The sequence below is a fragment of the Hyperolius riggenbachi genome, chromosome 9 (assembly GCF_040937935.1).
Source record: "Hyperolius riggenbachi isolate aHypRig1 chromosome 9, aHypRig1.pri, whole genome shotgun sequence".
NCBI classification, from domain to species: domain Eukaryota; kingdom Metazoa; phylum Chordata; class Amphibia; order Anura; family Hyperoliidae; genus Hyperolius; species Hyperolius riggenbachi.
In genome coordinates, this window is record NC_090654.1 from 42,208,837 (window position 1) to 42,353,015 (window position 144,179).

Consider the following 144,179-nt stretch of genomic DNA (forward strand, 5'->3'; position numbering starts at 1 on the left):
CATATAGCCGGCGGTCATTGTTTCATTGTGATACGCAAGCCCCTTCACAGCGGCAAGGTAATGATCACGAAGGCAAATGGGCACATGTACATGCTTTTTGTTTTGTTGTTGCAGCCGCAGTGCAGCCAGAAAAATTAGGCAGGCATGTACATGCACCAGAAAAATTATTATAGCGGCCGCTGCTAGCAGCGGCCTAAAAAAATCAGGAATCCTCCTGGAGTCCTGCAGGGTGCAGGACTCCAGGAGGATTCCTGATTTTTTTAGGCCGCTGCTAGCAGCGGCCGCTATAATAATTTTTCTGGTGCATGTACATGCCTCCCTAACAGGGTGTTGATGGTGGCGGAGAAGGCAGTCAAGCAGCCTGCGGGCAGAGGTGCTGTGTGGGGAGCGACTTAGTCTTGGGGCAGGCAGCCAGTCACACGACGTGCAGGCAGAGAGGCTGTGTGTGGGGACTGACTTAGTCTTCGGGCGGGCAGTAGCCCTCCGGGATCCATGCCTCATTCATTTTGATAAACGTGAGGTACTGAACACTTTTGTAACTTACTCTACTTCTCTTCTCAGTGACAATGCCTCCAGCTGCGCTGAAGGTCCTTTCTGACAGGACACTTGAGGCAGGGCAAGACAGAAGTTGGATGGCATATTGGGACAGCTCTGGTCACAGGTCAAGAATGCGCACCCAGTAGTCCAAGGGTTCATTGCTGCTCACAGTGTCTACATCCACACTTAAGGCCAGGTAGTCGGCTGCCTGCCGGTCCAGGCATTGGTGGAGGGTGGATCCAGAAGCACTAAGTCGAGGCGTTGGACTAAAGAATGCCTGCATGTCCAACATCACCATGAGATCGCTGGAGCATCCTGTCCTTGCCTGCGTGGACAGGGGAGGAGGTTTACTGGCAGTGGTACCTTTATTGCGTTGTGCTGTGACATCACCCTTAAACGCATTATAAAGCATAGTTGCAGGGCCGGGCCGAGGCAGAGGCTGGAGAGGCTCCAGCCTCAGGGCGCAGTGTAGGAGGGGGCACACAATTCATTCCGTTGTCATTTACAATTGTGTTTGAATCAAAATAAATAGGAAAAGGGGATACATGGCAGTGACTGCAAGTCAGATAACTAGAGATTAAGGTATTGGGGAGGTTGGGGGCCCTGGGGCGCCTCTTAGTCTAGTAGCAATCAGTGTGTAACGGCTGGGGGGGAGGGGCGCACTTTGGTGTCTCAGCCTTGGGCGCTGAAGGACCTTGTCCCAGCTCTGCATAGTTGCCAGCTTGTTCTGCATGTGCTGCATCCTTTCTGCCTTCTGGTGAGTTGGTAACATGTCCGCCACTTTGTGCCTATACCGAGGGTCTAGTAGCGTGGCCACCCAGTACAGCTCATTCCCCTTGAGTTTTTTTATACGGGGGTAGCTCAACAGGCTGGACAGCATGACAGACGACATCTGCACAAAGTTGGATGCAGACGTACTATCCATCTCCTCTTGCTCTTCTTCAGTGACGTCAGGTAAGTCCTCCTCCTCCCCCCAGCCACTAACAATACCACAGGAACGTCGAGCAGCACAAGTCTCCTGCAACACCTGCTTCGGTTGTTCTGCCGCCGCCGCTGCCTCCTCCTCCTCCAAATAAACACCTTCCTCATCATCAGAGTCTGACTCCTCTTCTGCACTCAACTCTTCCTCCTCCTCCCCCCTCTGTACTGCCGCAGGTGTTGAAGAAACATCTGATTCTGGTGTAAATTGCTCCCACAACTGTTCCTGCGATAGCGGTTCCTCTTCACGCTCCTCCACAGCTTGATCCACCACTCTATGCAGGGCACACTCCAGGAAGTAAGTGTACGGGATCAAGTCGCTGATGGTGCCTTCACTGCGATTCAGCAGGTGAAACGGCCGCAAGAGCCTGCATGCATTTCTCATCAGTGTCCAGTTCGGGGGCCAGAACATCCCCATCTCCCCAGATTGTGTCCTTCTACTGAAATTGTAGAGGTACTGGGTAACGGCTTTCTCCTGTTCTAGCAGGTGAGAGAACATGACCAGGGTCGAATTCCAGCGATCGCATATCAAGCGTCTCACCGGCAAGTTGTTTCTCCGCTGAATGTCCGCAACGTTTGCCATGGCCGTGTAAGACCGCCTGAAATGCCCACACAACTTCCTGGCCTGCTTCAGGACGTCCTGGGTACTTTGACACAAATCTTTAAATGACTAGATTCAGCACATGTGCCATGTAGGGTACATGTGTCAGCTTTCCCAAATTCAAAGCGGAAAGGAGATTGCTGCCGTTGTCACACACCACATTGCCGATCTCCAGCTGGTGCGAGGTCAGCCACTGATCCACCTGTTTGTTAAGAGCTTCCAGGAGAGCTGGTCCAGTGTGACTCTCCGCTTTGAGGCAAGACATGCCTAAGATGGCGTGACACCGTCGTACCTGGCATGCAGCATAGGCCCTGGGGAGCTGGGGCTGTGTAGCTGGAGAGAAGATCGCAGCACCAGTAGAGTTGAACTACCACTCAGCCAAGGAGGAGGAAGATGACAGCGAGGAGGATGTATCAGGAGGAGAGGAGGTGGCAGGAGGCCTGCCTGCAAGCCGTGGAGGTGTCACAAGTTGGACCGCTGCACAGTCATGTACTCCCTGTTTGCCATCGGTCACCAGGTTGACCCAATGGGCTGTGTAAGTAATGAAGCGGCCCTGACCGTGCTTGGCAGACCATGCATGAATGGTCAGGTGGACCCTTGACCCAACGCTGTGTGCCAGAGATGACCCCACTTGCCTCTGAACTTCACGGTACAGTTTGGGTATTAGAGAAATAATTGCGGCCTGGTATCTTCCACTGTGGTGTCCCAATGGCCACACATTTTTGGAAGGCCACAGAGTCCACCAGCTGGTATGGTAACAGCTGGCAAGCTAACAGTTCCACCATGCCAGCTGTCAGACGCCGGGCAAGCGGGTGACTGGCAGAAATTGGCTTCTTCCGCTCAAAGATTTCCTTCACGGACACCTTGCTGTTGTGGGCAGAGGAGCAGGAACTGCTGAAGGGCAGAGGCGGAGTGGAGGAGGGTGGCTGTGAAGGTGCAAGGGAGAAAGCGGCTGAAGATGCTGCACCTGAAGGATGAACAGGAGAAGGAGGGTGGCTTTTCTTTTAGTGTGCTGCTTTTGCTCAGGTGCTCTTCCCATTGCAGTTTGTGCCTTTTCTCCTTGTGCCTTCGTAAGGCACTTGTCCCTACGTGAGTGTTGGCCTTTTCAACGGCTCAATTTTTAGAGGCAGGGACAACAGATGGCATTGCTCCAATCTGAGGCAGACACATGAAAAAATTCCAAACCGCTGAGCACCCCTGGGGTGATGGCACTAACCATGGTGGCATCAGCAGCTGACGTTGGAGGGCATGTTGGCTGGCTGTACTTAGGTGGCGATACATGGCGCCTGACACTGCCACCAGCTGTTTCTGACGACGAGCTCCCGCTGCTTCTTTCAGCAACTCATCTCCTCCTACTCCTCTCTGACTCCCCCTCTGAACTGTCCCCCTGTTTATCTCCTCTATTGGGAACATACGTGGGATCCGTATCATCGTCATCATCATAATCATCCTGCTCAGCTTCGCTTGCCTCAGACACCTCCAAAACTGCACCAACAGCAGGTACTTCATCATCTTCACATGTGACGTCCATATTGTCACCGCCTAACTCAGACATATGAGGTGGTGTAATTTGCTTAGCGCCTTCATCTGGTTGTAAAAATAATGACTGTGAATCAGTTAATTCCCCACCAATTAACTCCTGCGAAGTGTCAAATGCAATGGATGTGGTGTTTGTAGTAGCGCTGGTGGCTGCGGAAGATGAGGTGTTCTGTGTGAAATAGTCAACCACGTCCTGACAATCTTGGGAGTTGATGGGACGTGCCTTCTTCTGATCACTGTACTGTGGTCCAGGGCTGCACAAAATCACATCAGCACGACCTCGCACAGACCTGCCGGGTGGCCTTCCTCTGGGTCTGCCTCTACCTCTGCCTCTACCTGTTTTGTCCGTTTTGTCCATATCGGGGGGGGGGGGGGGGTGAAGGGAAAATTATGCACTGACTTGACTAATACAATGTGCAGTCACAAAGGTGCAGTTAACAGGTATGCACTGAGTGGTGTATCACACTGTGTGCACTCACATAGATAGGTGGGTGCACTGAACACACAGGTAGATATATGCAGTGATGGGTACTACAATGTGCACCTGTCACACACAGACAGGTACCGGACAGGCACAGTGACACTGCGTGCGCTCACGTCGGTAGGTGGGTGCACTGATGTGAGCAACAGGTAGTAAGTATATGCAGTGATGGGTATTACAATGTGCACCTGTCACACATAGACAGGTACCGGACAAGCACAGTGACACTGCGTGTGCTCACGTAGGTAGGTGGGTGCACTGTGAACAGGTAAGTATATGCAGTGATGGGTATTGTGCACCTGTCACGCACAGACAGGTACCGCACAGGCACAGTGACACTGCATGCGCTCACGTAGGTAGGTGGGTGCACTGAAGTGAACAACAGGTAGTAGGTAATTATATGCAGTGATGGGTATTACAATGTGCACCTGTCACACACAGACAGGTCCCGGACAGGCACAGTGACACTGCGTGCGCTCACGTAGGTAGGTGGGTGCACTGACTGAAGTGAACAACAGGTAGGCATATGCAGTGATGGGTATTACAATGTGCACCTTTCACACACACAGGTAGTCACTGAATGTGCTGGGCCTGGCAGTGGCACACACAGTAGGAATTACCAAGGCTGTCTATGCAACACAAGTGGCAGTGGGACACACACAAAAAAAAAAAGAGATCACAAGAACAATATTAGCTCTCAAAAGAGCTGTTGAGGGGTGCTTTTTTAGCAATAAGAATCAGCAAGGAGCAAGCTAAGAAGCTTACAAGAGCATAACTAAGATTTCCCTTTAGCTCTCTATGCAACAGCTCTCCCTTCTCTAATTAATGCTGGCACACGAGTGAGTCCAAAGCCTGACGCTGCCTGCCTTTTATAAGGGGGGAGTGGCTCCAGGAGGGAGTGTAGCCTGATTGGCTACAATGTGCCTGCTGACTGTGATGTAGAGGGTCAAAGTTGACCCTAATGATGCACTATGGGGGCGAACCGAACTTCCGGAAAATTTTGCGGTTCTCCGCGATCGCAAACCCCGGAAGTTCGCCGGGAACTGTTCGCCGGCGAACCGTTCAGGCCATCTCTATTTGTCATTAGCTACCCTCCCTCACAGGGGCGTCGTCTACGTGAAATCTCACAGAAGCTGAGATTACCTCCCCTGTGACATCATCAGTAGCAGCCTGTGTCTTGTTTTTTTATTTCCTCCACCAGTCTGCCGGATTCGTCCCGGCCATATGAAAGGAAGAGGTTCCTTCAATAAATGTAAAATATTTTATATTTGTCATCATGCAGCTGAAAAAAAGGCTGCTATTTATTATTATAATTTAGAAAATAGATTTTATTTCTGAAATATTGTATTTTTAATTTGGGGCCACTTTAAGTGATAGTCTTCGAAAACTGTTGACTGTTGATAATAGCATTTCATTCATTTTTTTATAGATTCTTTATTTTTCATTTTAATAATCCAGACATAGCCAAAATGAAAAATTGTAGGGAAAAAATATATAATAACATTTTTGATTCCTCGTATTAGCTTAAATGTTTAATTTCATATTCACACTATAGAATTACAATGACACTGAAGAGTATAGATAGAATCCATTAGACCAATAAAGTATCTTTTATTTCACTAATCTATTCCATCAATAGCATCTTTCAAAGTATTCTTGTAAATGGCAGTGAGATACTTAATCTATTTAAAAGTGGTAGTGTGAGGGTATAGAGGGGCCTGCTGGCCTTGGCCTCTGTAAAAGTGCTGACAGTCCGATTCCTCTACACCCTCACACCCACTATTGTTTGAACCTGTGGGTAATCTGTATGGACATCCAATGAAAGTCAGAGATTCCTCAGAGCAGTGCCCTGCTCTACCTCTTCCTTTGCTTACCCCGCAAAATGCATCATTGGGTGTTGTGTCCAATAAACTCCATTTCCTAACCTATGCTGTGGCCCACCACCATATCAGAATTTGGCATCTCCTAGCAGTATATTATTACATAGTCTGTGATATTCATTTCTGCCTCTTGTAAACCTTGCGAGCAAGACCCAAAAAAATCTGTTTGGGCAGCCCACTGGCATGCTGGGAGATGAGTGTCTTCAGCCTCTGGTAGCTCTCTTCCTCATATTGTCTGAAGATGGTTGGAAGATCCAGCACTCCGTACAATTGCTTCACCCGCAGCACCTTCTCCATGTCGTTCTGCCCATAGTTCTCCTGTGTGTCACAGAACAGCAAGGGTTAATTCTACACTCAGCTCCATCCAACAATGCACACCTCACACCTAAAGTTGATTGATGAAGTTGATTAATGATGTTGATGCAGCTTTACACAAATTTTAGAAGCAAATTTATGGAGATTCAAAATGGACCACTTGACTATCACCTTGGCAGAATTCCTCCTGTCCATTTTCTTTCAATTTTTATTTTTTATTTCACAATCAAGATACAACAAAAATTAGAAAATATATGTGGGTACCTTATGCATACAAAAGAAGAAAAGCAACATACAATTGTAGGTATAGAAAGTACATAGTTCTTGGTCTAGCCAACCCAAACTGGAGGTGAACTACATGTTGCCAGCCACTGCACATAGATATGGGTGGCTGGGGAGCTGCAGGTCCTCCACTGACTTTAAGTGAGTGGTGCAGGGGTCATAGACCAACCAATCAAATTGCTAAAATTGTGTCTACGTTATTGGGTTAGTATCTTTTCTTTGTAAAACAACTTGTGATAATGGGATATAAACATATGACCTAATCAGTAGTACCCTGAAAATTCACATGAATGTAGTATCAATATCTGAGTTAAGTTAAAGCTCAAGTGCAGATTAAAGAATGTAGTTTCGTGTAAAGTTTTAGATAATGATCAATCATTGAAGTCGTTAAATGCAGTGAACAGTGGTGGTCGTAATGGCCAAAAACTTTGTTTCGAAAATTTTGCGACTTTTTTCGCATTGAAAAACTTTGCATTAAAACTTTGCGTAGTATTTTAGGAAGTTACAGGTATTGCATAATTACGGCTACGGTACTTTGCGCGTAAATGGAACTGTGTAACATAATTACGCGTTAAACTTGCCAATGCGCATGCTATATATTAATGCGTATAACTAATCATGATGCGGAAATTTGTATGCGTACATCAGCATAATATGCATCAAAACCTACTGAGTGACTAATTCCGTAATTCTGCGTAATTATGAAGTTACACAAAGTTTTGATACATAATTACAGTTCACACGTAATTTATTACGCATTCTCCCATAAATTTTACATTACGATTACAATGAAAAGCGGAGCATTACAATGCGAAATTTCGCATTTGCGAAATTTTGCAGCACCACTGGCAGCGAATACACAACACAAACCATAGAATTAAAAACAAAAGCATAGACCCATAACAATACCACCTATATACAGGTACCTCATTGATATAGATATACCTCAGGTCCAGTTTTAAGTTGAATAAATTTGCCTAAAAAACGTGCATAGTCTTCCATCAACTCGAAATTATTTGCATCTCATCATTGATAACCTCTTATCACAACCCAGAGACCACTCCAAGCACTCCAAACACAAGCTCTCTTTCTTACCGCTCAAATTAATCCTAGAGATGGCCCGAACAGTTCACACGCAAACTTATTCTCGTCAACAACGCGGATTCACGTTCGCGGCAAAATGCGAACCTTTAGCACGTTCGACCCATCCCCTATACTACATCATTGGGCTAAACTTTGACCCTCTACATCACAGTCAGCAGACACATGGCAGACAATCAGGCTGCACTCCCTCCTGGAGCCCCCCTTTATAAAAGGCAGCAGCGTCTGCCATTTTCTTACTCTGCCTGCTGCTGTTATTAGTGAGAGAAGGGAGAGAGGTTGCTGCAGAGATAGGGAAAGCTTAGTTAGGCTCTTGTTAGGTTGCTCCTTGCTGATATTTGTTGCTGAAAAGTACCACCAAAACAGCTCTTTTGAGAGCTAATGTTCTTGTGATGTGTTTTTTTTTGTGTGTGGCCCACTGACACTGCATATACAGCCCTGTCTGTTGCAGCTGGCCCTTGCTAATAGCTATACTGTGCCAGGGCCCAGCACATTCAGCACACCTTTTCACTGCACCTGTGTGACTGCACATTGTATCATACCACCAGCAGTCACTGCATACTTTCACTGCACCTGTGTGACTGCACATTGTATCATACCACCAGCAGTCACTGCATACCTTTCACTGCACCTTTGTGACTGCACATTGTATCATACCACCAGCAGTCACTGCATACCTTTCACTGCACCTGTGTGACTGCACATTGTATTATACCAGCAGTCAGTGCATACCTTTCACTGCCCCTGTGTGACTGCACATTGTATTATACCAGCAGTCACTGCATACCTTTCACTGCACCTGTGTGACTGCACATTGTATTATAGCAGCAATCAGTGCATACCTTTTCACTGCACCTGTGTGACTGCACATTGTACTGTTTTATACCTGACAGTCAGTGCATACCTTTCACTTGAATGGATGGCAGACTTGCCCTCCATAACAGATTCGTTATAGGATTTCAAGTGTATTCGTCTCATCATTATACAGGGAGTGCAGAATTATTAGGCAAATGAGTATTTTGACCACATCATTCTCTTTATGCATGTTGTCTTACTCCAAGCTGTATAGGCTCGAAAGCCTACTACCAATTAAGCATATTAGGTGATGTGCATCTCTGTAATGAGAAGGGTTGTGGTCTAATGACATCAACACTCTATATCAGGTGTGCATAATTATTAGGCAACTTCCTTTCTGCAGTGTGCATAAAAATTGAATGAAAAATTGCTTGCAGCTTGGAATTGGGCAAAACAAACTTCTTGACAATTTGGACTTCAAAAATACCTCAAGCTGCATATAATTTACTTGAATCTGTAGGTAAGTAGAAAAAGTAGAAAAAAAAGTAGAACCTACTAATCATCTACTCCCACCTGTATATTCAGTGTTGCCAAAAGTCTCTTCTTCTGCTGAGTGACCTCTCCAGGGGTAAGCCTGGGGTGCCTGGCACCTGGGTGCAAGATTTTCTCTGGCGCCTATGGGAGTGGTTAAATTAACTGTGCCCAACCACATAACCACACCAGTGTCCTGCCTAATCACACCCACACCTTCCACCTCTTTCCGCATGCATGTGATACCCCATTCCTACCCCTCTTCCATGGGCTTGCTCCTGGCTGGCTTTGGCTTCCTGCGAGTCTGATAGTCTCTGGACTGACTCAGGCTGAGAGGCTCTGCGAGTGCGACGCAGTCACACACTGCCTACTTATGGCTGCCTGCGGCCACCCTACTCTCGCTTGCTGTCGTCGGCTCCTCCCCCCGCCAAGCCCAAGCATGATGGGGGTTGCCTGTATATTTCCCGTTGCACCGCGCAGCCTGCCAGTGTTGCCAACCTTTCACGTTATTTTTTACGGACAAATACCTAAAAATTTACTGACAAAAGATTATTTTTACTGACAAAATTTCCCCACTAAATGCACATAAGAGACAGCGTTTCACCAGTAAATGCACGTAATGAGAGACAGCTTTTCCCCAGTAAATGCACATAATGAGAGACAGCTTTTCCCCAGTAAATGCACATAATAAGAGACAGCTTTTCACCAGTAAATGCACATAACAAGAGACGGCTTTTCACCAGTAAATGCACATAACAAGAGACCACTTTTCACGGGTAAATGCACATAACAAGAGACCGCTTTTCACCAGTAAATGCACATAACAAGTGACCGCTTTTCACCAGCAAATGCACATAATCAGAGACCGCTTTTCACCAGCAAATGCACATAATAAGAGACAGCTTTTCACCAGCAAATGCACATAATAAGAGACAGCTTTTCACCAGCAAATGCACATAATAAGAGACAGCTTTTCACCAGCAAATGCACATAATGACAAACAGCCAGTATCCCCAGTATATGTAGCCAGGGATATATGTGCCCAGTATATGTAGCCAGAGGTATATGTCCCCAGTATATGTAGCCAGGGATATATGTGCCAAGTATATGTACCCAGTATATGTAGGCAGGTGTATATGTCCCAGTATATGTAGGCAGGTGTATATGTCCCAGTATATGTAGCCAGGGGGAATATATCCCAGTATATGTAGCCAGGGGGTATATGTCCCCAGTATATGTAGCAGGGGGTATATGTCCCCAGTATATGTAGCCAGGGGGTATATGTCCCCAGTATATGTAGCCAGAGGTATATGTCCCCAGTATATGTAGGCAGGGGTATATGTCCCAGTATATGTAGCCAGGGGGTATATGTCCCAGTATATGTAGCCCGGGGGTATATGTCCCAGTATATGTAGCCAGGGGGTATATGTTCCAGTATATGTAGGCATTGGTATATGTCCCAGTATATGTAGCCAGGGGGTATATGTCCCAGTATATGTAGCCAGGTATAGGGACCCCATTTAGGTAGTGAGTGGCAGCGACCCCCGTTAGTGAGTGACAAGAGCCCACCCGCCTGCTCGCTCCCTCTCTCCCTCCCTCCCTCTAGCTGCCGCCGCTCCCCCCTCACCTGCAGCATCAGTCAGACCTCAGGATCAGCGGGTGACCCGACCAGAGCGGGCACTGGACGCACCCGCTCTATATGCGGAAGTGATGTCACTTCCGCATATCAGACATCCGCATATCAGTGTGGCGTGCTAGGTCCTAGCGCCCGCACTATTGGTCGCTGCCTGATCGAGGTCTGACGTGGCGCCACTGTTCCGACGTAACCGGGGGCTAGAGGGAGGGAGGGAGTGCCGGCCAGAGGGGGTGAGCAGCGGCCGGGCGGGCGCCTGTCGCAGACAGGCGCCTGGGTGCAATGCACCCGCCCAGGCTAGGCCCTGGACCTCTCCCTCAACTGTATGTTCTGTTCACCTCCAGAAGCCATCTCCTGGCCAGAATGAACCTTATCTGATCTATGTGTAATATTTATTTCCAAGCCTAACTTTGGCTACAAAAGCACACCAACTAGGGCCACACTCACTAATCTTGTTGTCCTGGAGTTTTCCAAGTCAGCAGTTGTAGGCAATAGCACCATCCCTTCAACCAGATGGCACCCTGTAGTGCTAAAAGCAAAGGACTTACATAATCGAAGTAATCACCCCCCCCCCCACCACCACCACCACGAATCCTAGGAACAAGCTGCTCTCCCTGTGCAACAATAAGCAAATGTGCAGCTCCCCTGGTCATTGTTCCCCCCCACTAGGTAGCTAAATTTTTTTATCGTTTGGTAGACCCAGGTTTTCTGCACCTTTTGGGGTATATATAAAGATTTCAAAAATATTCTTAACTGCTTTTCTGACAGTGCGTACCAGTGGATGCAGAGATTTCTGGATGAGGAGGACATCTACCTTTGCAACTCATTATCATCTGGAGCTCTGGAGTTGAGAACAAAGCTTTTGGTCAACTCGGGCAGGAGCACTTGAGAGTAGTCAAAATGTGAACAGTCCTGTAACAATTTGGGCACTCAGTCAGGCAGGGTTTGGCAACAGATCAGGTAGTCAGACAGGCAGGAGTTGGCAACAGATCAGGTAGTCAGACAGGCAGGAGTTGGTAACAGATCAGGTAGTCAGACAGGCAGGAGTTGGTGACAGATCAGGTAGTAAGACAGGTAAGAGAGAATGGAATTGGTAGACAGGCAGGATTCAGCAACAGGGCAGGTAATCTTGAAGCTTTTGGCTCAGAACGCAGGCAGCAGCCAGGTGAGTTAACCCTTGCAGATCTCGCCCTCACCTCTTGCACACTACAGGACGCTCCTTTTGCAAAAGCATTCTCACTCATTCCTATTTGTTTGTTTTCTCAAGGTGAGATACTTATACTTTGCTAGTCCCCAACATCTAGTCCATCATGGGACCCAGGTAGACACCCAGTCAGATACCTCACTTCTTTCTTTAAAGTTACATGATCCTATCAGGATGGGGGTGGAGCCATTATGGCAAGAAGGTAATCCAGGAAAGGAGAATTATAGTAAGTTTTTATACAAATTTGCCATTTCTGTAATATTTCAAAAGCTTGCTCTGCCCAAGCATGGCTCCTCCCCCACTTGAATGATCTGTATTCTTCTAGAAGCCCCCTCTTCCCCAGAATAGCTCTTTTGTCCACTTATGTCACTTGTTTACCTCTGGTACCCTCTCTCCACAATCTGTGTGTTCTGTTTACCTGCAGAAGCCTCCTCTGCTCAGGTGTGACTCTCTTCAGTGCCTCTATCACCAGCCAGGTACACTTGTTCTCCTGAATGTTACTCCCAATCTTGCCCGTCACATCAGTGTCCCCAAAGCAATCCAGATAATCATTCTGTGGATTAAAAGAAACAGGGAAGCATTCAGCAGGTATATGTGTGGGATGGGGAAATCTTATTTCTCTGGAAGATGTAAGGAACCAACAGCAATATTCACATTCATCATATGCCTGCATATCACAGCTGAGGATTACATTCAGCTCAAGATAGTTAGATACGGAAAATTGTGCCTAGAGGAAGCACTGAAACTCCACCTCATGGTAGGAAAGAGCAGGCAATTGAGGTAGGCGGCCACAGATTGAAGTGGGTATGTCCCACATGAAGTGAATAGGCATGACAGACCTCAGTAACAGACAACACCTCATGAATCACTCCACTAGTAACAGCCTCCTAGTAACAGATCAGACCTCCTGCTCTCAACACTTCACCTCACTTATGGCTGGGCCTGGGATAGAATGACAACACCAGTGCTACTTGCAAATTTTCACCACAGTCATTTTCACATCGAAAATGCTAATTTCTGCTTCAAAAATACATTTGTGAAAATACATTGTATTTTCGCAATGTCAGTTTTCACCAAAATTACCAGAATTTTTGCCTAAATTGCCACCAGTGAGTTAGTTGAGTTAAGAGCAAATTACCTTTTTAAGCTAAAAATGGCACACAAAAAAACTCCCTTTAAAGCGAAAAATCAGACATTTTCACTGAAAAGTCGAATTGTACATTATTTTCCGAAAATTAATGCAAAAAAGAATTTTCACTCATCACTGGACGTCACTCACATGATTCCATGCTCTTTAGCCACAACAGAATTCATGGCCACCGTATATCCAGTTGTAAAGCTTCGCTGCATTGCAGCAGCTAATCCAATAAATTCAATAATATGAAGCCCATGGCAAAAGCTACATTATTGCCATAACCTAGGTATAGCTTTGGATACAGAGGCAGGGCTAGTTCTGTGGCAGAGCCCAACTCATGTAGCATCTTAACAAACTGGGAGGAAGGTGGCAAAGGAAAAAAAATGAAATGAAATAAAAAACAGTTTTAAAGGTAAGATTGAACTTATCTCAAGAATGAGAGTGTCAGTAAGTCAAGCACAGTTTGGAGTGCCATTGCCAAGTAACGACCTGGCACCCCAAGCTGTGTTTGGCTTACTCCAACACATTGTGCACTGCCCTGAAGAAGCAGGTTTTGCCGCAAAATGCATTGCCAATGTTTTTGCGTCTCAACAAACGATTTGTTATCAATGTTTTTTGTATGTCTGGCAACTTTTTGTAACTCATTCTTTTTTATTTTTGTTTTAATTTTATATATATTTAGCAGTGTTGCACTGGGAGACATCTCAAGCTCACTCCAACCTGAATTACCGCAAATTCTTTCTGTTTTAAGAAAGCAAAAGTTCTTTTTGTAACTCATTCTTGAGTTAAAGGGATACTATAGATTAACATGTGTTTTTTAACCTGAGTTAGAGAGAGTTCCTGAAGTGCTGGTAAATAATGATGTATACATTTCATCTGCTTATCTATTTTGTTTACTGTAACAAATTCCTTTCACTCTGAACTGACCACACTGTCTGCTCATTTCTGACGGGAGAGTTAATGAGGTGAGGGAGGATTTCCCTCACTGTTATCTCTGTGTGTAGCTGTGTGTCAGAGAACTCTCAGAAGAAGCTGCATTTTTCTGAGCTGTCTGCAAGAGAGCAGAGGAAATGTAACTTGTTTTAAACATGTAATTGTCTGTGACAGCACAGCTTTTCATATTTTTTTGGGCTTTCAGTGAAAAATACTCTGCAGTCTGATATGCAGGCAACAACACTGGCTGTGCATTGAAGCAGACACCCCTTTGCAAATGATTTGTTCCAGTAGAGCTATATCCTACACACAATGAATTAAAGCTTTTGCCTCTGATATTTAACATGAAAAATAGGAAAATGCTTATACAGCTTGTCACGGACGGTTGCGGGGCCGCAGGCGCGTCCTGTAACCGCCCGTGAAGAAAAGCGATCGCACTCGATTCTCTGCGTCGATTGCGCTTCAAATCGATAGAATCTGGATTTATTGTGTAGGAGGTCTGCAGTCCTTTCTTAGCAGAGGAATAGCATCACCTTAACTGCAGGATGGCTCTTTTGATATGCTAATGAGCCTGGGCCCAGAGAGTCCCTGGCTTCAAGCTGTGCTGATGGCCCATCCATCAGGTATAAGGTGACAAACACCATGACAGAACCAATTTAGAGTGAGGAAACTCAGACACTCCGACTCCTTTTCCCAGCAGGGAGCCGACATGTGGCTTGCTGCTGCCAACTTCAAAGAACCTTTGCCTGGGAATGACCTGGTATAAATCCCAGGGGTCTCTCATATTCCATAAATTGCTATATGTATCATATTTTCTGTGTTGCCAGGCTGGCAGACCCTCCAAACTAACAGAGCAGGTAGGGCCCTGCCTGGCGTTGGTTCTGAGAACATTTCAGAACCTTCTGAGGTAAAGACTGCCCGTTAGGCAGTCCAACAGTGCCCTAATGGTACCACAGGGGTCCCACCCCTCATGTTTGGTATCAGACTGCTGGGTACATCGAGGCAGATCTGAAAATATTAGTAAATCTGCCCTGACCTGTACGGTTCTGTGAGATAGAGCCCATATATGGGTAGATATGATTTCTAGCCCCAGTACAAGAGGAGGGCTCATCTCATCTTTGAAGGAGGTGTATAGCTCCCCGCCCTCACTCCCTCCTACTGAAGCAGGGGCATAAGAATGGCTGAGGACCCAAACTCAGGGTCCTCCACACTGAACCATCTTGCACTCATCAGATGCCAGCTTGAGGATATGCTGGTATCCACCTGGTCTGAACTCTGGACTTTGAAACCAAGGACTTTATGATTCTTCCCACAATAAGGACATCTTTCCAGGAACTAAGTATTTTTCTCCCTTCTTTTATTTTTCATACTGGCTATTACTGTTTTAATAATTGTTGATTTTCATAATTGTCTGTATATATTAATTATTTATATTGCGTGAATAAACGACTTTCCCCAAGTCATTCACTGTTTCGCTACCCTGCTTATCAGCACACACAGAAATGATCCCGGGTCTCTGAAGATACGCTACTGTTTGTTTGTTGTTGGCTAGACAGAATATCGTGTGTTTAACCGTTTTATTCGCAGGATTAGTCAGTCAGTTAGTGGGCCCCACGGTCCCATAGTAACCGCGGTGGTGGCAGTTTACTCTGAACCAGTAGGTGACGTTGTAATTACCCGTGTCTCACAGGCTCCCTTCTGAGTTGTCTGCGGCTAATTCTTAACGGTTCCTGCGCATTGACTGCGACCAGAGTTCGCACGATCTGTGCGCTGGCACCGTTTAGAAGGCTAAGTGCGGTCAGCCACTAGAGCTCCTGTGACAGTGTTAGGCAGCGGTTGGGACCTGTGTTGTGCTGAAAGTATCTAAGATAGCGCTAGCGCTATCGAGAAACAAACTAATTCGTTGGTGTAGCTGGAAGGCAATATATTTTTTATATATACAGAGAGACTGTGTAGCCAGTACCCCTCCCCAAAAGTTTTATTTTATTTGGCGTGGAAATGTCCGGGAACTACAAGAAAATGTGCCTGGCGGACCTGCAAAATCTTTGCCAAGAGAGAGGCATTGATGTCGGCCGCAAGAAACAAGGGGACCTGGTAACGGAATTGTTTCAATGGGATACCCAGCAACTGCAGGAGCTGGATGTGTCTGCTGAGGTAGACGCTGACCCATCTGACTCAAGGCAAGGGGAACCAGAGACTGAGACTCCTGACCGTACAGAGGTTGTGCATCCTGAGGGCCCTGCATCAACAGTTACGCCGGAGAATGTCAGTGTGGACCCCAATCCCAGAGTTTCTGACAGTACTCGCCCGGAACTGGCCAGTACTGGACTGTCCATGGGTGCTGACCCGGTAATGCAGCAGGCATTACAAAAGCTGATGGAGACTGACCTGGACAAGTACCTGCAGTACATGCGTGAGGAGCGCCAATCTGCGGAACGGGAGCGCCAACGACAGCATGAGCTAAACATGGCAAAAGTGCAACAGGCCAGCCGGAGTTCACCGCCCAGCCTCCCTGCTGAAGGAGCTGCAGCCCCCGTAAGTGCAAAATTTAAATTTGCTAATATCGAGAAAGACACAGACATTGACTTGTTTTTGCGATCTTTCGAAAAAGCATGCCGTCAGTATCGTCTGTCCCAAGACCAGTGGGCCAGACATCTGACACCTTTGCTGCGCTACAAAGCGCTTGATGCTTTCGCAGAATTGCCTGCGGAAAAGGATAATGATTATGCTGCTATAAAAGACGCTATCATTACTAAGTACCAGCTGACGCCAGAAGCCTATCGGAAAAAGTTCAGGGCCTGGCAGAAAAAGTCTTCTGATTCGTACCGAGATGTGGTCAGCAGCTTGCTCCCCACACTCCGCCAGTGGACGCTAGGCCTCACCAAAGGGTCTTATGGCGTCCTGGAGGACTTGATAGTCCTCGAACAATTTCTGAACATTTGCCCTGCTGATGTACGACAGTTTGTGTTAGAACGCAGGCCGGCTTCAGCCACTGTCGCTGCAGACCTTGCTGAGACTTTTGCAACTACCCGGGTGGCTGATCCCCGCAGAACTGTCCCATCCAGCTGGAGAGGAGGTCAGCCCAATACCTCGGCAGACCCTCCTGCCCCTGTGAGCCGTCCGCCACAGAGGCCACCCAGCGCAGCTGCTGCACCCAGGCCTGCAGCGCCTGGAGAGGTCACCTGTCACTACTGCCGCCAGCCCGGACACATGAAATTCGACTGTCCGGAGCGGAGACAGACACCACCAGCACCTGGATCATCTGCATCACCTGCACCTCACCCACAGCAGAGGCAGCCCGCCAGCGAACCACAGCCTGGATCATCCGATTTTGTCCTGTTTGCCCGCGGAAAGGAAATCCGCGACCGAACCGACCAGCAGCAACTTGTTAGAGTGAACGGCAAAGTTGTCACCGGATTTCGAGACACCGGAGCTGACATCACGTTAGTTCACTCACATCTTGTGCCAAAGGAGAGCATCAGCTCCAGCCGATCCCTTGCCCTTACTGGAGTAGAGGGCACCCTTTTCCACATAGCCCACGCCAGAGTGAAGCTGGATTGGGGAGTGGGAGGGGTCCACGAAAGGGTTGTTGGGGTTATGAAGGATCTCCCAGTCCCTGTGTTGCTAGGGACTGATTTGGGCAAGCTTGTGTCCTACTATGAACCTGCCACGACCGCCTTGTCGCTCACGGAAGGAGACGGACTCTCCACCCACCACCAGGTACTTTATACACTTGGAGGAGCACCAGGGGGAGGTGGGTTAAATGTGCCCAGTTCAAGGGTACCCGGTTCAATAGTGCCTGCTTCAAAGGCACCTGAGTTTGATGTACAGACTGTCTGTTGTGATGATGCTGTAACTGTACCTGAGTTTACTGTACAAACTGTCTGTGATGAAAATGTTCCTGTTACTGTTATAAATGCTTGTGACAATGATGTAGGTAATGCCAATATGTGCCATTCTGACAGTGTACCTGTGCTAGCCATACCGCGCAGCTGCACTGCTCGGAACCCGAGCTCAGAACAGGTGGAGGGGGTTCCGGCCTCCTCCCCCTCCTCTGACCGCAGGGATGAGACCTTTCAGCCGCTGGCCTCGTGTGACATGAGCCAGTTGGCTGAAACTGACAGCGCCGTATTCTCAGCCGCACTACAAAGTGACCCAAACCTGGAGGTGCTCCGGCAGCAAGCCGCTGAGCCCCTCGCAGACGGGGCCGCTTTCAAGGTGTACTGGGAAGGTGGGAGACTGTACAGTGAGTCTGTACAGCCCAGTACCGGTAGATCACACGCGAATACCAAATGGCTTGTGGTCCCGAGTGCGTTCAGGGGACATGTGCTGAAATCCACACATGGTAATCCTCTGACAGGGCACTCGGGTGTCCGCAAGACACTTGCCGGTATTCGGAAACAGTATTATTGGCCCCGGATGAACAGGGATGTAGCGAACTACTGCAGGGCATGTGCCGTCTGTCAGGAGCTGGGAAGGTCCAGGGATTCCCGCGGGGTTCCCTTGGGTCCACAGCCACTTGGCAGGGGAACCCTGCGTGGGCTGGCTGTTGACCTAACCAACCCACTGCCCGTTGTCAGCAGTCCCGGCAGACACCACGTCCGACTGCAGTGGCGCAAACGCCCTGTCCAGAACGGTCCATGTCGGGTCAACCCTGAGGGTAGCAGACTGCGACCGGTCCAGGGGAACCGAGCCACAGGCTCCAATAGGTTTTCCCGCCGCACCGGCAACCCGAGACCCGTCAGCCAGGTTGGCCGACCCGCAGCGGGCAGCCGACCCCAGAGCGCCAACGGGGAACTAGATCAGATCTCGCAGGTTAGCGGCAACGACACACATCTTGCTGATGAATGTCTATCTGCCTTCTCCCCAGGGAGGGCTGTCACGGACAGTTGCGGGGCCGCAGGCGCGTCCTGTAACCGCCCGTGAAGAAAAGCGATCGCACTCGATTCTCTGCGTCGATTGCGCTTCAAATCGATAGAATCTGGATTTATTGTGTAGGAGGTCTGCAGTCCTTTCTTAGCAGAGGAATAGCATCACCTTAACTGCAGGATGGCTCTTTTGATATGCTAATGAGCCTGGGCCCAGAGAGTCCCTGGCTTCAAGCTGTGCTGATGGCCCATCCATCAGGTATAAGGTGACAAACACCATGACAGAACCAATTTAGAGTGAGGAAACTCAGACACTCCGACTCCTTTTCCCAGCAGGGAGCCGACATGTGGCTTGCTGCTGCCAACTTCAAAGAACCTTTGCCTGGGAATGACCTGGTATAAATCCCAGGGGTCTCTCATATTCCATAAATTGCTATATGTATCATATTTTCTGTGTTGCCAGGCTGGCAGACCCTCCAAACTAACAGAGCAGGTAGGGCCCTGCCTGGCGTTGGTTCTGAGAACATTTCAGAACCTTCTGAGGTAAAGACTGCCCGTTAGGCAGTCCAACAGTGCCCTAATGGTACCACAGGGGTCCCACCCCTCATGTTTGGTATCAGACTGCTGGGTACATCGAGGCAGATCTGAAAATATTAGTAAATCTGCCCTGACCTGTACGGTTCTGTGAGATAGAGCCCATATATGGGTAGATATGATTTCTAGCCCCAGTACAAGAGGAGGGCTCATCTCATCTTTGAAGGAGGTGTATAGCTCCCCGCCCTCACTCCCTCCTACTGAAGCAGGGGCATAAGAATGGCTGAGGACCCAAACTCAGGGTCCTCCACACTGAACCATCTTGCACTCATCAGATGCCAGCTTGAGGATATGCTGGTATCCACCTGGTCTGAACTCTGGACTTTGAAACCAAGGACTTTATGATTCTTCCCACAATAAGGACATCTTTCCAGGAACTAAGTATTTTTCTCCCTTCTTTTATTTTTCATACTGGCTATTACTGTTTTAATAATTGTTGATTTTCATAATTGTCTGTATATATTAATTATTTATATTGCGTGAATAAACGACTTTCCCCAAGTCATTCACTGTTTCGCTACCCTGCTTATCAGCACACACAGAAATGATCCCGGGTCTCTGAAGATACGCTACTGTTTGTTTGTTGTTGGCTAGACAGAATATCGTGTGTTTAACCGTTTTATTCGCAGGATTAGTCAGTCAGTTAGTGGGCCCCACGGTCCCATAGTAACCGCGGTGGTGGCAGTTTACTCTGAACCAGTAGGTGACGTTGTAATTACCCGTGTCTCACAGGCTCCCTTCTGAGTTGTCTGCGGCTAATTCTTAACGGTTCCTGCGCGTTGACTGCGACCAGAGTTCGCACGATCTGTGCGCTGGCACCGTTTAGAAGGCTAAGTGCGGTCAGCCACGGAGGGCTTCTGTGACACAGCTACTAAAACATTATTTGTACATTGTCATTTGATAACACTTCGGTATTGATAGTATTCCTTTTTTTTAATCCTTTAATTTTTGGGGGGCACTTCCCTCCCAGTTTGCAAGTTCACATTCCCTCTTGAGGGGACAACAGTGTCGGGTTTCTATTTTTTTAATTACCTATAATTTTTGGGGGAGAGAGCGACCAGAATCATTCCCAAGGCAATCTTTCCAGGCCTGTAAAAGGACCCGGCAGCAATTGTGACACATGATCTACCATGTTTGCTGGTGGTGCAACCTGGTTTAGTGAGTATCCTCCTTCTATTTAATTTTTCCTTGACCAGATATACTACACTAAATGGGGCTCCTAGTTGGTTTCTCGGTTTTCCCCCCTGGATAGGTTATCCAGACTTATGTGTCATGCCCATAGACATCCCTGTCCCATGATTCGCTCAGCTTTCAAGAAAACACGTTACATAATTGTTTGTTTCAGCTTGGAACCCTCTATTTCTCCAGTTTCTATTACAAGTACATCAACTCTAAAAAAAAGAAAGGTTGACTGTATTGGACTCCTAAAGGATGAGGGTGGGAACTCAATGGTGGATGACCAAGGTAAGGCAGAGTTATTAAATGCTTTCTTTGCTTCTGTCTTCACAAGGGAAACATCACTGTTGCAAATTACGATGCAGAAGAGTCTCAATCTTCCAATTATAATACTAAATACTTAATGCAGGAAGAAGTGAAGGCAAGACTAAATAAATTAAAAATAGACAAGGCACCTGGCCCGGATGGCATACATCCTCGGGTCCTAAGAGAATTAAGTTTGGTTATCGATAAACCCCTTTATCTTATCTTTTGTGACTCTCTTGCAACTGGCATAGTTCTGGTAGATTGGCGTACAGCTCATGTTTTCCCATTATTTAAGAAGGGCAAAAAATATCAGATCCGGGAAATTATAGACCTGTAAGCTTAACATCAGTTGTATGCAAACTATTTGAGGGGTTACTAAGAGATAATATACAAGACTTCATAGTAGAAAATAGTCTTATTTCTCAGCATCAACATGGGTTTACTAAAGACAGGTCCTGTTTGACTAACATTCTCGGCTTTTATGAGGTAGTGAATGCTAATATGGATATTGGGAATGCTGTAGATGTGATATACTTGGACTTTGCAAAGGCCTTCGACACTGTTCCCCACAGAAGTCTGGTGCAAAAGTTGAGAATACAAAGACTGGGGAAGAGTCTGTGTTCATGGATAGGGAACTGGCTAATGGACAGAAAACAAAGAGTTGTGGTCAATGGATCTTATTACAGGGGTCAGTACTGGGTCCAGTGCTCTTCAAGTTATTTATTAACCATTTCAGCCTGCGGGGATTTTTCACCTTATGCATTAGGCTACTTGCACACTAAGACGTTGCGTTAGGTGCCACGTTAAGGTCGCATAACGTGCACCTAACACGACGCCTGGTGCTCTTCGTTGTGGACGTCAGAGTGAGCCGCGTTGTGCAGCTCACTCTGGCGTCCGTGATGCCGTGATGCGTACTCTTGGACGCATGCGGCATCACGTGGTCCCGCCGGCCAATCACCGCACAGAGCGGCCGCTCCAGGAAGTAAACACTGCACGTCAGAAACGTGCAGTGAATATTAATTAGCCATGTGCCTGGCCGCTCTCCGCTCCTCCCCAACATGACTGCGCATGTGCAGACAGTCTAACGCGGCTTAAGCCGCTCTAACGCCGTAGCATGCTGCACTTTCCGCAGAACGTGCAGCGTTACATGTAACGCAACGTGGGCTGTGTGAACAGCCCACTTGTGTTACATTGCTGTGCGTTGGGGGAGCGTTACAGGCGCACTAAAGTGCGCCTGTAACGTCTTAGTGTGTAAGCAGCCTCAGAGCAATTTTCACCTCCCATTCATTCGCTAATAACTTTATCACTACTTATCACAATTTATTGATCTATATCTTGTTTTTTTCCGCCACTAATTAGGCTTTCTTTGGGTGGTACATTTTGCTAAGAATTATTTTTTTATGAATGCATTTTAACAGGATTAATAAGAAAAACGTGGAAAAAATCATGATTTCTCAGTTTTTGGCTATTATAGCTTTAAAATAATCTATGCTACCATAATTAAAACATATGTATTTTATTTTCCCATTTGTCTCGGTTATGCCACCAATTAAATTTTGTCTCTATCACAATGTATGGCGCCAATATATTATTTGGAAATAAAGGTGCATTTTTTCTGTTTTGCGTCCATCACTATCTACAAGCTTAGAATTTAAAACATGTTCGTAGTATACCCCCTTCAAATGCATATTTAAAAAGTTCAGACCCTTAGGTAACTATTTATGTCTTTTTTTTTTTTTTTTTTAATTGTATTTTCTTTTTCCATTAAACATTTTATTTGGGTAATATTTTGGTGTGGGAAATAAACAGTTAATTTTTAATGTTATTATATGTGTAAATTGTAATGTAAAAAATATGTAGATGTACAGTGGCTTGCAAAAGTATTCGGCCCCCTTGAAGTTTTCCACATTTTGTCACATTACTGCCACAAACCTGAATCAATTTTATTGGAATTCCACATGAAAGACCAATACAAAGTGGTGTACACGTGAGAAGTGGAACGAAAATCATACATTATTCCAATCCTTTTTTACAAATAAATAACTGCAAAGTGGGGTGTGCGTAATTATTCAGCCCCCTGTGTCAATACTTTGTAGAACTACCTTTTGCTGCAATTACAGCTGCCAGTCTTTTAGGATATGTCTCTACCAGCTTTGCACATCTAGAGACTGAAATCCTTGCCCATTCTTCTTTGCAAAACAGCTCCAGCTCAGTCAGATTAGATGGACAGCGTTTGTGAACAGCAGTTTTCAGACTTGCCACAGATTCTCGATTGGATTTAGATCTGGACTTTGACTGGGCCATTCTAACACATGGATATGTTTTGTTTTAAACCATTCCATTGTTGCCCTGGCTTTATGTTTAGGGTCGTTGTCCTCCTGGAAGGTGAACCTCCGCCCCAGTCTCAAGTCTTTTGCAGACTCCAAGAGGTTTTCTTCCAAGATTGCCCTGTATTTGGCTCCATCCATCTTCCCATCAACTCTGACCAGCTTCCCTGTCCCTGCTGAAGAGAAGCAACCCCAGAGCATGAAGCTGCCACCACGATATTTGACAGTGAGGATGGTGTGTTCTGAGTGATGTGCAGTGTTCGTTTTCTGCCACACATAGGGCCTGATTCACAAAGCGGTGATAACTCGGTTATCACGCTTAAAAGACTTTAGGTGTGATAACCTTTGCACTAGCAAAGTTATCACCGCTTTGTGCTATAATTCGCGCGAAGCTCCCGCGCGCAAAGTTTTGCGCGCAAAGTCCCATAGGGTTTAATGGGCGCTTCACGCGAGGCGCAAAACTTTGCGCGCGGGAGTTCGCGCAAATTCCTTCAGATCATGCCTAAACTAAGTTTAGGCGTGATAAAGGGCTTTTCACAGGCGTGCAAAGTGTTTGCACCGCTTTGTGAATCAGGCCCATAGTGTTTTGCATTTTGGCCAAAAGTTGCATTTTGGTCTCATCCGACCAGAGCACCTTCTTCCACATGTTTGTTGTGTCCCCCACATGGCTTCTGGCAAACTGCAAACGGGACTTCTTATGCTTTTCTGTTAACAATGGCTTTCTTCTTGTCACTTTTCCATAAGAGCCAACTTTGTTCAATGCACGACTAATAGTTGTCCTATGGACAGATTCCCCCACCTGAGCTGTAGATCTCTGCAGCTCGTCCAGAGTCACCATGGGCCTCTTGACTGCATTTCTGATCAGCGCTCTCCTTGTTCAGCCTGTGAGTTTAGGTGGACAGCCTTGTCTTGGTAGGTTTACAGTTGTGCCATACTCCTTCCATTTCTGAATGATCGCTTGAACAGTGCTCCGTGGGATGTTCAAGGCTTTGGAAATCTTTTTGTAGCCTAAGCCTGCTTTAAATTTCTCAGTTACTTTATCCCTGACCTGTCTGGTGTGTTCTTAAGACTTCATGGTGTTGTTGCTCCCAAGATTCTCTTAGACAACCTCTGAGGCAGTCACAGAGCAGCTGTATTTGTACTGACATTAGATTACACACAGGTGCAGACTATTTAGTCATTAGCACTCATCAGGCAATGTCTATGGGCAACTGACTGCACTCAGACCAAAGGGGGCTGAATAATTACGCACACCCCACTTTGCAGTTATTGATTTGTAAAAAATGTTTGGAATCATGTATGATTTTCGTTCCACTTCTCATGTGTACACCACTTTGTATTGGTCCTTCACGTGGAATTCCAATAAAATTGATTCATGTTTGTGGCAGTAATATGACAAAATGTGGAAAACTTCAAGGGGGCCGAATACTTTTGCAAGCCACTGTAGTTTTACTATTTGGCCACAAGATGGCCACCTTGATTTTTTTCTTCCCTCCTTGTGCTTCTCGCTAAGCGGAAGCACAAGGGGGATGCGGAAATTTTTACGGGCAGAAAGACTGAAGCCTCTTGTAAGAGCGCTTAGGTTTTTCTGCTGGGGAGACGGATCGGTGATCGGGAACCATGTTCCTGTTCACTGATCCCAGGGCTACCAGGGGACACCAAGGGGGCACGGGGGCATGCGCCAAAGCGTGGCACCGCAGCAGAGCAGCCGCCTGGACGTGAGCTTCACGTCCGGGCGGCAGAAATAGTTAATGGTCTAGTAGATGCAGTAGAAAGCATTGTTGCTATTTTTGCAGATGATACAAAATTGTGCAGAATCATCAACTCTCAGGAAGATAGTGACATATTGCAGCAGGATCTGGATAGGATGGCTATATGGGCACATAAATGGCAGATGAAATTCAATGTTGAAAAATGTAAAGTCATGCATTGTGGTCGTACCAATGGACTAACACAATACAAAATAAACAGGATACAGATGGGGACATCAAACTTGGAGAAGGACTTAGGAGTACTCATTAAAAACAAGTTAAATAATCGTATTCAATGCCAAGCTGCTGCAGCTTAAGCTAATAATATGTTGTGATGCATTAAAAGGGAAATAAAAACTTGAGATGCTAACATTATATTTCCCCTGTTTATCTCTCTAGTAAGGAGTAGGACACATCTGGAATATGGAATTCAGTTCTGGGCACCACATTACAGGGAGGATATTGCAGTTTTAGAGCAGGTGCAGAGACGAGCAACAAAATTGATACGAGGGATGGAAGGTCTCACTTACCAAGAAAGGTTAGATAAACTGGGTTTATTTCGTTTCGAGAAAAGACGACTTAAAGGAAAACTTAAGTCAAATATAAAAAATGATTTTTACTCACCCGGGGCATACCTCAGCCCCCTGAAGCTGGATGGTGCCCTCACAGCCCCGCTCCGATCGTCCTGTCCCCGCCGCGGCGGCTACTTCCGGGTTCGGCGACAGCCACCGACAGGCTGGGAACACGGCTGATTTTCCGTGTTCCTAGCCGCTAAATCACACTCTATGCTGCTATAGCGTATATATATACGCTATAGCAGCATAGAGGGTGATATAGCGGCTGGGAACGCGGAAAATCAGCCGCGTTCCCAGCCTGTCGGCGACTGTCGCTGAACCCGGAAGTAGCCGCCGGCGGGGACAGGACGATCGGAGCGGGGCTGTGAGGGCACCATCCAGCTTCAGGGGGCTGAGGTATGCCCCGGGTGAGTAAAAATCATTTTTTATATTTGACTTAAGTTTTCCTTTAAAGGGGATCTAATTAACATGTATAAATACATCAGAGGGCAATATAAAAGCTTGGCGGATGAGCTTTTTGTCCCTAGGCCTTCACAAAGGACTAAAGGACATGATCTGCGCATGGAGGAAAAACGTTTCAGACATTTATTTAGGAAAGGGTTCTTTACAGTAAGAGTGATCAAGATGTGGAATTCATTGCCACAGGAAGAAGTTATGGCAAATTCTATATCTGCATTTAAAGGGGGCTTTCCTTGCATTGAAAGACATCCATGACTATAATTACTAGGTAATGCCCAGTGATGTTGATCCAGGGATTTTATCTGATTGCCATCTGGAGTCAGGAAGGAATTTGTTTCCCTTTTGGGGCTAATTTGACCATGCCTTGTAAGAATTTTTTAGCCTACCTCTAGATCAACAGCGATTTATGAGGGAGCAGGCTGGTGTTGTACTTTTTCTGGTTGAACTCGATGGACGTATGTCTTTTTTCAATCCAAATAACTATGTAACTATTGGCAATCAGTCAGAGAAGGAGGGAGTGGGGTGTTGCAGGATTAGCTGTTGTACATGGCCCTGAAGTCAGTTACAGTTTTACTTAAAGAGAATCTGTACTCTAAAATTCTTACAATAAAAAGCATACCATTCTATTCATTATGTTCTCCTGGGCCCCTCTGTGCTGTTTCTGCCACTCCCTGCTGCAATCCTGGCTTGTAACTGACACTTTTAGGCAGTGTTTACAAACAAAAGACATGGCTGTTACCAGAATGTATAGGCTCAGAGGTGCTCAGTCTGTGACTAACACAGAGCCTGCAGGGGGCGTAGAGAGGGTGTGTATAGCTTCTATCCTATCACAAGCAGAGCTGCACATTCCAGCCTGAGTGCCTGAGCCAGACAAAGCCGTCAGAGGAAAGAAAATTAGATTATATAACAGAGATAATAGAGCCATTGTGCAACTAGGAAAGTCTGCAGTAAGACACACCACATTAGAACATGTATAGGAAATTATAGAATAGAAGAAATAAAGCTGAAAATTTTGTTACAGAGTCTCTTCAAAGTAAGTCAGCACATTTAGTTACAAGATACTGACTTCACAACCTACTATCATTATTTATGTACTAAAACCATAGTTGAAGTCCTCTCATCCTCTCTTCCCAGAATACCTGACAATCACTAATCGGTGAAAGTCACCAGCCACAGCTATCTCTATTATGTGCTAGAACAGAAGCCTAATCCAATAAATACTTCCTCCCAGACACCCCACAAACACCTCACCAGTCTTACACACACACACACACACACGCACGCACGCACGCACACACACACACACACGCACGCACGCACGCACGCACGCACACACACACACACCACATACCACACACACACACACACCACATACTACACACACACACACACACACACACACACACACACACACACATCACCTCAGCCTGGTAGAACTCGCCCATTTCCAGAATAATATTCTTGGTGTTTTGATGTTTTTCTTCAGTATCTATTCCAGCCTGTAAATTAAACATATTGACCAATCAATAATGTAAACTGTCTTCTTTTTTTGCTATACTTGAGCTCTTTGAACCACCATGAGTCCTCCCAGCACATAGCAGGAACATACAACACAGGAGTAACACCACTTTTCACGGACCATCACATAGGAATGTATGACGGAGGTCCTATCACACACTTTGGTAAATTAGGCCAATTCAAATACATTGCAGACCCAACCACCATCTTCATCAGACAACTTACCATATACATGGCTGCAGCAATAGGCACATAGAAGGAATAGAAGCCAGTCTTGTATTTGACGATAGCCTTATACCTGCAACATAGGTGGGAATTGCAACATAAATACACAGGCCAGGGTATAGTTTCCTCCTCATAGCAATGGTACTCATCCATGGTTAACGCTCGGGGACTCAGCAGAAGTTCTATACAGACGTCACAACTGATCACAGAAAAGTTGTCCACCTTGTTGAGGTGAATTTGTCCAAATCCACCTTTCCTGGCTCAGCAGCGATGAAGTCCAGAGCCTGACCCAACTCTATATGGTATGAGATCTGCAAATGGAAGATGAAAAGCAGGATTATATTTGTTGGTTTTCAGAAAACGTACCATAAGAATGGCCATTTTGACCCCCCCCCCCCCACACACACACACACTGGTGTCTGCTGTTATTATGAAGATTCCCCAAAGTGTCTCTTTAGGCAGTTTTCTGTGTATCTCTATGGTGGTCAACAAGACCTTCTGAAATTCTGGATTTTTCAATTCTTACATCAGTGTAAACCATAAGCAGTTTCTTTGAGGCAGAACCTGCCCATTCTATGGACCTCCCAGCCAAGCTTTACTCAAATTAGTTTATTGCTACTGGAACTGGCAAATCAAGTTTCAAAGGAATCTGGCAACTTCCTGGGAAGGTCGTCAGATGGCTGACTGGAGACACATCATGTAAGAGGGGGACCTAAGCCCTGTAATATAACCCTAAACGCTAAGTACAAAACAAACAACAATCACACCATACACCAGTCAGATCATGCGTAAATCATGGCAGAATTGCAGTATTAAAGTGAAGAGAAACACATTGCAGCACAATTGCTTTTCTCAGTGTAAAAAGGGCCCAAATGCGATTTCAGAATTTCACAAAAAGCAGAAGAATATAAATAAGTGTCAACGTCCCCTTATTGACTCAACTGACACAATTCCAGTGGTCAAATAAGTTTGCATATCCTTTTTATTGACAGAATGACATAATGGATAAATCCAAATAAATTAACCATGGTCTCAGAAAAAAAAAATATGTGGACCTCCATGAATCTGGTTCATCCTTCGGAGCAAATATCAGACATCTGAAGGTTCCACATTCATTTGTACAAACAAAAATGCACAAGTATAAATCTCATGGGACAACACAATTCAAGAAAAACAAGCAAATAAGCATGTAACATTGCAGAGGAATCAGATAAACAAGTATGTATGTCCACAATAACATGTATCTTACTGTTAATAAAGTAAGGTGTTATAAAATGTAGTTAAAAATATTTCAACGAAGAAGGAGCTACTGGCCCAAATACCTAAAAAGGGCACGTGGGTACTGTGGCAATTGTGGGTGATTTCCTTGGGGGTGGTAGCACAGGGGTCTACCTGCACTGCCTGCCTGGTATTGCCTGTGGAGTGGGGGGTCGCAAGTGTTGGCAGAGCCCAGGGGTCCCCGTCTCATGTGCCCCCATGTTTTGTGATTCCTATAATCTTACTTTTGTAGCTTCTAGTTCACAGGTCAGTGGAAGGAAGGGGGGATTGGAGAGGTATACCTGCACTCGGTGCCCCCTGCTGGTCATATAATGTACGATTGTGTCTCTCTCCTGTCTATGGCTTTTTGTTTCAGCTCTTGCTAGATTTGGTATTGCAGACACAGGTACAAGTATTTGCACTTTTATTGGCTGACAGGCTGTCTGCGTTCCAATTTAAATGCCAAAGCGCTGTGTGGGAGTGAGCAATCGTTTCTTTGTGTTTGAAAAGTATGTATATCCACAAAAAAATGTTTCCTACTCTATGTACCCTGAAAGGTATTTTAACAAAGAAGAAGCCAATGGTCCCAAACTACCAAATAGATCTCACATTCTATAAAAATGCCCTCTGGTCCATTGAATCCAAGATTAAACTCTTTGACCATAATGACGATTAGTATGTTAAAATTGGAGTTAAAAGGATGAGTCTTGCAGGCAGAAGAACACCATTGTAATAATTGGTGTGGGAACACTATGATGTGAGGGTATTTTTGTGCAGAAGTAAATGGTGTGCTTCGCAAAAAAAGATGCCATCATGAGCAAGCAAGGTTATTTAGGTCACGGTGTACTACAACAACGCAATAGCTCAGCCAGGAGATTGAAGGTCAGTCAATTATGAATTTTCCAAATGGACAATGATGCCAAGAACACCTCCAAAGTTATGGGCAAAAGTCAATGTATCTGGGGGTGGCCACCACAAAGCCTCTAAAATTGTGGACAGATTTCAAAGAGTGGCTGCCCACTAGGGATGAGCACATGGATTTCTAACTTTCGCAATTTATGGTTTAAAATCCATCGCATTTTGCAGAAACTTGCAGATGTATGTTGTGTAATGCCCAAAGGTGTTGTTTGCATAAATAACGAAAACTATCTACTGAGCATTCTGAAGGCATTGATCATCAGCTGACTGTTGACAAAAGGAAACGCACATGGGGCTTGATTCACTAAACCGTGATAACTCATATCATGACCATTTTTGCGCACATTTGCGTGTGCAATCGTGAATTTTCGCACAAAGACAATATAGTTTTCATGCGATAATGTGCGATTGCACGTGATAATTCACGATTGCGCGCAAACGCGAAAATGTGCGCAAAAACGGCCATGATATGAGTTACCACGGTTTAGTGAATTAAGCCCATAGTGTGCAAAAAGAAGCAACCAAGCTGGTATGTTCCTTCCCAGCAGAAAACCTCCTTTTACCCCACTTCACCATGAATCTCTGTAGAAAAACATTAAGCGTGTTTTCGCATATGTGACCCCTGCCTCAGGGACATGAATGGAAATTTTCAATGCAAATATTGTAACCAGTGCTGCTCGGATACCCCTTTTCAAAATCCGGATCCGATTCGGATCCAGATACCCCGATATCCGATCCGGGTTGGATATCCGAGTTCATAATTTTCCGATCCGAATCGGATAGCCGACCCTAGTATCCGGGCGGATTCGGATATCCAGATCGAAAACCGGAAATGGCCTTTAAATTGCTTTAAAAACATTTTTGAAGGTATATGAGGCATGTAGCATCATTATTTTGTAAAAGTGAACACTAATTGATGATGTTGGGACTTAAAATCCCTCCCCCCCCCAAAAATGGCTGTCAATTAACATTAGGCCTAGGTTCCAGACAGCGGTCATGCAGCCCACATTGTGTCCAAAGTCCAACCGCACAACTGGGACATGACAGTTTTCAGCCAAGAAGACACCTCCAAAAAATTACGCAGCAATTGTGTTTTGGGTTAAATATAGGTGGTATCAGTGGCCTGTGGCACCGTGGCCTGGCGGTGGGACCTGCACAGGCAGCAGGAGCAAGGCAATGCAGCAGCAGCAGGTGTAACGTGTGCCAGGAGCATGCCGGACATAGCACGTTGCAATTGGCACTTAGCACGTGTCACTTGGCCACGTGTCATGTGGCACTTGGCACGTGACACGTGCCAAGTGCCGAGTGGCAGTCAGACAGCAGAGGAGAAGACACTAGTGCACACTGACTGTCAAACTGCCACTGCTCACAGCACAACAGTTCTGTAGAAAGCTAACACAGTAGTACTACTACTCTAACAACTACTAGCAATGACTGCAATACTACAGTACTAACTACACAATAACACAGTAATCCTATACCCTAATCCCTAACCTATACCTAAGGCTAATAGCTGGCCAGCAGGCAGCAGCTGGCCTGGTCTGTGCACAGCACACACACAGACACATATCAGCTGCCTGCAGCACACATTCTGACTGTCACACAAATAAGATCAAGCTAATTAATGATTTAACAATAGTGTAGTGATAGTAGTGAACGGGTTAATCACTGAACAGCTTATCACTGTGTACAGCCCTTGCTACTAGGCCCAGCAGCACTGGAGCACACACTCTGACTGTCACACTATGACATCAATCAAGCTAATTAACGATTTAACAATAGTGTAGTGATAGTAGTGAAGGGGTTAACCACTGAACAGCTTTAGGTTTATAACTGTGTACAGCCCTTGCTACTAGGCCCAGTAGCACTGGAGCACACACTCTGACTGTCACACTATGACATCAATCAAGCTAATTAACGATTTAACAATAGTGTAGTGATAGTAGTGAAGGGGTTAATCACTGAACAGCTTTAGGTTTATAACTGTGTACAGCCCTTCCCTTCCTAGGCCACCAGCACTGGAGTATGTCTCTCAGTGAGCATTCAGCAAGCTAAGACGATATGTTTCATCATGGCAGCCCTCCTTATATACAGGGGGGCTGGCCAGTGTTCCTTTCTGTGATTGGGTGCCAGGGTTTAGGCTGGGAGCCCTCTGATTGGCTCAATGAGGTCAGGTGGGGCTGGCCAGGGTTCCCCTCTGTGATTGGTTGCTAGGGCTTCTGCTGGGAGCCCTTTGATTGGATCCAGGATGTCATCTCCTTAGTTACAGTATTTCGGATTCGGATACCTGCAATATCCATGGATATCCGGGTTGTGCGGCCAAATATCTGCAGATAGCTAGCCGGATTTTTAAAAAAAATCCGGAATCCGAATCCGAAGTGGATAGAGCAAAAAAGTTCGGATATCCGGGTTTCCCGGATATCCGGAATCCTGATGAGCAGCACTGATTGTAACCTATTATGAACAAATTTTCACAATTTCACGCTAACCATACCTAAACTTATGACTAGTGCATAAATATATTTGCAATAAATTACAGTTTAGCAATGGAAACGGGAATCCACAAAATTCGGAATTTGTTCGGAATTCCAGGGACATTTAGGGCCTGGCCAAAAATGTCAGCAGCCTGTTTTAAGATGCTTTTGGAAGGTTACTTAAAATATTAGGTTCAAGTTACATAATGTAACCACTTAAGGACCATGGTGTTAAACCCCCATAGGCTATTTTTTACTAAATAGGCCACTGCAGCTTTAAGGCCTCGCTGCAGGGCCGCACAACTCAGCACACAAGTGATCCCCCCCCCCCCCTTTTCTCCCCACCAACAGAGATTTCTGTTGGTGGGGTCTGATCCCTGCCAGAGTATTTTTTTATTTATTGTTTTAATTTGTTGGGTTTGTTTTTATTTTTATTTTTTTTAATAAATTACCATAAATTTTTATTTATTTTAGGATACCCCTCCCTCCCTCCCCCCGCCAGCCAATCAGTGTGATCAGCTGTCATAGGCTTCAGCTCTGAAATTCTGCAGGGGGATTTTCAGGTGTCTGCTGCCCACATTACGATTTTCAGGTGTCTGCTGCCCACATTACGATTTTCAGGTGTCTGCTGCCCACATTACGATTTTCAGGTGTCTGCTGCCCACATTACGATTTTCAGGTGTCTGCTGCCCACATTACGATTTTCAGGTGTCTGCTGCCCACATTACGATTTTCAGGTGTCTGCTGCCCACATTGCGATTTTCAGGTGTCTGCTGCCCACATTGCGATGTTCTGGTGTCTGCTGCCCACATTGCGATTTTCAGGTGTCTGCTGCCCACATTGCGATTTTCTGGTGTCTGCTGCCCACATTACGATTTTCAGGTGTCTGCTGCCCACATTACGATTTTCAGGTGTCTGCTGCCCACATTGCGATTTTCTGGTCACTGCTGCCCACATTGCGATTTTCTGGTGAACTCTGCCCACATTACGATTTTCTGTCCCACATTACGATATTCTGGTGAACGCTGCCCACATTACAATTGTCTGGTGAATGCTGTCCACGTTACAATTTTCTGGTGACTGCTGCTCACGTTACGATTTTCTGGTGACTGGTGCCCACATTACGATTTTCTGGTGAACTCTGCCCACATTATGATTTTCTGGTGAACTCTGCCCACATTATGATTTTCTGGTGAACGCTGCCCACATTACGATTGTCTGGTGAATGCTGTCCACGTTACAATTTTCTGGTGACTGGTGCCCACATTACGATTTTCTGGTGAACTCTGCCCACATTATGATTTTCTAAAGGCCCACATTACGATTTTCTGGTGAACTCTGCCCACATTACGATTTTCTGGCCCACATTACGATTGTCTGGTAAAATGCTGCCCACTTTACAATTAATTTACAGTGAAACGCTGCCCCATTACGATTATTTGGCACCTATGGGGGGGGGGCCCATCCAAATATTCGCAGGGGGGCCCAGTGATTTTTAGTTACGCCCCTGACACGGCTGTCCCCTGTACAGTGTTGCCTTAGATTGCAGCGCTGTATCTAGTAAATAGACTGATGGCAGAGCATGATCCGTCATTCCAGCGGGGATGCACGAACATCAGCGTGCACAATCCCCTGCAATCACCGCCCCTAGCACTTCATGCCGATCACCGTGGAGTGGTCCTGGGGCTGCCGCCACGTTCACACCAATTGCCGTGGAGCGGTCGACAAGATATTAAAAACAAAGCTGTAAAATATTTTCAGAATGAATGTAAACTTCTTACGTTTTCCTGCACAAATTAGATGACTTAAACAATATGTCAAATGAAAAATTGATCTTATTCTGTGGAGGGGTTATAAAGTGAGTTTTAAAGAATCTGCCTTAAGAGTACGTAAGCTTCTGACTTTAACTGCAAACTTTTGATTGCCGTGAATTGTTTTTATCTATTTAATTTTGGCTGCCCTACATGAGGTGGCTGAGCCATATTGCAGAATTTAGGTCTACTTTAAAATAATAAAAAAGTTAAGCCAAAAAAGTTCTAAAGGACAAAAATACATAACAAGTCAAAGACAAAATTATATTTTTTCAAAAGCTGATCCAACACCACTTCAAGGGATTCTCCTTTATACAACACTTAATCTCTCTAAAAAAGACAATGAAAAATAAGTAAAGGCAAGTCTAGGAAGGAAGACACACCTCCAGGGAGAGCTCCAACAGGTTCAGGTAATATGGCTGCCCACGGCAGTACTTCCTCAGGATTTGGTATGCACAGGCTTCAAGCAGAAAGGAGTCATTGACAGCACTCAGCCCAATGCCATCCTGTGACAGAACATGGGAATCAGAACCATCAGATTGCCTTCCATCTAAGGTTAGCCCCGCTTCTCCACTCCCTGTTTATAGTATAGATAGTGAGAGAAAGAGGTCACCTTTTTGTACCAGCAAAGCTGGCCATGCCGGGTCTCAGATTGGTCCATGATGTCATCAGCCACCCAGAAGAAGGCTTGAAGCTGGGAAATAGGATTCAAAGGTTAATATAAACACTAAAAGTCATTAATGAAGATGTAATATGAGACTTACCAGCTCTACACACCAACCCACTGCCAGGGCCCTTCGGATATTGTCCTCTGTCTGTAACTCTGATCCTGCCAGCTCCCGGAATGATGACAGAACTGTCACTCCCAGTATAAACTTCCCCCTTGGGATGTTATATTCCAGCACCTGCAAACAGGAAAGAGGCATGATAGTCACAGGACAACATTGTACACTCCTGCAGACAGAAGAGGGGCAGTGTGATTACAGGGCAAAGGTCCCTACCTTTGCTAGATCAAGGTTGGCTGAGGTGGCCAATATTGACCACCAATGCCGATAATCCGGCATGTGTACAGTGGCTTATGACCTCGACCAACGATCCACCCGGTGGATCAACTCAGCTGAGTGATGGCCGATACCTTTGTGCTCTCCCCCCAGTCATGTGACATTACGTCTGTGCAACTCCATCAGCCAACCACTGGCCCTCCCCTCCCCCCACATTGCCACAGAACGCATCGTTAGCCTATTGGCTGACTATGCATCTGTACATCCTCAGCCCAGCAATGTCACTTGAGGGATTGGGTCCAAATCCCCATTGGGTGATATCAATCAAATGTGTGTACAGGCCTTGTTTTCAGACCAATGAGGAACAGAATGATCAGAGGGTAACAGTGCACTCCCATGGACAGAGGGAGAAGATGACAAAGAGAGTAACACCATACATTCCTCTGGACAGAAGAGGTGCATGGTGATCACAAGGTAACACTCTGTACTCCCGCAGATATAAGAAAAGCACGGCAATCAGAGGTTTACACTGTACACACCTATGGACAGAAGAGATGTGGGCTGATAATAAAGTAGCATTATATATTAAAGACAGAACAGAGACTGAGTTACCAGAGGGTAGTTGTACCTTCCTGGGAGGGGGGGAGGGGGGGAATGCAGTAATCATTGGGAAATTAAAAGGTGTATTACTTTAGAACCGAAAGGCTGGAAGGAGGAGCACTCATAACATAGTAATAGGGCAACAGAACACTACAGGATGTACCAGAGCCAGTACAAGGTCCTCCAGCACCCAAGGCTGAGACACCAAAGTGCGCCCCTCCATCCCTTCCCTCCCAGCCATCACACACTGATTGCTATTAGACTAATAGGCGCCCCCGGGCCGCCAACCCCCAAACACCTTCATCTCTACTTATCTGGCTTGCAGTCACTGCCATGTCTCCCCTTTTCTTATTTCTCTCTGCTTCAAACACAATAGGGGAATGATAGCTGAGCGAGTTGTGCGCCCCCCTCCTACACAGCGCCCTGAGGCTGGAGCCTCTCTCGCCTCGGCCCGGCCCTGGGATGTACCATTACCTCTTTTAGTCTTGAGATGGCATCCCCGATCTCAGGATGACCCCAATACTCTGCAGTCAGATCTTGAACTATTGTTTCAAAGAAGCTACAAAATTCCTGATGATCTGCAGAGACCTGGGTGCTGCTCATCCTGATTCCTGACGCCCTGTCAAAGAGATGTATTATTAACATTCTGAATGGGAAAACCATAGCTGCGCAGAGAATATAACATAATGAGTGGTGTATGTTCAAGAATGAATGACTGGCTTTCACAAACTCCTTCATATCTATTCTAGAAAGCTCATACATACAGTGCTGCCCATAATTATTCATACCCCTGGCAAATTTTGACTTAATACAGTAAAAATAAGTCTGGGGTGCGCTAATGGATTATTAAAACCATCAAAATTCTCAATAAATTTAATTATAAATATTCAATACAGTCAGTATGTAAATAAAATATAATATAGTACACATAAACAGTTTTAAAATAGCAGGATCCTGCTCCACTCAAATCCACAGCACATCCACACAACCTCACTGCAGCACAACCTGGGGTAAAAGTCACAAGCTCCTAAAAGCATGCAACGGTCCCCCTGCTGATATTTCCGCTGCAGGAACAGTTAGTTCTTGGGATCCCCAAGACCACTCAATCCCAGTAGCCCTGGCCAGTGGCTATGCGGGAGAGTCTAAATGCAAGTGTAGGTGATCCATTAGTGCACCCTAGACTTATTTTTACTGTATTAAATACTTTTTGGTGTGAGGAATCTCCAAACTAAGGTAGCAGCTTGTGATTATATTACTCCGGGTGCAATACTTTTATTTATAGTAACTACATTTTGACTTAAAAGTTACTTTTATTCAACCAGGAAGTGATTTTTGTTGGGAAATTACTTGTCTCCCAAAAGATAATAGGATGATGTATAAGAGGTATTATTGTGGAAAAAAAAAACATTTCTCAGCTTTTATTTAAATTTGAGCAAAAAGTGTCCAGTCCAAAATGATTCATACCCTTCACAAACTGTCACAGTCTGTGGGAAAATCCAGAGTTCTATACCATTCCAAATAGTCCAAGTTGTTCTAAAGCATCCTAATTACCCTGATTAATTGGGAACACATGCTTTAATCAACTCAACAGCTGAAAAACAGCAGCTCTCTGCAGTTGGTTTGTGGACAGTCATGGCTAAGACAAAGGAGCTCAGAGAGGACCTGCTGCTGCATATTGTGGCTGCTGACAAGTCAGGAAAGGGCTACAGGGCTATTTCTAAAAGTTTTCAAGTTCCAGTGGCTACAGTACAAATTATTATTAAAAAATATAAGATGGGGGGGCGTGGCTTGCTAATGGCCGTGTGAAGACGCACCATCGCTGAGCTCCCACAGCCCGGACTCATAAACCACTGATACAGCGCCTATTAACCTGCCGAAATAGCCCATGGGAGGAGGTAAAAAGAAGGGAACTAAAGCCCAGCACAATACTCCATCCAACTCCCAAATCAAACACTTTCTGAGGCCGCTCGAGAGAAGACTACAAGACAGGGAGACTAAAAGCATGGCGGAGACTCCGCGTGACAAAGCAGCCAATGGCTCCCAATCTCCTAGAACGAGCAGCTCAGTCGCGGACCCACTTACATCCACTGGGACAAAAGAGACTCGCTCACCCGACCAGCCTCGCAGTCCCCCGGACAAGAAGCAACGAACGCAACTACCAGAAGAGGGGCAAGTAGTATCGCAGGCCAGGCAACATGGCGGCGCTCCTACCTCGCCGAGCAGCAACACTTCCTCGGCATCTCCAAGAGCTGCATCTGTGAGATCCCCTCAGCAGAGTCCAACCCAGCTCACACTGACGGACCGGTCTTCTCCACGGAACTCCGACACCGCAAACGTACTGCAAGGTAGGCCTATATCTCCTAACCAGCCAGTTCACGACTCCCGCCACGATATCCCTGCACCCGAAGAGTCTTACACAAATGCCCGGCCCTCACCTAAGCGGCCTGCAGGCTCAGCTTCTCCATCACTCTCAGAGGGTGCAGACTCCTACGTAGAGGTTGAGTTACACGATTACATCAGATCTCTCCCTACTAAACAAGATCTAGAGAACTGTTTCACTAGAATAATGGAGACTTATAAACAAGATATGGCCGAGTTCAGGCAAGACTTTGCACATGTTATTAACAGACTGGTGGAAGTGGAGAAAGGCCAAGAAGAGCTTGCTGAATCCCTGAAATCACAAACCCCTACTGTTAATGCCCACTCCGAGCACATCACGGCCCTGTACATGAAGATTGACGATTTGGAAAATCGTCATAGAAGAAATAACATACGCATCCGAGGCGTCCCTGAAACGACCAAGGCCCCAGATATTATGGCTACTACCGAAGCAATATTTAATATCTTCTTAGATGCGCCGGCAGATAACAAGATTGAAATCGACCGGGCCCACAGAGCAGCAGGCCCCCCAAGATCTGACCCGGCCAAACCGCGAGATATCATCTGTAGAGTGCACTTCTATAAGGAAAAAGACGCTATAATGGCTGCTGCACGTAAAAAAGGAACATTGTTTTTGATGGTGTTGAGATTCATCTACTGCCCGATCTCTCCACTCTCACTCTCCAGCTGCGCAGGGCATCTAAGCCATTACTGGAAGCTTTAAGGGATCGAGACATTATATACCGCTGGGGCTATCCCTTTGCAATTTTCATCAGTAAAGATGGCAAATCGGTGTCTTTTAACTCACCTAAAGACTTATTGAAAGTCAGAGAAACCTTTGATCTGCCTGACATCACCCTGGATGAATGGCCAATTCAGACCGACACTCTTGCTTTACCACAAAGAGAGAAATGGAAGAGGGTACCAAACCGCTACAGACCCAACAGGAACAACATTGATAGATAACTCCACTACTCTGGATGCACTCACTTGATTTTGTGACCACCCCTTGCCATGGGAAAACGCTACCCTAGCCCACTCTTGTGTGGATGGCGATCCAGCTGTCCAGTTGAAGGCTAGGAGTGTACCCTATTAAGTGTACCACCGCTGTGGGTCCTGGTTACACTCTGTTGATGCCAATCTCATTCTTGTTCTAGTCAAGTGTTACTGTTCTTCATTATGCATTTACAACTCTAATATAGCATATTGCCTTATACAGTTAAGGTGTTTTTATCTTCCTTTTACACACCTACAAAGTTGTTATACTGTAGTGATCGTTTGGGTGGGTTTACGGGGTGCGGGGAGGGGTATATCCTGAAGCCTTACTACATAATAACGCGGAAAGGCAACAACATTATAATATTACAAAAATGGGATCTCAAAAGGCCCTCCCACTAATATCCCATAACCTGTTCATGCTTTGCCCCAGACAATATTCCTGACCTTAAACTCCTAAAGTCCTGGGGTTTCTTGGCTCCCCCCCTTTTTCCCCTCCCACTCCCCCCCCCTCCCTCCTAGCGAGTTATAATATCCCAGATACCCCCGCTAGATTTGCTTGGGTCAAAGGCTGAGTTAGCGCTAAAAAACCCAAGCATTCCCTACGACCATGGGTGAAAGTTTTCCATTATATGTTCGCTGTATTTAACTTGATGTGTTATAGTTCATACAATTGAGTCCCGGCTTGTTGGGAGCCGTCGGAACCGGTGTTTGGCTTTCATCTCCCACCAAATCCTTCATCCCGATAGTACCGATTCTATGGTTTCATCCGGGATGTGAGACAAATCTTACAGGTTCTCTATTCAGGCTTTATTCTGGCCTGAGGTTTATACTATTAGTTCTGTTTTCTTTCTTTCCTGTCTCTTCTATCCCACATGTACCGTTCTCTCCCCGTGTGCTCCTTCCCTGTAGGAGGTGTGGCGGACCCCCCAGCAAAACCATATCAATTACGCCCTGTGATAAGAATGCAATACGATACGTGCTCACCCACATCTTAAAATATGGATAAATGTTCCATAGCATCCTATAACGTCAAGAGATTTAATATCCCCAATAAAAGATCCCAGATCCTTTATCATCTCCATAAACATAAAGCTTCCATCATATTCCTACAAGAGACTCATTTTAAAGAGGGGGAAGTGCCCCTATTTAAATCTAGATATTACAATAAATGGTATCACTGCCCAAACCCTTCAGGTAAATCTAAGGGAGTTTCTATAGGAATCCACAAAAACATTAACCTAAACGTCCTCAAGACACAAATAGACACACAGGGAAGATATATCTTTATGGTAGTACAGATTCTAGACACCAAGTACACCCTGGCAAACATATATCTTCCGAATCAAAATCAAGGCAATACCTTACTCTCATACCTTTCTAAATTAACACAATTTGCAGAAGGCAGCATAATCCTGGGGGGGGGGGGGGGGGGGGACTTTAACTTGTGTTTCAACCCACTACTTGATTCCTCTTCCCAACGGACATCCCTTTCCCAAAACTACCCTTACAAAAATTAAATCTAAACTTCAGTCCTTATGTCTGGTAGACGTCTGGAGAATCCTCCATCCAAACAACAGAGACTATACATTTTTCTCTCCTGTCCATCAGACACACCACCGAATAGACTATATTCTTACTTCTCAAAGACTCCTGGACAGGGACATCCAAGCATCCATAGGCAATAGATTATGGTCAGACCATGCCCCAATTTTCTGCTCATTTACTTTACATCAATCCCTGGGAGCCCAGAGTCAATGGAGATTGAATGACAACTTACTTCGGGACCCCACTTGTGCAGCAGATATAAAAAAAACCTTTGAAAACTTCACTCTCAACCATGCTCACGATGAAACCTCAGCTGCCATTAAATGGGAAGCCCTAAAATGCGTTCTGCGAGGGGTCTTTATCTCTCATGGCTCTTGACTTAAAAGTGATCGCAATGAGCAAATCCCCAAACTAATCCTGGAGGTGGACGCCCTAGAGAGTAAATTAAAAGATAGATACTCACCTGATATAGACCTTAAACTATCCAACTCCAGACAGACCCTCTTATCCTTAATAGATCAAACCACTTTGATAGCCAGAGAAAAGTCCCGTAGTATGTTCTTCCATCAGGGGGTAAATGTGGCACCTTACTGGCCAAATCCCTGCACCCAATTTCCCCCTCCACAAACATTTTCTCCATTAAAAATACACAGAACCAGACCAAATTCAAATCATCAGACATTGCCAAAGAATTCAATACATACTACACCTCCCTATATAATATTAAGGGTAAATTCCATGACTTAGAACCAGCTAAGCTGAGGGACAAAATAGCTTCTTATATCAATTCCACTCCCTTACCCACATTACCTCCTGAGGCCATCCAAGAGCTGGATCTAGCATTCACAGAGATTGAACTACTGGCATGTAGTGTTGGGCGAACACCTGGATGTTCGGGTTCGGGCTGAACAGGCCGAACATGGGCCAGATGTTCGGCATGTTCGGCCCGAACGCCGAACTCAATGGAAGTCAATGGGACCCCCGAACATGCCCATTTTGGGGGCCCTATGGGGTCGCAGGCATAAGGGGGGAGCATGCCCCGATCGCGGGGGGGGGGGGGGGGGTCGGAAATTCCCCCCACCCCCTCCGCTAGCGCTCCCCCCCTCTGCCCGCTTCCCCATAAAAAAAGTTTAAGGCAAGTTAAATAGTACTTGGTGGCTGGCCTGGCACTGGCAGTGGAGTGAGGAGGAGGAGGAGTCCGAGTAGCAGAGTGATGCGTTGAGGCCGGGCAGCGGGCGGTTCAGCGGTAGTACCCTTGTGGTACTTCCGCCCTTTCTCTGACCTCACGTCCTCTGCATACGAGGGTACGCGTCATGCGTACCCTCGTATGCGTCATCACGCAGAGGACGTGAGGTCAGAGAAAGGGCGGAAGTACCACAAGGGTACTACCGCTGAACCGCCCGCTGCCCGGCCTCAACGCATCACTCTGCTACTCGGACTCCTCCTCCTCCTCACTCCACTGTCAGTGCCAGGCCAGCCACCAAGTACTATTTAACTTGCCTTAAACTTTTTTTATGGGGAAGCGGGCAGAGGGGGGAGCGCTAGCGGAGGGGGTGGGGGGAATTTCCGACCCCCCCCCCCCCCGCGATCGGGGCATGCTCCCCCCTTATGCCTGCGACCCCATAGGGGGGCCGTATTGCGGCATGTTCGGGCGAACAGGGCCCTGTTCGGCCGAACAGGGGCCCTATTCGGGCGAACAGGGGCCCTGTTCGGCCCTGTTCGGCGGCCATTCAGTAGTTCGGGGCGAACCCGAACTTAAAAGGCCGAACACCATCAGGTGTTCGGCCAAACTCGAACATCACCCGAACAGGGTGATGTTCTGCAGAACCCGAACAGTGGCGAACACTGTTCGCCCAATACTACTGGCATGCATTGGATCTAGTGTTGGGCGAACATCTAGATGTTCGGGTTCGGGCCGAACAGGCCGAACATGGCCGCGATGTTCGGGTGTTCGACCCGAACTCCTAACATAATGGAAGTCAATGGGGACCCGAACTTTTGTGCTTTGTAAAGCCTCCTTACATGCTACATACCCCAAATTTACAGGGTATGTGCACCTTGGGAGTGGGTACAAGAGGAAAAAAAATTTAGCAAAAAGAGCTTATAGTTTTTGAGAAAATCGATTTTAAAGTTTCAAAGGGAAAACTGTCTTTTAAATGCGGGAAATGTCTGTTTTCTTTGCACAGGTAACATGCTTTTTGTCGGCATGCAGTCATAAATGTAATACATATAAGAGGTTCCAGGAAAAGGGACCGGTAACGCTAACCCAGCAGCAGCACACGTGATGGAACAGGAGGAGGGTGGCGCAGGAGGAGAAGGCCACGCTTTGAGACACAACAACCCAGGCCTTGCATGAGGACAAGAAGCGTGCGGATAGCAATTTGCATTTTGTCGCCATGCAGTCATAAATGTAATACAGATGAGAGGTTCAATAAACAGGGACCGGAAACGCTAACCCATCACAGAGGCGCCGAGCTCGCTGATATAATACAGATGCTGTGACTCCTACTGTATTTTGCCTGAGGAAGCGGGATGTATGGCCCGTGAAACGCGTTGCATTGTTTTTTGGAGTTCCGAATAAATTGTTGACTGTCTGAATCGCAGTCCTTGCCTGTGTCTGTTTGGAGGGGGTAAGACCACCGCTGCCTCCTCTGTTTAACCAGTTGGTTTTTTAAGTTCATTTAATTACCTTTTATTCTTTTGGCGCCTCTGTATCTTGTACACTTCATTGTTCATGTTACTTGGTTGGGGTCCGGGAGTGTTGCGTAGTCGTTTCCAATCCAGGATTGATTCATTTTAATTTGAGTCAGGCGGTCTGCATTTTCTGTGGAGAGGCGGATACGCCGCCGATCTGTGACGATGCCTCCGGCAGCACTGAAAACAGCGTTCCGACATAACGCTGGCTGCCGGGCAAGCCAGCACCTCTATTGCGTACATTGCCAGTTTGTGCCAGGTGTCTAGCTTCGATACCCAATAGTTGAAGGGTGCAGATGGATTGTTCAACACAGCTACGCCATCTGACATGTAGTCCTTGACCATCTTCTCCAGGCGATCGGTGTTGGAGGTGGATCTGTACGCTTGCTGTTCTGTGTGCTGCTGCATGGGTGTCAGAAAATTTTCCCACTCCAAGGACACTGCCGATACCATTCCCTTTTGGGCACTAGCTGCGGCTTGTGTTCTTTGCTGCCCTCCTGGTCGTCCTGGGTTTGCGGAAGTCAGTCTGTCGGCGTACAACTGGCTAGAGGAGGGGGAGGATGTCAATCTCCTCTCTAAAGTCTCCACAAGGGCCTGCTGGTATTCTCCCATTTTGACCTGTCTGGCTCTTTCTTCAAGCAGTTTTGGAACATTGTGTTTGTACCGTGGATCCAGAAGGGTATAAACCCAGTAATTGGTGTTGTCCAGAATGCGCACAATGCGTGGGTCGCGTTCAATGCAGTCCTAGGCCGAAGAGGTCATAGCCTAGGGTCACAAAACCTGTTTATTTGGGCAATTTCAATGGTGGCGAGTCTGACGTACATAAATCGCAGCAATGGCCGTTAGCAACGTCTGAATCTCACGAAATGTCTCATGCAGGTAGAAGACATATTGTTAGACTTGGGCTCCAAAGATGGGTTCCCTACATCTCTGCAAACCAGAGTTACAGGGCTCCAAATTTGGTAAAATCACCCATAGGCTTTCATTGGGCCTCCTATTTACAGTTCCAAAATCTCACATCTTTTCAAAGGGCAATTACTAAGCAGTGGCAAATTTTCTAGCATTGTAGGGACCCTTAGGGGGAACATGACTGGTGAGTTTCGGGCCCCTAGGCCAAAGAGGTCATAGCCTAGGGTCACAAAAACCTGTTTATTTGGGCTATTTCAATGGTAGTGATGGTGACGTACATAAATCGCAGCAATGGCCGTTAGCAAAGTCTGAATCTCACGAAATGTCTCATGCAGGTAGAAGACATATTGTTAGACTTGGATTCCAAAGATGGGGTCCCTATATCTCTGCAAACCAGAGTTACAGGGGTCCAAAATTGGTAAAATCCCCCATAGGATTTCATTGCCTCCCTATTTCACTTTCCAAAATCTCACATCTTTTCAAAGGGCAATGGCCCAGCAGTACCAAATTTTCTAGCATTGTAGGGACCCTTAGGGGGAACATGACTGGTGAGTTTCGGGCCCCTAGGCCGAAGAGGTCATAGCCTAGGGTCACAAAAACCTGTTTATTTGGGCTATTTCAATGGTAGTGATGGTGGCGTACATAAATCGCAGCAATGGCCGTTAGCAACGTCTGAATCTCACGAAATGTCTCATGCAGGTAGAAGACATATTGTTAGACTTGGATTCCAAAGATGGGGTCCCTACATCTCTGCAAACCAGAGTTACAGGGGTCCAAAATTGGTAAAATCCCCCATAGGATTTCATTGCCTCCCTATTTCACTTTCCAAAATCTCACATCTTTTCAAAGGGCAATGGCTCAGCAGTACCAAATTTTCTAGCATTGTAGGGACCCTTAGGGGGAACATGACTGGTGAGTTTCGGACCCCTAGGCCGAAGAGGTCATAGCCTAGGGTCACAAAAACCTGTTTATTTGGGCTATTTCAATGGTAGTGATGGTGGCGTACATAAATCTCAGCCATGGCCGTTAGCAACGTCTGAATCTCACGAAATGTCTCATGCAGGTAGAAGACATATTGTTAGACTTGGATTTCAAAGATGGGGTCCCTACATCTCTGCAAACCAGAGTTACAGGGGTCCAAAATTGGTAAAATCCCCCATAGGCTTTCATTGGGCCTCCTATTTACCGTTCCAAAATCTCACACCATTTCAAAGGGCAATGGCTCAGCAGTGGCAAAACTCACCAGTCATGATCCCCCTAAGGGTCCCTACAATGCTAGAAAATTTGGTACTGCTGAGCCATTGCCCTTTGAAAAGATGTGAGATTTTGGAAAGTGAAATAGGGAGGCAATGAAATCCTATGGGGGATTTTACCAATTTTGGACCCCTGTAACTCTGGTTTGCAGAGATGTAGGGACCCCATCTTTGGAATCCAAGTCTAACAATATGTCTTCTACCTGCATGAGACATTTCGTGAGATTCAGACGTTGCTAACGGCCATTGCTGCGATTTATGTACGTCACCATCACTACCATTGAAATAGCCCAAATAAACAGGTTTTTGTGACCCTAGGCTATGACCTCTTCGGCCTAGGGGCCCGAAACTCACCAGTCATGTTCCCCCTAAGGGTCCCTACAATGCTAGAAAATTTGGTACTGCTGAGCCATTGCCCTTTGAAAAGATGTGAGATTTTGGAAAGTGAAATAGGGAGGCAATGAAATCCTATGGGGGATTTTACCAATTTTGGACCCCTGTAACTCTGGTTTGCAGAGATGTAGGGACCCCATCTTTGGAATCCAAGTCTAACAATATGTCTTCTACCTGCATGAGACATTTCGTGAGATTCAGACGTTGCTAACGGCCATTGCTGCGATTTATGTACGTCACCATCACTACCATTGAAATAGCCCAAATAAACAGGTTTTTGTGACCCTAGGCTATGACCTCTTTGGCCTAGGGGCCCGAAACTCACCAGTCATGTTCCCCCTAAGGGTCCCTACAATGCTAGAAAATTTGCCACTGCTGAGTAATTGCCCTTTGAAAAGATGTGAGATTTTGGAACTGTAAATAGGAGGCCCAATGAAAGCCTATGGGTGATTTTACCAAATTTGGAGCCCTGTAACTCTGGTTTGCAGAGATGTAGGGAACCCATCTTTGGAGCCCAAGTCTAACAATATGTCTTCTACCTGCATGAGACATTTCGTGAGATTCAGACGTTGCTAACGGCCATTGCTGCGATTTATGTACGTCAGACTCGCCACCATTGAAATTGCCCAAATAAACAGGTTTTGTGACCCTAGGCTATGACCTCTTCGGCCTAGGACTGCATTGAACGCGACCCACGCATTGTGCGCATTCTGGACAACACCAATTACTGGGTTTATACCCTTCTGGATCCACGGTACAAACACAATGTTCCAAAACTGCTTGAAGTAAAAGCCAGACAGGTCAAAATGGAAGAATACCAGCAGGCCCTTGTGGAGACTTTAGAGAGGAGATTGACATCCTCCCCCTCCTCTAGCCAGTTGTACGCCGACAGACTGACTTCCGCAAACCCAGGACGACCAGGAGGGCAGCAAACAACACAAGCCGCAGCTAGTGCCCAAAAGGGAATGGTATCGGCAGTGTCCTTGGAGTGGGAAAATTTTCTGACACCCATGCAGCAGCACACAGAACAGCAAGCGTGCAGATCCACCTCCAACACCGATCGCCTGGAGAAGATGGTCAAGGACTACATGTCAGATGGCGTAGCTGTGTTGAACAATCCATCTGCACCCTTCAACTATTGGGTATCGAAGCTAGACACCTGGCACAAACTGGCAATGTACGCAATAGAGGTGCTGGCTTGCCCGGCAGCCAGCGTTATGTCGGAACGCTGTTTCAGTGCTGCCGGAGGCATCGTCACAGATCGGCGGCGTATCCGCCTCTCCACAGAAAATGCAGACCGTCTGACTCAAATTAAAATGAATCAATCCTGGATTGGAAACTACTACGCAACACTCCCGGACCCCAACCAAGTAACATGAACAATTAACATCTGTGATGGGTTAGCGTTTCCGGTCCCTGTTTATTGAACCTCTCATCTGTATTACATTTATGACTGCATGGCGACAAAATGCAAATTGCTATCCGCACGCTTCTTGTCCTCATGCAAGGCCTGGGTTGTTGTGTCTCAAAGCGTGGCCTTCTCCTCCTGCGCCACCCTCCTCCTGTTCCATCACGTGTGCTGCTGCTGGGTTAGCGTTACCGGTCCCTTTTCCTGGAACCTCTTATATGTATTACATTTATGACTGCATGCCGACAAAAAGCATGTTACCTGTGCAAAGAAAACAGACATTTCCCGCATTTAAAAGACAGTTTTCCCTTTGAAACTTTAAAATCGATTTTCTCAAAAACTATAAGCTCTTTTTGCTAATTTTTTTTCCTCTTGTACCCACTCCCAAGGTGCACATACCCTGTAAATTTGGGGTATGTAGCATATAAGGAGGCTTTACAAAGCACGAAAGTTCGGGTCCCCATTGACTTCCATTATGTTCGGAGTTCGGCCATGTTCAGCCCGAACCCGAACATCTAGATGTTCGCCCAACACTACACGTGACCCGTTCGGCCAATCACAGCGCTAGCCGAACGTTCGGGTAACGTTCGGCCATGCGCTCTTAGTTCGGCCATATGGCCGAACAGTTTGGCCGAACACCATCAGGTGTTCGGCCGAACCCGAACATCACCCGAACAGGGTGATGTTCTGCAGAACCCGAACAGTGGCGAACACTGTTCGCCCAACACTAATTGGATCCATCAAAAAAGGGAAGAGCCCTGGACCTGATGGTCTCTCCGGGGCGTTCTTTAAACAATTCTCCAACTTGTTATCGCCAATGCTGCTACAAGCGTTCAATTCAATTGACGACTCTCACTTCTTCACGTCTCAAACTACTATGGCCCATATTACTGTCATTCCCAAACCGGAAAAAGACCCAAATTATTGTATAAATTATAGGCCCATTTTTCTAATTAATATTGACTTAAAACTTTTTGCCAAAATGTTAGCCGAAAGACTCAAACCTCTACTTCCCTCGATTATACATACCGACCAGGCGGGCTTTGTCTCGGGAAGAGAGGCCAGAGACAACACCCTGAAAACAGTCTCCCTGATACACTATGCTAGAAAATCCAACTCACCTCTTTGTGTTGTGTCTGTGGATGCCGAGAAGGCGTTCGACAGGGTCCACTGGCTGTTCTTGGACCTCTCCCTTAGGCAACTGGGCTTGGGTGAAGTCTTCATGAATAAACTAATGTCACTATACCATAATCCTAATGCCAGAATTCGAGTTAATGGGACCCTGTCGGACGCCTTCAAAATCACCAACAGCACCAGACAGGGATGCCCACTGTCCCCATTACTATACGTAATCTGTATGGAACACCTAGCAATAGCACTAAGGCAGAACCCTTCAATACAGGGGATAAAAATAGGTGAACACCATTTCAAACTTTCATTATTCGCAGACGATCTACTACTATATATTTCTAATCCACACATAGCATTCCCACATATCCTATCAGACCTAAATAAATTCGGAGATGTCAGCAATTTTAAAATTAACATTAGGAAAACTGAAGCACTTAATATCAATCTCCCTACAACTGTGATTAATTCCCTAAAAAATTCCTTCAATTTTAGATGGCAGCCCAGCCAAGTTAAATATTTAGGAATTACAATTCCCAATGATCCAAGTAAAATATTTCAACTCAACTATCCACCACTCTTCAGCAAAATCCAAAAAGAATTGGATAACTGGACTAATCTTAAGCTCACCTGGTCCAGCCGTATAAATATTATTAAAATGGACATCCTTCCTAAAATTCTCTATACACTACAAGCCATTCCCATTGGGTTAACCTGCTCCTTCCTCAAAAAACTACAGTCAATAATCTTAAACTTTATCTGGCAATGTAAAATGCACAGGACAAAATTCAAGCTCCTCACACGACCCAAATCAGAAGGCGGCATGGGTCTACCGGACATTAAAACATACTACTATGCTTCCCTCCTAACCCATGTTCTCAACTGGTTCCAAGATAGAAATAGCAAGCAATGGGTCATTCTGGAGTCAGTCACATCTAAACTAGATCCCAGAGCACTGCTCTGGACATCATCTGATCTGAAACCAGGACCTGTTGACACTGATTTCTGGGCCCAAATCGTCTTAAGAAAATGGGGTAATATTAGAGAACGTCTTAGACTATCCACTCTATACAGCCCACTGGCCCCGCTTCTCGACAACCCCAATCTGGCCATTGGGGTTCAGCGACCATCTATCCTGGGATAGGGCAGAGACTTCTGGCCTCAAGTGAGACATATTATCACCTCTAATAGGCTTCTACCAAAGGACAATATAGGTAATCCTCAAAAACCTCCTGCAGTAAATTGGCTGATGTGGTCCCAGCTTTCCTGGTTCTATAAATTCTTGACAGGTAAAACCAACATCCATAGAAACTTAACTCCATTCGAACGAATGTGTGCTACAACCTCTTCCTTAAATCATAAGGTCTCCCTAATCTACTCATTATTAGTATGCACCAACAGTGAAAAAGACCTTCTTAAGTTAACAGACACTTGGGATAGAGACTTAGGAAAGTTTCTGCCTGCAGAAGACTGGGAAAAAATCTTTGAATTAACACACAAATCCTCAGTATCACTGAATTATCAAGAGAGAAACTTCAAGATATTTGCCAGATGGTACCGTGTACCATCGCAGGTGTCTAAATTTAATCAAGACAGCTCAGACCAATGTTGGAGGTGTCTACAATCCACAGGAACTTATATTCACATTTGGTGGGAATGCCCTAAGATACAAGAATTCTGGGTGGGGGTGTTTGAGGTCCCCAAGCAACTGTACTGTGCATCTCTACCCTTAAAAGCTTCAACAGCTCTTTTAACTCTACTTCCTGGTAGAACTTCCAGTATCAAAAAATCAATAACTCCTATTCTACTTATCTCAGCGAGATTACTAATCGCCCGACACTGGAAATCAAGCTTAGTACCTACTATGGCAGAACTATTCAAAGAGGTGAACGCAGTTATGCGCTTGGAGGACCTCTTTACCCCGACCTCAGATAAGGCTGAATCTTTCGTTGCTAAATGGGCTATATGGTTTGATTTTAGAGACTCAGAGAAAGCTAGGGTAATTCTTCGCAGAGACCCTGCTCTCTCTACACCAAGCATTCCTTGAGATGGAATTTTATAAACAACACTAAAGGCTCTTCTCGGGGAATTAGACACACCTCCTACACCTCCTGTCCTCTTCCCCCTCCTCCCCCCCTCCCCATTCTCCCTTTTCTTTCTTTCCTTTCTCTTCTTTCCTTCCTATATATCTATATGTATATGTCCTATTATGTCCGCTTCACTTCTATATGTTCTTCAATATAACCATGTCTTGGTGTATACCAAATTTTATGCTACTTTAGGTACATACAAGATATGTATTCTCTACTCCTCTTATGGGTTGAGTGAATTACTACACCATTATCACCATCATCCTGACTCCTATGTCCAGAAATACTCGGAACAGACCAATACAGACAACCCAGTGCATAATTCTCTTGTAACAACCTACAATTGAACTCTACCAAATACTCTGGACTATCATAATTTATACAAATGTACCACAAGCCTAACTAAATGACATAGCTAATATTCGTTGTTATACACAGTATACTTGTGACAAGTTACTCTGTCTATCTATCTTTGTTTAATCTTTCAATAAAAATTTATTTGAGAAAAAAAAAAAATAAGATGTTCCACACTGTGGAAAATCTCAGAAGACGTGGTCGGAAGCCAGAAGTGACACCTGTTCTGGCCAGGAGGATCCTGAGAGAGGTGAAAAAGAATCCAAGGATCACCACCAAGGCCATCCTGGTGGATCTGGGCTCTGCTGGTGGCAATGTCTCAGGGCAGACAATCCAACGGACACTGTACACTGCTGGGTTCCATGGATGCCACTTCTCTAGATAAGGCACACTAAAGCTCACTTGCCCTTTGCAAATGCTTATCTGGACAAAGAAGAAGATTTCCGGTCTTCTGTGTTATGGTCAGATGAAACAAAAATTTAATTGTTTGGTCACAATGATGTTTCCTTCATTTGGCGTAAAAAAGGAGAAGCCTTCAACCCAAAGAACACCATCCCCACTGTCAAAAATGGTGGTGGGAACCTAATGCTTTGCGGGTGTTTTTCAGCCAATGAACCAGGGAACCTAATCACATTAAACGGCACCATGAAAAAAGGGGAATACGTGAGCATTCTCAATGACAACACCAGGCAATCTGCAGAGAAACTTGGCCTTGGGGACCAGTGGACATTTCAGCATAACAATGACCCAAAACAGCAAAAGTGGTGAAGAAATGGTTAGCAGACAACAACATTAATGTTTTGGAGCGGCCCAGTTAGAGTCCTGACTTTTTATTTTAAGTATTTATACAGCGCTGACATATTACACAGCGCTGTACAGAGTATATTGTATTGCCACTAACCTTCCCTCAGCGGAGCTCACAATCTAGTCCCTACCATAGTCATATGTCTATGTATGTATCATGTACTGCATGTATCATAGTCTAGGGCCAATTTAGGGGGAAGCCAATTAACTTATCTGTATGTTTTTGGAATGCGGGAGGAAACTGGAGGGCCCAGAGGAAACCCACACAGACACAGGGAGAACATACAAACTCCTTGCAGGTGTTGACCTGGCTGGGATTCGAACCAGGGACCCAGCATTGCAAGGCAAGAGCGCTAACCACTACGCCACCATGCTGCCCTGACTTGATTCCAATTGAGAATCTGTGGAGGGAGCTAAAGATCAGGGTGATGGCAAGAAGACCCTTCTACCTGAAAGATTTGGAGCTCAATGCTAAAGATGAATGGGCAAAATACAGGTGGAGACATGCAAGAAGCTGGTCTGCAATTATAGGAAGTGTTTGATTGATGTAATAGCCAATAAAGGCTTTTCTATTGATTATTGAGAAGGGTGTGAATAATTTTGGACTGGACACTTTTTGTTCAATTTTTTTTCCCACAATAATGCCTCTTGTACTTTGTCAAAACATTACTTGCTGGTTCAATAACAGTAACTTTAAGTCAAAATTTGCCAGGGGTATGAATAATTGTGGGCAGCACTGTATATATTGCATGAAAGTAGATGCCTTCACGCCTTTGAGTACAGATGCCTGCAATGGACATAAATGCATGGAAGCCGGCATTAGCACCCCAGTGGTCATCTCTACTGTCCAGTGAAGATTCTCAATGTCAGTAAAGAGCTCAGTTATGATCAATAGCATCCAGCATAGGGCAGAGCCTCACCTGCAGAGAAGCCATAATCGGTAATGCCTGGGAGCTCTGTCCATGGTGCTGACAAGCAGAGCCCTGTTCTTGCACACACCACATCCATTTTCAGATCCCACCAATCAGCAGAGGGTGTGAAGGCACAACAAAGTATCACAACACAAGACATTCCTGCAGCCACAGCCATTTCTGGCAGTTTTGGCCTCAAAGAAGCTGTAGAACTCCCTATGATCTGCAGAGAGCTGCGTTCTACGTATTCCCCGGTGAAACACATTTGGTGTCCAGGCCTCTGGACTTCCACATTGGACTATGGTTCTATCATTGGCTCTTTACCACATAGACCTTCACATGGACTTTATTTGGAAGTTTTCTATGGAAGATAGCTCCATACATACTCTTGGCTCTTCCTGTTCAGTGAGCCAGTACCTATTCAGTAAGGAGACCTTGGGCAAGACTCCCTTACATTGCTACTGAGTGTGCCCCTAGTGGCTGAAGCTCTCAAGCGCTTTGAGTCCATCAGGATAAAAGCATTAAAAAAATGTTCTGTGTCTTGTCTTGACTACCCATAACCAGATTTTGGCATAACACATCTAAAAACCCTTAGTGCCCAATCCAATTCACTTTTTCTCCTAGGAGACAAAATATAAAAAATATTGTCAGAATTATTCTATTTTCTTGTTTGCGCGCAAAAAACACTAGTGCGACCGGCTTTGTGAATCAAGCTCCATGATACCATGATGATACTTAGCATGTGATAATGATACTTCGCACGTGATAATGATACTCAGCCAGGGGCGCCTCTAGCCATTTTGTCACTCCAGGCGAGAAAACCTGTGGCATGCCTCACCCCACCCCTATGGCACCCCACCCCCATTAAAATAATCGTAATGCGGCAGCGTTTCACCAGGAATAAACAGTAATGCGGCAATGTTTCACCAGAGAATAATTGAAATGCGGCAGCGTTTCACCAGAAATTACACTTATTGCGGAAGCGTTTCACCAGAAAATACATGTAAGGAAGAAGGCACACAGGGAGGCATAGGAAGGCACAGGGGGACAAAAGGAGGCACGAGGGTCAGAAGAACTCACAAGGGAGGACAGAAGGAGGCACACAGGGGGACAGAATGAGGCACAATGGGGGACAAAAGGAGGCACAATGGGGGGCAGAATGAGACACAAAGGAGGACAGAAGGAGGTACACAGAGGGGCAGCGGGAGGTACAGGGGTACAGAAAAAGCCATGAGGGCCAGAAGGAGGCACAAAGAGGACAGAAGGAGGCGCAGGGCTATTGAAGGAGGCACACAGAGGGACAAAATGAGTCACAATGGGGGACAGAAGGTGGCACAATGGGGACAGATTGAGGCTCAAAGGGGGACAAAAGTAGGCACAGGAGGAAAGAAGGAGACACAGAGGGACTGAAGAAGGCACACAAAGGACAGAAGGAGGCACATTGGGGAACAGAAAAAAAGCTCAAAGGGAGGCAGAAGGAAGCACAGGGAGATAGTAGAAGGCATAAAGGGGGACAGAAGAAGGCACAAAAGGGGGACAGAAGACGGCAGAGGGGGGTGTAAGGAGGCACAGGGAGACAGAAGGAGGCAGAAAGAGCCACAGGGAGACAGAAGAAGGCACAAAGAGGCACAGAAGGAGGCACAGGGGCACAGAGGAAGGCGCAGGAGACAGAGGTGGCACACGGGGAGTCGGGGACTGAAGAGGCACATGGAGACAGAATGAGGCACAAAGGGAGACAGGCAGAGGCACTGGAGGACAGAAGGAGGCAGAGTGGGACTAAAGGAGGAACAGGGGGCAGAGATAGCGCAGGCGGGCCGAATTTGTACTCTTTATCGCCCTAGTCCACTGTCACCAGCCACCCCCCTCAGTATGGGTAGCGAGATGACCCCTCCCTCCTTCCCTCCAGTATAGGTAGCTTGATGACCCCCCAGTATAGGTAGCCAGATCACCCCTCCTCCCCCTTCCCTATAGTATATGTAGCCAGATGACTCCTCACCCTTTCCCTCCAGTATAGGTAGCCAGATGACTCCCTTAATCCCTCCTTTTCCCACCCCAAACTTTCAGTATAGGTAGCCAGCTCACCTTCACACCACAGCAGCCATCTGTGTCACGTCCTCTTCCTTGCTGTCTCTAATGCTGTCTAAGTCTATGGCCGCCAGCCACAATGTAAACGTGCACAGAGAGCATGGTGGCTGCTGCACAGGTACCATGGTCAGACGCTCGCCTGATCTCCCTGCATTGCAGCATTTGCAAGCTTGCAATTTGCAAGCTTGTGCCTCCTGTGGTGCCCTAGGTCACGGCCTAGGTGGCCTTGGCCTAAATCTGGCCTTGAGCACAGGGGGACAAATAAAGGCAAAGAGGCACAGGGGAACAGAATGAGGCAAAAAAGGGCACAGAAGGAGGCAGAGGTGGCATGGGGGGACTAAAGGAGGCACATGGAGACAGAAGAAGGCACAAAGGGAGACAGAAGGACAAACAGGGGATTAGACATGGGACAAGGGACTGAAGGCGGCACAAGAAAACAGAAGAAGGCACAAAAGAGACAGAAGGAGGCACAAAGGGGGAAAGAAGGATGCACAAGGCACAGAGGTGGCAGCTTCCTGCAACTTATGCTAAGCAGATGCAGCAGAAGCAAGTAATAGAACACCCATGGGGTGGAGCTTGGTCCAGGGTGGTGCTTAATTTGGAGGCGGGCTTAATCCAGCAACATGGCGCCCCCCAGGACCAATGGTACTCCAGGCAATGGCCTGTACTGCCTATGCCTAGAGGTGCCCCTGTACTTAGCACATGATATCACGTGCAAAGCGGCTTATCACTCTAAGGGCCATATGCAATTCATTTTTTCACCTGAGTTTTCTCCCAGGTGATATTTTCACAACTTGTAAATAAAATGCCCTTTACACCATCAGCCAGCAAACAAATACTCAAACTATTTTTGACAGTACTGTTTCACCTAATTTTTGGTACTTTTTTCATCGCAAAGTGCTAAAAAGTTATTTTAAATCGAAGATGAAAAATGATCTCCTACGAGAAAACTCAGGAGAAAAAGTGAATTGCATATGACCCAGAGTGTTAGCACGCTTTATCAGGGCCGGGCCGAGGCATAGGCTGGAGAGGCTCCAGCCTCAGGGCGCAGTGTAAGAGGGGGCGCACAATTTATTCAGCTGTCATTCCTAATTGTGAATGAAGCAGAAAGAAATAAGAAAAGGGGATACATGGCAGTGACTGCAGGCCAGTGAACTAGATATTAAGGTGTTGGGGAGGTTGGGGGCCCTGTGGCGCCTCTTAGTCTAATAGCAATCAGTGTGTGACGGCTGGGGAGACAGGGATGGAGGGGCGCACTTTGCTGTCTCAGCCTTGGGTGCTGGAGGACCTTGTCCCGGCTCTGCGCTTTATTGTATCAAGCTTCAAATGTGCAATCTAATGAATGAAGAGCCCCTACCTATATGTGATCTGTGCATCCTTTTTCTAGAAATGAAGGAAAGGGTGAAATTCAACTAGTGATCAACATCCCCTCATATTCTCCTAAGGTCCCATTTGTTTCCACAAGAAAATTACATTTTGCATGCATTTTTCCGTATGGAAATTTTCACTTTATTTTATGTAAATTTGTATGCAAATTTTAAAAAGTGTCTAGTGTAACTTGCAATCATTACATGGTAAATGGATGCATGGTGTGAAAATCTGCAGCAAACCGATTGAGGGCTGGGGCCCACTAGAGGGATTTTGGCAGCGTTTTTGGATCACCGACAATGGCCGGGGATTAAAAAAACACACGTTTTGCCAATGTATTTAAACGGTGGGGAACCCATAGTGCGATTGCGATTAGGGTTAATTGCAATTACAGGACAAGAGCCATTTTGCGCTCAATGCTTTGTATAGAAGTACTGTAAAAACGCTTTGAAAGGTGATTTTACAGCGATTTGGGAGCCGAGCATTTTGATTTTTAAATAAAGTTAACTATACTTACCGAGTGTCCTGATGTCCGGCTTCTGCCCTTAGCCCCGCCCCCTAGCAGAAGAGGTCACAAGAGCTTCTCTGATTGGTCCTAGAGAAGAACCTATGACCTCTTCCATTAGGAGGCGGGGCTATGGACGGAAGTTGGACATTGGATCACCTGGTACCGTATATACTCGCATACAAGCCGAATTTTTGACCCCCAAAAAGGGGGTCAAAAGTTGGGGGGTTGGCTTGTATGTGAGTCTTTTCTGGTGGTCCGTGGTCTTTTCCTGGTGGTCCGTGGTGATACAGATCGCCGCCACAGGGAGCCGCGCTCGTTCCTGCCCCCTGCATTGTCACAGCAGCAGCGCCGGGCTCGCTGCTGTGATCACTTCATACGCGCATGAGAGCGGGGGAGAGGAAGCACCGGGGAAGAGGAAGCCGCTGCCTAAACAGGTAATAGCAGCGGGGGGAGCGGGGAGCTATACTGGCCACTACCTACCTATACTGGGCACTACCTACCTATACTGGGCACTATACTAGCTATACTGGGCACTATACTAGCTATACTGGGGCACTACCTACCTATACTGGGCACTATACTAGCTATACTGGGCACTATTCTAGCTAAACTGGGCACTTTACTAGCTATACTGGGCACTATACTAGCTATACTGGGGCACTATACTAGCTATACTGGGCACTGTACTAGCTATACTGGGGCACTACCTACCTATACTGGGCACTATACTAGCTATACTGGGCACTATACTAGCTAAACTGGACACTTTACTAGCTATACTGGGCACTATACTAGCTATACTGGGACACTATACTAGCTATACTGGGGCACTTACTAGCTATACTGGGGCACCGTACTAGCTAAACTGGGGACTATACTAGCTATACTGGGGCACTATACTAGCTAAACTGGGCACTATACTAGCTATAATGGGGCACTATACTAGCTATACTGGGGCACTATACTACCTAGCACTATACTACCTATACTGGGCACTATACTAGCTATACTGGGGCACTACCTACCTATACTGGGCACTATACTAGCTATACTGGGCACTATACTAGCTATACTGGACACTACCTACCTATACTAGGCACTATACTGGCTATACTGGGCACTATACTGGCTATACTGGGCGCTATACTGGGCACTATACTAGCTAAACTGGGCACTATACTAGCTATACTGGGACACACTGGGGGGATCACGCGGCCTGCACCAATCCAGCATTTCCTACCCCCAGCTTATATGGGGGTCAATCATTTTTCCCTGGTTTTTCAGGTAAAAGTTGGGGGGTCGGCTTATATGCGAGTATATATGGTAAGTATAGTAAAGTTTATTTAAAAAGGAAAAAAAGAAAAGAAACTCTAATCGGAACCGCTGTACAGCTTACAGTACAGCACCTCAAATCAAATCAAATTGGCCTAAAACAAAATTCTTATTTATGCAATGACTCTCATATGAACCAGAAAAGTGTGAAAGGACACATTTGCATAAGTTTTTACAAAACTAAGTGATTTGCAGGCTGGAAGTCTATGTGATTTCACAACCCACACAATCATAAGACAAACATCCAGCAATGAGAAAAAGTACACCCTCTTTCAGTTTCGTGTATCAGGACAAACATCATCTGATCGCTACCAGGTGTTAGCATTAGGTAAACGCAACCTCAGGGGAACTGTGACAAATTATAGAGTGTAAAGAAATAAAAAGTGTAATTATTTATTTAACAAAGACCATGGCAGTATTTGAAAAATGAAAGTAAACCTGAGATGCTTTTTATACTCACGCGGGGCTTCCGCATTCACGGAGGGTCAGCGCATGCCAAATTACTAGGGCTGATTGTGGCCGAATGGAGGCACTCGGGAGGATGGCGAGAGATGCATTGGTGCTCATGGGGCTGGAGGAAGCCCCGGGTGAGTATAAAATCTTTTGATTTCGCCATCTGAGGTACCCTTTAAAGGAAAGGTTCAGGGAGGTGTTTAAAAAAATAAAAATACTAATCCACTTACCTGGGTCTTCCTCCAGCCCGTGGCAGGCAGGACGTGCCTTCGACGCCGCTCTGGAGGCTCCTGGTCTTCTCCGGTGGCTCACTCGACCTGGCCAGACCGGCTTCCAGGTCGGGCTCTTGTGCACTCCAACGTGCGTCTCACACGGTCACGCTGACTTCATCAGACATCCTCCAGGCTGTACTGCGCAGGTGCAGTAGTTCTGCGCCTGCGCAGTACAGTCCATAGAGACGCACGTTGGAGCGCAAGGAGAAGCCCGACCAGGAAGCCGGCCTGGCCAGGTCAGGTGAGCCACCGGAGAAGACCGGGAGCCTCCGGAGCGGAGTCGAGGGCACGTCCTGCCTGCCACAGGCTGGAGGAGGCCCCAGGTAAGTGGATTAGTATTTTAATTTTTTTAAACACCTCCCTGAACCTTCCCTTTAAAGTTCACCCTTGCAACTTTCATAGCAGTTAGGAGGAGAATCAGCAAAAAAGTGCTGTTGATCAAATGCAATTGCCTAAAATAAACCTGAGAAAATAAAAATAAAAAAATATACAGACTTAGGGCATCCTCCAGCTCCCTTCAGGCTAATCGGCCCCTTGCCGTCCTCCTCCTCCGCTGCATGAATCTTCTGCTAGATGCCCCTTTATCTCTGCAAATCGGGGTGTACTGTGGATGCACTCATTCACGATCCTGTCTCCAGGAGTGTCATGCACCTGAGCAGTACTACTGTGCTGGCGCAGAATGCTCCCGGCCATGGGTGACTAGAGATGGCCCAAACAGTTCGCTGGCGAACTGGAACCGGCGAACTTCCGGGGTTCGCGATCGCGGAGAACCGCAAACTTTTTCCGGAAGTTCGATTCACCCCCATAGTGCATCATTAGAGTCAACTTTGACCCTCTACATCACAGTCAGCAGGCACGCTGTAGCCAATCAGACTACACTCCCTCCTGGAGCCCCACCCCTCTTATAAAAGGCAGGCAGCGTCAGGCATTGGACTCACTCGTGTGCCTGCAGTAATTAGAGAAGGGAGAGCTGCTGCTGCAGAGAGAGCTATAGGAAAAGCTTAGTTAGGCTCTTGTAGGCTTGTTAGCTTGCTCCTTGCTGATTCCTATTGCTAAAAAAGCACCCTTCAACAGCTCTTTTGAGAGCTAATCTTGTTCTTGTAATCTATTTTTTTTTCTGTGTGTGTCCCACAGACACTTGTGTTGCATAGACAGCCTTAGTAGCTGCACATTTGTAATCCTAATCACTGCACCTGTTCACTGTTCAGTGCACCTACCTACCTATACCTGTTCACGGTACCTGTGTGTGACAGGTGCACATTTGTAATTCCAATCACTGCAGTGCATACCTGTAACCTGTTCTGTGCACCTACATGAGCGCAAGCAGTGTAATATACCATCAGTCATTGCACCTGTTCACGGTACCTGTGTGTGACAGCTACACATTTGTAATTCCAATCTCTGCAGTGCATACCTGTAACCTGTTCAGTGCACCTACGTGAGCGCAAGCAGTGTAATATACCACTAGTCATTGCACCTGTTCACGGTACCTGTGTGGGACAGCTGCACATTTGTAATACCAATCCCTGCATACCTGTTCACTGCTCCTGTGTGGCTGCACGCTGTTTAGTATACCAGTCCGTGCATACCTGTTAACTGCACCTGTGTGACAGCTGCACATTGTATTGTAATACCAGTCACAACTACCTTTCACTGCACCTGTTTTACTGCACATTGTATTAGTCAAGTCAGTGCATACCTTTCACTTCATCCCCCCGATATGGACAAAACAACAGGCAGAGGCAGACCCAGAGGCAGGCCACCCGGCAGGTCTGTTCGAGGTCGTGCTGACGTAATTCAGTATTTGGCCACAAGATGTCCTCACACATTTTTTCCTGTTATAAGTATGTGAACAGGAAGTAGTGTGTGAATTCATTGATGCCTGTGATCATTGACAGGGTTCCCATTTATGTATCTCCCCTCTAGCGATCGGCGACGGGAATGTGCACGGGAGCGAGTGGCGGCTGTCAGATTCCATAGACAATTACCTATGTCTCTGGCCAGGAAATAAAGCCCTGAAGGATGTAGATAATCTGTCTCAGATTAGAAAAGTGATTAAAATAACGTTTCAGCACTCTGCTATTGAAAAGGTGCTAAAAGTAGGTAAAAAAAAGTGCTGTCAAATTTATTTAAAGTATTCTCTTGCTTGCTGGTGGCTTAAAGGGAACCTAAGGCGAGAGAGATGTGAAGGTTGACGTATTTTCTTTTAAGCACTACCAGTTGCCTGGCTGTCTTGCTGATCCACTGCCTCTAATACTTTTAGGCATAGACCCTGAACAAGCATGCTACAGATCATGCGTTTCTGACAAAAATCTGACAAAATTAGCTGCATGCTTGTTTCAGGTGTGATTCAGACACTACTGACTAGAAAAATTAGCAAGACTGCCAGGCAATTGATATTGTTTGAAAGTAAATACATATGGCAACCTCCATATGTACTGTATCTCACCTGTTTTCTTTTAAAAGGAATTTTATTGCTAAAATTAAAAACATATGACCTAGGAGAAAAGGTAGGAGAAAAAGTGAATTGGATCAGGCCCTTTGTGTGGTAACCTCGAAACATAAAGGCATGAAGAGCGGTCGTGATAGTTAGGGGTACTATGTGAGGTAACATTTGTACATGGGTAGCGGCAGTGGTATATAAAGGGTGGGGAGGGATTCTTGGTTTATTTTGACATATATGGTCAGGGGTGGCGTTTAAGGGAGTCTGGTGCAAGACATATTGCCGTATGGAAAGCAAGAGTGGTATTAAAGGGACACTGTGAGGTAATATTTATAGCAACAAGAGAGCACAGTGGGCCGGCACTCAAGGCTCAAAGATGGTGGAAAGGATGACTGAGGCTGCTGTGTGCAGCTTGTCAGTGTGCTCAAAGCCAAAACAATTCAATGCAACAACGTCTTGTTGTTGTTGCACTGTCTTAGTGGAAATGCTCGGCACTACTGACAATTTATTGCTTCATTCACTTAACTTCACAAAGCATACATAAAGAGTCCATCTTGTGCATAGCACGCGGTATAAACAGCGATACTTATAGTGAGCAGCGTTAGTTAAAAACAAAAAGTTTTAAACCTAGAAAAGTAACAATTTTTTGGTATTTTTAAAATCGATTTTCTCAAAAACTACAACGTTTTTTTGAACTATTCTTTTTGTAACTTGTACCCACGTAATTTACGTGTAATTTTGTGCTGATTTTGACGGTTAAAGGGACTCCGAGCAGTGCAGAAACTATGGAAAGACGCACATCATTTTAAAGCTCTCTTTCTCCTCTTTCCAATGATATATAAACCACCACCCTACGCCTTTTAGTTTTTGCTATTTTCGCGATTGAAATTGCTGCGGCCGCGATTTCGATCGCGAAAATAGAGAAAACTAAAAGGCGTAGGGCAACGATTTAGGTGTCGTCAGAAAGAGGAGAAAGAGAGCTTTAAAATGATATCCATCAAGCCATAGTTATATTGTATTACACAGGACGACACTTTCCCCAGTGTCAGCAGCTCCATTCTGCTGAATGCAGCTGCTGACTTTGACAAAAAGTTGCCCTGTGTAATACAATATAACTATGGCTTGATGGATATCATTTTAAAGCTCTCTTTCTCCTCTTTCTGACGACACCTAAATCGTTGCCCTACGCCTTTTAGTTTTCTCTATTTTCGCGATCGAAATCGCGGCCGCGGCAATTTTAATCGCGAAAATAGCAAAAACTAAAAGGCGTAGGGTGGTGGTTTATATATCATTGGAAAGAGGAGAAAGAGAGCTTTAAAATGATGTGCGTCTTTCCATAGTTTCTGCACTGCTCGGAGTCCCTTTAACCGTCAAAATCAGCACAAAATTACACGTAAATTACGAATAGGAACAATTAACTACAAAATTTCTTACACTGTTCCCCTGAAGTTACGCATTACGATTACGATGTGTAATTGCATATTATGATGCGTAATTACGCATGGACGTAATATCTGCTCATCACTGGTCCTTTCTATTCTCAGTTGTTTCCCTTCATTTTAATCCTTTGCACTCGCACTCGTATGTCCTGCTATGCGGGACATTTTTTCAGCAGTGGTTTGTGGTGCATCAACCCCCCCCCCCCCCCCCCCGCAAACCTCAAACTCTCTTCCCATATTAGTCGGCATGTAAAACTACATGCCCACACAGTTGGTACCCCCCTGCCCCAAACCGGAAGTGCGCGCTCAGCGCTACAAGGAAGTGACGTATGCATTGAGATGTCACTGCATTTTCCTTGCAGATTTTTTGCAAATTTCTTTCCGATTCCATACCGATTCCTTACTGATTCCTTTTTGCAGATTCCTTTCTTCAGATTCCATGCAGATTCCTTGCAGATTTCATTGCAGATTTCTTGCAGATTGCTTGCAAAGTTGCATAGAGAGTCAATGGCATCCTATGCAATGGACGTGGCGGAGAGTGTAAATAGTGTAAATAGTAGCCAGCATTTCATTGCTCTAATTCCCAATCGAAATACCAAAGATTGCATCGTGTTGTAGGGACATGAAGACACCGGTAGCAGGCATAAAACCACCTATTATTGTGATACTTGCTCACGCAGGCCAGGATTACACCCAGGAAATTGTTTTAAAATGTACCATACCTTGGCTTTCTTCTCTGCTACCACCCAATAGAAGATGCCAAACTATCCAAATAAGGTATCAAATTAAACGTTATAATGTGTTCTTTAAATAAGATATACCATGTTACTATGTTATATTATATGTTAAAATGGGAGAGAGAGAGAGGGAGAGTGCATTTCTGTAAAAAAAAAACTCCGAGCAGAAACGACTCCCTTTAGGAAAAAAACTTAGAGTGGAAAGTGTCATTTGAAAATAAGAAATATATCAATTAAAATGATGGGAATAAAGTTTACAGTCAGTTAAACACATTTTTTTGATAGATAAAATACATCTATTTACACAGATCTGTACATGATATGAGTCGTGAAAGAGGGACACATGAGGAAGAAAGAGGGACAGAGGGATTGACCCTCCAAAAGGGACAGTCGGGAGCTATGTCTAAACTGTATACCTGCACAGACCCCACTCCTTAACCAGCTTTCCTCGCACGTTGCTATAACTATCTATCCCCGTACCTGCCGGTATCTCTACCTCCAGCCGTGCTGCTGTCTTCTCCTGGCACCACTGATATACCTCAGTTACCTCATCTGCCGCCCCTTCCCCTCACTGCATGCTGGGACATGTGGATGAGTCAAGGCTTCTTCCACTGACTGAAAGCACCCCTTCAGTGCTGGACTAGCGATCATCATAATGGGCTCATTACTATTATGCAAAATTTTGTGTACAATTTTGCAATTACTGTCACGTGTAATTACAATTTCAAATGAAATCGGGTTCACGTAATCATTTGTAATTTTGCATAATTAAATAATTTACATTGAAATGAATACCGCCCCCATACTTGCTATCGTCACCCAGCCCTGGTCAAACTCTTTTGAAATGCTGTAAACAAATATTCAGTACAATAGTTACATGGATAAACAAGAGCAATACATAGCATATGCAACTACGCAGCACATATTGTACTAAGTATATACAGTGGGGCTGTGGGTAATAGAGCCATATTAAGATACAGCAGGGTCCTGCCAATTCGAGCTTACTTTCAATTTGAGCTTACCCTCTAAGGCAGGGGTAGGGAACCTATGGCTCAGGAGCCGGATGTGGCTCTTTTAACGGCTACATCTGGCTCACAGTTAGGGATTTATTCACTAAGCTACACTGCTCAAGCAGCGCAGCTTAGTGGGACAGAGCAGCGCAAGTAAAAGTTTCAAAGTAGTGCACGCTACAGCAGTAGAATGCACTACTTACTCGCACTCCCCCCGAAAACTAATGGCTGATCCAATTGTCCCACTCTGGACCCTATCAGGTCCAGTGACTTTGTAGAACGAGATCCCTGCACTTTGATTGGCCCAATAGGCTGTCACTTAACAAGCAGCCTATTGGGCCATAGTTCGGGGATCTTGTCCTATAAAGTGAATCAACCCCCAAGACAACTAGCTAATTGTACAAGCTGTTAGTCGGTATTTCTCCTGTCTGGCTCTCGGGGAAATTGCTGATGTTGCTGAAACCCAAGAGAAGCTGAAGACGTGTGTGACACTTCTGCTGCCCAGAGGATCAACTGTATACACTTCAACATGGCAACAGGGACTGAGCCCTCTGTTGCGCTTGCGCACTGTCCCAGTTTGAAACATATTGTATGGCTCTCACGGAATTACATTTTAAATATGTGGCATTTATGGCTCTGCTCTAAGGTCTCTGTTCATGCTGCAATGTCTGTTATGCTGTATAGGGGGGGGGGGGGGGGGGGGCGTGGTGCGGGGAAGTCTGGCCTGTGTGATAAAGGGAGGAGTTAAGGGCACCAGAGCTTATGTGCCTATAGGCTCCTGAACTGTAAGTTTGACCCTGGATTCGCTGAACATGCACCTTCTGGGCTGGCACAAGCAGCACTGACTTGCGTGGTGTCCATTCTCAAGGGCATATGCTGGATACCCGAAGCATAAAATGCCCTTTCTTTCAGCAGGCCGGTGCTGAGTCTTCTTATCAGCTCAGTGTGCATATCTAGTAGTGGTGCCTTTACACCAGTGTTTCTCAACATTGTTAAAAGACACCTGAAGTGAGAGGGAGATGGAGGCTGCCATATTTATTTCCTACTAGCTGATTGCCCGGTGTTGCTCCGGGTATGTATTTGGCTGGTGTTGCTCCGCATACTTTTTCTAACTCTAACACACAATTACTCAATGACCAAGTTTGTGAGCTTTGCGGTCTTTGGTATCAATAATTTGCATTGAAATGAAAAAAATCTGATTGGCTGTTTGTAGCTCCATCCCCTTTTCTGAATTTGAACCCCAGTCACCCAATAACCAACTGTACCAGGTTTGAGGCCTTGTGCCATTAACAGTGCAAGAATGGCAGCAATTAAATATTCCCCTTGAAAGCAATAGGTGAAGCATGATTCACTTTTGTAGGCCTCCACCCACTTTTCTGAATATTAATCCCAGTCACCCAGTGACCTACTGTGCAAAGTTTAAGAACCCTGCCATTAACAGTGTAAGAATGGCTGCAGTTTACATTTTCCCAGTGAAATTTGTATTTGTCTCCACCCACTGATGACCCAGCGTTGCCCGGGTATGTATTTCACTGGTGTTGGCTCCGCCCACTTTCTAACCCTAACACACAAACACTCAATGACCAAGTTTGTGAGCTTTGGGGTCCTTGGCATCAATAATTTGTATATTCCAATAGAAATTAAACAAATCAGATTGGCTGTTTGTGGCTTCACCCCCTCTCCAGCATTTGAACCCCAGTCACCCAATGACCAACTGTAGCAGGTTTGAGGCCTCTGCTATTAACAGTGTAAAAATGGCAGCAATTTAAATATTCCACTTAAAAATCAACAGGTGAATTTTGATTGACTATTATAAGCTCCACCCACTTCCCTGAATATTAATCTGTGCAAAGTTTGGAACCCCTGCCATAAACAGCGTAAGAATGCTGCAGTTTACATTTTCCCAGTGAAATGTGTTTTTGGCTCCGCCCACTGTTTGTAACCTGGACATACAGTCACTCAATGACCAGTTTGTGAGCTTTCGGGTCCTTGGCATCAATAATTTGTATTTTCCCATGAAATGAAACAAATCTGATTCACTATTTGTGGCTCTGTCCCCTTTTCTGATTTTGAACCTCAGTGACCCAATGACCAACAGTACCAGGTTTGAGGCTTGTGCCATTAACAGTGCAAGAATGGCAGCAATTTTAATATTCTCCTTGAAAAGCGACATTGTGATTTTTGATTGGCATTTTTAGGCTCCACCCACTTTTCTGAATATTAATCCCAGTCACCCAGTAACCAGCTGTGCAAAGTTTGAGAACCCTGCCATTAACAGTGAAGAAAGGCAGCAGTTTACAATTTCCTAGAAAAATCTATTTTTACTCCACCCACTTTTTGTAACCTTGACACACAGTCACTCAATGACCAAGTTTGTGAGCTTTTGGGTTCCTGGCATCACAATTGTGTGACTGGAAGCAGTTTATCCAGCAAATAAATCTGGCTGTTTGTGGCTCCACCCCTTTACTGAATTTGAACCCCAGACACTTAACGACCGACTGTAGCAGGGTTTGAGCCTCTGCCATTAACAGTTGTAAGAATGACTGCAGTTTCAATATTCCCCTTGAAAATCAATTGATTGAATGTTGATTGGCTCTTGTAGGCTCCACCTACTTTTCCGAATATTAATCCTAGTCACCCAGTGACCAACTGTGCTAAGTTTGAGAACCCTGCCAATAACAGTGTAAGAATAGCTGTAGTTTACATTTTCCCATGAAAAAAGTTAGTTGTTTTTGGCTCGCCCACTATTTGTAATCTTGACATAGTCACTCAATGACCAATTTTATGAGCTTTGGGGTCCTTGGCATCAATAAGTTGCATTTTACCATTGAAATTAAACAAATCTGATTGGCTGTTTTGGCCGCTCCCTTCAGAATCCAGTGACCAACTGTGTCACCTACCCACCCAGTTTGAGAACCCTGCCAATAACAGGATAGATGAAATCAATCTAAAAAATCTGATTGGCTGTTTGTGGCTCCACCCCCTTTAGTGAATTCGGACCCCAGTCACCCAATGACTGAGTGTATCAGGTTTGAGGCCTCTGCCATTAACAGTGCAAGAATGGTAGCAATGTGAATATTCCCCTTGAAAATTAATAGGTACATTTGATAGGCTGTTGTAGGCTCCACCCACATTTCTGAATATTCATCCCAGTCACCCAGTGGCCAATTGTGTAAAGTTTGGGAACCCTGCCATGTTAAAAATTTAGTTGTTGGCACCGCCCACTTTTTCTAACCTTGACATACAGTCACTCAATTATCAAGTTTATCAGCTTTGGGGTCCTTGTATCAATACTTTGTATTTTCCCATTGAAAAATAATCAAATCTGGCTATTTGTGGCTCCGCCCCCTTTCTGAATTGAACCCCAGTCACCCATGTGACCTATTGTACCAGGTTTGAGGCATCTGCTATTAACAGGTGTTAGAGAATGGTAGCAGCTTAAATATTCCCTTTGAAAATCAAAAGGTGAATTTTGATTGGCTGTTGTAGGCTCCACCCACCTTCCAAAATCTTAATCTCTTTCACCCAGTGACCAACTGTGCAAAGTTTGAGAACCCTGCCATTAACGGTGTAAGAATGGCTTCAGTTTATATTTTCCCAGGGAAATTTGTTTTTGCTCCACCCACTTTTTGTAACCTTGACACACAGACACTTAATGACCAAGTTTGTGAGCTTTCAGGTTCCTGGCATCAAAAATGTGTGAATGGAAGCAGTTTATCCACCAGGAAATCTGATTGGCTGTTTGTGGCCCTTTAGTGAATTTGAACCCCAGTCACCCAATGACCGACTGTAGCAAGTTTGAAGCCTCTTCCATTAACAGTGTAAGAAATGGCAGCAGTTTCACATTCCCCTTGAAAATCAATAGATGAATTTTGATTGGCTGTTGTAGGCTCCACCCTCTTGAATCTTAATCCCAGTCACCCAGTGACCAACTATGCCAAGTTTGAGAGCCCCTGCGATTAACAGTCTAAGAATGGCTGCAGTTTACATTTTCCCATTTAAGATGAATGCTGAAATTTGATTGGCTGTTTTACGCTCCGCCCACTTTTCCTGGATTTGTAACCTCGGTCACCAAGTGACCAACTGTGCCAAGTGTGGGGACTCTGGCTTGATTACTGTGAGAATGGCAGCCTTTTACATTTTTTCCATTGACATGAATGGATGAAATCTGATTTGCTGTTCGTAGCTCCGCCCACGTGTGCAGGGGGGCCGCGAGACCCCCAGAACATATCATCCCAGGTAATAAGGATCTGTGCACCAAGTTTCGTTCAAATCGGTCAAGCCGTTTTCGAGTGATCGCGGCACATACACACACACACACACATACACATACACACACACACACACACATACATCCGATTTTATATATATAGATTCATTTAAAAGGAACTATAAGTAGAAACAGAGGTGCCAGTACAAATATAAAATATATTAAACCGTTTAAAAGAGGAGGTAGTGGTGGACTTTCCTTCCCAAAAGTAGACACAATTCTGTTGATTATTGTCAACAAGTAGCTTTATTAATACACTCTACAATGCAAGACGTTTCGCAGGTTCAATCTTGCTTTATCAAGCAGTAATTGGAGCAAGCACAGAGGCGCTTTGCTTCCTGACATACTGCAATAGTTTGCTCCAGTTATTGCCTGATGAAGCATGGTTCAACCTGCGAAATGCATTGCATTATGGAGTATAGGAATAAAGCTACTTGTTGACAATAATGAACAGAATTGTGTCTACTTTGGGTAGGTAAGTCCACCACTTACTCCTCTTTTAAATGTTTTTTAAATACATTTTATCCTTAAAGGGAACCTTAACTGAACGGAGGGTATAGAGTTTTACTTACCTGGGGCTATTACCAGCCCCCTGCTGCAGTCCTGTGCCCTCGGCGCTGCTCTGAAATCCTCTGGTCCCCCGCTGTCACTTAGTTTCGTTTTTGACGACTCACCAGTCGCCGGCCGCCATGCGTATTATTGGACGCATTCACCAATGCAATTAGCGCTATTGCGGACCGCAACGCGTACAAAAATACGCGTTGCCGCATTCCGCACGCGTAGATTTGTACGCATTGCGGTCCGCAATAGCGCTAATTGCATTGGTAAATGCGTCCAATAATACGCATGGCGGCCGTCGACTGGTGAGTCGTCAAAAACGAAACTAAGTGACAGCGGGGGACCAGAGGATTCCAGAGCGGCGCCGAGGGCACAGGACTGCTGCAGGGGGCTGGTAATAGCCCCAGGTAAGTAAAACTCTTTACCCCCCATTCAGTTAAGGTTCCCTTTAAATCTTCCTACTTCTGTCAAAAACCTGAGCGGTTCTTGCCTTTTTCTTGATTGCTAACTCAGTAAAGGACCAGCCCTTAAAGCGTTGCTATCATATAAATCCGGCATAGCGGGGTCTAAACCCTCTATAACAGTAATTATAGATTGACGGTATACCTTGAAATGAATAGGAGCACTCAGTATATGATTTTAGATAAAAAATTGTATTTGCTTATCTTACAGCATATATACAAAATATGAACAGTTCCAAGTAGTGTTTCCTTCTAACAGTATTCCATCTCATCAAGGCTTTATAGCCAAGCGATCATCAATGTTCTAAGCACATTAAAAAAAGAATATAACAGTTGTGTTATGTCGAATAAGATCAAAAGCAGTCTCATCTGTATCAATAGCTGTGTATATAGTAGCTGTGTAAAACTTGTAGTAATCTTCTTAAAGAAATAGCATAAAAAATTGCTTCTAATAAAACTTCTTGTTAACATCTTAACAAAACTTAATGCTGAAAAATTAATAAAGTAAATCACCAGAATATTAAGCATATTACCCCTTCTCTGTCATCTCTTCAGCATCTAGAACCACTTGTGGGAAGGTAGCTTCTGCCTCATGTGTCTTCTCAGGAGATTGTTGGGATTCTGCAAACTATGAGCTCCCAGCCCCTACTTTTATAGGGATAGGAGGCAATATGGCTGCCTAATCTGGAATTTCCCTGGATCCCAGGTTCTGATTGGCTAAAGCTTCCGTGCGTCAAACGCTATCTATGTTTTGAATACCTTAGTCATAATATTATTGTTTATAAATTCCTTAATTACCTTATCTTGTGAGAACTAACGTAATTTGAAGTGTTTGACATTTAATTAATAAGGGTGATATCGTAATTAATTGGGTACACACGCAGGTAGACATCTTGACTTCATCATGACCTCCCGATAAGAGAAAATGTCATGAGACACTGGGTCTCCAGAATTAAAAACATCTCCCATATCTATGTTCCATGTTCCATGCTGTGTTTGCTTATTATGACATCTGTGTCTTAATTGGCCTGAGGTATGCCCATCTCTTTCTGAAATGCTGTCGGCCATCTTGACCCACCAAAATACATAGGCCTGTAACCAACAGTATTCAGACTTACAGTAAATTAATACTTATTTAAACACTATACTGTCCTTAAAGAGTAATCAAATTGTGTATACTGATAAGCTATCTAAATAATTTAATTCTATAATTTTTTTATGAAGAAATCATTAATTTTATAAATCTATAAAAGATTACAAAAAACACCAGATGGCAGTGTACTATTGTGTATTAAACTTCTAATTAAAAATGCTTTATCTGACATTTTATAAAAGTCACAATGAACTACCATAACCATAACACTATGTCTGCTGTCGTCACTAATTTCAACATAAGATATTGTTCCCAAAACAAAGAAAAACATGGCAACCTTGGTCTGTCTGGAACTGCAAAGTCTACATAAAAGTAAAACCAATTTCCCTTAGTCTGGTTTCAAATATATTCTGAACATTTTACTATTTGCACTTGTTTAAGGACTAACTCTATCTAGCATATAACTGACAATAATTCTTGAAATGCATACATATCAGGCTTATTTGAATCATCATAGTTAACTAAAAATAATATAGAAGACGGGGTTTCAGTGTGGTTATAACAGAAATCTGACACTTCCAGTTCATAATATAGTCCACCCTTAACAGGGTAATCGTATTCTTTACCGCCCAAGGCCACAGTCAGAAGCCGCCATCTTCAGTATAGGTAGCCAGATGATCCTTCCCCCTCCCTCCAGTATAGGTAGCCAGTTGACCCTTCCCCCCACTACAGGTAACCAAATGACCCTTCAGTTTAGATAGCCTGTTGACCCCCCCCCCTTCTCCAATATACAGTAGGTATCCTGATGACCCATCCCCCATTCCTCTAGTATACGAAGCCAGATGACCCTCTCCACACTTCTGTATAGATAGCTTGATGATTCCCCTCCCTCCAGTATAGATAGCCAGGTGACCCTTCCCCCTAGTATAGCTTGCTTCCCATATGCTCTTGATCCTGTGGTGCCCTAGGCCATGGCCTATGTGGCCTTGGCTTAAATTCCAGCCTGCCTTTAAAGGAGCGGGTTCAAATTTCTACTTCCTACTTTCAGTTCATATTATAGTCCACCCTTAAAAGAGGGGTGCAACCCCTTTTTTTTCCTGTCTACAGACAGCTAGTTCTTAACCTGAGTGGGGTCAGGTCTAATCTCTCCCACCTGCCTACATAGGCCATCATTCATAAAGGCAGTGCGATGAAAAAAAATCTGGGAGGGAAAATACCGCATTCGGTATTTTAGACTTCTGTGTGCTCATTCATAAACATTTTAACAGCTGCGGTAGAGATGCGGGGATTTTCCGAACTGAGCTGTCGGAGTTGTTACATTAATGAGCGGCTGGTTGATTTCTTACATTCCTGGTCTCCGTGCAGAGACAGCGTTACAATAAAAGGCAGCCCCAGCATCCCTTCAAATGTGCATTTTTTTTTCTTTTTGAATCTTCTCAAAGGGCTGGTGCACACCGAGCGGGTTTTTCAGCGTGGATACGCTTGGTTAATGTATCTCAATGGGGTGGTTCATACCAGAGCGGGAGGCGTTTTGCTGAAACGCATACTCCCGGGGTGAGGCATTTTTTGGATTGCGGAGGCGTTTCTGCCTCCAATGTAAAGTATAGGAAAGCCGCAAACCGCTCTGAAAAACGGCAGTTCAGAGCGGTTTTGCAGGCGTTTTTGTTACAGAAGCTGTTCAGTAACAGCTTTACTGTAACAATATCTGAAATCTACTACACCAAAACCGCTACACAAAACCACAAAACGCTAGCTGAAACGCTACAGAAAAAGAAGAAAAAGCGTTTCAAAATCTGCTAGCATTTTGCGGATCTGCTAGCGGGTTTTGGTGTGCACCGGGCCTGAATCTGTCTATTAGTCTTTCTAAACAATCTATGTAATTGCCACAACTTAGAAAAACTTCAAGAAACTTTACACATGCAGGTTTTCTGAAGTGAAATCTATTTGAAGACAGGTACCCAAGAGGTTAAAAACACAGCCTGGGTGTTCCGGGATGCCTTGTTTGTTCTGCTCACACTGCTGCTGCCTGGGGGAGATCTGTCCCCATTAACTTTCTGGCTTATCGCTTCTTCAGCTGACTTCAAAGCAGGCGGCATTTCTTTGTGTCAATACCGGCTGCTCTTATCTTTATGAATTGACACTTATTACATTTTACGACATGTGCTGGAGGTGTTCACCGCACAAGGCGGTAATTTATCTCCCTGCTCGGGAATGTCAGCTTTTCATGCGGAAACAGCTTTTATGAATGGACACTTTAAGTGTTCGGGAAAGTCAGCTGTTTTCAGCATTACCGCATGCAGTAATGCTTTATGAATCATACCCATAGTGGTTACCTGAATGGTAACCTGTGTTTGGGAGTATAATTCATTCATCTGTATTAATCAACACCTGCAACCAAACATACTGCACCATTGCGGGCTCTTGCTTTCCTTTTTGCGACCTCTGTACTTAGTTTAAAAGGTTTTTATTGTTTTTTGAAACATAAACTGTAATACAGCTTTAAAACACTAGAGCAATATAGTAGCAGATAATACAAAAAAATAAATAAAAAAATGTTTAGTTTATAAAGTTTAATTCCTTTTAAACAATGCAAATGCACGAGCTCCTGCCGGTGTGTTGGTCAGATGCTTTTCTGCGTGCGTGCAGAAAAGCATTTCACAGCTTTTGGCAGCTTCACCTCTAGTTAGGACATTTAAAGAAGTTACTAAGGAAAGGGCGGTGCTAAAGGGGGTGTGGCCAGAAATATGGCACACAAAAAGCACATTAACCCTTTGCACACTCGCATGCAAATGTTCAAACAAATGCATTCACAAATTCAATCATCCAGGCACCACTGTTATCCTTACAGCTAAGTTAAAAGCCGGGGTCTTAGTTCACAGAAGAATGCATTCTCATGCTTAGGACACCTACGTTTACCTGGGTACTTCTGCACAGTGTAGGTGACTCTGGCCCTGTAACATGCATAGTGCAGACATGCAAACATTCATTGCATCAAACCTATCTAGGTATTAGGAGCACCCATTCTGACGTCCTCTCCTGGGACAGACAGTGCATCATACCAATCGCACACGGGAGATAACGTAATGATGACTGATGGTCTAATGATGACTGAGGGTCTGGCCACACTCACCTGTGTGGCTACAGCCCGGCCCCAGCTCGGCAGCCTAGGCCTGATTGGTGTATGTTGAGCTGGGGGCAGGCCACAGCCATGCAGGCAGAAGTTGTCGAAGACTTGCTTTCAGTCCTTGAGGTCACACATTTTTGGACCAGCTTAAATTCATTGATGGGACTAAATCAATAAAGGTGTGGTTCATCAGGTAGAACATGTTTCTCAATTTCTCAGCCCATTATAAGCACTTTCGTGGATATGGCCCTCAGGGACTGCAGTTGGACAGCACAGCCCTAGGCTCATGCCTGGATTTGAAGCAAGGCCATCACTTTGGGTGCTAGGAAGCAAGGGGGGCAGTGGTATGACACACTCAGGCAGTTAAACTGGTGACAGTGGTCCTGGGTAGAGTTGAGCCGAAATTTTAGTAATTTCGCATTACTATAATTACGCATGCGAAATTCGCGATTACAATGCGAGATTGCGGTAGCGTAATTGCCATTAAAATCGTAATTGAAAATACCGTAAGCGTAATTTTCAACGCGTTATTTTGCATTTCGTTCATGTTGTAATTTCGCATTAAACGCTACCGTAATTTCGCGTTAAACCTTAACGCTCCGTATAATGTAAAAAAGCCGCCGACTTTAAGGGTTAATAGCAAAGCCCCCTTAAAAGCTAAGAGCCTCAAATTTGGAGAGTATATTAAGGAGATCAGGAGGAATAAGAGGAAAAAAATTTTTTTCAAAAAGACCTTATAGTTTTTGAGAAAATCGATGTTAAAGTTTCAAAGTAAAAATGTATACATTTAAAAACCCGCCGACTTTAACGGTTAATAGCAAAGCCTGCTTAAAGTTTAGGAACACCAAATTCTCAGGGTATATTAAGGGGATCAGTGGGAATAAGAGGAAAAAAAATTTTTTCAAAAAGACCTTATAGTTTTTGAGAAAATCGATTTTTAAGTTTCAAGGGCGAAAATGTCTTTTAAATGCGGAAAATGTCAGTTTTTTTTGCACAGGTAACAATAGTGTATTATTTTCATAGATTCCCCCAAATGGGAAGAGTTTTACTTACTTCGTTCTGAGTGTGGAAAATATAAAAAAAAAACGACGTGGGGTCCCCCCTCCCAGACCTCTTTAACCCCTTGTCCCCCATGCAGGCTGGATAGCCAGAATGCGGAGCACCGGCCGCGTGGGGCTCCGCACCCTGACTATACCAGCCCGCATGGTCCATGGATTGGGGGGTCTCGGAAGGGGAGGGGCAGCCAAGCTTTCCCCTCCCCCTCCGAGCCCTTGTCCAATCCAAGGACAAGGGGCTCTTCTCCACCTCCGATGGGCGGTGGAGGTGGAGGCCGCGATTTTCTGGGGGGGGGGGGTTCATGGTGGAATCTGGGAGTCCCCTTTAAAAAGGGGTCCCCCAGATGCCCACCCCCCCTCCCAGGAGAAATGAGTATAGAGGTACTTGTACCCCTTACCCATTTCCTTTAAGAGTTAAAAGTAAATAAACACACAGACACTTAGAAAAAGTATTTTAATTGAACAAAAAACATAACCACGAAAAAAGTCCTTTAATATTCTTAATTAACCATTAATACTTACCTGTCCCTTTAAAAGCCAGTTCCCACGCAATATCCTCGGAAATATACTAATCAGTTACAATGTAACAAAGTTATTACAATGTAACAACTTTGTTACATTGTAACTACGCCGCACCCGACGTCACTCGCCGCTCAGCCGCCGCACCCGCACGCACCCGACAGAGCTCTGAGCTATATAGCTCAGAGCTCCCTAAGCATCTTTGTATTTGGGCTCCAAGGAGCCCCATTGGTCCTTAGCAGACCAATGGGGTTCCTTTAAATCAGAAGGAACCCCATTGGTCTGCTAAGGACCAATGGGGCTCCTTGGAGCCCAAATACAAAGATGCTTACAGAGCTCTGAGCTATATAGCTCAGAGCTCTGTCGGGTGCGTGCAGGACGCTAAGTCCCCGCCGCCTCCCGCTGTCCACCCCGCCCACATCTGTCACCCACATGTCACCCACATGTGGGTGACATGTGGGTGACATGTGGGAGAGGCGGGGAGGGCAGCGGGAGCCGGCGGGGACTTAGCGTCCCGCACGCACCCGACAGAGCTCTGAGCTATATAGCTCAGAGCTCTGTAAGCATCTTTGTATTTGGGCTCCAAGGAGCCCCATTGGTCCTTAGCAGACCAATGGGGTTCCTTCTGATTTAAAGGAACCCCATTGGTCTGCTAAGGACCAATGGGGCTCCTTGGAGCCCAAATACAAAGATGCTTAGGGAGCTCTGAGCTATATAGCTCAGAGCTCTGTCGGGTGCGTGCGGGTGCGGCGGCTGAGCGGCGAGTGACGTCGGGTGCGGCGTAGTTACAATGTAACAAAGTTGTTACATTGTAATAACTTTGTTACATTGTAACTGATTAGTATATTTCCGAGGATATTGCGTGGGAACTGGCTTTTAAAGGGACAGGTAAGTATTAATGGTTAATTAAGAATATTAAAGGACTTTTTTCGTGGTTATGTTTTTTGTTCAATTAAAATACTTTTTCTAAGTGTCTGTGTGTTTATTTACTTTTAACTCTTAAAGGAAATGGGTAAGGGGTACAAGTACCTCTATACTCATTTCTCCTGGGAGGGGGGGTGGGCATCTGGGGGACCCCTTTTTAAAGGGGACTCCCAGATTCCACCATGAACCCCCCCCCCCCAGAAAATCGCGGCCTCCACCTCCACCGCCCATCGGAGGTGGAGAAGAGCCCCTTGTCCTTGGATTGGACAAGGGCTCGGAGGGGGAGGGGAAAGCTTGGCTGCCCCTCCCCTTCCGAGACCCCCCAATCCATGGACCATGCGGGCTGGTATAGTCAGGGTGCGGAGCCCCACGCGGCCGGTGCTCCGCATTCTGGCTATCCCAGCCTGCATGGGGGACAAGGGGTTAAAGAGGTCTGGGAGGGGGGACCCCACGTCGTTTTTTTTTATATTTCCCACACTCAGAACGAAGTAAGTAAAACTCTTCCCACTTGGGGGAATCTATGAAAATAATACACTATTGTTACCTGTGCAAAAAAAACTGACATTTTCCGCATTTAAAAGACATTTTCGCCCTTGAAACTTAAAAATCGATTTTCTCAAAAACTATAACGTCTTTTTGAAAAAAAAAATTTTCCTCTTATTCCCACTGATCCCCTTAATATACCCTGAGAATTTGGTGTTCCTAAACTTTAAGCAGGCTTTGCTATTAACCGTTAAAGTCGGCGGGTTTTTAAATGTATACATTTTTACTTTGAAACTTTAACATCGATTTTCTCAAAAACTATAAGGTCTTTTTGAAAAAAAAATTTTTCCTCTTATTCCTCCTGATCTCCTTAATATACTCTCCAAATTTGAGGCTGTAATGCGAAAATTACGCTTACGCGAAATTTCGCGAAATCCTTCTTCATTACGATTTTGTACTTACGGCCATAATCGTAATTACACTAATTACGCGAAATTTCGCGAAATCGTAATTACGTCATTACGCTCATCTCTAGTCCTGGGGCACTAAAATGTACAGATCTGCCCCTGCCTAGGCTATGTGTTCTATATATTGAGAGTATAGGCTATGCAGTTTATTTTAACAGTCTCTATCCAGCAGGAGGGAAGCCACCACTGTTCACAAGACATCATCACTGTTCACAAGATATCCAGTGGCTGCGCTCCTGTGTGGGACAGTTTCCAATGCTCATATGTGTCTCTTGTAAATCTTGCGGGCGAGACTTAGGAAAATCTCTTTAGGCAGCCCATGGGCATGCTGGGAAATGAGCGTCTGCAGCCTCTGGTAACTCTCTTCCTCGTATTGTCTGAAGATGGATGGAAGGTCCAGTTCCTCGTACAACTGCTTCACCAGCTGCATCTTCTCCACGTCATTCTGCCCATAGTTCTCCTGTGTGTCACAGAACAGCAAGGGTTAGTTCTGCCCTCCACTCCAACCAATACTGCACACCTCACTTCTCCACTCAGGAATCAGAATGAAGTGACCAGGACTTCAAGTGTAAGTATTATTATTCTAGAAATTGCCTACACCCCAAAAGGATTCCCCCAAACTGTGTTCTGTTTTTAACCATTCTCACTCCTGTGTATTCTGCTTACCTCCAAAAGTATCTTCTGCTCCCCAGTCATCACTTCCTGCTCCCATTAGTGCTAATTGTGATGGACAATTTTGCCTTCGTGAAAATCTGTGTAATTTTTGGGTCTCTGAGTACTAGTGTTGGGCGAACACCTAGATGTTCGGGTTCGCGAACGTTCGCCGAACATCGCCGCGATGTTCGGGTGTTCGCGCCGAACTCCGAACATAATGGAAGTCAATGGGGACCCAAACTTTTGTGCTTTGTAAAGCTTCCTTACATGCTACATACCCCAAATTTACAGGGTATGTGCACATTAGGAGTGGGTACAAGACGAAAAAAAAATTAGCAAAAAGAGCTTATAGTTTTTGAGAAAATCGATTTTAAAGTTTCAAAGGGAAAACTGTCTTTTAAATGCGGGAAATGTCTGTTTTCTTTGCACAGGTAACATGCTTTTTGTCGGCATGCAGTCATAAATGTAATACATATAAGAGGTTCCAGGAAAAGGGGCCGGTAACGCTAACCCAGCAGCAGCACACGTGATGGAACAGGAGGAGGGTGGCGCAGGAGGAGAAGGCCACGCTTTGAGACACAACAACCCAGGCCTTGCATGAGGACAAGAAGCGTGCGGATAGCAATTTGCATTTTGTCGCCATGCAGTCATAAATGTAATACAGATGAGAGGTTCAATAAACAGGGACCGGAAACGCTAACCCATCACAGATGTTCATTGTTACGTTAGGGTAACACGTTCACGTTCGGGTAACGTTCGGCCATGCGCTCTTAGTTCGGCCATATGGCTTCTACGTTCATTTAAGCGTGTTGAATATAGAAGCCAAATGCGCAACGCTGAGTCCCTCAGAGAGAGCGTAGAGAGGAAGGAGAAGGAAAAAGGTAAAAAGAAAGAGTACCCCCTGGCAAGACATTTCATTGAAATGAGGCATAGTGTTAGTCAGCTTAGGTGGCAGGTCCTTGAAGTAGTACAGATGCAGGAAGGAAGGGATTTTAGAACTACATTATTGAGGAGGGAGGCCTGGTGGATGGACAGATTGGGTACGCAGCTACCTTGTGGCCTGAACGAAGACTTTAGTGTAAAATGTTTCTTATGAATGTTGTATTGTTAGCTGTCCTGTCCTCTACTGATAGGGTTAAATTGAGAACTGAAGTTTGTGCCCACCCACTGATGTGTCATAAGGGTGTGTCTATGTCACAGCAGGTTATATATCAACCAGTTGATTAAGCACTTGAGAAATGGCCTCATGCCCGAAACGTTGTGCTTTACCTGTATGCTGTTTAACCGCTGCAAATATGAATTCTTGAAGAAACTTACATGTGATGATTGGTTGAGTCCAGATTAGGTCCGCATCGTTTCGGATTTTTTTTTGGATGTGTGATGGATCCTCTTTCTAATCAGTGACTCCCAGCGATATACTGTAAGGCTTTATTCCAAGGCCTGAAGGTTATATGCTTTGCTATTGTGCCGCCCCCCCCCCATGTTCACACCCCTTCCTTTGCCCCCCCTCCCCTTGGTGACCCTCATGGCCTGGTTCATAAAACAAAATGCGGATATCCCAATTTTAACACTTATAACAAGTGTAGCTACAAAAAACATGTGATCTGAAGGAAGGACCCTTAATCGGAGGGAGAGACACAGTAGTTGGGGGCCCCTTACAGCTCTGGACCCCCCTGCAGTCACCGGAGCTGCTTTCCTATAGTTACACCCCTGAGTCCACACTAGCACATGCGCAGAACAGCTTGACTTTGGAAGTACTTGGTTGGGGTACCTGGTACTTGAAGCTGTCCGAAGAGACCCGACGTCTTCTTTGGCATTAATGTTGGATTGCTGCAATTGGGGGGGGGGGGGGGGGGGTGCGGTGGTGGAATGAGGGGACTGTGAAGGCTCTAATGGATTCTTAGGTAAGTATGTAACCTTTATTTCACCAATTACAGGAATTATTTAAACCACCAATAGGGTTTCCTATGCTAAATGTTCTAATTAGCTATGTCTTTTTCATTTACAATTACAGAGTCCTATCATGTTGAGACAGTGATGGCTAACCTTGGCACGCCGCTGTGGTGGAACTACAAGTACCATGAGGCATTGCAATACTCTGACAGCTCTAAGCATAACTCGGGGGAGGCAGAGGCATGATGGGATTTGTAGTTTTGTCACAGCTGGAGTGCCAAGGTTGGCCATCACTGGGTTGAGAGGATGGAGATATTACTCAGTAGTGCTGCCATGAATATGATCCTGAGAAGGAAAATGACATTGAGTTTGATACATTTTTTCCTGTTTCTGTGTACCTTTAGAAGCCTACTATGCTTCAGCATGACTCCCAAGGATGGATTTCTGCAAAGGCCACAAAGGCCCCGGCCTTGGGCGGCTGAAGCCCAAGAGGGAACCTGGACATGAAATGGGGTTGTTACATATGAAAGAGGAGGCTGTAAATTGGGAGCAACCCATGAAAAAGGGAAGCTGATGCTCAAGGAAGCTGTACATAAAAGAGAGGGGCTGCATACATGGGATGTAACACATGGAAGAGGGGGCTGCACATGGAATAGGAGGGGCACTGCTGCACATGGAAGTGGAGCCCCAACATACTTGTCCTAGGGGCAGTAAAAGTATAAATACGGCCTTGATGACTTCTCCCTCCACTTTTGTTTTCTCTTTGCCTCCTGCCCTGGTCCTGGAGTGGCCCCTTCCCTTCCTGTGTGTCCTGCTTACCTCTAGAATCCTCCTCTGTTCGGGCGTGGCCCTTTTCAGTGCCTCTGTCACCAACCAGCTACACTTGTTCTCCTCAATATCACTCCCGAACTTGCCTGCCCCACCGGGGTCTCCAAAACAATCCAGGTAATCATTCTGTGGAAAATAGAAGCAACAGCAGGTTCTTCAGACACAGATGTAAATGTATAATCTTTGCAAAGTACCTAAAAAGTTGCCCTTTTGTCCATATGATCTGATCTCAGTCAGTTCAGCTCTTTCTTGTCACAGCATCACCATACTGTTCAGACAAGTAGAATACAGAATAATCTGAAAAGGCTGCAGTTGGAAGGGCTGGAAGTCTATGGCTCAGGGTGTGGCTTTTGAAGTGGCTCCCGACCAGTGACCTCCCATGGAGCTAATCAATAAATTACATCCTACACAGATGAGGACTCTGCCACTGAGTGTCTACACTGCAGTAAAGGAATAATTGGATTTTTCTTGAAGTAGCAATGGCCATAAAACTGCCTAACAAATGCATCAACACAAGTTATATCTCACATATAAAGATAGAGGGGTTGATTCACTAAACCGTGCCATTTTAGGAAATAGCGTTAGGATAGAGCGTGCCATGTTAATTATTACGCACGTACTGTGTAACGCCGATAGCACAGCGTGCGCGATGTAGATAGTTTGGTGAGTTTAGCACGCGTTGTGCTGCATTAATGCGCAAAAACCTTTGTTTGCACACGTAAAACTTTACGCGCGTTAATGTGTGCTAAATGCATAGCATGGCCGTGCTATGCGTTAGCACGGTTTAGTGAATCAACCCATAGAGTACTACATTTAGTGCAGGTCACAGCTGGACATGCACCAACCAATTACAGGGCAAACATATGGAGCTACACCATATGGAACGATCAGCAAAAACGTGCTACTTAATCCCCCCCTTTAACAGCTGCACCTAATAGGACTAAAGTTGCCATCACCTGTGATAAATTTCAGAATGTAAATCAGGGAGAGGAAAGATGTTACAATGGGCAAACACTGACTAAATAATATATAGTAGCACTAAAAGGTATATGAACCCTTTGGAATTATATGGATTTCTGCACAAAATGGTAATAAAATGTGATCTGATCTTCATCTAAGTCACAACAACAGACAATCACAGTCTGCTTAAACTAAAACCACACAAATAATTAAATGTTTCCATGTTTTTATTGAACACATCATGTAAACATTCACAGTGCAGGTGGAAAAGGTATGTGAACCCCTAGAGTCTAGGGGCCCCTAGAGTCTAGGGCCTAGACTAATGACATCTCCAAGAGCTAATTGGAGTGAGGTGTTAGCCAGCTGGAGTCCAATCAATGAGATGACATATTGGAGGTGTTGGTTAGAGCTGCCCTATAAAAAGGCACACCAGCTTTGGGTTTTCTTTTCCCAAGAATCATTGCCTGATGTGAATGATGCCTCGCACAAAAGAGCTCTCGGAAGACCTACGATTAAGAATTGTTGACTTGCATAAAGCTGGAAAGGGTTATAAAAGTATCTCCAAATGCCTTGTTGTTCATCAGTCCACGGTAAGACAAATTGGCCTCAATTCACTACGATCGTGCTGGAGATAATAAGGCAAGAGAAAACTTACCTCCACACATCGATCTTGCCTTATTAAGGTGTAGAGAAAAGTTTTCACGGTGATAGAGTTATCTTATCTCTTCAGTCCTTAAGTTACCTCCTCTGTAGTTAGTTTCACATGCAGTGACAACTGAAGAGAGAGGTATATGGAGGCTGCCATGTGTATTTCCTTTTAAGCAATACCAGTTGCCTGGCAGCCCTGCTGATCCTCTGCCTCTAATACTATTAGCCATAGCCCCTGAACAAGCATGCAGCAGATCAGGTGTTTCAGACTTTAAAGTAAGATCTGACAAGATTAGCTTGCTAGCTGCGTGCACACAAAAAAAAAAAAATATGCAAATCGGCCCAGCAGGGCCTGAGAAATCCTCCTGCGTGGCATAGCCCGACCTGAGGTCATGCTTACCGCCAGGGAGGTTAAGGCCATCTGTCCACCAGCTGAAGCTCAGAAGAAGATGGATGTTGCAACAGGACAACGACCCAAACCATAGAAGTAAATCAACAACAGAATGGCTTAAGCAGAAGAAAATAGCCTTCTGGAGTGGCCCAGTCAGAGTCCTGACCTCAACCCGATTGAGATGCGGTGGCATGACCTCAAGAAAGCCATTTACAACCGACAGCCCAAGAATATTGTTGAACTGAATCAATTCTATAAAGAGGAATGGTCAAAAATGACTCCAGACTGTTGTGCACGTCTGTTCTGCAACTACAGGAAACATTTGGTTGAAGTTATTGCTGCAAAAGGAGGTTCAACTAGTTATTAAATCCAAGGGTTCACATATCGTTTGCACCTGCACTGTGACTGTTTACATGGCGTGTGTTCAATAAAAACATAGAAATAGAGATGGCCCGAATGGTTCGCATGCAAACTTATTCACGCGAACATCGGTGGTTCGCGTTAGCGGTGAACCGCGAACTATATGCGAGTTTGACCCACCCCCTATACTACATCATTAGGCTAAAGGTTGACATCATAGTCAGCAGACACATGGGAGCTAATCAGGCTGCACTCCCCCCCCCCCCCCCCCATATAAGGCAGCTGCGTCGGCCATTATCTCACTCGGCGTGGCTGTAGTAATTAGAAAAGGAAGAGAGGTTGCTGGACAGATTAGAGAAAGCTTAGTTATGCTCTTGTTAGGCTTGTTACCTTGCTCCTTGCTGATACTTATTGCTAAAAAGCACCCCACATCAGCTCTTTTGAGAGCTAATGTTGTTCTTGTGATGTTTTTTTTTTGTGTGTGTGTGGCCCACTGACACTTGCATATACTGCCCTGTCAGTCAGTCACAGCTGGCCTTTGCTAATTCCTACTGTGCCACTGCCAGGCCCAGCACATTCAGTGCCTACGTTTTCACTGCACGTGTGTGACAGCTGCACATTTGTAATACCAGTCACTGCATACCTGTTCACGGTACCTGTGTGTGTGACAGCTGCACATTGTATTGATACCAGTCACTGCATCCGTTCAGTGCACCTGCATGACAGCACGCAGTGTTATATTATATACCAGTCACTGCATACCTGTTCACGGTACCTGTGTGTGTGTGACAGCTGCACATTTGCAATTCTAGTCACAGCATACCTGTTCACGGTACCTGTAAAAAGTTAATACCAGTCACTGCATACCTGTTCACTGCACCTACGTGACAGCACGCAGTGTTATATTATATACCAGTCACTGCACACCTGTTCATGGTACCTGTGTGTGTGTCAGCTGCACATTTGTAATACTGCAGTCACTGCATACCTGTTTACTGCACCTGTGTGACCGCACGCAGTGTTATATTATATACCAGTCACTGCATACCTGTTCACGGTACCTGTGTGTGTGACAGCTGCACATTTGCAATACTAGTCACTGCATACCTGTTCACGGTACCTGTGTGTGTAACAGCTGCACATTGTATTGATACCAGTCACTGCATAGAGGAGATGAACAGGGGGACAGTTCAGAGGGGGAGTCAGGGATGAGTAGGAGGAGATGAGTTGCTGAAAGAAGCAGGGGGAGCTCGTCGTCAGAAACCGCTTGTGGCAGTGTCCGGCGCCATGTATCGCCACCTATGGACAGCCAGCCAACATGCCCTTCAACGTCAGATGCTGACGCCACCATAGTGCCATCACCCCAGGGCTCAGCGGTGTGGAAATTTTTGTGTGTGTCTACCTCAGATGAGAGCAATGCCATCTGTACTCTCTGCCACCAAAAATTGAGCCGTGGAAAGGCCAACACCTGCGTAGTGACAACTGCCTTACAAAGGCACATGGAGAAAAAGCACAAACTGCAATGGGAAGACCACCTGAGGAAAAGCAGCACACAACAGCAAAGCCAAGCTCCTTCTTCTCTTCCTTCTTCAGGTGCATTATCTTGAGCCGCTTTCTCCCTTGCCCCTTCACAGCCACCCTTCTCCACTCCGCCTCTCACCTTGAGCGGTTCCTGATCCTCTGCCCACAGCAGCAGCCAGGTGTCCGTGAGGGAAATCTTTGAGCGGAAGATGCCAATGTCTGCCAGTCACCCCCTTGCCCGGCGTCTGACAGCTGGCTTGGCGGAACTGTTAGCTCGCCAGCTGTTACCATACCAGCTGGTGGACTCTGAGGCCTTCCGAAAATATGTGGCGATTGGGACACCGCAGTGGAAGATACCAGGCTGCAATTATTTCTCAAAAAAGGCGATACCCAAACTGTACCATGAAGTTGAAAGGCAAGTGGTGTCATCTCTGGCACACAGCGTTGGGTCAAGGGTCCATCTGTGCACGGATGCCTGGTCTGCAAAGCATGATCAGGGCAGGTACATTACTTACACAGCCCATTGGATCAACCTGGTGACCGCTGGCAAGCAGGGAGTACGTGGCTGTGCAGCGGACCTAGTTGTGACACCTCCACGGCTTGCAGGCAGGCCTCCTGCCATCCTGCATGTGTATACCAGGGATGCTCGGGTAGTACTTTTTACTACCCGCCCAAATCCGGATCCGGGTACCCAGTTATCCGAATTCGATTCGGATATCCGAATTTGAAATTTTTTTCTACCCGAACAGAATTCGGATATCCGACTATTATCTATACTATCCGGCCGGATTCGGATACCCGAACTGAAAAATCTCTCTCTCTCTCTCTCTTTCTCTCTCTCTCTCTCTCTCTCTCTCTCTCTCTCTCTCTCTCTCTCTCTCTCTCTCTCTCTCTTGCCACTACAATGAGAACACAACAAAACAGACTTCTCTCAAAAGGGAAAGGGTTCACCAAACGTTGCCTCCAGTCACAGACTTTGAAGATTTTTGTGACCTGGCTGAAATACAGTACTGTATTAGAATCTTTTTATTGAAGTTTTTATTGGAAATACATTTAGGAAATACATAGGTGTGACCTCTCTCCTACCATCTGATAAATGCTAGGCCAGCAGATCATAATGGTAGTATGGTACAATGATGCTAGGCCAGCTTTAGCATGTAGTGTGGCTGATGGTCTAGTGGGTAAGACAGATACCTACTACACACTGAGTCCTGGGTTCTAATCCCAGCTATGGTATGTGAGCTGGCTTTTCAAAAAGTACAAATCCTTAATCATGCTACTTTTTCTATTGAATTGATCATAATGGTAGTATGGTACAATGATGCTAGGCCAGCTTTAGCATGTAGTGTGGCTGATGGTCTAGTGGGTAAGACAGATACCTACTACACACTGAGTCCTGGGTTCTAATCCCAGCTATGGTATGTGAGCTGGCTTTTCAAAAAGTACAAATCCTTAATCATGCTACTTTTTCTATTGAATTGATCATAATGGTAGTATGGTACAATGATGCTAGGCCAGCTTTAGCATGTAGTGTGGCTGATGGTCTAGTGGGTAAGACAGATACCTACTACACACTGAGTCCTGGGTTCTAATCCCAGCTATGGTATGTAAGCTGTTTTGAAAGACTGCAATTTCCTACAGGATGATATAAGAGGATGGATAGGAGGAGGAGGTGGATGATCTGTGACTCGGGTAATTCGGATATCCGCGGGTATCCGGATCGGTGGTGGAACTATCTGCAGATAGCTGTCCGGATATCTGCAGAACTATCTGGAATCCGGATCCAACCCGGATAATAGAAAAAGGTCGGATATCCAGATTAATTTGGGTACCCGAGATCCGAATGAGCATCCCTGGTGTATACATCAATCAGTTAGTGTAATTAGTGTACTGCTTCACACTGACAGACCAAACTCACAGTGTAATGCACCGCAAACAGCTGTTTGTGTAGTGACTGCCGTGCTGGACTGGTGCGCACCATGGTGAGAGTGCATAATATACAAATGAATTTTGTATGTAAGCAATTTTATTAATTATGTCAATTTCACTGTTTCACAGTTCCTCTTTAATGTGTTAGGTGTGTGTGTGGGAGGAGGGGGAGTAGTAGGTGTAGGTAGGGGAGAGGTTAGTGTTAGTGTGAGGATAGAATAGGATAAGGTGGTTGTAGAATATCAGTAAAATTACCAATAACCCGTTATTGGGAACAGTAGAAAGTAGAATATCTGCAATATTATGAATAATCTACTACTGGTAATACTTGTGCCACAATTTACTTGTATTCCTATTACCGGTAAAACTCGAAAAATTAGAATATCATGCAAAAGTCATTTATTTCAGTAATTCAACTTAAAAGGTGAAACTAATATATAAAATAGGAACCCTTTGCAGGTGTGTGGGATTAACTAGCTGATTAGGGTTTGACACTGAGCCTATTATTGAACATTTTCACAATATTCTAATGGTCTGAGAGTATGATTTTGGGGTTCTCATAAGCTGTAAGCCAAAATCACCAAAATGATAACAAATAAAGGCTTGAAATATCTTGAGCTGCATGTAATGATTCTATTTCATGTATTAGTTTTCCTTTTAAGTTTAATTAAAAAAAAAATAGACTTTTGCACGATATTCTAATTTTTCAAGTTTCACTTGTATATGTATGCTTCCCCCTTCCCTAAAGAGTCACCTCAATCTGGTGGAACTCGCCCATTTCCAGAAGGATGGTTTTGGTCTTTCGATGTACTTGCTCATCATCTATCCCAACCTATAAGTAAAAGATAAAGGACCAATCAAAAGGGCAAAAGTCCAGAAAACTTGCTTCTTCCTTTCCTGAGCTCTTTGATATACTATGAGGCCTCCCAGCACATAGCAGGAGCATACACCACATGAATCATGCCAACACCTTTCCAGGACCATCACATCTTATCACACATTGCAGTAATAGAGTTAGCTCACACATACCACAGTCTTGACCACCATTTTTCCCCAAAAACTTACCAAATACAAGGCTGCAGCAACAGGTAGATAGAAGGAATAGACGCCAACTTTGTGGTTCACAATGGCCTGACACCTGCAGGAAACATGAAAGCAAATTTCAGGTCACAGTTTCCCTGTAACAATGCTATTCATCCATTGTCTACTACGTCTTGATGCATCAACTGATCAACGAGATGTCCCTCACCTTGTCTCAGTGAATTTCTCCAAATCCACCCTTCCTGGCTCAGTAGTGGTGAGGTCCAGAACCTGACCCAACTCCATCTGGTATGAGGACTGCATTTGTTGGATGGGAGACAAGGTTAGATAGATTAGGTTTCAGAGACCATGTTATGAAAATGGCCCATCTTGTGCATCCAGATACACCATTTTATTGTTACCATTAAGATTCACCGAAGTGTTTCTCTAGTCATTTATCCAAGTACCTTGGTAGTACGCAAACAGCTCTCCTGAAAGCTAGATGGTTTCAATGAGGCAGAACCTGCACATTTTATTCACAGTTGAACTCACAGCCAAGCTTTTAGACTATTGATTATATTGCCTCTGGAGCCAGCAAGCCAAGCCTAAAGGAATCTAGCAACTTCCATAGAAACAGTAAGTAAGCTGTATTTTTTACCATCAGAGAAGAGATACAGCTGAATTCAGAAGTTGATATACCAAAGGTGCCCATACCTCTAACAATGTATTGGCAGATCGTGCAAGAGACAGATCTCTCTCCGATCGATTCTTATCAGAGAGAGATCTGTTGGCTGCCCATACACTGCAGGCCAATTCCTGATTGATTTCAAGATGAAATCTCTCTGGAATCGGCCTTGTGATGCTGCCTCTGCCAATCTCCCCCCAAATATTATTATGCCCTCCAGGCCCGAACATTCAAATCTCACCTGGTCCAGCTGCCATGACAGTCCGCTACTCCGGGTCTCGCCCAGCGCTTCTGCATGAATGCCCCACATGGTTGGCACATTTAACACATGGCGCAAATGGAGCATCTGGACAGTCACAGCAGCTAGAGACAGTAAGAGTTTAATGCAAAAGCACAAGGGTGGGGCATATTAAAATTTTAGGAAGACAGCAGCTGGGTTTCTGTCACGTTCATCGGTCTTTGCACACTCGATCAACCATGCTGGCCTGAGACTTCCCAGCACGCCTGATCATTAAACTGATTTCAGCCTGAAATTGGTCGAATCGTTGGTTGTGCATGTTTGTCACAGCACCAACTTTTATTTTGTCTGATTCGATAAAATTATTGGATCAGATGGTCGATTGGGCTGCAAAATTGATAGATTTATGGCCACCTTTAGGTGCATTCTTTAAAACTCCACAGATTTAATATCAACAAACAATAAACATACTATTCAAGACATCTACATTGTGCATGGTAAAAGCAATGTTTTCCCAACAAGATTATTTCACTTCTTTGACTACGTGTGGAGACTTAGGGCCTTTTTCCACTACCCTGCGATTTGCGATTTGCTTCTGATCGCAAATCGCATGGTACATTAAACTAATGGAAACTGCAGCAGCAATTTCCATTAGTGCGATCCGATTGCGATGCGATTTTGGTCAAAGCGCAATCGTCGTCCTGCCACGTTTTGTATGCGATTGAGCTGTACTATAATGAGTATAGTAGCTCAATCGCAATCGCATAGTGGAAATTGAAACGCGATTGCAATCGCGATCGCAATCGTGATCGCGTTTCATAGTGGAAAAGAGCCCTTAGGCCGATTGTAGCATTTTAAGTCTACTTTACCAAAAGTGGTGAACAACAATGCATGACAACAACGACAATGAACGACAATTCTTTTCACATTAATTTTCACAAAAATAATGTTAAATTCGACTTTCGAGCAAAAATGCCATCGAAAATCATTTTGTGCCGTTTGTGATTTTTTGCAAATTTTCGCACTAAAATAAATAATTTTTGTGGTAAAAATAAAAATGTTTTGCGTTTTCATGGATTTTCTACATATTGCGAAAATAGTGTATTTTAGCGAAAATGTTCTCAAAATTGAAAATGCCATTTTTGATGCAAAAATGACTATGGTGAAAATTACTCACGAGCAACACTGTTTACCAACACTAAAGAAAAAGCTTTTCCTGGCAAAAATGTCTGCAGAACAGATATGTGTAAGAAGAAGTATACAAGACAAAATGGGCTTTATTCAGTGGCTGGTCCAGCAGCATTTCTTAGGGTTCACCTTTACGCAACTCTGAATTTCTCTAAAAAACACAATGATAAATAAAACATGGCCAAGAAGACACACCTCCAGGAAGAGCTCCAGCAGTTTTAGGTAGTATGGCTGCCCCCGGCAGTACTTCTTCAGGATTTGGTATGCACAGGCTTCAATCAGACAGGCATCATTGACGGCACTCAGCCCAATGCCATCCTGTGACAGTACACATGAATTAGAACCACCAGATGATTATTAACAATGGCATATCCCTTCCCTGTCTAGAATATAGCTACAGAGAGGAAGAGGACAGTGGGTCACCTTTTTGTACCAGCAAATCTTTCCCCGCCTTGTTTCTGAGTGGTCCATGATGTCATCTGCCATCAAGAAGAAGGCATAAAGCTGTAAAGGAGGTTTGAAAGGGTTGGTTAAAGGGACAAGTAAAAAAAAAATGATTTTAACTTACCTGGAGATTGTTACAGCCCCTGGAGTCCTCCTGTACCCACGACACCAGTCCAAGTCCTTCTGGGCAGCAGCAACAACCCCCACAAAGCTGGCCTGCCGCTGTCAGTCTGAAGCTACTGCATATGCGCAGCCCCTAATCACGCTCCCGCGGCTAGGAGCACTCTGCACATGCACAGTAGCAAAGTTCACAAACTGTGCATGTGCAGAATGCTCCGGAACCGGCCCGTGGGAGCGTGATGAGGAGGAGCATGACCGGCCAGCTTGGCGTCGTGGGCGCAAGAAGACTCCAGGGGGCTGCAAGAAGCCCCAGGTAAGTTAAAATCATTTTTTATTTTAACTTAAAGAGACTCCGTAACAAAAATTGCATCCTGTTTTTTATCATCCTACAAGTTCCAAAAGCTATTCTAATGTGTTCTGGCTAACTGCAGCACTTTCTACTATGACAGTCTCTGTAATAAATCAATGGGCCTGATTCACAAAGCGGTGCAAACACTTTGCACGCCTGTGAAAAGCCCTTTATCACGCCTAAACTTAGTTTAGGCGTGATCTGAAGGAATTCGCGCGAACTCCCGCGCGCAAAGTTTTGCGCGTGTAGCGCGGTGCGCTACGCGCGCAGCACACCGTGCTTCGCGCGAAGTGCCCATTAAGCCCTATGGGACTTTGCGCGTTCGCGCGTACGCGCGGAAACTTCGCGCGAGTTAGAGCACAAAGCGGTGATAACTTTGCTGGTGCAAAGGTTATCACGCCTAAAGTCTTTTAGGCGTGATAACTGAGTTATCACCGCTTTGTGAATCGAGCCCAATGTATCTCTCTCTTGTCAGACTTGTCAGCCTGTGTCTGGAAGGCTGCCAAGTTCTTCAGTGTTGTGGTTCTGCTATGAACTCCCCCTTCCAGGCCCCTCTATGCACACTGCCTGTGTATTATTTAGATTAGGGCAGCTTCTCTCTTCTCTCTTATCTTTTACAAGCTGGATAAATCCTCCTCTGAGCTGGCTGGGCTTTCACATACTGATGAATTACATACGGGCAGAGCTGTCTGCACTCTGCAGTAAGAAACAGCCTGACACTTCAGTGGAAGATAGCTGCAGGGGGAAAGAAACACACAAATGATCTCTTGAGATTCAAAAGGAAGGGTGTATACAGCCTGCTTGTGTATGGATGTATTTTCTATGTGTGGACATCAACCTACTTCCTGTTTTGGTGGCCATTTTGTTTGTTTATAAACAAACTTTTTAAAACTGTTTTTAACCACTTTTAATGCGGCGAGGAGTGGCGAAATTGTGACAGAGGGTAATAGGAGATGTCCCCTAACGCACTGGTATGTTTACTTTTGTGCGATTTTAACAATACAGATTCTCTTTAAGAATCACTTTAAATGCACTCACTACAAGTCATAAATGAAAATGCAACAAGACTCACCAGCTCTATACACCAGCCCACTGCCAGCACTCTTTGGATATATTCATCTGTCTGTAACTCTGGTCCTGCCAGCTCCTGAAATGATGCCAGAACTGTCACACCCCGAATGCACTTTCCCCCAGGGGTGTGATACTCCAGAACCTGTAGACCGAAGGAGGACAGCTTGATTTTTAAAGGGTAAAACTGAGTACACTTGTGGACAGAAGAGGGGCATGTGATCAAAGGGTAACCTTGTGCACTCCCGTGATGAGAAGACAGACAAGGTGATTAAAGGGCAACAAGATGAGTGCTGGTAGACAAGTTGGCTGACAGGAAGAGGTCAGGACTCAGTAGTGATGGACAAATTTGTTTGCTGGTGGATAGTTTGTGGCAAATGAAAGCTTGTTAAATGTTCGCATTTATCATTTAAGTCAATGGCAACAAAATTTAGCGTTTAATAGCAAAGTCCAAATATATACTAGAATCACCAAATGTGTGGGGCATCTTATAGTTAGAACAAGGTAGCATTTTTTTCCCAAAATACCTTTTAACCTTTTGCGGTTTTTGGACATACCTCGTGTGTCCAGATCTGTGCCTCTCTGTGTTCTTGGATGTACAAGGTACGTCCAGTGCAGAATGCTGCTGTTCTCGCGTATCCGTGCGTGCAAATGCGCGCTCCTGTCATGAGTTCATGTGCATGCATGCTCTTGCACTCAGTGATGAGCAGAAATTACGCCCCCATGTGTAATTGCACATCATAATACGCAATTACGCATCGTAATGTGAAATACCGGGATACTAGCGTATTTGGTAGTTAATAGTTCCTAATTGTAATTACGCATGAATTTACGCATTATTTATGCATAATTTTGTGCCGACTTTGGCAGTGAATAGCAAAGCACCCATACATGCTATTGCTACCAAAATTGCTACATATGTTAATAATAATAATGGGTACAAGTTACAAAAATAATTGTTCAAAAAGACCTTGTAGTTTTTGAGAAAATCGATTTTAAAAATACAAAAAAAAATGTTTTTTAAACTAATTTTCTGTGTTTAAAAACCATTATTATTTGCATTTTTAAAATGGATTTTCTCAAAAACAATGTCTTTTTGAAAAGTTTACCTGTACCCAATATTCTCCTGAACAAATGAAGCAATTTTGGTAGCAATAGCATGTATGGGGGCTTTGCTATTCACCATCAAAGTTGACACAAATTTACCCGTAAATTTGAATGATTATACAAAAAGTCAATTGAATTACGAATATGTCATTACGTATATGCGTAATTGTGAATATGTATGCATAATTTTGCATAATTGTAATTAGCACATTTCGATCACCACTAGTGCACTCTCCCAATCATTCACATAAAGTTAGGAGAGAAAAATAAAGTTTTTTTGTAAACTAACGGTGAGCCCAATAAAAAATAAAGTCTTTTTTTTAACCCCTACCAGACTAAAAATATCCCTGTGTCACCTATACTTGGCCTTTAGATTCATAGATACCTGTAATGTAGAGATGGCTTGAACCTCCGATTTTAGGTTTGCGAACCTGGAATGCGCGAACTTCTGCAAAAGTTTGTGTTCGCACAAACTTTGCGAACCGCAATAGACTTCAATGGGCAAGCGAACTTCCAAAACTTCAAACACTGTTTCTGGCCACAACTGTGATGGAAAAGATGTTTCAAGGGGTCTAACACCTGGAGGGGGTCAGTGACTACAAGAGGAATTTTTTTTTTCAAAAATACCTTATACTTTTTGAAAAAATCAATTTTAAAGATCTCGTACTGAGCGTGGGAAATGTTCCAACTGCCGCCGACATTAATGGTTAATAGCAAAGCCCCCTTAAATGCCAGTAACACCAAATTTGCATTGGAATGTTAAGAAGAACAGTGGGAACAAAAGGAAAAAAAATTAAAAAAAGACATTATACTTTTTGAGAAAATCGATTTTAAAAGTTCAAAGGAAAAAACGTATACATATTAATGCCGGTCAATGACAGTTTGTGGGAAACAATTCCAGCCGACTTCAACAGTTAATAGCAAAGGCCCCTTACATCATAGCAGCACCAAATTTGCAGGATATGTTAAAAAGATAGCGGGAACCAATATTTAAAAAAAATGGTATTTATTGTTTTTAAATTTTTTTGTCCAGAGTGTGGGAAATTTCCCCAAACAAATGACGTGACTTTCCCCCTCCCGAGCTCTCTGTAACCCTTTGTCCCCATGCAGGCTGGGATAGCCAGAATGCGGAGCCCCGGGCGTGTGGGGCTTCACACCCTGAGCTATACCAGCCCGCATGGTCCATGGTATGGGGGGGCCCCCGGAGGAGAGGGGCGGCCAAGCCTTCCCCTCTCCCCCCGAGCCCTTGTCCAATCCATGGTGCCCCAGGAGGAAGTGGGGTGACGACACCCGGGATGGGGGGGGGTCTTGGTGGCATCTGGGAGTCCCCTTTAAGAAGGGAACCCCAGATGCCCACCCCCCTTCCCAGGAGAAATGAGTATAGAGGGTGGAGATACGGGGCTAGAGCCCTGGATCTTTGGCCTTAACGACGCGCCTAAATAGGGTAACAGAACACTATAGAGACTACCATTACCTCCTTTAGTCGAGAGATGGCATCCCCGATCTCAGGGTCATCCCAATACTCCACTGTTAGATCTTGAACTATCGTTTTAAAGAAGTTGTGGAACTCCTGATGCTCTGCTGAGACCTGTGTGCTGCTCATCCTGATCCCTGTCAGTTAAAAATGAAACACATTCTGAAAGGAGAAACGGCAGCTAGACAGAAAATATAAAATAAAACAAGGTGTATGTTTCCAGGATTATTGACAAGTCTTGATTTTTTGCTGCTTCTTGCCTCTGGTACTGGAAAACCTGGCCCTGGAAAACAAGTCACTTTAGGAGGCAGAGAGGCAATGTTAAAGGACCTCTATCTCAAAAAATAAAAAAAATAAAAAAGTACATGTAAACAAATACAAATAAGAAATGTTTCTTCCAGAGTAAAACATACCATAAATTACTTAATTTCTCCTACATTGCTGTCACTTACAGTGGGTAGTATAAATCTAACAGAACCAAAAGGTTTTGGACTAGTCCATCTCTTCATGGGGGGGGGGGGGGGGATTCTCAGCATGCCCTTTACTCTTTATGAAGACACTCCCTGAAAAGGATTTCTACACATATGGCATCTGGACAGAGCCATTTACTAAGTGATTTTGGAAATAAAGAAAACCCTAAGAATCACCCATAAAGAGGCCCATGGGCTAGTTCAAAACCTGTAAGTTCTGTCAGATTTCTACTACTTACTGTAAGTGACAACAACATAGGAGAAAAGTAAAGTATTGCTCAATTTACTGTGTGTGTGTGTGTGTGTGTGTGTGTGGGGGGGGGGGGGGGGTACTTCTTATTTGCAAGTGTTTACAAGCATTTTACATTTTAAGATTTTGGCCATAGTGGTCCTTTAAGCTTTTGGAGCACAGCCAAATCTTCTACCTGTAGGCGAGTTGGATACCAAATTTTTATGGCAGTTTCCTGATAATGCCAGGGATGCATTTCTGGGTAGAACCAAGTGATTAATATAAGCTCTTCAGGGCATAGCTAATTTAGACCTGTCCCATAAAATACACTTTGATTTATATCTGAAACTTCCGTCTAAGCAGAAAAGTGAATGCACCAACTCCCTCTAACTAAATTAGCAAGATATGTAAGGGCTTGTTCCTATGGGGCAGATCAGAGATTTCACAAATGTGTGTGAGATTTACGGGATGGATGTTCTTTCACATGACAACACACTCAGGGCGTAGACACAAGTGAGGAGCACTTTGTGAGCCGTTTAAAAATACAGTAACATTGACAATTTTTTTTGTAATGGTTCACAAAACGCTCTTCTATGTGTTCCTGCCCCTAGTCTTGAGAAAACATACCCTGCCTCTCAGTTTTGTGTCCTAAGGCATGAGGAGTAAACATCATCTGCTCTCAGCAGTTCTTAATATTAGCTAAATACACCTCATCTCAGATGACCTGTAACACATGACATTACATGTTTTACATTATCATTTATTTAACCACTTAAATAATGACAAGCTGACTTATAAAAACGTCCTGCTAGAGCCTCTTAATGGCTCCAGAAAAGTTTTTATAAGTCAGACAGTGCTGCTGCTGCTGTGCACGCTCCCGCGCATGCACGTGCATTCTCGTGCACATGAAAATAGTGGGGGAGAAAAAAACCACCATAGAAAAATACACCTTTATTTCCAAATAATATATTGTCACCATACTTTGTATTGGGGACATAATTAAAATCTTGTGATAACCAGAACAAATAGGCAGATAAAATGCGTGGGTTTATGCACAGCAGCAGTGTTTATATTCAAACTATAGGGGATGAAATTGGAGACAGTGTATTCATTTTTTCCTTGTTTTTCCCTTTAAAATGCATAGAAAATAAAGTAATAACTGAAAACAAATCAACCACAAAAAGCCTAATTGGTGGTGAAAAAAACAAGATATAGATCATTTGATTGTGATTAGTAATGATTAAGCTATTGGCAAATGAAAGGGATGAGCACGGAAAGGTGAAAATCGCTTTTGTCCATTAGGGTAAAAATCGCTTTGGGGTGAAGTGGTTAAAGTGTACCTGAGGTGACATGATAAGATAAACAAGTGGCTGTGCAGTGCCAAGGCAGTGCTCAATTTTCTGTTAAAATGTTCCTACAAACCATTTTCCTACAGTCGAGTGGTGCATGGTCTGAGACCTCGTTACTCCTAAGCAGGTGTCTCTCAATATCCTGTCAGGTGCAGAATGCCTGAACTGGGATGTTCACCTGGAGTCTGGATGAAAAAAAACTGGAGTCTTCGGGATGTGCTTTGGCCGTTGAATGGCCAAACTTTGATAGCAGAAAATGTCCTCTCTTCCTCTCAACCAACGTGCCACTAATTTTACAGCAATAGTCCTTTAACTTTGGATGTCCTGAGGAGGCAAAAAGGCCAAAACAGGGCATGCCCAGCACTGAACCAAATATACATGCATGGGTTTAGCTCCCAATCTCCTCATCCTCTCATTCCCCCCGCAGGCTTGTCCAATATACCAATATTACTTCACTGAATAACACTGATGGCAGCTATATTCCACCTGCTCAAACATCAATGCTGACCCTCTGTATGACCCAACACAACAATGTTACCCCGCAGGCGTTTATGAAAAAGAGGCAGGAGGAAATGTTGGCACCCAATTTCCACAAGTAGAATATTGGTTAATTTACAGATATTCCACATGGTTAAGTAGGAAATTAGGATAGTAAATATTACCAATAGTTTACTACAACTAAACCTAACCCTAATTTTACATTGAACCCTCCCTCTACCGATGTCCAACTTTACCCACCCCCCTGCCGATGCCTTACCCTAATCTCTCCGCCTGATGCCTAATCCTTATTCGACCTCTCCAATCCTAACCTCAACCCCCCACTTCTACCCTCGAATACGTAACCTTAATGCACCATCCCCCCCCCCCCCCCCCGTGACACAATTCCGACGCACAAATACCGTCCTGCTCTGAGCCCCTGCGGGTCCAATCACCTTAAAGGACATGATCCGCACACTTTCATTAGCCCAATAGGCTGTCTGTCACTTGCGATTTGCGTCCAACTGAAGCCTCCCACCTGAATGCTAATGGCTGCTAGATGTGGTATGGCAGGTAAAGGGTGTATGACAGTGCATCCTGATTGGCTGACGAGCACCTGCTGACGACTTAAATGTAGCTGCATGCATGTATTGCTGTGTTCTATTGCTTGTGTGTGTCGAATTTAGCATTCAGTATGGAGGCAGTGTTGGTGGGTTTTCTGGATGTGAGAGGTCCAGAGCCTGGGTGTGAGAGGTCCAGGCCCACCTGCACTCCCCTCCAGGTATCGCGCATTGGCCTTGGGGCCCCGGCCAGTGAGAGAGGTCCGGGGCCCCTGGCCATCGTGCGAACCAATCGTGTGTTTTTAAACTTGACAGGAAACTTGACAGGCAGCCTATTGAGCCAAAGTACTGGGATAATTTCCTTTAAAGTGATTGGACCCGCAGGGGCTAAGGGCAGAACGAGTGGAGCTCTCGTCATTGCCATTTGGCAGGCATAAGTTCGTAGCGCTCAGTATGCTGCTCTGATAATGCACAGTAACTCTGATAAGGCACATTAACTCTGAAAAAGCACGCTAAGTGTGCAATAAGGGGAGCTATAGTGATAGTGAATCAACCCAGTTATGTCCAAAGTAAATCAGTTCTCCAATGCCAGTGTCAGACACTGGAGTCTGGAGGAGATGTAGCATCCAGTGCTGCTTTCTAAGGCTGGGATTTGACAAGTGATCAGAAAAAGGAGAGAGAAGAGTGCCTGTATGGTGCAATACATTTAAATCAGTTTGCAAATTGCTAAAGTACGTACAAGATCGCATAAATTTGCAAGCATATCTCCCATGCTCAATGTTCCACTCCTCAGATGTCGACTGTGGCCAGCAGGGGACATCAACAAGGGTACGTGGTAGATCTGGAGTCCAGGCAAGCTCCGTGTGCTGGGTGATAATGAAACGCGTTTCAACATGCCAGTGCGTCTTTGTCAGGTCAGGATCCTGTTAAACACGCAACATACAGTAGGCTAAAAAAAAAGCGCTGGATTTGCCAAGCATGTCTCCAGACATAAAACCTATTGAGCATCTGTGGGACATCTCTTAAATAGAAGGTGGGGAAGAGCACAAGGTCATCCACCAGCTTCATCGTGGAGGAGTGGAAGAGGATTCTAGTGGCAACCTGTGAAGATTTAGTGAACTCCATGTCCAAGACAGTAAAAGCATACAGAAACTCTTGCACAGCACACAATGAAGTCTTTATTCCACATACAGCAGAAACCCCTGTATCCGGCACCAGTGGGAATAACCTGATCAGTGTTGCTCGTGATTTTTCTCTGAAGTAATTTTCGTGGAAGTGCTTTTCACATCAAAAATGGCATTATCGATTTTGCGGAAATACATTGTATTTTCCCAATATTTTGCAAAAAATATTTGCTGACTTGCGTGCATGGATGCCAGAAGCCACTAGGAGCTGCTAGGCGCTGCAGGAAGGCTGCTACACGTCGCTGGAGGATTGGTAAGTGTTTTCAGCAGATTTTTCGTTGTTTTTTTAAAAATAAAGTCCCCGTTATTCCTCAAGCATGCCGGTTAGTTGAAACTTTTGAATAATGGGGAATGTTTTGGATAATGGGGACTTTGCTGTGTATAGTTGCTGGGAAAATTCACTTCTCTGTGTTTGTTTAGGCAGATCAACATGGGCCTGAGTCACAAAGCTTCTCTGTTAAATTATCTCACCTTATTTATTAACTCACAATATATCTCTCCTTAAAGAGACACTGAAGCGAGCGTAAAATCTCACTTCAGTGCTTATATTCAGCAGGGGCATGTGTGCCCCTGCTAAAACGCTACTATCCCGCGGCTAAACGGGGGTCCCTTACCTCCCCAATCCCCTCGTGAAGTCCCGGTCAGCGCTTCCACATTGAGGCAGGGCTAATGGCTGCAGCCCTGCCTCACGCGCGTCTGTCAGCGCGTATCTCCACCTCTCCCCCACCCCTCTCAGTCTTCCTTCGCTGAGAGGGGCGGGGGAGAGGCGGCGATGCGCCGCTGATAGACGGCGCTGAGAGTTAGCCCTGCCTCAAAAGCAGCAAAATCTACAACCATGTTGGTCATAGATTTTGCAGGGGGGGTTTGGGGGGTAAGGGACCCCCGTTTAGCCGCGGGCTAGCAGCGTTTTAGCAGGGGCACTAAATGACTTAACTTATGATTTAACTCTCCTTATCTAAGTTAACTCATTGGTTAGCTCTCCTTATTTGACATAACTCATGATTTAGCTATCTTTGACATCACTCATGGTTTAGCTCTCCTTATTTGACACAACTCATGGTTTAGTTTTCCTTATTTGACATAGCTCATGGTTTAGCTATCTTTGACATAACTCATGGTTTAGCTCTCCTTATTTGACATAACTCATGGTTTAGCTCTCCTTATCTATTTATCTCATGCATTATCTCTCCTTATTTGTTTTTCCTGCTATATCCATGGCAGCATACAATTGGGTAAACCCCGCCCCACATACAGGTCTATTTCTCTATAAATCAAACACTCCCCCTACCCTCATTGCTTTTTTTTTCCTGTCCACGCGACAGGTCTATCCCAGAGTTCAGGGAGAAGTTTTAATTTTGCCCTTACCTGGCTGTCTTCTTACAGCCATCCGGCCAGGTTCAGCCTCTCCTGGGCCGAAGCTCACCCAGTTTGCCTCATGGAGAGCGGGGGGCAGAGCCCTCTGACTGGCGGAGGAGACGTCTTCGCTGTTTTACAGCGTTTGATTGACGCTGGATGCGCAGGGCACTGGCCGGTACCTTCCCAGGCGCGGGTGCGCTTGAAGAGATGCACACTTCCGCACGGGGCAGGCAGGCAAACTTCCGCGTTCCACGGAGAGGAAGTGGGCGGAGTTAGCAGCGTCGGTAGGACGCTAAAAGCACGGGAAGGACTTGCAATCATTGCTGCACTGGGCACAGCCACGAGGAGGATCTCCGCGTACTTCAGGAAGAAGGTGATATGCTGGGTTTATTTATTACTACTTGGTTGGTCGCCGTGCCAACACTGACTTACAATATGCAACCTGCAAATAGTGCATTGGAATGGAGTCTCACAGGATATATTACCATGCTTTCTTGCAGGGGGCAAGTTGGAGTACTTTTGCCGGTTGTCCTGCTGGACGTGTTTGTGCCTGTCAGCTTGTGCGGAAAGGGGGGTGAAAAATATATTTACCTTTAGGTAGAGGTATCCTTTTATTTCGTGTGTACCCCGTGCTTAGTACCCACCTTTTTCTTCACAGCCTCTTTTCTGTGTTGAAAATGGAGCCAGATGCCCAGAATACAAGCCAGCATAAAATCCAATAGGTAAGGGCAGATATGATGTATTATTATTATGTATTTGTTTCGAGTGATATAAATAAAAGAGTGCATACTGAGCAGAACTCTCTGCTTTGTCTTGGCAGCCCTGCATCTTCAGGAGGAAGCAAAGACAAATCAAAGTCAACCTCTGCCTCGGGGTCAAAAGCTACTAGCAAGACTAAACACATCAATAGGCCTGATAAAACTGTATGCTGGGCAGGTGGGGATAAGCCTATGCCAGACAAACTCGTGTGTGAAAATTGTTTATATTCACTGCCTGTAGAAGAGGAAGAGGATTTTCCTGATATTGAAACAATTGTGAAACAAATTGTACAGGACACATTGAAGGAGAAACGTAGGGAGACGCTCACGCAAGGATCTACTGAGGCAAATATGGATGAGGGGGAGACAACCGAGCTAGAAATAGGATTTGACTTCGCAATGGTGAACCACTTAGTTAGGGCAGTAAAGACTGCGATTGCATGGGAGGAACCTGTGGAACCTCCCAAGAAAAAGTTGAGGTACTATCCTCATTTAAAAAAGGACTCTGAGTCTTTCCCCCTTATGGAAGAGGTTAATGAGCTATTCCTGGAAGAATGGTCTAAGCTGGAAAGAAAACCACAACTAGCTCCAAGGTTTACTAAATTATACCCGCTAGAAGGGGAGATAATAGGAAAGTTGGAGGCTCCACCTACGGTAGATGCATCAATTATTAGACTTGCCAGACATGCCACATTACCTTTAGAAGACTCAGTATCCTTCAAGGACGCGCTTGAGAGAAGAATGGATTTGGACCTAAAGAAGGCTTACCTAACAATGGGCTCCTCAGCTAAGCCAGGGATTGCTTTGACATCAGTTGGTAAGGCAATTCGGGCCTGGGCAGACAATATGGAGGGAGCCATTAAAGCGGACTGTGAGAAGGAGACATTAATTGCTTCCTTAGAAGAGTTCAGACTGGCGGGAGATTTTGTTGGTGAATCAGGCATTGATGTCATAAGATGCGCCTCAAGAGCTATGGTCCAGACTGTGACGTGCAAGCGGGCGATGTGGCTGAGGCACTGGGCAGCTGATAATAATTCCAGAGTGACGTGGTGCAAAATCCCGTATGATGGCAAACACCTATTCGGAGAGACCATGGACAAGGCTATATCTAAAGTGACGGGAGGTAAGAGTGGGCTCATTCCACAGGAAAGAAGGATTAGAAGACAGCCGTATAGTAGTGATAGACGCTCCTTTCGCTTTAGGAGAGAGGACAATACAGCATCGAGAGGAAATAGAGGCTACAGAAGGCAATGGCAGGGTGCACAATCCACATTATCGAGGTTCTCCAAGAACAAGAGCAGTCAGCCAACACCTCAGAATCAAAAGACCTTTTGAGGGTGCGCCCGCCCACACGCTGCTGGTGGGAGCAAGGCTACAGGCCTTCCACAGTGTGTGGGCGAGACAGGTGGGGGACCCGTGGGTCATAAGAACTATAAAAGAGGGGCACTCCTGGAGGTTTCAGTCCCCACCACCAATCAAGTTTTTTGTACCAACAAAGATACCGTCAGACAAGAGGATGCTGGAGACACTACTCTCGTATGTACAGGAACTAAAGAGGAAGAAGGCGATAGTCCCGGTTCCGCAGGAACAGAGATTCAAGGGGTTCTACTCTACACTATTTTTTGTCCCCAAAAAATCGGGAGAGCTCAGACCGGTACTGGATCTCAGGAGACTCAATATGCATATAGAAAAACTAAAATTCAAAATGGAATCAATCTATACTATAACAAAGGCCATTCAGCCGAACAGCTGGTTAATGTCTATAGACTTGTCAGATGCTTATTTACATATCCCAATACATCCAGAGTACAGACAGTATCTACGCTTTGCCATAGGGAACAACCACTTTCAGTTCACAAGCCTCCCTTTCGGCATCTCAACAGCACCAAGAACTTTTACGAAGGTACTGATAGCCCTAATTGCGCTGTTGAGAGTAAAGGGGGTAAAGGTACACCACTACCTCGACGACATACTGTTGATAGCCGAAGACAAGGAAATACTGATAAATCACAGACAGCTGCTGATTCAAACGTTGGAAAGATTCGGCTGGATTATAAACAGAGAGAAGAGTCAGCTACAGCCGGCGCAAACATTAATATACCTAGGAGCGGAATTCGCTACAAGGGAAAACGTTATTCGCTTACCAGAGGACAAGATTACGGTAGTCGTGGCAAGAGTGCACGAGTTCCTCAGCCACACGGGATGGCCAGCTCATCAGTTTCTGAGAATAATGGGCACCATGTCTTCAGTCATTCCCATGGTTAGCTGGGCAAGATGGCATTCCAGAAGACTGCAGACAGAATTCTTACACAGATGGGACAGAGTGAGCCTGACACAGAGTATAGAACTGAACAGGGTCATGAGACAAGAATTAACATGGTGGCTGAACAAGAACAATCTGAGGAGAAGCCTACAGCTGAGAATGACGAAACCACTGGTAGTGACAACAGATGCCAGTATGACCGGGTGGGGAGCAACGCTGGCAGACAGATATGTACAGAACACATGGAAGTATCAAACGAGATACCTAACGGCGAATGTCCTGGAACTCAGAGCAGCACGGCTGGCACTGGAATACTTTGCGGTCAACCTGAAGAACAACCACGTAGTATTGAGAATGGACAACGCATCGGCAGTGGCATATGTGAAAAATCAGGGAGGAGTAAGGAGCAGGACACTCCTAAGAGAAGTAACACCCATAATGGAGTGGGCACAGAAGAATGTGAGGTCATTGACAGCGGTACACATACCGGGAAGGCTGAATGTCAAGGCAGACTATCTAAGCCGTCACATTGTAAGCAACAACGAATGGGCACTGAACATAGACGTCTATCGGGAGATTTGCAGGAGATGGGGAACACCACAGGTGGACATCATGGCCAGTCCAAACAACTACAAGTGCCAGAGATACTTCACGAGGTTCAGAACCTCACAGGCGGAAGAATGGGACGGCCTCACGTGGGATTGGAACTTCAAACTGGGGTATGTGTACCCCCCAGTCCCGATAATAATGAGGCTGTTGTGCAAGATTATGCAGGAATCGGCTACAGTAATTGCAATACTTCCAGACTGGCCACGCAGGCCTTGGTACCCATTACTGAAGAGTCTGACGAGAGAGGGGCCAGTCCCACTCCAGACTAGTGTTGGGCGAACAGTGTTCGCCACTGTTCGGGTTCTGCAGAACATCACCCTGTTCGGGTGATGTTCGAGTTCGGCCGAACACCTGACGGTGCTCGGCCAAACCGTTCGGCCATATGGCCGAACTAAGAGCGCATGGCCGAACGTTCCCCGAACGTTCGGCTAGCGCTGTGATTGGCCGAACGGGTCACGTGGTTCGGACCCGAACGCGCTCTGATTGGCCGAACTGTCACGTGGTTCGGGTAAATAAATACCCGAACCACGTCATATCTCCGCCATTTGTCTGTGGGTTTAGCTTTGGGTAGGCAGGCAGGGTAGTTCGCGCTCCAGCCACGCTAGCCAGGGTCCCCCCCAGTCATTGTGTGTCGCTGCTGGGAATAGTAGTACACCGCTCGCTCAGCATTCTGTTTACTGCCACTCTGTGTACCTCGCTCAGCCACACTATATAGCATTCTGTTTACTGCCACTCTGTGTCTGCTGGGAATAGTAGTACACCGCTTGCACAGCCACACTATATAGCATTCTGTTTACTGCCACTCTGTGTACCTCGCTCAGCCACACTATATAGCATTCTGTTTACTGCCACTCTGTGTCTGCTGGGAATAGTGGTACACCGCTCGCTCAGCCACACTATATAGCATTCTGTTCACTGTTCTGTGTCTGCTTGGAATAGTGGTACACCGCTCGTTCAGCCACACTATATAGCATTCTGTGTACTGTTCTGTGTCTGCTGGGAACAGTAGTACACCGCTCGTTCAGCCACACTATATAGCATTCTGTGTACTGTTCTGTGTCTGCTGGGAACAGTAGTACACCGCTCGCTCAGCCACACTATATAGCATTCTGTTCACTGTTCTGTGTCTGCTGGGAATAGTGGTACACCGCTCGCTCAGCCACACTATATAGCATTCTGTTCACTGTTCTGTGTCTGCTGGGAATAGTGGTACACCGCTCGCTCAGCCACACTATATAGCATTCTGTTTACTGTTCTGTGTCTGCTGGGAATAGTGGTACACCGCTCGCTCATCCACACTATATAGCATTCTGTTCACTGTTCTGTGTCTGCTGGGAATAGTGGTACACCGCTCGCTCAGCCACACTATATAGCATTCTGTTCACTGTTCTGTGTCTGCTGGGAATAGTGGTACACCGCTCGCTCAGCCACACTATATAGCATTCTGTTTACTGCCACTCTGTGTACCTCGCTCAGCCACACTATATAGCATTCTGTTTACTGCCACTCTGTGTCTGCTGGGAATAGTGGTACACCGCTCGCTCAGCCACACTATATAGCATTCTGTTCACTGTTCTGTGTCTGCTTGGAATAGTGGTACACCGCTCGCTCAGCCACACTATATAGCATTCTGTTTACTGTTCTGTGTCTGCTGGGAATAGTGGTACACCGCTCGCTCAGCCACACTATATAGCATTCTGTTTACTGTTCTGTGTCTGCTGGGAACAGTAGTACACCGCTCGCTCAGCCAGAGTATATAGCATTGTGTTTACTGCCACTCTGTGTACACCGCTCAGCCAGACTATATACCATTGTTTACTGACACTCTGTGTACACCACTCAGCCACACTATATACCATTGTTTACTGACACTCTGTGTACACCGCTCAGCCAGACTATATACCATTGTTTACTGCCACTCTGATTCTGCTGGGAACAGTAGTACACCGCTCGCTCAGCCAGACTATATACCATTGTTTACTGACACTCTGTGTACACCGCTCAGCCAGACTATATACCATTGTTTACTGACACTCTGTGTACACCACTCAGCCACACTATATACCATTGTTTACTGACACTCTGTGTACACCGCTCAGCCAGACTATATACCATTGTTTACTGCCACTCTGATTCTGCTGGGAACAGTAGTACACCGCTCGCTCAGCCAGACTATATACCATTGTTTACTGACACTATATAGCAGACTATATAGCATTGTGTGTACACCGCTCAGCCAGACTATATACCATTGTTTACTGACACTCTGTGTACACCGCTCAGCCAGACTATATACCATTGTTTACTGCCACTCTGATTCTGCTGGGAACAGTAGTACACCGCTCGCTCAGCCAGACTATATACCATTGTTTACTGACACTCTGTGTACACCGCTCAGCCAGACTATATACCATTGTTTACTGACACTATATAGCAGACTATATAGCATTGTGTGTACACCGCTCAGCCAGACTATATACCATTGTTTACTGACACTCTGTGTACACCGCTCAGCCAGACTATATACCATTGTTTACTGCCACTCTGATTCTGCTGGGAACAGTAGTACACCGCTCGCTCAGCCAGACTATATACCATTGTTTACTGACACTCTATGTACACCGCTCAGCCAGACTATATACCATTGTTTACTGCCACTCTGATTCTGCTGGGAACAGTAGTACACCGCTCGCTCAGCCAGACTATATACCATTGTTTACTGACACTCTATGTACACCGCTCAGCCAGACTATATACCATTGTTTACTGCCACTCTGATTCTGCTGGGAACAGTAGTACACCGCTCGCTCAGCCAGACTATATAGCATTGTGTTTACTGCCACTCTGTGTACACCGCTCAGCCACACTATATAGCATTGCGTACTCTGCCAGTCAGTGTGTATATTGCTGGGATCAGTAATACTCCACTCACCGTCAACCACTATATGAGCTCAACATGAGTTCCCCAGAGACCTCCGCTGTGAGCAGCACTCCCAACAACAGCAACAGCCAACGCCCCACGCAAGCTATAACATCCACCCCAGCAGCCAGTGGTCAGCAGCAGCCCTCCCCGGAGGAGAACGTTGTGTCCATCAGTCCGTCGCCAGAGCGATTAATGAGGGCTGCCATTGAGGAGATGATGGGGCCTGATGTGGAGGAGGAGGTCTGGCTCAGGCCAGCATCCCAAGTTAATGTTGAGGACGATGAGGGGTCTGTGTCTGGGGATGTTGGGGTGGCAGAGGTGGTGGGTGGGTCAGACTCAGGAGAAGAGTTGTATGATGAGGATGATGATCGGGACCATCTGTATGTGCCTCAGAGTCCGACCCCGGAAAACATGTTGTATCGTGTGTTTAGGTACTAAAATCTGCGTTCCCTCCCAGTAGTGTTGGGCGAACAGTGTTTGCCACTGTTCGGGTTCTGCAGAACATCACCCTGTTCGGGGTGACTATATAGCAGACTATATAGCATTGTGTTTAATGCCACTCTGTGTACACGGCTCAGCCACACTATATAGCATTGTGTTTACTTCCACTCTGTGTCTGCTGGGAACAGTAGTACACCGCTCACCCGCCACTGTATAGCATTGTGCTCTGTGTCACTGCTGACAATAGTGGTACACCGCTCACCCACCACTGTATAGCATTTCTGTACTGCCACTGTACTGCTGCCAGTCAGCGTGTACTTTAAGGATAAGTGAAATGAGGAAGAAATCCGGTGAAAGAGGGAGGGGCAAGGGAAGAGGTGTTTCCCCTGACGGTTCACGTACAGGCCACAGGGGAGCACCCAAGAAAACCCACTCAATACTGCCCATGTTGTCCAGGACAACAACCCTCACAGATCCAAAAGAACAGGACCAGATAATTACTTGGATGACCTCTCAAGCGTCCAGCAGTGGGTTAAGCAGCACCAGCACATCACGCACGAGGTCCGAGTCCTCAGCCAGTTAAAGTCTGGGCTTTCTTTGAAGACTGCACTGAGGATGTTACCATGGCGATTTGCAAGGTGTGCAAGACCCGCCTGAGCAGGGGGAAAAGTATTAACAACCTCTCCACCACCAGCATGAGCCGCCACATTCTATCCAAACATCCCACTCTGTGGGCAAACGCGGCAGGACAGGGTACCACCAGCAACACTGCCTCCCTTGGGTTCACCAGACTCACCACCAGACCCGCCTCAGCAGCAGCAGTAGCCCAGCCATTGCGTGGTTCACAACATTCACAAACATCAGACGATGCTGACACTGTCACTTTCCGGACTAGTGCTCTTGAGGTCTCCCAGTGTTCATCAAACACAACAACCAACAGCCCTTCGGTGTGCAGCGCTACGGTTGAGTTGTCTGTTTCTGAGATGTTTGAGCACAAGAGGAAATTGCCAGCAAATGACCCCCGGGCCGTGGCAGTAACAGCCAGCCAGCATAGCCAAGCTTCTGGCCTGCGAAATGCTGCCATATCGAGTGGTGGAGACAAACAGCTTCAAGGGCATGATGTCAGTGGCCATCCCACGTTACGTGGTTCCCAGCCGCTACCACTTTGCGCGCTCTGCAGTGCCTGAGTTGCATGAGCACGTGGTCAGCTAAATAACCCGAAGCTTGAAGAATGCCGTTGCCTGCAAGGTTCACCTCACCACTGACACCTGGACGAGTGCGTTCGGCCAGGGTCGATACATCTCCCTTACCGCGCACTGGGTGAACCTTGTGGAGCCTGGCAGCGATTCCTCACCTGCTACGGCGCGGGTGTTGCCCACGCCGCAAACAGCTGGATAACAACAGCAGCACCTACCTCTCTGACTCCTTCTCCTCCAACGCATCTCAAAGCTGTACCTCATCCGGAAATGCTAACCCAGCACCAGCAGCAGTAGGATCGTGGAAGCAGTGCAGCACAGCTGTTGGCATGCGTCAGCAAGCGTTGCTGAAGCTGATCTGCCTTGGGGATAAGCAGCACACAGGGGAGGAAATTTGGAGGGGAATAAAGGAACAGACGGATTTGTGGCTGGCACCGCTGGACCTGAAACCGGGCATGAAGCTAGACACCTGGCACGAACTGGCAATGTACGCAATAGAGGTGCTGGCTTGCCCGGCAGCCAGCGTTATGTCGGAACGCTGTTTCAGTGCTGCCGGAGGCATCATCACAGATCGGCGTATCCGCCTCTCCACAGAAAATGCAGACCGTCTGACTCAAATTAAAATGAATCAATCCTGGATTGGAAACGACTACGCAACACTCCTGGACCCCAACCAAGTAACATGACCGATGAACATCTGGGATGGTTTAGCGTTTCCGGTCCCTGTTTATTGAACCTCTCATCTGTATTACATTTATGACTGCATGGCGGCAAAAAGCATTGCTGCTATATCCGCACGCTTTTTGTCCTCATGCAAGGCCTGGGTTGTTGTGTCTCACAAAGCGTGGCCTTCTCCTCCTGCGCCTCCTCCTGTTCCATCACGTGTGCTGCTGCTGCTGCTGGGTTACCGTTGCCGCGTGGTCCCTGTTTATTGAACCTCTTATCTTTATTACATTTATGACTACATGGCGGTACAAAGCATGCTATCCGCACGCTTTTTGTCCTCATGCAAGGCCTGGGTTGTTGTGTCTCACAAAGCGTGGCCTTCTCCTCCTGCGCCTCCTCCTGTTCCATCACGTGTGCTGCTGCTGCTGCTGCTGGGTTACCGTTGCCGCGTGGTCCCTGTTTATTGAACCTCTTATCTTTATTACATTTATGACTACATGGCGGTACAAAGCATGCTATCCGCACGCTTTTTGTCCTCATGCAAGGCCTGGGTTGTTGTGTCTCACAAAGCGTGGCCTTCTCCTCCTGCGCCTCCTCCTGTTCCATCACGTGTGCTGCTGCTGCTGCTGCTGCTGCTGGGTTACCGTTGCCGCGTGGTCCCTGTTTATTGAACCTCTTATCTTTATTACATTTATGACTACATGGCGGTACAAAGCATGCTATCCGCACGCTTTTTGTCCTCATGCAAGGCCTGGGTTGTTGTGTCTCACAAAGCGTGGCCTTCTCCTCCTGCGCCTCCTCCTGTTCCATCACGTGTGCTGCTGCTGCTGCTGGGTTACCGTTGCCGCGTGGTCACTGTTTATTGAACCTCTTATCTTTATTACATTTATGACTACATGGCGGTACAAAGCATGCTATCCGCACGCTTTTTGTCCTCATGCAAGGCCTGGGTTGTTGTGTCTCACAAAGCGTGGCCTTCTCCTCCTGCGCCTCCTCCTGTTCCATCACGTGTGCTGCTGCTGCTGCTGCTGCTGCTGGGTTAGCGTTGCCGCGTGGTCCCTGTTTATTGAACCTCTTATCTTTATTACATTTATGACTACATGGCGGTACAAAGCATGCTATCCGCACGCTTTTTGTCCTCATGCAAGGCCTGGGTTGTTGTGTCTCACAAAGCGTGGCCTTCTCCTCCTGCGCCTCCTCCTGTTCCATCACGTGTGCTGCTGCTGGGTTAGCGTTGCCGCGTGGTCCCTGTTTATTGAACCACTTATCTTTATTACATTTATGACTGCATGGTGGTACAAAGCATGCTATCCGCACGCTTCTTGTCCTCATGCAAGGCCTGGGTTGTTGTGTCTCAAAGCGTGGCCTTCTCCTCCTGCGCCACCCTCCTCCTGTTCCATCACGTGTGCTGCTGCTGGGTTAGCATTACCGGTCCCTTTTCCTGGAACCTCTTATATGTATTACATTTATGACTGCATGCCGACAAAAAGCATGTTACCTGTGCAAAGAAAACAGACATTTCCCGCATTTAAAAGACAGTTTTCCCTTTGAAACTTTAAAATCGATTTTCTCAAAAACTATAAGCTCTTTTTGCTAAATTTTTTTTTCCTCTTGTACCCACTCCCAAGGTGCACATACCCTGTAAATTTGGGGTATGTAGCATATAAGGAGGCTTTACAAAGCACAAAAGTTCGGGTCCCCATTGACTTCCATTATGTTCGGAGTTCGGGTCGAACACCCGAACATCGCGGCCATGTTCGGCCTGTTCGGCCCGAACCCGAACATCTAGATGTTCGCCCAACACTACTCCAGACGAGAGGAGACCTGATATCACAAGGCCCGATATTACACCCGGATCCAGACAAACTGAAACTAGCGGTCTGGATATTGAGCGCAGTAAACTAGAAGCCCTAGGCTGCTCGAAATCAGTTCAGGACACTCTGCTACAGGCACGTAAGAAGACGACTAATGCAACCTATTCGAATGTATGGAACAGATTCAAGGTCTTCATGAAGGACAGAGGACAATATTTGAATCCTAATGTAAATGAAATTCTGGAATTTCTACAAAAGGGACTCGAATTAGGGTTAGGAGTCAATACGCTAAAGGTACACGTGTCGGCATTATCAGCCCTGACAGATAATAGATGGGCAACTCAACCACTGATAGTGCAGTTCATCAGGGCGGCACATAAAATAAGGCCTCCAAAGAGGAACATGTTCCCGCAGTGGGAGCTACCTCTGGTTCTCAAAGCTCTGACAAGACAACCTTATGAACCAATAGAACAGTGCAACCTAATCAATTTGACACAAAAATTACTATTTTTAGTAGCAGTAGCGTCTGCAAGGCGCGTTTCAGAAATTCAGGCACTGGGGTGCAAACCGCCATATCTAACTATTTTTAATGACAGAGTAGTCCTTAGGCCTGTGCAACACTTCGTCCCGAAGGTGGCATCACAATTTCATTTCAACCAGGAATGGACGCTACCAGCATTCAACTTACCGAGCGAGGAAAACGTGCATACACTAGACATACCAGCCCTGCTACAGACATATATAACAAAGACTAAGAATATTAGGAAGTCAGACAGACTATTTGTGATTCCGGACGGACACAGGAAGGGACAAGCAGCAACCACAAGGACAATAGCGGCCTGGTTAGTGAAAGTCATTGCAGCAGCTTATAGGCAAGAGGGTATGGAACCACCTACAGAAGTCACTGCTCATTCAACAAGGGCAATCTCGACATCTTGGGCAGCGTTTGCGAAGGTGTCTGCTGATACAATCTGCAAAGCGGCTAACTGGTCGTCGACAAATACTTTTATTGAACACTATAGAGTGGATCCAGCAGCATTGTCCACAAGGAACTTTGGTAGCGCAGTCTTAGGCTCAATTTCAGAAACAATTTAAGCAGAAATGGTTGTTTTGTATTGATATATATACTATATCTGGTGGACTTATTCAGCATAATGTTGCTCATATATTATGATATGTAAAATAAAAGTTTGTTTTGTGAAGCATCAGAAAGTGTCTCGCCCACCCTTATTTGTTTGATAGTTAAATCCCAATTGTATGCTGCCATGGATATAGCAGGAAAACGGAAAATTGGATACTTACCTGCAGGTAATTTTCCTTTCCTGCTGTAGACATGGCAGCATAGGGATTTCCCACCTCGAAAGGAGTAGCGTGTAATCTAGAAACATAAAGCAATGAGGGTAGGGGGAGTGTTTGATTTATAGAGAAATAGACCTGTATGTGGGGCGGGGTTTACCCAATTGTATGCTGCCATGTCTACAGCAGGAAAAGAAAATTACCGGCAGGTAAGTATCCAATTTTCCGTTATCTCATGCATTAGCACTCCCTACAGTTAAGGTGAAAAATAAGTAACCTTTGTAAAAAAAACCAATAGTGATTCAAGATACTCATACACATGTGCAGTGTATCAACCTTACCACTCATAGCTTGACCATTAGGGTGACATTACTGTGCATGAGCACTGTGTAAAAAAACAACTGCTTAGCACCTCCCACATGGGGTTGTGTGTGCCGCAACCCCCCTCCCACTCCCCCCCCCCCCCCCAGCATGTGTGCAGCTATTAAATATTCATGTATTTTCCACCACAACCCCTTCCCAATTGTTTTCCGCTTCCTCCACAGTGTCGCCGCCTGACACGTGTCTTGTGATAGGCATTGAAAGTGATTGGCTACATGCCAGCTACGCTGAAGAGGAAGTGAGAGGAAGTAAAGAGGACCGGTCTACCAGCAGAGCAAGATACAGAATAATGCTCCACTGCAGCTGCCCTGCTCCAGGACCAGAGCAGAACCAGGGGCTTTTGATATGCCCCAGGTTGAGGTACATGTACCATTTAATGGAGGGGGGGGGGGAGGACATCAATAATTTAATTTGCATTGAAATGAAACAAATCTGATTGGCTCCACCCCTTTTCTGAATTTGAACCCTAGTCACCCAATGACCAACTGTACCAGGTTTGAGGCTTGTGCCATTAACAGTGCAAGAATGGCAGCAATTAAATATTCCCCTTGAAATAATAGAAATCAATAGGTTAATTTTGATTGGCTGTTGTAGGCTCCACACACACTTTTATTAATAATAATCCCAGTCACCAACTGTGCAAAGTTTGAGAACCCTGCCATTAACAGTGTAAGAATGGCTGCAGTTTAAATTCTCCCAGTGTATTTGTCTCCGCCCACGTTTTGGTTATGGGAATAAAAAGTATCCTATATGTTATTCCAGGTAATGTACCATGTGTGTGCCAAATTTAATTCAAATCTGTTCAGCCATTGTTGCGTGATTGAGTAACAAACATCTAAAAACTTTCCCATTTATAATATTAGTAGGATATAGAGATATAGATATAGATAGATATATATATATATATATATATATATATATGTTATGGCCAGAACTCGAAGTCTGGCCACTTCGGGTTCTGGCCGGCCAAAATGCGAAGTGGCCATGTTACTGCGCCCAATGTCAGGATTGAATATATTCCAGGCTCCAGCTCCTCCCCCCTCTCACTAGGCTCCAGGCTCCAGCAGCTCCTGTCTCCCTAAACGTGTCTGCCTGCCTCCACCCACTGCGTCCCCGATATATTGCCTATATACTTACTTCCTCTAATGCGCTCCTATGTGGCTTTTTTCTCCGTCTGGTGTTTCTTTTATACTTACGTCTTCTGTATGCGCTCCAGCGTGGACACTTCCTCACTCTGCGTCCTCTCACTTCCTCTTGGTGCGCTCCAGTCTGGTCTCTCCGGAACCCACATTGCCTCGATCCACTAGCCACGCCCATTCACGCCGCGTGTGACGTCCTTGATGGCGCACACGCGACGTATTCAGCTTCCTGTACTTAAACAGCGTTACACGCTGTACCTTCACGGAGAACCCCTCGCACTCTTGAAAAAGCGGCGTGACGGCCGCGGAACCGGTGGAGTAGTCCACCGAGGGCCTCTTTTCAGCCACCACGAGCTCCTGTCTTGGCCATCCATACCGGATAAGTATCCCTCTGCCTCACTCCACTGTATCTTGCCCACTTTCTGTCTCTCCCAAACGTTCCTCCTGCCATCTTTTCCTCCAGGTTTCTGGTCATTATTTTTGCACTATTGAGATATATATATTCTACATTGTATATGGTCACTGATTGTTTTGTATGCACCATTTGCACTAATATATGCACTTTATTATATATTGTTCCTTGAGAGGTACTGAACCCGGGTTCAAATGGGGGCATGCTCAGTTTGAGCATAGCCACACCATTTTTTTCTACCTTATACTATTTTAGAATCAATATGATGGCCAATTATTGTTATGAGCATTACTTGATATTGTTATATGCCAATTGACTGTGGTGGCTTGTTTTTAGTGTTTTTATTATCTTTTTGGAAGTATACAATTAATCAATAAAATTGTGACATTTTTCTATTATTATATATATATAGTTGTGTGGTGCTGTGTCTATGAGCATATTCTTCCTTTAGCTCATGGTTTTTTGGTGCTCTAGCACACACAAAAGGGTTTTTGAGTGCAGTGCTCTCTCTTGCTATTTGCATATATAAGGAGGTATCCTTTTTCTTTCTTGCACCAACCCGTTATTTTATTTTGAATATTATCAATTATCAGATATGGAAGGGTTATGGGAATCTATGGAGGCCAGTTGGAGCACCAAATTGGGGAAGGCCTTCCCTATACGTAATGACCCAGATCAGCAGTTGCCAGATGACACTAGACTACTATTTAGACAATATAAGGATTTACATAAGGACCACATTCGGTTGTGGTGGAATATTAATAGTTTGGAACAATATAAGAAAGAACAAATCTATCCACGAGGACTTAGAGTCCAAATTTTTCCCACTTGGGAACTCCAGGGTGACTCAAAGCATATTTGGGAGGAGGGACTCGCTAAATGTTCCATTATTATCATTGACATGCTTATTGATCATGATAAAAAACTGTTGGATAAAGTGAAATCTGGCCTCTCTGATCTGGAGTCTAAAATGTCAGTTTTGGATAAGGATAATATGGTACAGCCCTTTATCAGAATACTTAAAAAAGACATGGATAGAATGGAGCTTTCCATCATTGAGGGGAAAAGGAGGAAGTTTGAGCGTGACAGACATGACTTTGATATGGGTAATGCATACAGATGGACACATAGAGGGAATACTAGACGGTTTAGACCCAGGCCCAGACATCCACCTAGAGGTGGTAACCCCAAACCTCAATATGATCCAAGCAATCCCAGACCAAATAAACCATTACCTAGGAACCCTAGCGGACAAAATAACATTGATCATTCCGATACACAAAGTGAGGATTTTTTATCCAGCGACACCGAAGGAGAACCAAACGGGGGGGCCGCAGGCGTAAACAGACTAAGGGATCTTTTGCGCACACCTCAACATCTGAAACGCAGGAAGGTGTGGGACCACTCGAGACCAATGTATTGAGTATCATTAACCTGTCCGAGTACGTACTATCACCACCTGAGATGACAGTGTTACAAAAAGGACTGACCTTCTCCCCTACCAAATCACTTGACAAATTTGAATTAACTAAGGATCTGTATCTGTTTTGCAGAAAACTTGCTTTCAGGAAATACTTTCATTCTTCAACTGAGTGTGAACCAAACTTAAGTGATGTGGATCGACAAGCCCTCAGAGATTTGATGGACTTGCTTGCTGAGTCTGAGAACGAGTCCACACTGGTGAGTCAGCGAGCAAAACTTTTTAGAAATCCCTCCAGATATATGCCGTCTTTTCAGAACTATCCTGCTATTAAAATATTTTTTGAGGTAATGCTCCAAGAGGTGTCATCTATGAGACCAACAACGCATAGGTATGACAACCTGTCAAGGGAGGAGCTAACAGCTATTCAGTCCCTAAAAAATAATACTAATTTAATCATTAAAGAGGCAGATAAGGGTGGCAACATCGTTATCTGGCCCAGAGATGCATATCTTAAAGAGGCATATAGGCAGTTGAATAATACCATCAATTATCAAGTGTTACCAGGAGATCCTACGGACTATTATCATGTGCAATTAGAGATGTTACTCAATGAAGCGAAACATAGAGGGATTATTACACCTAAGGAGTTTGAATTTCTTTTTCCAAAAACACCCACTGTTGCCACGTTTTACATGCTACCAAAAGTTCACAAAACCCTTATTGACCCCCCCGGTAGACCAATCGTGGCTGGAATCAATAGCCTTACGGCACCGGCATGTTCCTTCATTGACTTTTTCTTACAATCTCATGTTACAGCTCTCGATTCTTATCTCAGGGATAGTATGGATCTTCTTAGGATCCTGGAGGACCTACGAGTACCGTCAGGAACGCTACTACTCACCTGTGATGTGGAATCATTGTACACCTGTATCTCACATGAACTGGCTCTTTCTACAGTGAAATATTTCTTAGAGATGGAGGATCACACATACTCAGATCTTCATACCTTTTTGTTACAACTACTCAGGTTTGTCTTGGATCATAACTATTTTTTGTTTAATGGAAAGTATTATAAACAGATATGTGGGGTTGCCATGGGTGCAAAATGTGCACCGGCAGTCGCCAATCTCTTTTTAGGTTTTTGGGAAAGGGAGATCGTCTTTGGGGATCGCTATGCTGTATACCATCCATATATACTAGGATGGTATCGCTACATAGACGATTTGTTGGTGCTATGGACAGGCCCCCCTGAACTGTGTAGTCAATTTGTGACAGATCTAAATCATAATAATATGAACATTTTTTTAACTATGCAGATGTCTCCCTCACGAGCTGAATTTTTGGACCTGTCGATCCAGATATATGAGGATGGTACTTTAGCCACTGATTTGTATAGGAAACCCACTGCGGTAAATAGTTTGCTTCATTATAAAAGTGCTCACAATAATGCCCTTAAGAACAATATACCGACCAGCCAGTTTTTGAGACTTAGGCGGATTTGTACTAATGATTCTGATTTCCACAGACAAGCAACACAGCTACAGCAGAGATTTCTGGAGCGTGGATATCCTAAAAAAGTGGTCAAACAAGCCTTCTTTTCTGCCAAAAACAAGAGGAGAACGGAACTTATCAATCAGAGGCCACGCGTGGATGATAAACTGGTGAGACTCAGCACTGTTTACAACAATAGCTGGAGAGAAATTCATGGGGCTTTGAAAAATACATGGCCAATATTACAATCAGACCCTGATTTGAAGGGCTGTATTGCACCTTATCCATCCATCACTGCTAAGAGATGTCCCACTTTAAAGGATAAACTCTGCACCAGTCATTTTTCCTCTTGTACAGGCCGTACGATTGGAGCAGGCATACGTGGGAGTTACCCATGTGGGGCTTGTAATGTTTGTCCATACATGAGTGGCCGGTCTGAGATAAGTAACTCTTCACAGTCTCATAATTTTAAATTGAACCAGTATATCAATTGTCGGACACAAGGGGTTATATATGCACTTAGGTGTAGCTGCCCTAAACTTTATGTGGGGCAAACTAAGAATGCATTAAAGGTCAGAATTCAGCAGCACATGTCCAAAATAAGACTGGCTGAACGTGACCGGAGGGAGGGTCACAGTCTTACATCAGTGGCAGCCCATTTTCTGGATTTCCATGCAGGTTCATATAATTGTTTACAGGTCTTTGGCCTTGAACACATTAAGACCACCAATAGACGTGGAGACATCGTCTCTAGACTCTTGCAGAGGGAGGCGAGATGGATTTTTATGTTGGAATCCATGTCCCCCAAGGGCTTAAATGAGGAGATAGACTATTCTGGGTTTCTTTGACTGTGTACTCACCTTGTGTCTCTTCTGTTACAGATTGTTCATATATATTGTGACCTCGTGTATTCTACAGCATATTGTACTCTTGTTTATGCATATATTGGACCCTTGTGGACTCGTAACCACTTTATTGGACTCATTGGACCTTCATCAATGAATTTTTGTACGTCGCGCTTTTTTGACATTTTACGCCGCTGTTTATCCCTGTGGAACTACATAAATGGAATCGATCCTATTGGTGCAATATGGATTTTGAACTGTACATGGATCCAGCATTTTTCATATATACTGTTTATATATCTGTATATTTTCTATTTTTACAGGGTGCCAACCTGTTACTCATTGCTCTCTGGGTCCCCCCTCTTTTCTGGGGTTCCCCTTATGTGGGTGCTCCCTGAGGGCGAGTATCCATACAATATTGTCCCTTATGATATGATTGGGGTATTCCTATGATTTTTGATGTGGCTTGGGGTAAAAATGAATTGATAGATTATTGTCTCCCCTGATGTAAATTGATATACTTTTGGATGATTATATGTATAGTCAATGATGGATATTTCCTCTTTGATATATATTATAGTTTTGTTATGTATTACCTATTGCCTATATACTTACTTCCTCTAATGCGCTCCTATGTGGCTTTTTTCTCCGTCTGGTGTTTCTTTTATACTTACGTCTTCTGTATGCGCTCCAGCGTGGACACTTCCTCACTCTGCGTCCTCTCACTTCCTCTTGGTGCGCTCCAGTCTGGTCTCTCCGGAACCCACATTGCCTCGATCCACTAGCCACGCCCATTCACGCCGCGTGTGACGTCCTTGATGGCGCACACGCGACGTATTCAGCTTCCTGTACTTAAACAGCGTTACACGCTGTACCTTCACGGAGAACCCCTCGCACTCTTGAAAAAGCGGCGTGACGGCCGCGGAACCGGTGGAGTAGTCCACCGAGGGCCTCTTTTCAGCCACCACGAGCTCCTGTCTTGGCCATCCATACCGGATAAGTATCCCTCTGCCTCACTCCACTGTATCTTGCCCACTTTCTGTCTCTCCCAAACGTTCCTCCTGCCATCTTTTCCTCCAGGTTTCTGGTCATTATTTTTGCACTATTGAGATATATATATTCTACATTGTATATGGTCACTGATTGTTTTGTATGCACCATTTGCACTAATATATGCACTTTATTATATATTGTTCCTTGAGAGGTACTGAACCCGGGTTCAAATGGGGGCATGCTCAGTTTGAGCATAGCCACACCATTTTTTTCTACCTTATACTATTTTAGAATCAATATGATGGCCAATTATTGTTATGAGCATTACTTGATATTGTTATATGCCAATTGACTGTGGTGGCTTGTTTTTAGTGTTTTTATTATCTTTTTGGAAGTATACAATTAATCAATAAAATTGTGACATTTTTCTATTATTATATATATATAGTTGTGTGGTGCTGTGTCTATGAGCATATTCTTCCTTTAGCTCATGGTTTTTTGGTGCTCTAGCACACACAAAAGGGTTTTTGAGTGCAGTGCTCTCTCTTGCTATTAGCACTCCCTACAGTTAAGGTGAAAAATAAGTAACCTTTGTAAAAAAAAACCAATAGTGATTCAAGATACTCATACACATGTGCAGTGTATCAACCTTACCACTCATAGCTTGACCATTAGGGTGACATTACTGTGCATGAGCACTGTGTAAAAAAACAACTGCTTAGCACCTCCCACATGGGGTTGTGTGTGCCGCAACCCCCCTCCCACTCCCCCCCCCCCCAGCATGTGTGCAGCTATTAAATATTCATGTATTTTCCACCACAACCCCTTCCCAATTGTTTTCCGCTTCCTCCACAGTGTCGCCGCCTGACACGTGTCTTGTGATAGGCATTGAAAGTGATTGGCTACATGCCAGCTACGCTGAAGAGGAAGTGAGAGGAAGTAAAGAGGACCGGTCTACAAGCAGAGCAAGATACAGAATAATGCTCCACTGCAGCTGCCCTGCTCCAGGACCAGAGCAGAACCAGGGGCTTTTGATATGCCCCAGGTTGAGGTACATGTACCATTTAATGGAGGGGGGGGGAGGACATCAATAATTTAATTTGCATTGAAATGAAACAAATCTGATTGGCTCCACCCCTTTTCTGAATTTGAACCCTAGTCACCCAATGACCAACTGTACCAGGTTTGAGGCTTGTGCCATTAACAGTGCAAGAATGGCAGCAATTAAATATTCCCCTTGAAATAATAGAAATCAATAGGTGAATTTTGATTGGCTGTTGTAGGCTCCACACACACTTTTATTAATAATAATCCCAGTCACCAACTGTGCAAAGTTTGAGAACCCTGCCATTAACAGTGTAAGAATGGCTGCAGTTTAAATTCTCCCAGTGTATTTGTCTCCGCCCACGTTTTGGTTATGGGAATAAAAAGTATCCTATATGTTATTCCAGGTAATGTACCATGTGTGTGCCAAATTTAATTCAAATCTGTTCAGCCATTGTTGCGTGATTGAGTAACAAACATCTAAAAACTTTCCCATTTATAATATTAGTAGGATATAGAGATATAGATATATATATATATATATATATATATATATATATATATATATATATATATATATATATATATATATATGTTATGGCCAGAACTCGAAGTCTGGCCACTTCGGGTTCTGGCCGGCCAAAATGCGAAGTGGCCATGTTACTGCGCCCAATGTCAGGATTGAATATATTCCAGGCTCCAGCTCCTCCCCCCTCTCACTAGGCTCCAGTGAACTCCAGGCTCCAGCAGCTCCTGTCTCCCTAAACGTGTCTGCCTGCCTCCACCCACTGCGTCCCCGATATATTCCGCCCCACCTGTTAAGTAATGAGAGGGGTAGTGTCGGACTGGAAGGTGTTAAACTGAGGAAATCCACCTGCTGGCCAAGCAGCAGTAACCATGTGTTATTCCCTACAGAAACTTGCAGCAGGTCTTCACAGTGAGCAGCAACACCTGATTACTGCTGCTTGGCCAGCAAGTGGATTTCATCAGCTTTCCCACCTCCCAGTCCGACACTCAGCAGCGGAGGGGGGAAATTAGTGGTTGCGAGGAAAGAGGCCGGCGGCAAGCGGTGGATCCTAGTAACATCGCTGGCAAGGGAGGCAGGAGAGCGCCGGCGAGGGGCGGAGATTAAGGAGCAGCACAAAAATCTAGCTCCTCCTCTTGCTCCCCTCAACGGCTCTGGTTCCTCCCCCTGTCCCTCCTATAACCTCTGGCAGCCAGGTCCAGTATCCCCTAACCACCATCTATTTCCCTGGTACGAACGGTAGCGGGGAAGATACAGGGTGGGTGGAAACTGATAGTGGTGAGAGGAGGAAAAGGGAAGGAGCCAGAGCTCTGGACTGTAATTACTAATCACTATTGGCCAACAGATGAGAGGAGGCAGGAAGGGGGAGGAGTCAGAGCCGCCTGACTGGGGAGAGGAGGGAGGCAAGAGGCGGAGCCAGAGGCTAGAATTTATTCAATTCTGACATTGTCCGCCGTAACACGACACTTCGCATTTTGGCTGGCCAGAACCCGAAGTGCTGCAACATATATACTGATAAGAAAAACAATTGTATCTATCCTCCTTCTCTTACAGAGTTTTATTTTATATTTAAATCTACTTTTTAGGTTTTTACTGTTTCATTGTCTCTGCTTAAAGAGGAACTGTCTCAAAAATCTTAAAATTTAAAGCACATACAAAAAAAAGGTAATTTCTCCGAGAGTAAAATGAGCCATAAATTACTTTTCTCCTATGTTGCTGTCACTTACAGTAAGTGGTAGAAATCGGAAATTACCGACAGATTTTGGACTAGCCCATTTTTTCATAGGGGGGGTTCTCAGGGTTTTCTTTATTTTTAAAAGCACTTTGTGAATGGCAGTTGCTGCGTCCAACTGCAAAAATAGTGTGCAGCGAACAGGGAGGCTGGCCAGCATCTTTATATAAATTTTTTTCAGGGAATGTCTTCATAAAGAATAAATGCCATGCTGAAAATCCTCTATGGAGAGATGGACTAAACCAAAACCTGTTGATTCTGTCAGATTTCTACTACCTATTGTAAGTGACAGCAACATAGGAGAAAAGTAATTTATGGCTCATTTTACTCTAGGAGAAATGTACTTCTTATTTGTATATCTTTTACATTTTAAGATTATCGCAACACTTCCTCTTTAAGGACACCTTCATTGAAGTATGCTAGAGCTCAAATCTATGAATTATTGACCCTTTTTATCTCTTTCCCGCTCTCAGAAGCCATTTACGAACAGGAAAGTGTTTTATGGCTGTAAATACTTATGAGTGAGGGTTATGCTAAAGTCTGGCCCAGTCCCGACCCAGACAGAAACGGTCACTTGAATACCTGATGTTTAAGTCTTTCAGGCAGAGAAATAAAAAAAAGGAACACAGCCTAGTTATTTGAGTGCTAGACACTGTACATACACATATCTATCTTATCATGTCACCTCGGTTGTCCATTAAAGAGAGCCTGAACTGAAAATTGAAAGTCAAAATAAACCTACACACGTTATAGTTAACTCCTATGTAGTCCCCTCATCAATCCCTTTCTCCTCTTCTGCATCCTGTTTGTCCACTGCGATCAATGGAATTCACCAAAAATGGCCATTACCCCATAACAGCTTCCAGGTCAGCACACTGTTAAACTGTAATATCGCCCACTTGAGCCATAGGGAAACATGGACATCACCTTGCACATTCAGTTGTAACTGACAGGCACTGCCGCTGATGTATAACTGACAGCAACTGGTATATTTCAGTTCTGACAAAATGTCAGAACTGGAAAGGATCACTGAAGAAAACGGTGAGCTTCTGAGAGGAACTGACGATGAGGTAAGTATTTAATATTCATTTGCAGCTACATCATGTGTTTATTTTAACCACTTAACGACCCCCTAACGGCGATAGGCGTCGGCGGGTCGTTAGTGGTATAGCATGGAAACGTTTCCATGCCAGTTCACGGAGACTGTCTCCGTGAACAGTGTGCGAGCCGCCGATCACGGCTCGCACGCATAATGTAAACACGCGGGGAAGAAATCCCTGCTGTTTACATCATACGGCGCTGCTGCGCAGCAGCGCCGTGACGTAGATCGGCGATCCCCGGCCTCTGATTGGCCGGGGATCGCCGGCATCTGATAGGCAGAAGCCTATCCTATCAGGCGCAGGACGGATATCCATCCTACGCCGCTCAGAGGGGAAGGGAGAGGGAGGGAACGGAGGTGAGGCCAGAAAACGCTGCGGAGGGGGGCTTTGAGGAGCCCCCCCCCCGCAAATCAATAATAGCCGGCGGCGATCAGACCTCCACAGCAGGACATCCCCCTAGTGGGGAAAAAAGGGGGGGGGGTCTGATCGCCCTGGCACATACCTGATCGATGCTGCGGGCTGTAGAGCCCACGCAGCACCGATTACTGGAATATCCCCTGGTCCTTAAAGAGACACTGAAGCAAAAAAAAAAATATATGATATTGTGAATTGGTTGTGTACTATGAATAATTACTAGAAGATTAGCAGCAAAGAAAATATTCTCATATTTTTATTTTCAGGTATATAGTGTTTTTTCTAACATTGCATCATTCTATAATATGTGCAGATTACACAACACTCAGCATTCAAAATGATTCTTTCAGAGCAGTCTGTGAACTAATGACCTCTCCTCTGGCAGAGAAGAAGTAAATAGTTCAATAACAGTTGAGATAATAAAAGTCAGATAACAGCCCTCTCCACGACTTTGAAAGTCGTAGAGCTTATGGCTTTTTTGCATAGAGATAACAACTGGAGTTTCTTAACTCTTCCTGTACTGGTACCAATTAGACTGATGTATCTGATCTTAATGTTTTATTTCTTAGCTGTACTATACATACAAATCATAATATCATAATTTTTTTTTCGCTTCAGTGTCTCTTTAAGTGGTTAAATAATTTTACTCAGTTCAGGTTACCTTTAAGCACAGGTGGTTAAAAATGTCCAAACAATGGCAGCTCAAAGTGCCCCCACCTCACGTTTACTTTACAAAGTACACACTTAGGGCCCTTTTCCACCAGCGCGTTTGCGCTGGCTGAATCGCAAAACGCAAACCGCTAGCGATTTTACAATCGCTGCAGTTTGCTTTTTAACATAGGAATCGCAGTAGGTCATTTCCACTACCGCGATTCGTTTTTGCCGGGAACGCGAACGCGCGGCGGAGCGATATTTGCCGCGATTTTGCTATGCAGTGCATAGCATAGCAAAATCGCGGCCGCGAACGTCGGGGAATCGCCGGTAATTGCGATTTAGCAATCGCTAGCGTTCAGCGTGAACGCTAGTGATTGCTAGTGGAAAAGGGCCCTAACAGTGTATTTACTATGTATAATTTACTTATGCATTATAATAAAACAACACCTGTAAAAAACAGAGCTTCTCTGATACTTAAACAGTTTTTATAATATTGTTATTATAAATGTTCCTTTCTACTGGATGTCATATATATTATAATGATTGGTTACTTTGATATTTGCCCTGTTAGTCAACCTCTTTCTCCTACACGTATAAATACACATATAAATATTCGAAGACATATGCAAACCACACATATTGTACACAGCGCTTTACATATTCCTATTTACTTTATACACTGTATAATTTCTTCCTGTCGCCCACTTACACAGTCAAAGCAAGATGTTATGTATCAGGATGATACCATTTATCGGCTAACTTAAAAGAAGAAGAGGAAGCAAGCTTTCGGCTGTAAAGCCTTCGTCTGGCTTCAATCCTGTTTGCTTAAAAGCTGATGGAACAGACAGCTATATACATGCAACATCAAAAGGGGATACATAAATTTGTTTCAAGCATAAACACATGTACATGCCTACTGCTGCTTACACAGTCACATGACTAGACATCCATCACATAAAAAACAGTTTTTCATCTACATCACTATTCACTATGTTCCCGTCTCTTTTCCCACATTGCACACAGAATTCACACACCTTGTGACACATCAATGTTGTGACCCCCAACCTGCCTGTGCCACGATGGGCCCCAATGAAAATATACTATCCTTCTCCTCCTAGACCTCTCATCAGCATTCGACACTGTTGATCACTCCCTGCTTCTCCAGTCCCTGCAATCTGTGGGTATCCAAGACCTTGCCCTAGCATGGTTTTCCTCCTACCTCTCAAATCGCTCCTTCAAGACCTCCTTCAATGGTTCCTTCTCAACCTCCTTCCCACTTTCAGTTGGGGTCCCCCAAGGCTCTGTTCTTGGTCCCCTGCTGGTCTCCATTTACACCGCCTCCAGCGGAAAACTCCTCTCCTCTCTGGGTTTCAACTATCACCTATATGCAGATGACACCCAGATTTACCTCCATACCACTGACCTCTCCACCACCACCATGGAGAAGGTATCCTCTGGTCTCTCAGCTATTTCATCCTGGATGTCTGCCAGGTTCCTAAAATTAAACCTGGATAAGACTGAACTCCTAATCTTCCTGCCCCTTGCTGCTTCACCCCCCACTGACCTCTATGTCACTGTCAATGGCACAATCATTCATCCAACCACACAAGCCCGTTGCCTGGGTGTCACCCTGGACTCGGCCCTCTCCTTCACCTCCCACATCCAAACCGTAGCTAGGGCCTGCTATTTCCACTTACGCAACATCTCCAAGATCTGGCCTTTCCTGACCCCAGACACTGCCAAACTCCTTGTCCATGCCCTCATCATCTCCCACCTGGACTACTGTAACACCCTCTTGTCAGGCCTTCCTCAAAACCGCATCGCCCCCCTAAAATCCATCATGAACGCAGCAGCCTGACTCATCTACTCCTCCCACCGCTCTGTCTTCACGACTCCCCTACGCAAATCCCTTCATTGGTTTCCAATTCACTTCAGAATCAGCTTCAAGATCCTATGTTTGGCATACAAATACATACACAAGTCCTGCCCAACCTACATCTCTGACCTGGTCAGCAGATATACACCTGGCCATCCATTTCGTTCCTCCAACGACCTCCTCTTAACCACCCCACGCATCTCGCACTCCCATGCCAGACTGCAGGACTTCACTCAGGGGCGTAACTAGAAATCACTGGGCCCCCCTGCAAAACTTTGAATGGGGCCCCCTCCCACCAAGGGGGCTGGGCACATTACACAAGAACCTGATGCACACTAAATAGGGACTGTCTACAAATCTTTGTCTGCAAAACTTTGTACGATTCCTTAACAGTAGCTGAGTACATGCAGTCATTAGAACAATTATGCAGAGCAGAAATATTTTTCTCTCCTTGCCTTTAGTTGTCAGTCTTTCAGGACAGGCCCCCCGTGGCTTCTGGGCCCCCCTGCAGCTGCATCCCTTGCAGGGTCTATTGTTACGCCCCTGACTTCACTAGAGCTGCCCCCATCCTGTGGAACTCTCTCCCACTGCCCATCAGGCTCGCTCCCACCTTCAACACCTTCAAAAAAGCACTCAAAACTCACTTCTTCAAGGAGGCCTACATCAACTCAACACTACCCTAATCCTTTCTGCCAATAACTTCTTGCTGCACCCCCTCCTTTTGTGTCACCAACCCCTCCCTCTAGATTGTAAGCCTTTGGCAGGGCCCTCTCCCCTTGTGTATCATACTTGACTGTGTGCACTTTACCCAGAATTTGGAACTGGTAATTTTTACCACTACCATTCCAGTTTATGATCTGGCATTGTACTACTATCTGCATTGTGTTGTGTATCTTTTTGCTATTACCTGTATTGTTGTATCTATTGTCTGTTACCTGTATTGTTCTGTCACCCTTGTTATCATTGTCTGTAATCCTATATATTGTACAGCGCTGCGTAATATGTTGGCGCTATATAAATCTAATAAATAATAATAATAATAATTCCCTACTCTGCACAGCATTGGACTTTGCCTGTTGTGCTTGCTCCGTACACTTGTGTGTATTTTCTATATATTTTTTAAAGCTCATATATCAATGCTGGCCCGTCATATGACCCTCCACATCAATGTTACACCTGGACACCTATATCTTCTTCCTGTCCATCATACCACCCCACTGGCAGAGCTTCTACCCCCAACCAGTCCTCCTCACACACTGCTATTATTACCAGCTATCTCCATACCTGCCAGTGTCTGCCTCCAGTTGTGCTGCTGTCATCTCCTGGCACCACTTATATACCTCAAACACTTCATCTCCCGCCCCTTCCCCACACAGCCTGCGGAGACATTAATGCCTACAGCTGACTGAACGCATCCCTTCAGTAACAGACTCCCCACTGCAAAGCTATTATAAGGGAAATTTCCCTTTCCCTATACACTGATGCAGCACAAATTTTATACAATACAAACAGATTTGTGCATTTCAGTCTGCATCCAGCTCCCTGTGCACTCTGTTTGGAGCGCTGTTGCCAGAAGACTATCCAGAAACTACCCCCTTTCTACCGGAGTAATTATCTGCACAGGGTATGAGCCCTTGTTACTCACTTTCACCGCATGGACTAATCCATTTACTGGCAGAAAAACTCTGACACCCCAGACTGCCGGGTTCTGTGTGAAATATTGTGGAAATTCTTTACTCTGTGGAAATTCTTTAGTTCTGTAGTAAGCTAACACAGTAGTACTACTACAACTACTAGCATTAACTTCAGTACTAACTACACAATAACACAGTAATCCTATTTCCTAACCCCTAACCTAACCTATACTGTAGCTAGCTAAGGCTAATAGCTGGCCAGCAGGCAGCAGCTGGCCTGGTCTGTGCACAGCACACACACACAGACACATAGCAGCTGCAGCACACACTCTCACTGTCACACAATGAAAGCAAGCTAATTAACAATATAACAATAGTGTAGTGATAGTGAAGGGGTTAATCACTGAACAGATTTAGGTTCATCACTGTGTACAGCACTTGCTAGGCCAGCAGCACTGGAGCATGTCTCTCAGTGAGCATTCACATGCAAGGACGAGATTTCTCATCATGGCAGCCCTCATTACACAGGGGGGCCTGGCCAGGGTTCCTTTCTGTGATTGGGTGCCAGGGCTTAGGCTGGGAGCCCTCTGATTGGCTCAATGAGGTCAGGTGGGGCTGGCCAGGGTTCCCCTGTGATTGGTTGCTAGGGCTTCTGCTGGAAGCCCTCTGATTGGCTCAATGATGACGTCCTGGACGTCATCTACTTAGTTACAGTATCTCAATACTAGGGATGCCCATTCGGATTCCGCGGAAATGCAATTTCTGATATTCCGATCGGAAAATGCATTTCCGCATCGGAATGCGGAAATCGGTAATACAAGTGCGGTAGGCGGATTTCCGCCGGAAATAGCGGAAATTTCCGACTTTAACATCAATTTTCTCAAAAACTGTATAGTCTTTTTGAAAACTTTTTTGCATCGTGTTCGCAAGATTCAGTTTAATAAACCCTGAAAATTTGGTGTTTCTAGGACTTACGGGGGCTTTGCTATTAAGCACTAAAGTCGGCAGATTTTTACTGTAATGTAAAATGCAGAAAATCTGCATTATCCGATACGCGGTAATTTTAAGCCAATCAGAAGACTCAGAATGAATAAACCAATCAGAGAATGGGGATTTAGGCGGAAATTTCCGCATTCTCTGATTGGCTTATTCATTCTGCATCTTGTGATTGGCTTAAAATTACCGCAAATCGGATAATGCAGATTTTCTGCATTTTACATTACAGTAACAATCCACCGACTTTAGCGGTTAATAGCAAAGCCCCCGTAAGTCCTAGAAACACCGAATTTTCAGGGTTTATTAACCTTCCTGGCGGTAAGCCCGAGCTGAGCTCGGGCTATGCCGCCGGAAGGCACCGCTCAGGCCCCGCTGGGCCGATTTGCATTTTTTTTTTTTGCTGCACGCAGCTAGCACTTTGCTAGCTGCGTGCAGTGCCCGATCGCCGCCGCTACCCGCCGATCCGCCGCTATCCGTCGCGCCGCAGCCGCCCCCCCCCCCAGACCCCGTGCGCTGCCTGGCCAATCAGTGCCAGGCAGCTCTATGGGGTGGATCGGAATCCCCTTTGACGTCACGACGTCGATGACGTCGGTGATGTCATCCCGCTGCATCGCCATGGCGACAGGGGAAGCCCTCCAGGAGATCCCGTTCTTTGAACGGGATCTCCTGATCGCCGATCGCCGTCTCGCTACATGAAAAAAAAAAAAAAAAAAGATTTGCTGCCCCCTGGCGAATTTTTAGCAAACCGCCAGGAGGGTTAAACAGAATCTTGTGAACAAGATGCAAAAAAAATAAAAATACAAAATAAAGGTTTTCAAAAAGACCACCTAGTTTAGTTTTTGAGAAAATCGATGTTAAAGTCGAGGAAAATTTCCGCATTGGAATGCGGAAATTGGTAGCGGAAAGCGGGATCGGTAGCAGTAGCGGTAATTGGCAATGGGGGAATGCAGATTTACCGTGGAATCCGACCATCCCTACTTAATAGATTTCTGTGGATATCCGCTTTGCCAGCCAACTATCCGCAGATAGCTATCCGGATTTCCACAGAAATCCGAAATCTGAAATGGATAGCTGAAAAAAGGTCGGATATCCGGGTTACCCGGATATCCGGAATCTGGATGAGCAGCCCTGGTTAGCATTACGCAATGCTGGTTTTCATTACCAGCATAGCACCAATGAAAAGCTGATAAGATGGATGAAGGAGGGCCCCTCTGGTACAGGGTTCCCAGTGAGATCACAACCTCTGCATCCCCAATTGCTATGCCACTGCCCCCCCCCCCCCCCCAAAGTTCGATGGCATTTTGAGCCCCTAGGGGTACATAAAGCCACAAACGTAGTCGAACACGGCAATCAATGGCAGTAAACAGCGAGTAAACGATAAGTTCAGAGAACAATACTTACTTCAAGGCAAGGTTACACAGGAATCACAGACTCAGATTCAGGTTACAAGATCAGAACTCAGGTTGAACAGCTAGAAATATCAGGGTTCCAAGAAGCTGGCAATAGATTAGTGGTTTGGCAGAACTGGCTAGTCAGCCACAGGGATTCCAGGAAAATTGTATCAGTACAAATAACTGGCTGAACTGTGCTTCCAGATACAGGATTTCCAGTGAGCTGGTGTTAGTTCAAAGATTAGGATGAACTGATGCAATGGCATGCTGCGAAGCCATGAACTCAAATACTGTAACTGCCTAACGACTTCACCTAAACCACAGCTGTGAGCGAAAGACACACACACACACACGCACGCACGCACGCACGCACGCACGCACGCACGCACGCACACACACACACACACACGCACGCACGCACGCACGCACGCACGCACGCACGCGCACACACACACACACACACACACACACACACACTGAAGACAGGACACATGGACAGACAAGTGTCATCAGATCATCTACAGGTCCTGGCTGAAATTCAGAGATAACCGTACCCCCCTTTTACATACCTTATCCTCCACATCCTTTAATCCCACAGGGTACAAAATACCTTTCAAATATAACGGTATAAATGTTTCAAAGAGCAAAGGGATTTGGTCCACCAAGGCTATGTCCAATATAACTGGAACCATAAAAGCAATGCCCAACCAGACACTAAGGGTGGTCAGAAATGCCCATTTCCGATTCACCATTGCCAATTTCCATTTTTTCGATTTCTGATTTTTTGGGGTTTTTTCAATCTCCATTTTTCTAATTTCCGAGGAGTATTTTATTTGTTAATTTTTTGCATCAGAGAATGCAAAAAATGAAAATCAGAAATTTGAAAAACTAAATATTTGTGATTGGTCTAAAATTACTGCGGTAATCCAATTTTTGCTGAAAAATTTTGCATTCTCTGATTGGTCCAATGCTTCGGAGATCTGTGATTGGACTAAAATTACTGAGTTGCGGTAAGTTAGATTTCCGCAGAATTTCGTTTTCTAAATTTCCATTTTCCAGTTGGACATGCAGAGATTTCAACTCCACAGAACCCGAATGAGCATCTCTACCAGAGACTATTGAGTGATGATCTACAAACAAAGCAATGCCCAACCAGACCAGAAACTACAGAGAAATACCTAACCAAGTCAGACCCTTCAGTGCAGTGCTTAACAGAACAGAAGCCTTTAAAGTCCTGCCCACGGATGACCTAATCCATACAACCAGGTCTAAATTCCTCAGAAATACCCAGGAACCCAAGATGTCCCAGAGCTTTCATCTCCCGACTCCCCAAATCCTGGTTTACAAGACATATCAGCATCTGGGCACACTGGAGCCCAGGCAGCATCTGGACAAGCCGTTGAAATGCCCCCCCCCCCCCCCCCCCCAAAAAAAAAAAACACTTAAACATTGGCTCTCATGAGGTACAAAGCAAAAAAAATACGAGAAAAGTTTGATGTTTCAATTAAACAACGTGGGACCAAAAACTGAAACTTGGAACATTTAGCAGAACTGATGACATCAGTGATATTACACTGAAGTTGAACTCTATTTATGAGATTGGAGAGTTTTGAAAAGACAGATTTGTGATTTTCATACGCATGCATTGTACAAACTGGCCCTAGCTCAGCACACAATGGCACAGAGACCGTGCCTGTATATACTGGTATAGTACTCACAGGTATTGACACAATGTCTGTACATAGTTTTAGTACATAGTAGACCTAACACAGTCTCTTAACAGTCTGGCCCTGGCTAAGATTTCTAATACACAAGCTCAGTACAGGCTGGCTCTGGCACAAACTCTCTAAACAGAAACTGGACAAGAGTTCAGGAAGACTCATATTCAGAATAGATATGATACAAATACAATGCTGCTGTTAATGGTTCTGTTGTAGTGTCAACCAATTCATATGTATAAACTAGCTGATTGCCCGTCGATGCCCGGGTATGTATTTGGCTGGTGTTGGCTCTGCATACTTTCTCTAACCCTAACACACAATTACTCAATTACCAAATTTGTGAGCTTTGCGGTCTTTGGTATCAATAATTTGCATTGAAATGAAAAAAATCTGATTGGCTGTTTGTGGCTCCATACCCTTTTCTGAATTTGAACCCAAGTCACCCAATAACCAACTGTACCAGGTTTGAGGCCTGTGCCATTAACAGTTCAAGAATGGTAGCAATTAAATATTCCCCTTGAAAAGCAATAGGTGAAGTTTGATTCACTTTTGTAGGCTCCACCCACTTTTCTGAATATTAATCCCAGTCACCCAGTGACCAACTGTGCAAAGTTTAAAAACCCTGCCATTAACAGTGTAAGAATGGCTGCAGTTTACATTTTTCAGTGAAATTTGTATTTGTCTCCACCCACTGATGACCCGGCGTTGCCCGGGTATGCATTTGACTGGTGTTGGCTCTGCCCACTTTCTAACCCTAACACACAAACACTCAATGACCAAGTTTGTGAGCTTTGGGGTCCTTGGCATCAATAAGTTGTATATACCCATAGAAATTAAAAAATCAGATAGGCTGTTTGTGCTCCGCTCCTCTCCAGCATTTGAACCCCAGTCACCCAATGACCAACTGTAGCAGGTTTGAGGCATCTGCTATTAACAGTGTAAAAAAATGGCAGCAATTTAAATATCCCACTTGAAAATCAACAGATGAATTTTGATTGGCTTTTATAGGCTCCACCCACTTCCCTGAATATTAATCTCAATCACTCAGTGACCATCTGGGCAAAGTTTGGGAACCCTGCCATAAACAGTGTAAGAAGGGCTGCAGTTTACACTTTCCCAGTGAAATTTGTTTTTGGCTCCGCCCACTTTTTGTAACCTGGACAGAAAGTCACTACTCAATGCCCAAGTTTGTGAGCTTTGGGGTCCTTGGCATCAATAATTAGTATTTTCCCATGAAATGAAACAAATCTGATTCACTGTTTGTGGCTCTGTCCCCTTTTCTGAATTTAAACTCCAGTGACCAGCTGTACCAGGTTTGAGGCTTGTGCCATTAACAGTGCAAGAATGGCAGCAATTTTAATATTCTCCTTGAAAAGTGACATGTGATTTTTGATTGGATTTTTTAGGCTCCACCCACTTTTCTTAATATTAATCTCAGTCACCCACTAACCAGCTATGCTAAATTTGAGAACCCTGCCAATAACAGTGAAGAAGGGCTGCAGTTTACAATTTCCCAGAAAAATCTGTTTTTAACTCCACCCACTTTTTGTAACCTGGACACACAGTCACTACTCAATGACCAACTTTGTGAGCTTTTGGGTTCCTGGCATCACAATTGTGCTAATGGAAGCAGTTTATCCAGCAAAGAAATCTGGCTGCTTTTGGCTCCACCCCTTTACTGAATTTGAACCCTAGACACTTAACGACCGACTGTAGCAGGTTTAAGGCCTTTGCTATTAACAGTGTGAGAATGGCTGCAGTTTCAATATTCCCCTTGAAAATCAATAGGTGAATTTTGATTGGCTCTTGTAGGCTCCACCTACTTTTCCGAATATTAATCCTAGTCACCAGGTGACCAACTGTATGAAGTTTGAGAACCCTGCCATTAACAGTGCAAGAAAAGCTGCAGTTTTACATTTTCCCATGTAAAAAGTTAGTTGTTTTTGGCTCCGCCCACTATTTGTAATCTTGACATACACTCACTTAATGACCAAGTTTATGAGCTTTGGGGTCCTTGGCATCAATAAGTTGCATTTTACCATTTAAATTAAACAAATCTGATTGGCTGCTTTTGGCCCGCTCCCTTCAGAATTTAAACCCCAGTCTCCCAGTTACTGACTGTGGCATATTTTGGGCCTCTGCCTATAAAAGTGCATGAATGGCAGCAATGTAAATATTCCCCTTGAAAATTAAAAGGTGAATTTTGATTGGCTGCAGTAGGCTCCACCCACTTTTCTGAATATTAGTCCCAGTCACCCAGTGGCCAACTGTGTCACGTTTGAGAACCCTGCCAATAACAGAATGGCTGAAATCAATCTAACAAATCTGATTGGCTGTTTGTAGCTCCACCCCTTTAGCGAATTTGGACCCCAGTCACCCAATAGTCACTGTATCAGGTTTGAGGCCTCTGCCACTAACAGTGTAAGAATGGTAGCAATGTGAATATTCCCCTTGAAAATCAATAGGTACATTTTGATTGGCTGTTGTAGGCTCCACCCAGTGGCCAATTGTGTAAAGTTTGGGAACCCTGCCATGTTAAAAATGTAGTTATTGGCACTGCCCACTTTTTCTAACCTTGACATACAGTCACTCAATTATCAAGTTTATCAGCTTTGGGGTCCTTGGTATCAATACTTTGTATATTCCCATTGAAAAATAAACAAATCTGGATGTTTGTGGCTCCGCCCCCTTTCTGAATTTGGAGTCTAGTCACCCAGTGACCAACTATACCAGGTTTGAGGCATCTGCTTTTAACAGCATAAGAGAATGGTAGCAGATAAAATATTACCTTTGAAAATGAAAAGGTGCATTTTTATTGGCTGTTGTAGGCTCCACCCACCTTCCAAAATCTTAATCTCAGTCACCTAATGACCAACTGTGCAAAGTTTGAGAACCCTGCCATTAACGGTGTAAAAATGGCTGCAGTTTATATTTTCCCAGTAAAAGTTGTTTTAGCCCCGCCCACTTTTTGTAACCTGGACACACAGTCACTCAATGACCAAGTTTGTGAGCTTTCAGGTTCCTGGCACAAAAAATGTGTAAATGGAAGCAGTTTATCCACCAAGGAAATCTGATTGGCTGTATGTGGCCCCGCCCCTTTAGTGAATTTAGACCCCAGTCACCCAATGACCGACTGTAGCAAGTTTGAAGCCTCTGCTATTAAAAGTGTAAGAATAACAGCAGTTTAAATATTCCCCTTGAAAATCAATAGGTGAATTTTGATTGGCTGTTGTAGGCTCCACCCATTTTCTTGAATCTTAATCGCATTCACTCAGTGACCAAGTGTGCCATGTTTGAGAACCCTGCAATTAACAGTCTAAGAATGGCTGCAGTTTCCCATTTAAAATGAATGACTGAAATTTGATTGGCTGTTTTATGCTCCGCCCACTTTTTATGGATTTGTAACCCCGGTCAGCAAGTGACCAACTGTGCCAAGTGTGGGGGCTCTGGCTTGATTACTGTGAAAATGGCAGCCTTTTAAATTTTTTCCATTGACTTGAATGGGTGAAATCTGATTTGCTGTTTGTAGCTCCGCCCACGTGTGCAGGGGGGACATATCATCCCAGGTAGTAAGGGATCTGTATACCAAGTTTCGTTCAAATCGGTCAAGCCGTTTTTGCGTGATCGTGGCACACACATACACACACACACACATACATCCGATTTTATATATATGGATTATATATTCATATTTTGACTAAGAAGAACCAGTAGTTTGGAAGCAGTCCATTGGGCAGCGCGGTGGCATAGCGGATAGCATTCTCCTTGCAGCACTGGGTTTTTGGTTCAAATAGGGACTAGATTGTGAGCTCCTCTGAGGGACAGCTAGTGACATGACTATACTGGATCTTCTCAAAAAATTAGCATATTGTGATAAAGTTAATTATTTTCTGTAATGTACTTATAAACATTAGACTTTCATATATTTTAGATTCAAATACACACAACTGAAGTAGTTCAAGCCTTTTATTGTATTAATATTGATGATTTTGGCATACAGCTCATGAAAACCCAAATTTCCTATCTCAAAAAATTAGCATATTTCATCCGACCAATCAAAGAAAAGTGTTTTTAAAACAAAAAAAGTCAACCTTCAAATTATTATGTTCAGTTATGCACTCAATACTTGGTCGGGAATCCTTTTGCAGAAAGGACTGCTTCAATGCGGCATGGCATGGAGGCAATCAGCCTGTGGCACTGCTCAGGTGTTATGGAGGCCCAGGATGCTTCGATAGCGGCCGTTAGGTCATCCAGAGTGTTGGGTCTCGCGCCTCTCAACTTTCTCTTGACAATATCCCACAGATTCTCTATGGGGTTCAGGTCAGGAGAGTTGGCAGGCCAATTGAGCACAGTAATACCATGGTCAGTAAACCATTTACCAGTGGTTTTGGCACTGTGAGCAGGTGCCAGGTCGTGCTGAAAAATGAAATCTTCATCTCCATAAAGCTTTTCAGCAGATGGAAGCATGAACCCACTTTTGAACCAGAAACAGCAGCAGAAGCGCCTGACCTGGGCTACAGAGAAGCAGCACTGGACTGTTGCTCAGTGGTCCAAAGTACTTTTTTTCGGATGAAAGCAACTTTTACATGTCATTCGGAAATGAAGGTGCCAGAGTCTGGAAGAAGACTGGGGAGAGCGAAATGCCAAAATGCCTGAAGTCCAGTGTCAAGTACCCACAGTCAGTGATGGTCTGGGGTGCCATGCCAGCTGCTGGTGTTGGTCCACTGTGTTTTATCAAGGGCAGGGTCAATGCAGCTAGCTATCAGGAGATTTTGGAGCACTTCATGCTTCCATCTGCTGAAAAGCTTTATGGAGATGAAGATTTCATTTTTCAGCACCACCTGGCACCTGCTCACAGTGCCAAAACCACTGGTAAATGGTTTACTGACCATGGTATTACTGTGCTCAATTGGCCTGCCAACTCCCCTGACCTGAACCCCATAGAGAATCTGTGGGATATTGTGAAGAGAAAGTTGAGAGACACAAGACCCAACACTCTGGATGAGCTTAAGGCCGCTATCGAAGCATCCTGGGCCTCCATAACACCTGAGCAGTGCCACAGGCTGATTGCCTCCATGCCATGCCGCATTGAAGCAGTCATTTCTGCAAAAGGATTCCCAACCAAGCATTGAGTGCATAACTGAGCATAATTATTTGAAGGTTGACTTTTTTTGTTTTAACCTCTTGCCGACCGCGTCACGCCGGCAGGCGTGGCCGCGGCGGCAGCCCCAGGACCGCCTAACGCCAATTGGCGTAAAGTCCTGGGGCTCTGTTTTGAATGAGATCGCGCGCACGCTGCGCGCGCATCTCATTCTCGGAGGGCGGAGCTCCGCCCCCTCTTCAGTCTCCGAGCGGCTATTGCCGCTCGGGAGACTGATAGACGGCGTGATCGCCGTCTATTTACCCGTACAGCGCTGCGATCGGCAGCAGCGCTGTACTGGGGACAGCCATGTGACACGGCTGTCCCCCTGGGACACTGGAGAGCGATCGGCTCTCATAGGCAGAAGCCTATGACAGCCGATCGCCACAATTGGCTGGCTGTGGGGAAGGAGGGAGGGAGGGAGGGAATAGATTTAAAAGAACACGCTTTTTTTTAATAAAAAAAGAAACAAAAATATTTGTAAACAAAAAAAAAACAATCTGGGGGCGATCAGACCCCACCAACAGAGAGCTCTGTTGGTTGGGAGAAAAGGGGGGGGAAATCACGTGTGTGCTGTGTTGTGCAGATCTGCAGCTTAGCCTTAAAGCTGCAGTGGCACATTTTGCTTAAAATGGCCTGGTCACTAGGGGGGTTTAGCACTGCAGTCCTCAAGAGGTTAAAAACACTTTTCTTTTATTGGTCGGATGAAATATGCTAATTTTTTGTGATAGGAAATTTGGGTTTACATGAGCTGTATGCCAAAATCATCAATATTAAAACAATAAAAGGCTTGAACTACTTCAGTTGTGTGTAATGAATCTAAAATATATGAAAGTCTAATGTTTATCAGTACATTACAGAAAATAATGAACTTTATCACAATATGCTAATTTTTTTAGAAGATCCTGTATATACTCTAAAGCACTGAGTAAGATATTTGGTACTAAATAAATGATAAATAATAATAATCTATATATATAATAGAGGAAGTGCCCCAACCTTCGCGCCCTGTCCCCAGGGCGTGCCTCAACCTTCAAGCAAGAAGAAGTATTTTGCATGAGAAAATTTATGCATGCTCAAACACCAAGTTTAACCCTAGCAAGTCTGGCTTTGCAAATCTGGCCTAATTGGCTATTCATGAGGCAATGCTCATGCAAATTTGCTTTCGCATGCCAAACTATGCAGGGTTAAAAAACCAATACCGCAGAGCGGTCGCCCTGCTACATTAGCACTATCCAGGAGCGCCACGGGGAGGATTCCCAAAGCCCCCTTTTTATACACCCGGGGGGGACCATGGGGTCCCAGGCTCTCTCACTGCCTGGGAGCCACAGTGGCACCTGGGAGGGGAAGGCTGGGTGGCGCAGGCGACCCCCCCAAGCATGGCCAGCGCTGGGATGAGCCGTCCGCACCCACCTCCCAATATTAAAAACAGGCACTTACCTTAAGTCCATTGCGTTGTAGCATGAACTTATTCCCGCAGGGCGACCGCTTTGCGGTATTGGTTTTTTGACCCTGCATAGTTTGGCATGCGAAAGCAAATGCATACTTTGGCATGCAAAAGCAAATGCATATTTGCATGAGCATTACCTCATGAATAGCCAATTAGGCCAGATTTGCAAAGCCAGACTTGCTAGGGTTAAACTTGGTGTTTGAGCACGCATAATTTTTTTCATGGAAAGCATTTTTTGCAGTTGTATCCTTTGGAGGCAGGTGGAAGATGGCTTGCTCTGGTGGTGCGAGCCCCGGAGTTAGTTGTCTGCGCCTGTACTCCCCCCCCCCCCCCCCTGGAATGTTGTATGTGAGCCAGCCCTGAGCTCTAAAGCTCGGGGTGACCCATGCTTCACTCCTTTCTCATGTGGTGCCCCCAAGTTAATGTGCATGTAGCAGGACGCAATGGACGTTAAGGTAAGTGCCTGTTTTTAATATTAGGAGTTGGGTGCGGACGGCTCTCCCCGGCGCTGGCCACGCTTGGGGGGGTTGCCTGCGCCACCTAGCCCCCCCCTCCGGGGTTCCGCTGTAGTTCCCAGGCAGTGAGAGAGTCTGGGACCCCGCGGTCCCCCCGTTGTATAAAAAGGGGGCATTGGGAATCCTCCCTGTGGCGCTCCTTGATAGTGATAATGTAGCATGAACTAATTCCTGCAGGGCGACTGCTTTGCGGTATTGTTATTTTGACCCTGCATAGTTTGGCATCCGAAAGCAAATGCATATTTGCATGAGCATTGCCTCATGAATAGCCAATTAGGCCAGATTTGGAAAGCCAGACTTGCTAGGGTTAAAGCGGAACTGTAAATACATTTTAAGCACACTGTTTCACTTACCTGGGGCTTCTGCAAGCCCCCAGCAGCCGCCCTGTCCCGCGCCGGTCCTGCCCGAGTCTCCGTTCTCCCGCCGCCAGCTCCGTTCTGTTCCTAGACTTCAAAGTCGAACGTCAGCGCAGCCCTGCCAAGCATATCTTTTCTTTGCGTTCTCCTCTGCAATAGCAGGGGACACGAAGAAAGGATACGCGTGGCCAGAGCCGCGCAGGCGCAGTGGCCCGGCGGCGAAACCGAAAGTAGCTGGCAGCAGGAGAACGGAGACTCAGGCAGGACCGGTGCGGGACAGGGCGGCTGCTGGGGGCTTGCAGCAGTCCCAGGTAAGTGAAACAGTGTGCTTAATGGTAATAGCAGTGTGTGATGAGGGTTGGAAGATCTGGGGCGGTATGAGTGACAGGAATGACATATTGGGGTACAGCTGTTCCTGGTATTGTGGGGTAACGATGATGTGTGAGGGTTACAGGGAAATTCTGCACTGATATTTGGGGGTGTTGCTATGGCATAATCATGGTGTACAGAGTATATGAGGCAGCTATCAGTGTTATTTAGGGGACATTGAGGGTAAATATTGGCATATGAGGGGCGAGAAAGCTATTTAGGGGTGCTTTTTTAAGCAGTCGTGTTTAGGGTGCACTGATACAAAGTCACTATACAGCAGTAAAATTGTTGCACCCAGAGATGGCATAGAAATGTTACCAGTGCTGACGACAGCTTCATAGCATGCATTGCGCAATTAGAGTGCCCCACGTTACCTAGGTGACATGTACCGTGCAAGGGTAACGCATGCTACACTAATTGCTAATAAAGCTGTCAGAATAGAACTATGAGGTAACATTGCTACATGGGGAGCAGGGGAAGTATATAATTGAGCTCCATGGGGTAAAATTGGTATATTGGGGAACTAGTGGTATTTAGGGGGACAGTCTGTGGTGTATGGGGCCGAGCAGTGGTATTTAATAGGGCAGCCAAGGGAAATAGATTGATGTATAAGACATATGAGATATATGAAGGGTGATTACACTATCTAGCAGGACAGTATGAGTTTGTTGTACTTTTTTTATTGGTTGTAGCAAAGATCTCAGCTTATGTATAATGATGGCCCAAACAGTTTGCCAGCAGACAGTTCCTGGCGAAGAACAGGCCCACTCTCTTTAACCACTTCAGCCTACAGCTTCGAAAATCTTATGCATCCGAGCAATGTTCACCTCCCATTCATTCGCTAATAACTTTATCGCTACTTATCAAAATTAATTGATCTATATCTCGTTTTTTCCGCCACTAATTAGGCTTTCTTTAGGTAGTACATTTTGCTAAGAGCCACTTTACTGTAAATACATTTTAACAGGAAGATTAAGATAGAAATGGAAAAAAATCATTATTTCTCAGTTTTTGGCCATTATAGTTTAAAATTAATACATGCTACAGTAATTAAAACCCATGCATTTTATGTGCCCATTTGTCCCGCTTATTACACCATTTAAATTACATCCCTATCACAATTTATGGCGCCGATATTTTATTTAGAAATAAAGGTGCATTTTTTCAATTTGCGTCCATCACTATTTACAAGCTTATAATTTTAAAAAATTTAATAAGATACTCTCTTGACATGTATATTTAAAAAGTTCAAACCCTTAGGTAACTATTTATGTAGTTTTTTTTTTTTAATTGTAATTTTTTTTAATTTTTTTTTTAATAGAAAAATGTATTTGGGTAATTTTAGTTTGGGAGGTAAATAGCCAATTTTAGATGTAATATAATGTTTTTTTTTATTCAATACAGGTATGTGGGTGCAGTTTACTATTTGGCCACAAGATGGCCACATTCAAAAAATTCCTAGATGCGAACGATGTCGCATCTAGGAACTAAAATGAAGAGAAGAAGTTTCCTGGGGGCAGAAATACCACGCTCTCTGATGAGAAAGCGTCGGTATTTCTGCCGGGGACTTAGATCGGTGAATGGGAATTATATTCCCATTCACTGATCGGGGGGCAGCGGGAGGCAGCGGGAGCGCGCACGGGCGTGCGCCCGATCGCGCGCACCACACGGCTGCAGCACCACTGCCTATCTGGACGGATATATGCGTCCAGATATGGCGAAGTGGTTAATGCAAACATTTTGGCAAAAATGTACGTTGGCGTTAACATTAAAGTCAATGGCCTTTTTAGTGGTTTATAGCAAAGCCCTCGTACGTGTTAGAATTAGGAAAATTGAAATACATACCTACAGTAATTTTCCTTTCCTGATAATCTCCATGGCAGCATACAGATGGGCAGTTCTCCGCCTACAACTGCCAGATAGGACCTTGTTGAGTATAAAAAGAGCTCCACCCACTTATCAGTATTCCTTAGCTTTTAGGACGAGCCGCCTGCCAAGGGTGGGGCTGTATGCTGCCATGGAGATTATCAGGAAAGGAAAATTACTGTAGGTATGTATTTCAATTTTCCTAATTCCCTGATAACTCCATGGCAGCATACAGATGGGTATATCACTAACTAGAAAAAATACAATTTGGGCGGGAAGCAGGTGCCGAAAACTCACACAATTTATTTACAATTATGCAACAGAGCCGGAGGCTAAAGAAAGAACATTTTGACCAAAGGCAGCAGATGACAAAGTCGCTGGTTCAATTCTGTAGAACTTTATAAAGGTGTGACTGGAAGCCCAGTTTGCTGCCTTGCATATGGTTTCCAAAGAAACCTTTCCCAAAAAGGCCCAGGAAGATGACATTCCTCTTGTAGAGTGGGCTACAATCTCTTTCGGAGGAACCAGGCCCTTGGATTTGTATGCTCCCTGAATGGTTTTTACAATCCAGTTTGCCACCACTCTAGTGGAGGCACACTTTCCTTTATTAGCCCCTGTGGAAATAAGAAGGAGTCTTTCCGATTTCCTAAAGGTCTCGGTTGCCAAGACATAGGCTTTGATTATTGAAACCGGATCTAACGGATGTGGTAAATCCGGATTCTCGACGTTTTTGAAAGTAGGAAGAGTCCACTCCTGGTTGTAGTGGAACGCAGAAGCAACCTTTGGGATAAATGAGTTTACTGGGTTTAACACCACTCGATCTTCATAGAAGTATAGGAACGGCTCCTTATGACACAAAGCCTGGATCTCAGAGACACGTCTACCAGATGTTATGGCGATTATAAAAGCGGTTTTTAGTGTCAGGTTGTAAACGGAACAGTGTTCCAGTGGAACAAAAGGAGGAGAGGATAAGTATTCAAGAACTGTTGGTAGATCCCATTGAGGAAATTTCGGTTTTATTGGAGGACGCAGTTTGAGGGTTGCTCTAAAAAACTGCCTTATAAGAGGATGAAGTGCCCAGCTTACTCCCAGTACAGCTGATATCGCAGAAATTTGAGACTTAAGGGTATTATATGCAAGGCCCATTTGTAAGCCTTCTTGCAGAAACATCAGTATATTGCTAACTGAAGGATTTTGCGGATCAAAGGATGAAATATCTGCAAACGACGTGAATTTGTCCCACGTCCTGTTATAAACTGCTGAAGTGGATGGTTTTCTTGCAGACAGCAATGTTTCAACTACATCATTTGGACACCCCTGGCTTAGAAGTCTTTTCCCCTCAATCTCCAAGCCGCTAATTTTAGTGTCTGTATGTTTGGATGTGTGTAGTCCCCTTGTAACAACAGATCCTGTACCTGAGGAAGATGAATCGGATGACCTACTGTAAGCGAGAGGAGGAGTGTAAACCAAGGCCTCTTCGGCCAGTACGGAATCACCGCAATGACTTCTGCATTCGATGTCGATACTTTTTGCAGGAATTTGAATATTAGGGGAATTGGCGGAAAGGCATAGCCTCTCCTGAATGTCCAATGTTGGATTAGAGCATCCGCTGCGAGGGCTTTCTGAGAGGGATACCTCGAATAGAAAACTGGAAGCTGAGTGTTCGACTGGGATGCGAATAGATCTATTTGAGGTGTGCCCCAGGTTCTTACTAGGAGTTGGAATATTTGAGGGTTTAGAGCCCATTCGTGTCGATCTAGAAACGTTCTTGACAGTCTGTCTGCCTGGATATTTTCTGAGCCTGGGAGGTAAACAGCTGTGAGGTCTTTCAGATGAGCTTGAGCTAGAGTCATGATTGGTTGAACTTCCTTGAGCAGTGATCTGCTGTGTGTACCCCCCTGTCTTTTCACATACGCCACTGCAGCTTTGTTGTCCATTTGTAGCATAATTGACTGACCTCGAATCCTGGGTAGGAAAGAACACAGCGCTTGGTGGGCAGCTCTCACTTCTAGAATGTTGGAAACAATATTGTGTACCGGAAGGAGCCATTCGCCTTGCACAGCTATGTCTTCGCATATCGCTCCCCAGCCCCTTGCACTTGCATCTGTTGTAATCAGAGTCCAATTTGGAGTGATTAGGGAACAGCAATTGCGTAGATTCTCTGGGTTCAGCCACCAGCTTAAGGCTTTCCACACACTGGACGGGATCAGTATTGGTTGCTTTAGATCGAGTCCTTCCCACTGAGTAAGGAAATTCATTTGGAAAGGTCTTATATTCCAATGCGCCCACTTCACCATCGGGATAGTGGAGGACATTTGACCTAGAATTCTCATACAATGTCTTGCCGTGAGAAATGGGTTTGAACGAATTTGTCTTATTCTGGAAATCAGTACCCGTAACTTTTCTTCCGGTAAGGATAGTGTTGCTGGGACTGTAGAAAAAAGTGCCCCTAGAAAGACCATTCGTTGTGTGGGATCCATTTGACTTTTCTTGGCATTTATTAACCATCCGAAATTCTTCAGGGTTTGAATTGTTATGTTCCGATGATGTTCCAGACGATCTCTTGAGTCTGCTAGGATCAATATGTCGTCCAAGTAGTGTAGTATTCTTATCTCTTGCGTCCTTAGCAGCGAGACTACTGCTAGCAAGACTTTGGAAAAAGTCCTTGGGGATGTGGAAAGACCGAAGGGAAGGCAGCAGAATTGAAGATGGACGTGTCCTACGACGAAACGTAAAATTTTTTGATAGGACGGAAAAATGGGGACGTGGAAATAGGCGTCCTTTAGGTCGAGAGAACACATCCAGTCTCCCTTTCTGACTGCCTTCGCCACTGTCTGCAAGGACTCCATCTTGAACTTTGGCAACTTCACATATCTGTTTAGAGCTTTTAGATCTATTACCGGTCTCCAGTCTCCGGTTTTCTTTTGGACCATGAACATGGGAGAATAAAACCCCGTTAACTTCTGAGGGCAAGGTACTGGAACAGCCGCTCCTTGACATATTAGGGTCTTTACATAGTCTTGTAGAATTTGTCGTTTTTGTGGGTTTCCTGGAATCTTTGTTTTTTGAATATGAGGCATTCGTGGAAATTTTTTGAAGGACCATCTGTGTCCCTGATTGATTATGCTCAAGACCCATGGGTCTGTGACGTTTTCCGTCCAAACAGATGCAAAACGGGAAAGCCTGGCACCAACTCGTTCTGTTTGGACGGACTTTATATCAAAAAGACTTCGTACTGTTGTCTGCTGGAGTCAAAGATTTTGTCTTGGTAGCTCTGAAAAAGGTAGGTTGACTTTTTCTCCAGTTTTTGTTGAAAGATCTCCCTGGTCTGTAAGTTTTCGCTTCTCTATATCTTTGGAAGGACTGTCTGTTCTGCTGTGAAAAGCGTTGTCTTTGGAACTTTCGATCTTGTGGGAGGAGTCCTGACTTGCCTCCTGTAACACGAGATATGGCAGAATCCAGAGTGGGGCC

General features: G+C 45.2%; 2 protein-coding genes across 5 annotated transcripts; both read right to left on the reverse strand.

The window, feature by feature from the left end:
- Positions 1-5,654: 5,654 nt before the first annotated feature.
- Positions 5,655-63,877, reverse strand: LOC137531571 (farnesyl pyrophosphate synthase-like). Of its 2 annotated transcripts, XM_068251494.1 has the most exons (10): positions 63,790-63,877; positions 36,280-36,424; positions 34,969-35,109; positions 34,818-34,898; positions 34,588-34,710; positions 27,967-28,055; positions 27,745-27,817; positions 27,423-27,500; positions 12,296-12,430; positions 5,655-6,334 (listed from the first exon to the last, which is right to left on the reverse strand). In XM_068251494.1, the coding sequence occupies exons 2-10, from the start codon at positions 36,406-36,408 to the stop codon at positions 6,134-6,136; spliced, it is 1,050 nt and encodes a 349-aa protein (XP_068107595.1). In that variant the 5' UTR covers positions 36,409-36,424; positions 63,790-63,877; the 3' UTR covers positions 5,655-6,133. The 2 variants fall into 2 exon arrangements, with proteins under 2 accessions (XP_068107595.1, XP_068107596.1); XM_068251495.1 differs by lacking the exon at positions 36,280-36,424 and having other exon boundaries at positions 63,790-63,875.
- Positions 63,878-77,397: 13,520 nt separating this feature from the next.
- On the reverse strand, positions 77,398-140,732 carry LOC137531572 (farnesyl pyrophosphate synthase-like). 3 transcript variants are annotated; one of them, XM_068251498.1, is made up of 10 exons: positions 140,688-140,732; positions 94,151-94,287; positions 91,574-91,714; positions 90,012-90,092; positions 89,784-89,906; positions 87,707-87,795; positions 87,523-87,595; positions 87,212-87,289; positions 80,640-80,774; positions 77,398-77,733 (listed from the first exon to the last, which is right to left on the reverse strand). In XM_068251498.1, exons 2-10 carry the CDS (start codon positions 94,277-94,279, stop codon positions 77,533-77,535), a joined length of 1,050 nt encoding a protein of 349 aa, XP_068107599.1. In that variant the 5' UTR covers positions 94,280-94,287; positions 140,688-140,732; the 3' UTR covers positions 77,398-77,532. The 3 variants fall into 3 exon arrangements, with proteins under 3 accessions (XP_068107599.1, XP_068107598.1, XP_068107597.1); XM_068251497.1 differs by lacking the exon at positions 140,688-140,732 and adding an exon at positions 126,555-126,562; XM_068251496.1 differs by lacking the exon at positions 140,688-140,732 and adding an exon at positions 97,975-98,130.
- Between the last annotated feature and the right edge of the window lie 3,447 nt (positions 140,733-144,179).

Bases quoted from the DNA above. Each gene is read 5' to 3' on its own strand.
- LOC137531571 (XM_068251494.1), bottom strand. From the start codon at position 36,408: ATGAGCAGCACCCAGGTCTCTGCAGATCATCAGGAATTTTGTAGCTTC. The intron at 35,110-36,279 runs GTAATGGTACAT...TCCTGTTTGCAG, and splicing joins CCATCTCAAGACTAAAAGAG to GTGCTGGAATATAACATCCC. The intron at 6,335-12,295 runs GTAAACAGAACA...TGTGACACACAG, and splicing joins AGCAGAGGAGGCTTCTGCAG to GAGAACTATGGGCAGAACGA.
- LOC137531572 (XM_068251496.1), bottom strand. The intron at 91,715-94,150 runs GTAATGGTAGTC...TTCGGTCTACAG, and splicing joins CCATCTCTCGACTAAAGGAG to GTTCTGGAGTATCACACCCC. The intron at 90,093-91,573 runs GTGAGTCTTGTT...CCTCCTTTACAG, and splicing joins TGGGCTGGTGTATAGAGCTG to CTTTATGCCTTCTTCTTGAT.